General features: G+C 49.0%; 3 protein-coding genes across 3 annotated transcripts in view; 2 read left to right on the top strand and 1 right to left on the bottom strand.

Moving 5' to 3' along the window:
* hbn (aristaless related homeobox homeobrain) overlaps positions 1-9598 on the top strand; it is a 19722-nt gene extending 10124 nt beyond the window's left edge. Inside the window, exons 3-4 of the mRNA XM_011154536.2 lie at positions 4147-4234; positions 7177-9598. Coding sequence (XP_011152838.1) covers positions 4147-4234; positions 7177-7649 — 561 coding nt within the window. The 3' untranslated portion in view covers positions 7650-9598. The remainder of the gene's footprint in view (positions 1-4146; positions 4235-7176) is intronic.
* Positions 9599-40196: 30598 nt separating this feature from the next.
* LOC105191260 (retinal homeobox protein Rx1) lies at positions 40197-91467 on the bottom strand. Its single transcript, XM_011154537.3, has 5 exons — positions 90186-91467; positions 69878-70110; positions 44622-44719; positions 44321-44499; positions 40197-43539 (listed from the first exon to the last, which is right to left on the bottom strand). The coding sequence occupies exons 1-5, from the start codon at positions 90358-90360 to the stop codon at positions 43376-43378; spliced, it is 849 nt and encodes a 282-aa protein (XP_011152839.1). The 5' UTR covers positions 90361-91467; the 3' UTR covers positions 40197-43375.
* A 19486-nt stretch (positions 91468-110953) lies between these two features.
* Positions 110954-124513, top strand: LOC105191261 (kynurenine/alpha-aminoadipate aminotransferase, mitochondrial). The gene is made up of 9 exons (XM_011154539.3): positions 110954-111076; positions 117023-117151; positions 118624-118811; positions 119820-119990; positions 120782-121042; positions 121678-121857; positions 122431-122557; positions 123264-123472; positions 123882-124513. The coding sequence occupies exons 2-9, from the start codon at positions 117085-117087 to the stop codon at positions 123957-123959; spliced, it is 1281 nt and encodes a 426-aa protein (XP_011152841.1). The 5' UTR covers positions 110954-111076; positions 117023-117084; the 3' UTR covers positions 123960-124513.
* Positions 124514-125000: the final 487 nt, after the last annotated feature.

The raw sequence follows: 125000 nt of genomic DNA, 5'->3' as shown, positions 1-125000 counted from the left end.
GTGTCCTGCTCTTAACGTTACCAAGATCAACGGTGTGGAAGTGACAAGAATCTGATCCCATATGTGTGAGTGTGGGTGTGTGTGTGTATCTCTATGTGTGTATATCTACGTGTGTATGTGTGTGTGTTTAAATTTAATAGTGCTTATTGTCTCTACTCGTATTTAACAATTCTTCTGTTCGTTGGGGTATACTGTAAATCAAATTTCTGACTTCTTCTTGTTTTACATTGTTCCATTCTTTTTACAAAGCGTTGCGAAGTGCTACTAACGTTTGAGTATTATGTTTTCTTATTCTTCGTTTCAGCATGCTGCCCATAAATGCTCGATAGGATTCACATCCGAATTCATAACATTTTCTTCAAAACGGCATAACATTATCCAAAAAGGTCGTAGAAAAATGATTAAAATATGAATTTGTTAGGAAATAAATGAGCTTTAAACCTCATAAATTTTTGCACCAGAGAACCGATTCCCCTGAGCAGTGCAACAGTTAAAAAATAAATTTTTTTTCCCATTAATCGAAGTTTATCTTTAGCATCCGCCATTTTGTAAAACATTTATTACAATTCACTTTTAGGTGTTCAGTTGTTGACAAGCAATATCTAAGCTTTAATTTGAACCTTGTTTCATATCAATACGATAATTTTTGGCTGAGTGTCGCTATTGAAAGATATGAAAGATATGCAGGAAACTGTACTAAAATTTAGTGGCCCATTTTTTTTGTGGGTGAGTATATTTGTTGCATATATAATTTATCACGATCTCCAAAATTTTAACCGCTCACCATTGTTTACGCGAATAAAATACAACGTTTCCGTGGTACATTCCACTGTGACCAGCACAGAATGATCTTCGCGAGCCAACAATTTTCCAAAGCCCGCCTTATGTATCTCGCGGAGAGCCCGGAGAGCATCAAGCGCCCTCGAATTCTCGCAGGACTGCGCTCTCTCGCGCGACTCAGCCTCAAGGTGCGAGTCACTCAACTAATTAGGGAGCATTGTATCGCAAAATGTCACGCTGCCGTTTCTATATCTGTAATTTTGCGAAACACATGCAACGCCCGGATTTCGTCAATGATTAATTCCGCGGGTAGAGAGCGGAGTAAAAGGGCTGGGTGGAGCGAAGAGCCGAAGAGCTGCCTTGTATAGAGCAGTAATCTGCTTAGGAATTACTTTAAAACGGCGTCCTTGACAAATTCAAGTATGTTGAAACGCAGCGCATTGGGGTGTAGTTCAGTCCATAGGTACGCATCATTCTCTCTCTCTCTCTCTCTCTCTCTCTCTCTCTCTCTCTCTTTCTCTCTCTCTCTCTCTCTCTCTCTTCCCCCCTTCTGTGTATCCGCGCGCTTCCTTTCTAATACGTTATCCTGCAGATAACTCAATTCTCATAGAGAACGCTTCGCCAAAAGTATCCCGGTTAGGGGATCAAATTAGCAACGTCGCGTTTAACAATTTCGAACAGATCGACTCCGTCGACGAATTATTTCTGATCTGGTCGAGTAACATTTGAATGCGAGCCGATCGTGGACGGTGAATGATTTTTTACGGAGGATCCAGATGATGGGAGATGCTTGTGGCGATCGAGGGATTTTCTCAAAGAACCAACATCGCCTCGGCGTCGAGTAAGTGCGCGACCCTGGAGTCGGCGGTTCGATTGTTTCGTACTGACGTAGGCACACATGGCAAAGAAACTGTCGGTAATTTTGAGGAGATACGCATACTCACAGAGATACATTCATGTGTGTACGATGTGTGTGTGTACGTGTGTATATATATATGTGTGTGTGTGTGTGTATGTATGTATATGTATACACATTTCTACATGTACGGCATATTCCATATGTATATATGTCCATGAGTGAGTGCGAGGGGTTGCGTGAAGCAACGTCGACGGAAGGGTGGCGGTGATGCTGAAAAGAGACAGAGAGCATTCCGATTGGCCCATTGTGGTACAGCGGAGCGACAATGCCGGCAATTGGCCGTCGCTCGACAAAACCGCTAAATGATCCGCCGCGGCGCACTGGTGCCACGGCCACTTTATTTCAATCTAGGAAATCCTCCTGCCCTCCCTTCCCCTCCTCGCCTCATCCTCGTCCTCCCTGCCCGTCCTTCCTACTACCTCTCGCGTGCTCTCGCAGCGATTCCAGATGCGAAATTACTCCATTTTTCGATATTAACGGCCGGCCGATGTATCGCGATGATCGCGCGTATGGTAATGCAATCGCGAGTCGCTTCTGACTTTTCCTATCTCTGTGCTCGTCGGTCGATTCCGCGATCGCCGCATTTGGATGTTCCGTCGGAGTTTTTATGGTCCTTTGCGTATGCAGTACGGCGCGATTCTCCATGGAATCGCGATGAGTTACTTCACTACGCGGTTTATGCGGTCGGAGAGACGATTTCTCCTCTTCATTTAAATTAATTACCTTTTATCAGATAAGGTGACACGGTGTCGATAGTTCCAAAATTTACGCGCCACCGAGAAACTGTTGAAAAACATTCTTCTCGTAATCTTTTCGGAGCATCCGAGTTGATCAAGATCACTTTTCAATGAGACGTTATTTACCGATGAGGATACCGAATTCGGGTAAGAGATGACCGTACAAAAAAGATCTCCATAAGCTGTAATTTTTCCAGTAATTTCTAAACAGTGTGTCTTTTGTAGCCATCCTCAAAGATAATTTATATTTATAATAATTTATGTACATATATTATTCGAAACAATAATATTATAAATATTATATATGATTATCTTACACATATTTGAGTTTACTCTAGTCGAACGTTTGTAGGACGTGAGAAAAAGTGCGCGCTTAATTTATACTATCTCGCCGAAAATAATCTGGATGAATTGCCAATATCCGGCCAAGAATTGTAGAAGTTACGCAGAATTGTGGAAATATTAGCGAGTTCGATGGTACAAATGGTCCGAGAGGTTAATACGCGGCAGTTATGGGAACGTGTCGGCGGCGTTGCAAACTTTCGAGTCCGGGAGGCGACGGGTCGCTTAAATGACGCAAGGTTTGCGAGCACTTAGGCGTTAGGGGCTATTCAGGGGCGATTAAATAATTAACAGCAATTAGGCAATTGAATTTCCTGCCCTCGCCCGGCAGCGCTCGCCTCTTTCCCTCGCCTCAACGTTATTCCTCTCTCCTTCCTCGATGCCACTTTCTTCTCTCTTTCCGGCGCGCGCTCCCGGTTTTCCTACGTCGTTTGATTTTACTTCGCAATTCCACCGTGCTAATTTGCTAATTTATCGCGCTCCGATGGCACGTCGGTATTATTAATTTTATTCGATTGTCTCGTGAGTTATGATTAACGCCGTCGCGTATTAATATAAATCGTAATCCTCGCAGCCGAGGAATTCCAGGAAGAAGGCGTCTTCAGGAAGAAAGGACCGTCAGACTGCTTAAATAGAAAATCGATATTGTCTTATCCCGACCTGTTTTCTTTACAGTATTTACAGCTATAACTGTTTATTCAACGATGTACTTACGATGAACACGGCCATTACTCATACATCTCTGTTATCCTACATTTATGTTTTTTTCCATATTTGATTTTGCTTTTTTCATATTTTTTCCATATATATTGTCGAATCTGAAGGAGAATACCCGGGATATAATAAGACTTTTCCTCTTTCGCTCGTCTTTTTTCCTTCCTCCTCTTCCTTCCGCCGCTGCTCCTGGTACCCAACGAAAAATCAGAGCAGCTCGGGCAGAAAGCGAAAGCATTTATACGGCAACCGGACCAGCGATAGGGTTGCCGGGGATAGATGAGGATAGGGCCGAGGGCAGGGGTTACCAGCACTCAGGGGTACGAAGGAAATCAGGATAATTGTTAACAATTAGCTTAATCAACCTCGAGAGCAAGCTTTTGTTGAGCGCTCTGATACGCGTGCCTGGGGTTCTCATGCACTTCCCTTTTCTGCCAATTTCGAATCCTCGTGACGAATCCTCCTGATGTTCTGACAATTAGCGATCATCCGAGGCTGCGAATTATCTCTTAACGGTCTAATGCGATAATGGAATTAGTTGCGGCAATTTGTTGTTCGCTGCGCAGCGACAGTCTCGTCCCGTCTGGAGTATAAAATAGTTGCTAAGCTCCGATTAATATCATAAAAGAAAGAGATACTTCTCCTCTGTTTCAGGTCTGGTTTCAGAATCGTCGTGCGAAATGGCGCAAGAAGGAAAAGGCGTTAGGCAGAGACACTAGTTTCATGCACGTCGAGCAAGGCGGTGAGTTTGAGCGTGATGATGAATTCAGCTGGTCTTTTTCCAAAGTTTTGACATTTCTCGTACGTAATGAAAAAAAAAAATTCGTTTCGCGAATTACCGTCGGCAGTCACAATTTGAACAATTTTTACCATGCCCTGTTTTTAAACACTGTGCCTTTCTAAGAGATGACTGGTCGATCAAGTTTTCTCTCTCCCTCTCCGCCCCTCTCTGACTCTCTCTCTCTCTCTCTCTCTCTCTCTCTCTCTCTCTCTCTCTCTCTCTCTCTCTCTCTCTCTTTATCTCTATCTTTATCTCTATCTCTCTCTAATTCTCAATGAATTCTCCTCAGCTTCGCTGCAAATTCGAATCGCGCATTTCCCGACGATGAACGAGTCGCGGATCGCCGGGCAATCGTGAACGCGCGCTTTCATTCGCACAGTTGCTTCCTCGCTTCGCTGTAACGTAGTAACATGCGTGTTACGCTCGTGATATACGCAGGGGAGGACGACGAGGCACGAGTTACGAAGGGTAGATGCAATCGGCGACAATTATGTCTAATTTCAGTGTCGGCCGTCGCAGCCATCACGTGCGAATGATGCGCAATAGAAACCCTGGCCGATTAATTTTTCATAAGAGAGACGCCCTATGGGTAAAACTTGCGCGGGCGGAAAAGGGAGGGGCAGAGGGGATTGACGCGTTGGCGACGAAAAAATATTTCCGCTAATGACTCCGACACTCTACGACATCCTACCGATCGATTTTTATTAACTACGTTCGACCGCGTAACGAGGAAGCTCGCGCTCTTCAAATTTTCTTCTCCTGGCCTCAACTAGCATGCCATCCATATTGTTTGTCAGTCGCAAAAAGGCATCAGAGAAATAAAGAGCCTCGGCAAGCCCCATGCAAAAAATGCCCGTTTTCGGTACCTCGATTTTTGAAACTTTTTTTATGCCAAATTTTATGCCAAATGATGACCCAAAAATCCTTGCAAAATTTCGAGACGAGCATATGCCCCGTTTAAGAAATATAGGGGGTCAAAGTTGACCATGTCCAATTAAAAAATATAGCAGCTTCACATTTATACTCCAATAATAATGTCCAAAAAATTCGGCCGAAATGGTTCTTTTAAGATTTTTGGCTGCTGATTATGAATCTGAAGTCAGATTTTAAAAATAAAAAATGGCGAATCCAATATGGCGGACGAATTTTTCTTAAATTCATCAGATTCACTTGAAACTCGTTACTCGGAGGTTTTTGGGGTTCACCAAATACGAAAGAGATAAAAAACTTGTCATCTTTACTTTTTCTTTGCTTATCACAGCTAATGCATTTAACGAAAGGCATTTTTACTAGAAAATCGAACTTTTTGCAGTAGCGCATATAAAAACTTTTTAAACAACAAAAAAGCATAGATTTAAGTCATTAGCATGAAAAAACAAAGAGTACAAAAAAATCTTACCATTTATCATTAATAATATTTTTCAAATAACAATATTTCCAAATTTTTGAAACTGAAACTTTTATTTTATTACATTCGCAAGAGTACGATACAAATAAGATGTAGGATGGAATGGAATGTTAATGAAATGATGATCTGCTGATCGTCTTTTGTTTTCAAGGTTTCGTAACTCTAGGCCGAACTCTTTAAAACGAGACTCAGTCCGCTCGACGCTCACCGCTCCTAGGTAGAATGTAGGTCCAATGTGAGGAAAAATAGGTCCATTGTAGGACAAAATAGATTCTATGTTCGGTCAAAGTAGGTTTAATGTAGTGACAAAGAAGATTTAGTGCTGGTTAAAAGTTAGTTAACCGTTAGATTCGTAATCAGCGACCCCAAAAACCCCCGAGTAACGAGTTTCAAGTGAATCTGATGAATTTAAGAAAAATTCGCCCGCCATATTGGATCCGCCATTTTTAATTTTTAAAATCTGGCTTCAGATTCGTAATCAGCAGCCAAAAATCTTAAAAGAACCATTTCGGCTGAATTTTTTGGACATTATTATTGGAGTATAAATGTGAAGCTGCTATATTTTTTAATTGGACATGGTCAACTTTGACCCCCTATATTTCTTAAACGGGGCATATGCTCGTCTCGAAATTTTGCAGGGATTTTTGGGTCATCATAAGTAACCATTTGGCTTGAAAAAAAGTTTCAAAAATCGAGGTACCGAAAACGGGCATTTTTTGCCGATGCTCTTTCCCCCTTTTCTCCCCTCAGAAAGGTTCAGTCAAAAAGTTCGGTTTTTAATTCTTGAGTCAAGTTAGACTTTATTGCAGGTTTGACGGAAACCAACTATTCGCCGCAATATTAAGACAGACTTTTAACGTGTTCATTGTTGCTGTTTAATATTTCGCTTTAATATTTAATATTTCGTTAATTTGATATTTCGCTGGAACATCAGAATTGGTTCTTGCATGATTCTCTCTTTCAACATTTTAACGATTCGCCCTATTGATTGTACATATCCCGAGAATCTTTGTAGTTTTGTTATTTTATTGCTACATTATTTATTGACGAATTAATCATCGTTATTGTCAGCTCACATGCTTTTATCACAAAGAATGGCCGACTCGTTGTCGTAGAAGACGAGAAATAGACCCGAACTTTTCGACTGACCCAGCAGAAAAGCGCTCGATGTGTAACAGTCCAGACTAGTAATTCGCGTCAGCGTTTGAGAGATGCAAGTGACACGTCTAGTGCGAATTCGTCCGAATGAAAGCGCCAGCTCCGCACAATAAGAACGCGCGGTACATCGACGTACGTGTCACGCGGTTGCGCTTTCCGCATTAGGAGTTCTCACGTTGGCAAATACAAAAGGGCGAAACAACAGTACCGGCGAAGCAAAAAGACAGGCTCCTTCGGGCCTGGCTATAATCCAAAGTCGCTCGTACGGGAGCCGTGAGCGGCCCGAGACGGGTGCGGAGCGAAATAAAAGAGCGCACCCGCTGAATCCTGTTTGCAGGTGTGAGCGAGTTGTCCCTTCACGCGCGCCTGCTGCAAACGGCCAGCGGCGTTCCCGGCGCCGATCCTTCGGGACCACCGACCGGCGCGTTTCCTTGGTTCATCCCGCCGGTGTTCCCGCCCCCATGGCCGGCGAGCGCGCCCAAGCTGCCGCCGTTGCACGCGATCCTGTCGCAGTACATCGGCCTGCCGTTGCCGCAGAATCTGGCGTCGCTCGGCACGATGCTGCCGGTCGGCTTGAACCCAGCGGCGTCGTCCTTGAACCACGGCAACGTCAACGGCCACACCCTGGCCGGCCACGCTCTGCACGGCCACCCGCTGAATCTCGGCGGCGTGCAGAGTTTACCGCAGAATCTGAGCTCGAAGCACGACAAGGACGAGGACTCGGCGTCGTCCGACGACGAGATCAGGAAGCAGAGCGCGGAGGTGCTGAGAGTGAAGGCGGAGGAGGTGCTACGCAAGGCGGACAATTAACTGTGAGAACTCGCGGACTTTTTTGTAAAGATCAAGGACTCCTCGCCGATCGTCTGCGGGATTCCTTCTCGTCCGGGGACGTTAATCAACCGTTCGTGTACGATACCGACGCTAAAAGGATTTCGACGGGGTGTGAGGACAGCCACGGCTGTTTCCGCTTCGCGTCTACGAGAATCGCGCATGCGAAGCGCGGCCAGGGCTCCCTTGCTCGCGCCACTGCGCAAGGATTGCGGATTTGCAATCCGGTGCTCTTTCGCGCGCAAGTCGACATTGACTAGCATTTTAATACATAAACATACTCACACACACACACACACTTGCATACAAATACACTGTGGATAGAAACGCGCGTAGGCGAGATCGACACGATCGAAGGCTCATTTTCACGGACGGAGGTCGCCTGCGAGATCTCCGTCGACGGAGAATCCAACAGTAAAGGCTGCATTTTCGCGTTCTCCTCCGGCACGCCCTGTGAAATCTCGGTCTAGTCACGGAATCGAGTAAGGATATTCGGGCAGGTAGCGGAGCGCGTTCGACACGCGCTCAGTCACTCGTCGTGGCGCACCCGTTGAAACGCCGCCAATTCTCGACACATTCGGTCGATGATCAGCGGCCGTTTTATCGCTAATTGGAGCTTTGCTCGAAACGCAATGGTGAGCCATATCGTACGCCAATTATCAATCGGTAATTAGCCGCTGATCGCATACACGCGTCCTTTTGATCTGGAGCCCACAAAGGCGAGGAGCGCGTCAAGGATCGCGAATATCCTTCTGAGTCGGTTTGTTCACGCTCTCGAGTCCATTAGCCGATAAAGGAGCCAGTCCGAAGTACAAACGAGGCCGATCTCGCAATAATGATGACGCAGCGGAACGATAAACAGTGCTGTGTCGAATTTCAAATATCACAGTCGCGACTAGCTGGTTCTTTCTTCTCTTTTCGTTGAAATTCTAGGGACAAAATGTAAGCTTGTGTTGTATTTTGCTGATTGAGAGAAAAGAAGGTTTTCTTTTTGTCGCAAATTGCTTGCTTCGATTGCAAGTTTTGCGAGAGTGCAAGAGTAACTCTCACGTTGGCTAACGAGTCTTATCAAATAAACGATCAATTCGATTCACTGTCGGGTAAATGATTAACAGAAGGAAAAATTCAGTCGCTCGTTTTCTCCCTTACGACATTCATCGCACTCGAGCAGAACGAGTTGCGACGAGTTTCCGAAAAAAACGAAGTATCGTACGTGCCGCGTCCGTCGACGGCGGTTAGTGGAGTTTCACGCATTATTTATACGCGTATTAATTATCTAGAACTATATATACCGCTCGAATCGTTACTCGACGACGACGCAACATCAATGTGTTTCATCGATGTGAAGGACGACGGACTGTGCCACGTTCGCGGGGCAAATCAGCGCGAATCAATTAGGCTCGTTGTTACACCGAGCTCAGGCACGACACTGGGATGCCGTTCGATGTTAAACAACAGCGATACGACGGTAATTTCGCGTGCATCCAGACCGTCGTGAAAGTGACAACTTTTCGTTGAACTAACAGATTCCAGAGAATTCGAGAGATTTCAGTGAATTCTTCTCGTCGAATTGTTAACTGTCGGACAGAAGTCCCTTTTGTATCGATTTTATGTGCCGATATATCTTTGAGGAACGATCGATTTGACTCTTCCCTTTTGTATCTTCTGAAAATCCGTGCAATGTCACCCCCACGAGTTATCGTGCCGCAATCGGCTTGATTGATCCCGTGAATGCGAAGAAGTGAACGAGGGGTGCACCGACAGTGTCGTGTAGGACTTCTCTCGAAGGATCAAGTGCCGTACAGGATCGCCTGCGTTATGTGTTAGGTGAAGTGTATCGTGCGAGGCAGTTTTGTAAGATACATGTATCATACACGTATTAGTTATGCCATGTATACATATGTATATGAGATACAAGCTACAGACTTTGTGTAAATATGTAGGTTATATTCATCGAGTTAAAAAAAAATATATATATATATTGCACTTACGAGGAATCATATGGAATCATATTTCCTTTGACGCAACAATTTCCAACATCGCGCGCGCGTGTGCCACGAAAGGTCGATTTTTGAAGACTCGCGTGCGCGAGGCGAACGACCTCGGAATTAATTTTTTATATCATAAACAAAAATGATATAATCCGGCATATTGAAGTATTACAGGTCAACCAGCAGGCACGACGAATTCAGCGAATTCATGAGGCGAATTCCCGCGCAATCGGTTTCCTCTCAAAAGGAAAAACCAGCTATGAAGGACTTGTGAACGATCGCTATTCCAATTCAACGCAATATGTCGATCTGTCAATCAAAGAAAAAAAAAAAACGGTACGAGTTTAGCGTATCCGAATATTACCGGATAATCCGAACACAGGACAGTTCGGACAGATCCTTCCCACGAAATCGATTTTCCTCCAAGACGAGAGGCCGATTTCGGATTCATTATTTTTATGTATCACCAACACCGCTATAATTAGCCGTATCGAAACGTGTCACAGATTGAACCGGCGATCCGTGAGAGAATGAGGGTCAGAGACGGCCTGCGAGCTCGTTCGCGGACACCGGCAGCCCGGATGTCGGCCGTCCATCGATTGCACGTGCTTACGCGTCGACTTTATGTGTACATTCCCGCCGAACGGCCGTGCGCTCGCTTGCTCGCGTATCACGGTTAATAAGCGGCAGGTGCCAGGTGATCCGATTCTTTTTCACGCCCGGCTGCGGGCTGCGGCGACTAGGCCGCTAATTCGCCCTGCCGATGTGCGAGCGATTCACAGGCGAGCGGGCGGGCGGGCGCGCGACGAAATCGCTTCCGTGTCATTAATCGTGAAAAGATTTGGCGTGTTGGCCGCGTCATTACGACGATTTCCTGGATTCCGCGCGCAGCTGGCGCACCCGCACGCACCCCGAATTCCCACGGAGCCGAGCACCGTCGACAATGCATGCTGTGTCGCGCGGCGGCGTTTACCACCCCTGCGCAACCACCCCTGCATCGTTGTCATCGTCGTCATCGTCGTCGTCACCGTTGTCGTCTCGCTCGCTTTTTCTGCTGTCAAAAATGAATTTTGTCCGGTAGGCGGGAGGATCACGCGGCGCGTCACACAGGGCGCGAAAGCCGGTAACATGCACAACGGCAATTACAATCCGGCCAATTTATTTGTCGTGAAAGGGAAGACTGAAGGCCGAACGAGCAGGCGGCAAGACGGGCGGACGGACGCGACGGGAATTATCGCTATCGACGCGCGTTATCGCGCGGGAAAGTAATTATTGCACCACCTGCTTGGGAAGCACGGGCGATCGACGAGCTCGATAGAGCACACCGATAACGCGACTGGGTGAATGATATTTCATTTCGAAGGTGAGTCCTCACTTGCGCCGGCCCACTGGGCGAAATTTCGTCCGCGGTGGACAACTCTGGAAAACGGCTGCTTAATAATTTATGCTTAATAATTTATGCGGGCAGTCGGAGGAAAAGCGCGAAGAACGTCGACGGGAATAGAAATGGAAGAGCGTTGAATAAATAATTTTTCATAATGATTAAAAGCACCGAACTTTCCCGATGTTGTGTGCAGTCGCGTGCGACGCGTGTAAAGTCGATGAAATTGATTTTCTTATACATTATTTCTCTAAACTTTATTAAAATATTCACAGTGTCTACAGTATCCGCAAAGATCGAGACAGAATATCACAATGTTTGCGTATGTGTATATCGCGTTCATCTTACTAAATAATTAAAATTGACGAGAAGTACACGATATCGCCGAAGGATATAAAAATGACTGAGAATAACATCTTCAGTTCAGTACGTGAAAATTAAAATAGACGACAAGTCGACATTAGATCGTCCGAGGATGCTGCAAATAATTAAAGTCAGCGTTTTTAATCATAGATGGAAATAAAGATTGATGAGACGCATATCGAGCCATCTGAAGATATTACTGCCAATTGAGGTCAATATCTTCAATCATAGGTGGAAATTAAAGTCAGCGAAAAGTACACTACATCGTTTGGAGATACTACATACAAGTGATTGAGATTGATTAACGTCCTCAATCGCACGTGAAAGCTCGTGGCCTCTCCTCCGCAGTCCGGAATTCAGGGAGGCGAATTCAGCGTTCGATTTCAGACTCACGGCTCAATGATGGGGTTGGTGTGACGACAGGTCGTCGCGATGAGTACACGTGTACACCTTGGCGCGTTTTTTAGGCGGCGAAGGAGCTCGGCGCGGGTGCACTTGAGATGCAGCGCAGACGTTCTGTATTGCCACATTAGGCGAAGTACGGCGCGCGCTTTCGAAACGCTCCGCTTGCGTTTTAGCTCAACAGCCGCGTCGCATAATGCCGCAAAGTTCCGCTAAATGGAACCACTAGAAGGAGAAAGAAACGCTCGAGGTCCACTTCGCCCCGATTTCGTCCGTCAGACCGTGTCGCTGAATTTCGGTCCTGTAACCCCGCGGCGTCTTTGGGATATTCGCGGGAACACAATGTAGTAGAGTAGCGCGTTGAGATAACGCAGCATCTCTCCTGCAACACCCAGCGACACGCGTGTCTGTTAATTGCTTGTGCGAACATCTTTCGAGAGGAATGTCTGGATATTTATAAATCATATAATTTATCGTGATGAGACACGGAAAAGTTTCGAGACGTAATTGACAGCAATTAACAGGATAAGCGTCGTATGTTAAAGAAGCGAATCACCCCGTCGCGAGAACGTTAATAAGAAAAGAAGTGGTCTCACAGAGGTTTTGTTTCCTAAGAATGCATTAATTCACATCTTAAAATAAACGCGAACTATTGATCATCGATATGGAGGCAGGATTGAAGTTAACAGCTAAATTTCAAAACAAATTTCTTTCTCTTCTCGTTTTTTAATGAATGTACGATTGAATATTTTTCGGGGGGAATCCCCATTCGCGAGAGTCGCGCGTTCCTCGCGATGAAGCGAAAAGGGAAGAGGAGGCGCCGACCTTTAAGGTCACGAATCCATCCGTTTCGACGGATATCGGCGATTCGTTTTTCGCTTTTCGCATCGGCGCAAGTGCCACGGCCTCCACGGCGTACACGAAGGATCACAGTTGAATACCACTGATCGCGATCGCGGTTGCTACGAAGGACAATTAGATTAAAAGCAGCGCCTCTCGCGGCGGCTTGAGATCCATTAGTGCCCATTGTGCCACCCCATTTACACCCCCGCCGTCCATCCCCCATTGCTCCATGCCCTCCTCTCCGGAACAGAGCACCCGTCTCGAAGCCAGGTACTTATTCTCAATAGTAATATGCTCACTTCATACTTCTACCTCTTCGTCCTCCAATCCTACGCCTCCGTCTGCCTCTCCCGATGGAGTCTCTTCTCTCCTCTCTTTCCTCCGCTCCGTCCTCTTTCTTCCCGCCTTGTTCATCATCATCATCATCATCTTCTTCTTCTCCTCCTCCTTCTCCTCCTCCTACTCTTTCCTCGTTCTTCGACAGAGGAGAAGAGAGAAAATCCGCGGACACGGTGACGTCGTTTGAGGAGAACTCTTCCGCTTCCTGTGAAAATCATCACGAGCGGACGATGATACGCACGTATGAAAACTGCCGTTAATGACGCAGCCCGAATGACTTCTATTAGTCCATCTGCTGGAATATGAAGACTGTCGTCGTCGTCGTTATCGTCATCTACCGAGCCATCATCGGTGCTTATCTTTCCTCTTGGGATCGCGGTCCGCGATTTCGTCGCGCGTTCGGCGGATAAAAATGCGCTGTTACTTGACAATCTGGCATTCATTTGTCTAACGACCCCGACACGAGAGGGACGGGCATTCGATCGCGTGTAAAATGGCAAAAATCTCACCGGTGCTTTCACCGGCTGTGCGGAGTCCGGGATCGCTCCATCGTCGGCGCATCAACAATTACTACGGTTGGCTCGTGTAAGCTCGCCCCTCGTATAAAACTGTAGGGAATAAATTGGCCGCGCGCTCGAAATAATATTCCTAAACGTGCACGTGATACAGCTTCGCTAATAGCTGAGGTGCGCCGCAACGGTTTTACGTAGGCGGAGATACGGTATTCATTACTACCGACGCAGTAGTGCGGATTCGCCTGCTCGCGCCCGCTCGCTTCTGCGGAAGCGTTGCGATTTTTTCGGCGCTAATAATTCGTCGAGGGCCATTGCCGGGGATTAATGTTGCTTCCACGAAATAATAATCGCTCTTTTACGCGCGCGAGCGCTATTCGATCCCGCTGTGGCGGTTCTCTCTCATTTGGAGCGATAAAACGGACAAGTCGGGACGGACGCTCTGCTTAGTTTTATCGTACGGCTGTTTCGACAGCGCTCATCCGTTTAAGTCTCCGTTAATTCCCGATGTAATTAATCGATAAGTGTACTCTTCGTATCAGCCGCAGGTCGTACATATCGCTTCGGAGATAACGACTGTGTCGAAGAGGAAGGATCGCGCGGACTGCGTTATCTGCTCACTTAGCCGCCGCTTCCCCCCCTCTCCCCTCCCTTCTCGGATTCAGCAATAGCTCTGTACGTGCGTGGTTTTTTATTCTCATGCGATCGAAGCGATCTCTCCGGAAGATTTTCGGCGTGTGTTTTCACTCGACTTGCGTCGTAGAAGAATCGAGTCCTCCTGAGAAGTTCTTCTCTCAAATCCGGACTCGGGCGTGCAACAATGCGTGCAGAATAACTGGTTGGAAAATTCTCTCATTTGAATAAGAGTAGCTTGAGTATTCGCTCTACGATTCAGCTGCGTTTCTCGCACATATAATTCTTTGTAAATTTTGTCATCCGAGACCGATCGTTTCGGCGATGTAGTTGCCGAAGCACCCTAATTTGCAGAAAAGAGAACGCAAAACGTCCCGCTGCGAGGTGAGAAGGATTTTCGCGCAAAGAGGTGCCTCCTGCCGACGATGCAGACAGATGGAGAGAGCGAGAGCGAGAGCGAGAGAGAGAGAGAGAGAGAGAGAGAGAGAGAGAGAGAGAGAGAGAGAGAGAGGAGAAGGAAAGAGTTCAGGGATCCTTGAGAATCTCTCGCGTTCACACGTTGTGAAGCTGGGTGTATGGTTATGCTTAAAAATTAGTGTCGTTATGACGCCGCGATCCGACTCCGCGTACACACTGGGTGTACACACTTCATTAAGGCTATTAGGGGGCATCAGGGCATCCAGAACGCACCCTGTAAGGCGATCTCGGTCTCGTAGCGATCTCTCCCCCTCTCCCTCGAGCTCTAATCGTCGTCGTCGTCGTTGTCGTTGTCGAGGTTCTTTCAACACCCCGCTCGAGGGGACCGCGACCGACAATAATGGTCTGCGCGCTGATGGCTTACGCCCAGAAAAATCGTGGGCACCCTGAGCGCTTCTCGGCTCCCTTGAAAATTGATATATACCTGCGGCTGTCGCGCGACTCGTACCCTTTACGTTGATATCACGTTGATATCATCACGTACAGAGGTACGTCGATTCGCCTACGGGGAGAAGCGTGTGCGGAATGACGCGAGAAACTTCAACGGGAGCTGATACGGAGCTCGTACGGAGAGAATCATCATTTGCTCACAATCGACGTGATCATAATGGATATTGAACGGTTGATCAAAGGTACGAGGCATTAATGACGAATCGCCGGAGCGCGACGCCTTGCTTCCGACAAATTCCCTCTGCGTACGGGGGTGTGGAGGCGACACGGCGCGGCGCTTCATAAGTTGATAATATCAAGCGCGCACGAGCGCGAATCAATTTGGGAGCGCGCTCGAAAGAATGAAGCCGTGTCAAACGTTGTTTGGCAATTTAATTTTATTGTACGTCGCGTTTGTGATTCCCGCGAAAAGCGCTTTTCATAAAAAAAGGGGGCTGGGTGACGGCGGGCGGGGGGAGGGAAGGAGTGAGGAGGGCCGGAGAGGGACGGCCGGGCGATCGGATACACTACGGCTCGTTGAAAAGATCAAAGCGCATGGAATTCTAATGGATCGTGGAACGAGGCCTTTCACACTCGATCAATTTTCTCGAATGAAGCGGTTTTCGCGGGAATAAAAGGTGCATTAAGGCGCGCTCACGTGTGACCCCATGTCGCGGGCGTCTGCGGGCGATCTCGCGCGCGGGGGTCAAGAGAGGAGCACCCCCTTCCGCCCCCCTCCTTCCCTCGACCGAACGACCGACCGAGGAAAATTCCGTAAACGGAAAATGAAAAGTGCGAAATGACATGTAGAATGCGCGTGTCAACGTGTATACGACGTGGCGCGTTTCGCTTCTCCCCGCTTGGACAGAAGAGGGAGAAAAAAGAACAAAGGAAACGGCGCTCGATCGCGACTGCGACGGCGTCGGCGGCAGCGGCGGCGGCGGCAGCGACGGCGATACTCAGCTCTCCGAGGGGCCGAAAGAGAAAGAGGGAAAGGAAGAGAGAGGCTGCCGTAAATTAATCGTACAGTTAATTCCATCCTGTCGATGTACAATTTAATAAAGCGTGAGACACGAAAGGCTGCAACCGCGCTTTGATAAAACGCCCCCTCTCCGTCGCCATCCTTTGCCGTGCCGCTAATATTACATTACATCAAGCCGATTATCTATTTCGCTCGTTGACTCTCTCGCACACGCACTCGCGCACACACACACACACACACACTCTCTCTCTCTCTCTCTCTCTCTTGTATTCGCTATTACGCGGAGGTAGTTCCGGAAATTGGACACCTGTGTACATCTTCGCGCCGATATGGCACGCCGGCGAGAGGCGGCTCTGCGATTTTCATCGCAACATTACGTTCCATCCGGCGGGGAATCCTCCGAAGCAACCCCGCGGCGAACGACGCGTGGACGCGAGGAGAGGAAACGTGAAACGGGATTCCTCATTCCCGTAGGAGGGTATCCGCTGTGTCCAGTGAGATACAACTTCCGGGAACCGGTTTGCGGCTAAGAAGGCGCATTAATAAGCTTCGATCTCCCCCGCGAGCGTTCTTTCGTACGAGAAATAAATAGATCGCTTTGCTCTCCGGTTCCTTTCACTCGATGCGATGCGACGCGACGTCACGACGACCCGTCCCGAATTCCCTTGCCGAGGTGGTCGCGTTTGTGTCCACGTAACAAGTTGATCTCCCGAAACCGGAGAATCGCCACAAAAGAAACCTCTCGCCGAAAGGCGACTACCCGGTTCATTATCAAACCGTTTTCTCGCGTCCTGCGAACAGAAGGACGCGACGAGGAGGAGGAGGAGGAGGAGGAGGAGGCTGGGAGCAGTCGCCGTTGCAGGGTGGCGTATCCGTTTAGCCCCAGAGTGCTTTCATGGCCGGCGTTCGAAGGGGTAAGTTTAATGGCCGTTTAAGGGGATTTCGGTGGATAATTAGCGGCGGTACGGAAAAAAGAGAAGATGCGCCGCATGGTCGTGACCGCGACGGCGTGTATGCACCTCTCTCTCCTTCTCTCTCTCTCTCTCTCTCTCTCTCTCTCTCTCTCTCTCTCTCTCTACCGGTGCGAAAAGCCGCGACAAAGAGGTTCGGTTACGCGATTACACAGTGGGATACGCGCGGTGCACCGAGACACACCGTAGCCGACGATTGGACGTCTACAGGAGAGGCCGTGCAGCCGATTGGCTTCGAGCCCGGGACCGACAGGATTCGTGTCCTGGATGCGGCAACGCGACACAACAGGCTCGGCCGCACGGAAGCGGGACCCCGGAGGAGATCCTTTTTCGAGAGCCTCACCGTGCCGAACGGTCCCTGCCAGTTCGCTCGACCTCCCGCGGTGACCGAGGCAGATGCGGTCGCACTCGCCATGTACCGTACATATAACCGCGCCGAATAATAATCTCTCGTGACCGTGTTTGGCCGCAGAAGTATCTTTTATTGTGATTTGGTCCCGCTCGAGGGCGGGGATCCCGTGCAAGGAGGGCAAGAGAGAAAGAGAGCGAGAAAGGGAGAGGAGGAAGAGGTGTAAGCTTACAAGTTTACGAGACTACTTCTGGTGTTGCGAGCGCCGCACGCTTCAGCGAGCCATGTCGATCCAGTGCTTCTGGACACTCGACGTGTCTGGCGGCGGCCGGACTCCGGCCAGAGTGGGAATGGAAATTAGCAGCGGGATCGCTGCGATCGCGGCGGAATCACGGTGCGTGAAAAGCGAGATCAGTTTGAATTTAGCGCTGGCGCTCTTACGGGCTTGTAGGCTCGGCAGCATTCTACTTGCGTCCAGCCTAGGCTCACATATCGCTCAGATGCCGCTTAGACGCTCCGTTTCGCGAGTTCCCGTTCTATTTTGCTCTTGAATGAACGTCGATGATTATTAGAATGCGCAGACTTGACTTCAACGCTTTGAACGCCACGACGTGATCCGCACTGTTTTACTGCCGCGTCGTCGGTCGTATTGAAAATTACATGTAAAGTATAATTGATTATGTTTGAACCATTAGTTATATGAGATCTACGGAGAAGCAATAACGAAGTAACGAAGTTACGAAGGATACATGCGTCTCAAATTACATTCATCTGTTGTTTGCTAATCCAATCATCAGTCAATCTGTCGTGCGACAATCGGAAATCAATGCGGCAGTCTACGTGTTAATCGAGCGTTCATAATCATTGGATCGATCGGTACCTTTATTCTCATCGCAGGATCTTGAGAAAGGATGTTCTTTCTTGTGTCATTATATATAGTCATGATTTATCGCGCACTAGTTATCGCGTGTCATTGATTTTGCATAACGTCAGCGGTAAGCGCAACTTGGAGCGGCAATTGTTTGCCGTAATATTTGTTGCTTATCCTTCCAGTTGTCCATTCGAACTTCTTTCTGACTAAACTTCCGACACGCAATCGCAAAGATACGTCGGAGGATGCGTTCGCACAAATGTGCTTCGGTCGCGACGCGGTTTCCAACGTTTTAATCGATCTTCCTCCTTTGTGCCTTGCGCCAGGCAGAGGCCAAATGTAGGACGAGGCAAGACGCTCCGCCGGCATCAGACGTGTTATTGATTTCATCTTAATCAGATCTCAATATCTCAATTACGTTTTGAGCCGGGCTTTCTCATTTGTTTGCCGTAGAGATTTTAAAGCCAGGGTCTATTGTCTGCACGCCACCCCTGAGCTTCCCGCACGGGCTTAACTTTTCATTCTCCTGTAAATTGCAGGTTCTGTATTACGGGTATGGAGCACGGGTGTAAATCGAATGAAACAATGGAGGCTTCCGTCTACTCCGATCCTCGAACCCTGCTTATCCGCCTATCGCGTCGTCGTCGAGTCGAGAGAGAGAATTTAATTTTAACTCGAATCGCGCGCGCGCAATTCTCTGTCAGCAATTATTATCTCTTCTATATTTTTGCGTCAGTCAGGACTGTCGAATAGCGCCGAGGATGGTATCCGGTTTCCTCCAACGGCCCCACGAATCGAGTGTATACCGATCCTCGTTTCACTTTTATCCGATTTCGATGAAAAAATGTTCGCGAGGCCGCGTGGGAAATTATTCGCCACATTAATTTGTCAATTTCGTCGCGATGTGAAGCTCTCGCTAAAAAATTAGATCAAGGATATTGAACATTTTACATCACCTCCGCGCGCTACGCAAAATCTTACTGTCTTATTTCCACCTCCGAATGATTTTGTTCCGTTTATTAAGTTCTTAGTCGCTTATTTGACATGTGAATTAAACTGCGGTTTCATGTTCTCTCGCTTTCTCGGCAATTAATGTCACGGGACGAGCGGCTGCAAAAATTCCCCAAGCTGCACCGTCGCCTGGCGCTCTCGTTGCCGAGCCGCAAACACCAAAGAGCACAGTTACATCGCGCAATACTCGCCGCGGAAAAGCCGGCGGAGGAGTCCCACGAGAATTGGTCGGATCGCTGCTGCGAGCCGCAGACTGTGGTCTCGCGGACGGATTAACGAGCCGGTATTGTTATTTAATTGATTTCCGAATCCGTTCACGGCGTCGGGCTAATGTGTGCAACGCGCTTCCTACGGACTAATAATATATTATGCCGAAACCGTTCCCGGCCGCTGTCGCCAGCCTGACGAAAGACGGCCGCACGTGGCGACACGTGGCTCGCGGACGCCGCGCGCGTCGTTCACGTCCTTTTATTTAATTAGCGCGACTTTATGAAGCTCGTCGCGTATTAGCCGACGCTCCGTTTCCTGCCAATTTGACGGACGGCCAACATCCATCGGCGTGAATCACACGAGCGTGAATCTCGCGTCGAAAGGCCGAATCGTTTAACGTTTTGTCGCGACAGAAAGTGAGACAAAGGGTGAGAGAGGGAGAGAGATAGAGAGAGAGAGAGAGAGAGCAGGGAGAAGGAGAGAGAGAGAGAGAGAGAGAGAGAGAGAGAGCAGGGAGGAGAGAGAAAAACGAGAAGAATCAATTTACCGTCCGGAGAATTACATACATACGATTATTGTCGCGTATCCACGCGGCTGAAGCGACCCGTACACAACTTTCGCGAATATCCTACTGCGGAGGTTTCCGCGTATCCTCGGATTATCACATGCGGGGGTGTAATCGAAGCCGCGGGTTCGCTTGGGACATACCGCAGCGTGACATTTTTTACCTTGATTTCTCATAGCGAGCCAAAGCCGAGCGGTCGGCTGACCGGTCGCGGCTGGCTGGACGGTGCGAGCTGGAGTGCACTTTTTACGCGGAAACGCATCCTCGTCACTTTACGCTTTTCGCCGCGGAAAAAGCAAGCGCCGACGACGCGTTTACACGGTTGCGACCGTGTGGTATGCACGGCCGCATGTGCACGAGCGCATCCTTGCGCTCAATGCCGCTCGTCGCTTGCGAAGCCACGTAGAGGATACGTACGTGCACCTACACGTTCATACACACCCGCCACACATACACGCGCGCGCGCGCGCGCGCACACACACACACACACACACACACACACATACGGGCACACGTGTATGAGCGCGCGAGCGAGCCGCGATCGCGGCGGCAAGTTCCATTCACGCATACACTCGCTCGCAAACAGATTCCCGGCTTGAGTCGAATATATTGAAATAATCTGGGCAAATACGACAAGTTCGGTTATGAAATTTGCCGAAGGGCTTGCGAGCTCTCGGCTCCTGTCTCTGCCTCTCTCCGCCCCGATCTCTCGCCCCCCTCCCCCCTGCCGCCCTCCTCCTCAACCTCCTCGTCCTCCTCTACCACCCGTCGACGTCTCTCCCCGCGGCGCCGCTCAAACCCCACGTTGCTCCTTTACCTCTTCGTCGCTGGTCCCTCCTCGTCCTCCTCGCCACTTGCACCGTCACTACTCGGCATCGCGAATCTCCCCGACCCGCCTCGAGTGATATTTGCTCAAAATCGGTTCAATAGCAACTTGGGTATTCGCCTGTTCCTCTTATACGTTTCGGCTACCCCTGCCGTATAATGTATACGGACGCGACGCGATATGTGTGTGTGTGTGTGTGTGTGTGTGTGTGTGTGTGTGTGTGTGTGTGTGCGTGTGTGCGTGCGTGCGTGCGTGCGTGCGTGCGTGCGTGCGTGCATGCATGCGTGCGTGCGTGCGTGTGTATGTATGTGTGTATGTATGTGTGTGTGTGTGTGTGGGTGTGTGTGGGTGTATGTGTGGATGTGTGTGTGTGTGTGTGTGTGTGTGTGTGTGGTGTATAGTGTGTATAGTGTGTACGTATGTGTGTAGTCGCGTGGTGCTCCGGTACCATGCGCGTGTATGTATGTGCACATGCTTCGTCATCGCCGCAAACCGCCGCGCGGATCTTGAGCTGTGCGTCGCCGAGGGCTCGCGGAAAATCGCTCGATATATCCCTCGCGCAAAATGTCCGATCTCTCGGTGTATCTCTCGGCGAGGGAAATCGGAGAGACAGCGGAGAGGGAGGCGGTGGAGGCCGTGGCCGAGTAGTGAGGGGGGAGGGGGAGGGGAGATTGAAATCGCTTTCGCGATTCATTAGAAATCGCGCCGCGCGAGACACGCACGTTCGCCTGGCCGTGGCGGGAAACACCGTCGAAATAGCAATTTTCTTCTTTTTATCCGGCGCAATTAACGCTATGAGCGGAGCGTCATGCTTAATTACTCGCCCACGATAATAAACAGAATGACGCGCGATAAAGCGCGACACAACACACGCCGGATTTAATATGAATTACGTAGCGGCGATGTAACGTAGCGTAATTTCCCATCGGAGATTCGCTGATGAGACGAAACCGCGAGCGGAGAATATCGATGGCTCGGCGACTCGATGATATTTCGCGCGCATCGCGCGTTAACCTCAGCTCTAAGGGAACAGCTTAGCGTGCGCGGCAATGGCGGATAATTCGGCGCATTATCCGTCCGTTTGATGCGCTTTACAAAAGCCCGCGCTCAACTCGAGCCCCGTGCGTAGAATGAATTAACCATTTAACGATTTCATCTCATTAAAGACGGTTGTATTAATGGGCTCGATCGTAAGTGCTCGTCTGCGCGATAAACGGCGAGACGCGCGCGCGCGAGCGCGCGCGCGCGCGTACAACGTGCGAAACGTATGAGCGAGCGTACGTGGATTTATAACGCGCGTAGTCGAGCAGAAATCGAAACCTTTGATACACCGGGTGGGACAATTAAACGCTAAACTACCCCTCGAGGGCACGGGGCGCACCCCTAATGCGCTCTTTATGGCGACTTAATGCCCCTAATATTGCATGCGACCCTTGTTTATACCAGTTCAGCGCTTCCCATTTTCGTCGTGTTTTCACTTACGGGCCCCGGTATACTCCACATACGTACAATTTGCGATAGAGATATGCATATGTGTGCCGCCCTCGCGTTTTCCCATGCAAATTTACGTTACTTGCTCGACTTCTCGCCCGCGAGGATTTAGCCGCAGCGAAAAATCGCGGCTTTGCCGGGTATATAAGCGTCAAGTCTGTGCACATACATATTGTACGTACTTCTATATGTGTCCGTGCGACGCGACGACATTTCTCTCTCTCTCTCTCTCTCTCTCTCTCTCTCTCTCTCTCTCTCTCTCTCCCTCTCTTTGTCTTTGTCTGTCGCCAATGAAACAGAAGAAACAATTTCGCGTCTTTTAACGCTCACGTCGCAGCCTACGGTGACTTGACGGGCTCTGTCTTTACGGGCGATCTTCGTCGACGGTATCGCCTGGCTGGCAAAGCGAGAGCGAAGCTTTCGGTGGAGAGATGTGTCCGTAGTAATTGAACGGTAAGGCTCTCCTCTGCGAATTTCCATTTCTTCGTGCAAGGACGGCACCGCCGCGCGGCGAAGGCGCTTTCGCGGGATCGCTGGCAAACTCAATGGCGAAATTCAATAACGGGGAGCTTATCAGGATCCCGAATGCCCCCGCTAGACTCGGCGGGAGTCAACGATTTCTCTTTACGACGCGGTGGGTTTATTTAAAGGGAACGATCGCGGGATCGTGAGACAAACAACGCTGCCGCCGTCGGCACCCCTTTGCACGGTTCGCTCGTCGTTCAATGTCGCTGACATTGAGAACCCCTGGGCGTGGACGGCAAACGGCATGGGAAAAGTTGATGTTGTGTTTGCCGTGGAGATCTACCCACCGAATAATGTAATGCAGACGTCTCTATTGAGTCGTACCTAATATATCTGTCAGCGATGGCGCGCCTCGGTCGCTGCTCTTTCTCTCTCTCTCTCTCTCTCTCTGTTTGAGCAAACCTCGGTGGCCGGCCTGTCGCCTTAATTAAATTACTATGTAAGTTACGGGTCATCCGTTCGGAAGCCGCGAGGAAAAAAGGGTCGCTGCGCTGTCCGGTCGTGATCGATAGGTGCGTTTTCGCATGTTAAATAAAAAGAGTCTTTGCGGAAATCGGAATTGGCCGGCGGAATTGGCCAAAGGAGTCGGCAAAGCGCTCAACGTTGCTTAGATATACGCTTCCGACGCGGAACTTAGGAATCCTGTGTCTCTTCCAAATGTTCTCAAGAAGCGGCGTCGAAGTAGGATTCGTGATTTTCACTGTAGTGACGGATTGATTTACGCTAGACGATTTTATGAACGCGCTTGCGAAATTATTAACGTGCTGCTCGTGCGGCAGAATGAACGAACAGAGGCAACTCAATTTGCGAATATTTGCGAGAATCCAATTTGCAGGTGGGTATTTGATTGAAGACTTGTCGAACCGCGTTAAGATGCATTTTACTGCTTTCTTCAGAATTTATGGCTACGCATTTCCCTCTATGCAAGCGTGTGTGTGTATGTGTGTGTGTGTATATGTGTGCTCGTGCGCGCACGTGAGTTGATTCCTTTTTCATGAGTATAGATTAAAAATATAATTGCAGACGTAGCGAATCTCATCCTCCTAGAGTGAAACCATAATAACAATGTCATATTAACAACGTGCGAAAGCCGTCTAATGAAAATATGGCAGCGGACATGGTTTTTCCCGCCGTGCAATTAACATCGGCGCGGGTGTCGACGTAATTTGCAATTTCCACGCTTTTATCGTTTATCGTAAAGGACAAAGTTGTCCTTTGAAATAATAGCGGCGCGTCACCTAAAAACTCACAAGTCTTGCGACGCGAGCGAGCGAGCGCATTAATTCGCCGTGAAAGCTGGACGTGTCGCAAATGGCTTGACACGATTAAGAGTTATACGTTTCGTGAAAGAAAAGTCAAAGAAAAAGAGAAAAGAAGAGGTCGAGAGAGAGAGAGAGAGAGAGAGAGAGAGGGGAGGAGAGAGAGACATATAGAAAAGAGAGACACGTATACACACATACGTATACGCACCATGCACATTCGTAACCAGTAGCGCACGGATATCCGTCCTAAACGAGTTAAAGTCGTCTCGAGCGTAATTCAGGACGGATCGCTTAATTGAAGTGCGCGCAAGGAGCAAGGTGCTCTCGCGCGGCGATGCGAGCCGCCCCGTACACGGCCGGAAGGCCACGTACGAGAATTTTTTTTCGGGGGGTGAAACGCGCGGTGCGCGGCGTCACTTTTACATGACTCGCACTCGTTAAAACCGTCATAGGAGGAAGCTCGCAAATCCGTCCAGCCGGGTGCATTGATTTCCGGCTTAAAACTTAAGCTCCCCGACTGGCAAAACTAATAACTGCTTGGCAAGGCACCCTCCCCCCCTCCCCCCTCCTGCACCCCTCAAACCCCTCAGCTCACTCCCGTCCTCCGCCCCTTTTCGCTCTCGCCTCGCCCTGTCTCTAATATTTTTCAGCGTTAGGGGATTTTTTAGAAGGTAATTCTCGGACTTGCGCGGAGGTTGATACGCCGGGAGTCTTGACGCCTCTCTCTCTCTCTCTCTCTCTCTCTCTCTCTCTCTCTCTCTCTCTCTCTCTCGGCGACCTTTAATATCCGCGTCGTCGTCGGCGTCCAACTGGTCTTGGTTTGTCGATTGTGCAAATATCGCGGTTTAAGGTCTCCCTCTCTCTCCGGCCGAGTCAGGAGCGATGGGCGACGAGGTCGCAGAAAAGTGTCCGATGAGCCGAGCAACTTGGTCGATCGAATCGCGCGACGACACGATCGCGGCTGACTCGTTTGATTTACACACATAGTGTTTACCGTTTCGCGTAGCGAGCGCGCGGAATGACTCGCTAAAACGCGTGGATGATTAATGAAGCGCGATGCGGCGACGGCGACGAACACGTGTCGGTCGCGCGTATCCTCCTACGACGGAGTCCCTGGCCGATCATCGCGGCTCGCATTATAAATCACACGCAATATCCTCGTCCCTCCTCCCCTCCCTCCCTCCCTCCCACGCGAGTGAACGAATGTGATAACGATCATAATTGCAGCAGCTCGTGATAGCCGATCTAAGAGAAAAAGCACATATCGCGCGGTGTCGATCGTTATTTCCTGATCACCATAAACAACGCGTCGCAACAGCCCCGTTGCGACCGATGCTTTTAATTCTATTACCTTGCGATATTTCGCGGGGAGCCCTTGAGATAGTTTAGGGGGGGGGGACCCCCTAAATAGATCGCTCCTGCGTTTATCCTCGCCATTAGATGCGTGACGTAATTAGTACGCACTGCTATGATACTGTAAGAAAAAAAGAAACTTCCGTCAGACTGCATCGTGTCTCTTTATCTGAGATGAATTCGACTCATTTTGCATAATTTATTCCGTCTACTTATATCTATTTATCTTATTTATTTATCGAGAGAGAGAGAGAGAGAGAGAGAGAGAGAGAGAGAGAGAGAGAGAGAGAGAGAGAGAATCCGCCAGGAGCGTTTCCGAATCGCGCCGTTCGGTAAACTTCAACGTTCTTTGCCGGGACTCTTCGGTTCTGTCTCACCGTCCGGTCGATCTCTCCTCTCTCGAGTGGGTCTCATGTCTCACTTAAGCCGCGCACAATACGGCAAATGAACCGAATTTGCGAAACTCGGCGATCCGTGAGCGTCGGTGGGCTCTCACTACAGAAGTCTTTAGTGGCCCCGACACGCACGGATCATCCACAGGCGTTAGAGCTAACACCATTCAAGGTGTCGAGCGAGAAAGAGGTTGGCGACCCACTCGCGCGGCCCCTCGCAGGTACTCGCGGCGGAAACCCTCGCTAAAGATCCTGAGGAGTTCATTACGCGCACCTGCGTGGACGGCTGCTTCTCGCGTCGTCCTCCGCGAACAAGTCTAATCGAGATCAGTCAGTGAAACGCTTCCCACGCGGACATTGTGTCCGAATCCCCGTCAAATCCGCGAATCGACGCTTGTTTAATTCTGACGGCTCATGCCACTGGAATGAAGTCTTCGGTGAACGGAGGAAATATTTGCAACCATTACAAATTAATTTTTGGCCAGCGAGAGCCGCGCAAGCACGTTAATATAATGCATACTTTTGAGTAGAAATACAAAATTATTATCGAACGGAAATTGATTTGTTGTCACTGAATATTGGAGAGCCCGAGTGCAGTCACATTTGAAGAATAATTTTCCAAATTTTTCTTAGGATCGCAGAATTCTCTTTCATTTAGTTTCAGTCATTTATTTAGGTAAATTGAATCTCCTGTCAGATAGACTGAACTTCCGAAAATTAATCGCAAGCGTGATTCGGACATTATGTGATGTGATTCTTCAAGTTGCAAACTTTATTTTACGATAGACGTTCAGACGTTTGATTTTCTGTGTACATCCGGTAAATTTATTTTTCTTTAAAGGAGAAAAATATAAAATTCCGTCTCCCGGAAGAGACGATTCTCATTGTCGTTTCTTCCGTTTTTTTCGTGATGCCGAAGCGCGGTTCTTTCACTGCGCTTACGATACTTTGTACTGTAAGCAGCTGTCATCGCGGAGACCGTGTATTTTGACAGTTCGGATGTCAAGGGGTAGCAACTGTGTGTGAGTAATTTATTGGCGGTCGTTGGAGCGGAGAAGCGACGGAGTGCTGGACTTTTGATGGTCCAGGTGGATCGGATAAAACGTGCTCCCATGCGACTATTCGCTACTTAACTAAAACTTAAAAGAAATACGTGTGTACACGTATAATAATTTGATTATTATAAAAATTAGGATAAATAATATATACTTAATTTCTCGGTCTCCTTTTTCAATTAGTTTTCGGCAATCCAATTCTTGTGTGAAAATGAAGCAGGATCGGAGCAGATCGAAAATTGGGACAACGTTCCCAAAACGTGTCGTCTATTACGTTTTTGTGCAACCCGGAAAAGAATGTAAAAACCTAATATCAATAATTTTACCGATGTATCGATTATCAGCTAGAAACATACCAAGAGAGCGAGCGCTCTCTCACTTGCGCATCATGGCTTCCTTCCGGCGGTGTGTCCAGAGAAGGAGGACGCAAAAATCGCCTTTCCCGTCGGTTGAGCACAAGGGACACGTAATATTTTTATTTATTTTTTCGCTCAGGTCACATCGGAAACCCGCCGCGACCGCCAGGAGGGTGGACAGGGACGAAGAAACAGAGGCGTCGGGAATTTTCGTAATCACTGACCGAGGGAAAGCAATTCAATGGCGCGTCACGCGGAAATTGTTGGGCAGTATTTGCGAGATTAATGAGTTTCATAACGCGCTAACGACATTCACGGTCAAAACGAAAAGTAGATTACGCGGGTGAATTGGGATAGGGTAGGGCGATGGCGAGCGAACGAGCGAGCGAAGCGCGGCGTGGCGGAGGGACGGACGCACGTTGCACGCGCAACGCTCTCGGACCATCTGCGAGTTTTGGTGACGATGATTTCACTTGATGAGGCCGTTGGTACTATTGTGAAAACGTTCCCCAGGGCGGGCCGCGCAATTTTGTAGCGCGCGGTGACGATTTAAACCGACCGCTCGCCGTCGCTCTCGTAACGAGCTCTCGCAACGGATACTGGACGGATGAATGAGATTTTATCTTGAGGAGAGCGCGTCGCCGCGTAATTTTCATCTCGGCGGAAATGACTTTCCAACGCGATACATGCGCGAGTTGGCGGTTATTTCTAACGCGAAAATTAAGACGATTCTCGCATGTCGAGATCCGAGCGGGCCTCCGAGCGAACCCTCTCGCCGCGTTAAGTAACGTATGGTGGTCGGTTGGTTGGTTCTTTTCTTCGGAAAGCGAAATCAAATTTCAATCGCGACGTGATGCGCGGTGCAAATCGATAAGTTTCGCACTCGCAAATTGCCTGCGCTATGCGGGGGCAATTTCCCGCGATCTCAATTGCAAAACTGCCGTATCTATTAATCTGAGTCTGATGGCTGTTATAGAGCAGCAGTAATCTGTGCGTGAAAGACACCTACGCGTGTTTAATTATTTCTACTTGTGACTGCTTTGCATCCTCGTGTTTCGGAGGAGAGGCCACGTGGATCCTCTCAGCGTTACGTTATTGCACGACGTCGTTATTGGATTTCCCGAGCGCATTCTCATGCGCTCTCCGGCAGTTCGGCCGGTGTTTTTACCGAAGTTACCTTAGACATTCGACAATGAAACGCTACGGAACGACGCGCAGTGTTCCGACAGGAGAAAGATCCGCCACTGCACTCTCAATCGACGGAGTGCCCGGCCGCGGACGAGATCATGGTGCTGAGGAGTCTCGCCGAGTGGACGCGTTACGAGCTCCGGTAGCGAGAAATGAAGGAATATTGCCCGGGAACAAAACTGTTTTCAGGCTCCCATCGAGAGGTCGCGTACACGAAACAAAAAGCCGACCAAAAAAAAAAAGAGGGAGAGTCGCGAAACTGTGTTCACGAAAATGTGTCGAGCACAAGTTGCCTATGCAACGCGACGTCACGGTCACTCGTTTCGTCCTCTGTCTCACCCTCTCACCCTCGCTCTCTCACTTCCTCTCTCTCTCTCTCTCTCTCTCTCTCTCTCTCTCTCCCACCCTCACTCTTTCTCTTGTCCACTCACATACTGCCCCCTCCCTTCCTCCCTCGCGAGCCTGCACGCATTTTTTTCTTTAATCTAATCTATCGACAATTTGACGGGCGAAAAACTCGTCGCCATTTTTGCCTGTCCCCGGCATCCCCCGGCCGGTCCCCGGCCCTTCCTTCCACCCCCACGTGGCGCGGCGTAAAGCTATTAAAATTCATAACCCCGGACATACGCCGAGGGGTTAAAACGCGTAGCGCGCCACGTCGAAGAGGCAGAGAACACAGGTGATGCGGGGGCGGCTAGCGGCGAGGACGCGCTCGCGCGGGGGGGGGGAGGCCGATGGAGAGACCGAGAGGAGGCACACGGGAACACGGGACACGGCGGAGGAGACGGAGAGCGAAAAGAGAGAATGAGAGACAAAGAGGGAAACGACTAGGTGAGGGAGTTGAGAGGGGGAGGGGGAGAGAGATAAAGCTAGAGAGAGAGAGAGAGAGAGAGAGAGGGACCGGGGTCGGTCAGGGCTCTTGAAATGAAGTAACCGAATTTGCGGACTCGTGCTCCGCGCTCCGTGCTATAGTCCGGGCGCAAAACAAGAGACTCCGTTGCCCTAGCACGCCGCCCGCGGCTGAATTTTGAATATGCATTGCTTCCCGGTGCAGTGTCGCATCCATATACATGTAGCTCACGTCTTTGTGTCGGCACGCGTGTATTAGGTGCGGGGGCTGGCCAGGGGAGTGGATTGGGGTGAGCAGGAGGCATGGGGTTGAGTAGGGCGGCGGAGGAGGGGGGCGGGGAGAGGGTGCGCGTTATGTCCAGAGAACGGACGGACAATGAGGTCCTATTGGATTATACCGACCTCTTTGGCCCGGGTCGAGCACCAGTGCGAATCTCCATTAAAAACTTCAAATTGCAGGCCCGGCTCGGGCCGCGCGCGCGCGCGCGCCTCAGCTCTATGGCGTGGTCCCATGCCATGGAAGAACGCGCGGCGTCAACGAGCAGCGTCGCGACGCGAGGGTTACCGGATGCCCTCTGTCATTAGGCTGCGACGGGGTCATTAGCGCCACTCGAAGAGACTCGAATCTCGTCCGAGTGACACAGTTATTCTGTGCGACGGACTTGGGGAATGAAGAATTGTGACTTTACGTCACGATCGCGTGGCGTGGAAAATTGATGTCTTGTGCGAGCGAGCGAGTGCAGGTTCGCGAGTTATCGCGAGTTAGAAGAGCCGGCGACGGGGATGAGAAGACAATCGTTTTGCGCGTGAATCCGACTTTTATTAAGGCTGCACTTGCGCGCGACGACCTGTCACCTGTACTGTGTGAAACGCGTTGACGAAGAAGTTAAATGCGTCCCAATACGTGAGTTTATTTAAAGCTCATCGTCGGGCGTGGAAATGCGAAAATATCTTTCTCTTTTTGCCTGGCACCTGACCTAGCGAATTCACATGCTTAACAGCATCGATCGAAGCATACTTCATTTCCACGCTGATCGATGATTGATGATCGATCGTCTGATGAAACTATTTAACGACTTGGCGATAAAGTCGAATTATTAAATAAATGCTTCTGATCACTTGTGCAAAATGACTCATTCCGCGGACACGCGCTCGCGCACTTACGATTTTGCAATGAAAAATCAGAAGAAGCTCCAGTTAATCGGTTTTTCCTTAAGTTACGGGCAAAAGGAAAAGACACAAGATATTGAGATATTAAAAAGATTTACAATATAATTTATAATGTAAAAGATTTATAATATAAAAACCATACGATGTTGTTTTACGCCGTTCGATATCTGATACTTCAAATCGGAGGCGCGTTTTCACCGCTGTTCTTCCGCATATCGACCGGCAAAAAATCTGTGAGCCGTGATGAAAGCGGATAAAAAACGTACGATCGTTGGCAAAACGCGACACCGCAGCGGAGAATTCGTCGGTAACGCGCGCGGAAGCATCCGCGGACATTCGAACTGCTGGAGGTGTCCAATGGAGAGCGATCAAATATTTGCCAAACAGGATGAGCGTATCGCACAACGGCCGCGTGCGTGCGTGTGAGCGAGCGCGAGCGAGCGAGCTTGTATATATATTTTCTAATAATTGATACAAATCCGACCGCCGATTACGTTCTACGGGTCGGCGAGCGGCTAACCGTCGGCTTAATGAAATTCCATACAGGCACGCCGGTCTTTCTCACGTATACGCAGGATTTCGCATCATGCCAGATTAATATGTTACTAATTGTAAACACGGGATTTACGGGTGCGTTATGGAACGGTCGATTTCGCGATCGGCCGCTCGCTGCGCCGAGTGGGATCAACGGCTACCGCGTGTCAATAAGATTAATTTCTGTGCGGATTATTCGCAGTAATTGGAGGTAGAGCGAACGGCCCGGCCGGGACGCGGAATGACCGCGTGTATATTGAGTTGATTGATCATTATTTGCGACGGTGCGCGCGCGATAAATTGACGCGCCGTCGATCAGCCGCGCCGGCCGCGAGCGCGACGCGGGATCGACGGATCGAAGCTTCACGCGCGACTTCGTTCGCGACTGTCGCGCGCGACTTAGCCAAGGCATTTTCACTGCAGACATTTTTTTCTTTACGTTACACGTCGCGCTTGTACGTCGTATGCGTGCCGAGCTGAAATTACAAACGCGGGCCCCGAGCTGTCGTGTCTCTCTGGAGTTGCCTTTATTAACGACCGTCTTACCGACGTGGAGTATTCCCGTCGACGTTGGTAGAGCGGCACGTCCTTGCCGACCGTTGATACTCCCTTACCATTCGCGGTAACGTTCTCATCGATTTTCACTCGCTGCATCGGTACATCGCACCCAGCGATTCGATTCTCCGCTGCTAAGTGGCACCGCTGATCTTTCGATGTGTTTTAATGGGCTCGCGATTAATTTCAAAATTGCGACCGGGAGACCGCACTCTTCCGCGGTATTGTACTCCAGTGCGCATGGATCCGTCATGTTCCGGTTAATTACGGAGCGACTGCGGATACACGAGTCGACATACGACACGTGCGACATATCGTATTCGATGTCTCTCGATAATCTTTTCTTTTCAATATTACGCAACAGACATGAATATTTGGAATATTTGTGGCAATTGAACGCGAGGAATTCGACCGCGGGAAAGTGGAGATTGAGGGACAATGCGTAGGATTCGGTGGAACGTGCCAGAAGAATGTTGCGAAAAGATTCGCGCCGTCGAATTTGACACTCGCGAAATATACGTCTGAATTTCCAGCGCGATTCGTTATTTGCGATAGTAATGGCCTGTAATGCGGGCAAACCTGACGGGCGTGCTTTGATACTTCGTAGTCGCCATAACGCGGCGTCTGGCAGTGCACCGTTATAATTACGGAGTAGCAATCAATTAGTACACCAATCATGCGTTGATTAAGGGGTCGATTGGAATGTAATGGGACTGTAGGTGGTCACTGATAATTAACGTTGGTGGAAACCGCTCGATGCGTACTGCGTAAAATCAAATACTGTCGGCCCTGCCTACGGAGCAGGAAACGAGATATTCCACGTGCGGCGACTCACCGATTTCAGACTTTTCACTCTGCGTGAAGACGCGCAATTCCCTGTTCGCCGCGAAAATATTGGTACGTTAGTCGCGTTTAAATCATACGTGAAAGAAAAGGAGAAAGAAGAAAAAAAAGTCAGGAAATAAGTTTTCTATCGCAACGCGGAGTGTTATTTTTGGAATTCCATCGTAAATATTCCATTTTTCGTCGATACGCGTCAGTTACCATGAGATGACAAAAATAACGAGCGATCAAAGGCAATAGAGCGACGACTTTAACAAAAGTCCTGATTCACGAGACGACCCTCCCGATATATTATCCACTATTTTTATCAGCGCGTTCACCTCGCTCTATTCATTCTGTTTTCGTTTTTCTTTTTCCGAACAATTGCGTGCAGAGACGGAGGAGGTCGAGATCAGCGCGCGAAAATACCTCGGAACTTACTAAAAACTTACTAAAAAAGGAAAAAAACGAAAAGGCAGAACAAATAAAAAAAAAAGAGCAAGTAAAAACGAACACGTCGCCGTGCAGGAAATCATCGATCTGCCCATCGCCGTTTATCAAAGCTCGATGCGGATGATAACGTTCGACGCGATTCCATAATCGAGAGCGAGAGAGAGAGAGAGAGAGAGAGAGAGAGAGAGCGCGCGTGAACGCGAACGCGATGCGAGCGTACGAATGAGCGAGTCGCAATTCCGGCATCCTGCAAAATATAAAAGCATTATATTCGCGAATAATAATCAGCGTTTCCTGCATAGCCAGGCGGAAAAAAAGCGCGATCGACGTTGTACCCCGTCGACGGCATTAATCCAGCACGAGTTTTATGCAATTTGTCGTTCACAGGCGCGAGAGAAGCGAGATGTGTGTACGTGTACGCGCGCGCGCGTTCACACACGCGCTTACACACTCCCGCTCGTGCGAGTGTGTGTCTATGTACGCGCGTGTGTGTGTGTGCGCGTGTGGATGTGTCTATTATAGATATAGACGCATGTATGCCCCTGCAGCAGACACACGCAGTGTGCCACGCACACAGCGGCGCCGCCGCCAGTCAACTTTTAACGGGGCGCATTTTATTTTTATGCCGGACTACCTTTGAAATGCAAATCGATTGTTGGCCGAGCCCCTGCAAAAAACCGAGCAATTAGCGGCAGAAACAATCCTAGCGTATTTGCACGGGTACTCATTTCGAAACTCCTCTGCCCCCGCGGCCACCCTTTGCCGCCCACTACTCTCGATCGGTCACCGGCCGTTTGATACCCGGATCGAAAGTTGCTCTACGATATCGATACTCTCCTCTCTCTCTCTCTCTCTCTCTCTCTCTCTCTCTCTCTCTCTCTCTCTCTCTCTCTCTCTCTCTCTCACTCTCTCTCTCTCTCTCTCACTCTCTCTCTCTCTCTCTCACTCTCTCTCTCACTCTCTCTCTCTCTCTCTCTCTCTCTCTCTCTCTCTCTCTCTCTCTCTCACTCTCTCTCTCTCTCTCTCTCTCTCTCTCCTCTCTCTTCTCTCTCTCTCTCTCCTCTCTCTCTCTCTCTCTCTCTCTCTCTCTCTCTCTCTCCCGTTCCTTCTTTCGTTGCTGATTTTTTCTCGCGGTCGCAAACATGACTAGTTGCCATGAAAAATCTTTGATTAAACCTCGACGTTATCCGTGATGAAGGTGAGGGCGTGGGTACAGGAGGGCTGCTAATATGTTTTATCTTTGTAATTTTTTAAATATTTTTCCAGCTTGATATTACAAAGGCTAATTTGAGCGCGGAAGCGTCACTCACGAGCGCGTCATCGTGATTCGCATTGGTATCTGAAACAAAGTGAATTTTCAGGCGCTCGAGAAAGGATTGTACACGACGTGAGATATTATGCATAATTTAACACGAAACATGTCTATTTACTCGTCTAACGTGTTAACCGAGTCTGCGCCCGCGATTGTGAATAATCGCATATCTCGTCAACTTAATTTATCCGATCACGAGTTGAAATATTGATTGCATACAGTATTTAAACGATGATTTTCCTAATGAACGGCTTCCCTTGCTCTCTTTCTCTCTCACCCATTTTCTTTCTTTTTCTCTCTCTCTCTCTCTCTCTCTCTCTCTCTCTCTCTCTCTCTCTCTCTCTCTCTCTGTTCTTTTCTTTCTTCCTCTTTCTTTCTCTTTCTCTCTCTTTCTCTCTCGATTGGATTTTATCAATTCCCGACGCTTTCGAATGTTTCAGCGGTTCGAACCGTACGCCAAACAATCGAGCTCTCTTTAGCTTAATGCGCCTTCATCAATATTCAGACGATGCGACCCGATCCATACGATACGCTCGTGCGAGCTGCAATGTGTTTCGTCCCTTTTTCTTCCTTTTGCACTCGTTTTATCCTCAGCATCGGACGAAGACAGATAATCTCGCGGGTATAACATTCCGTTACTCGGTTTTGCTTCTGAACTCAATTAATCCGATCGTCACGTCGAATTTGCGAGCGAGAACGGTGCTCGGTGAGCGATACGTGGTGAATATCGCACGAACTCGGTAAAAACCCCGCTGAATCCCAACGTGCGTAGACTTCTGAGCAGAGCCTATTCTCCAGTGCTTCCGAAAGAGAAAGAGAAAGAAGAAGAAGGAGAGAGAGAGAGAGAGAGAGAGAGAGAGAGAGAGAGAGAGAGAGAGAGAGAGTAGAGAGAGCGAGCAAGATAATTCGATTTCGCTCGTACGTTTTCGCGTGCGCACAATAAGAGACGTGTAAGAGGGAAAGTCGCACACAACGGAATAGAGAAAACGCATCGTTCGCTTCGTACGCGTCGCGCCTCACGATGAGCGGAGAGCGGCTCTCTCAAAGCCGGCGGTGATGGTGGCGGAAGAGGCGGCGGCGGAGGTGGCGGCCGCCGAGAATGACCAATTAGCGTGCCCGGGAGCGCGACGTCGGGTATTACATTAATCAGGGTGAAAAAACGAAATTTTCCCTCAACGTATTTTCGCGTTAAGGGGTAACCGCGACTTTCATTTAAGTTACCTAGTGGTAGCTAAACTACCCGGTAACTCGCACCCCGCGACTTCACCTGCCCTCTCGCCTCTTTTGTCCCTTTCCCCTCTTCTCTCGCACTCCCCTTCAGCTCCCTTATCGTCACCGATACCAGCCTCTCACCCTCTTGCGGGCACAAGTCCCGCCATTCGCCGTTAACGGGTAAAATGAGTGCGAGAGCAGGATGACGGAAAAAGAGAGAGAGAGAGAGAGAGAGAGAGAGAGAGAGAGAGAGAGCGCTAGAGGGGGGTGGGCAGAAGAAGATGAGAAGGGGAGGGGATCGCCAACCTTCCGTGGCCTCTGCGTCGGTCACTTTGTTCCCCTCCGGAGTCTCTCCGGCCGCCAGCGGCTCTCCCGCGGTCCCCATTCGGCACGCCCGTCGGTCTTTCGCGGTCTTCCTTTTTTCTCCGATGTCTCCGTGGGGCGAAAAGGAAAGGCACGGTTATTTTAATGAGAATCCGGCTCGTTTATGCCGCCATCTCGTGTCTTCATCGTCGCAGCCGCCGCCGCTGCTGCTGCCGCCGTCACCGCCGCCGACACCGATGATGATGACGACGACGACGACGACGTTGCCGCCACCACTGCCGCCGCCCATCTAATGAACGGCCCGTGCAAATATTATTTCTGTTTATGTACTCGCCAACTTAGTGCGACTTTGGCTCTAATTAATAATACTAAACAGTCAGCTGGAACGACCATGGGCGACCGGAAGACTCTAGGAGTCGGGCTTTAGCGACTCTCGGCGACGCTCTGCGGCGAGTATACCTATTAAGTAGTTGCGTTGCGCGCGCGCGCGCGCGCGCGTATGTGTGTATATGCATGTTTTGTAGGCGGATGCAAGCGAAACGCTCCTCACGGCATGCAATTTGCGAGATTTCGCATCTTCTACGGACCACGAGCTGATGTGATAACGCGATGATAAGTTCCGGTGGCACGCGTCGGTCGACGATTTCAAGACCGTGCTAATTACGAATTATCAAGGGGGAATCCCCCCGGTAAAACTTTGACGTCGATTCGGACGGTTCGTATCGTTCATAGCGAGATACGAAGTCATTCCTATACATCCGGAAAGATGTTTCGCATGCGCTCGAACCGATCCTTGTCGATGTATCGCGTTGCCGAGACTTCCCTTTGTCCTTCCTTCCCGCAACATTGTGCGCGCGAATCGCGCCCTCCAAGATCTTGTCACGTTAAGCCGATAACTCGTCGCTTCTTACTCGCGACAACGCCCAGTGCTTTCACATCAAATCAATTTTAATTGAACGGATGAAGTTTACAAAATAAAGTCATACCCGTTGCGATACGTGCGTAATATGTTAATTACACGACAATTATTACTTTGTTCCGTGTGTGCGTATGATACTCCGGGCAAATAAGCGTTCTACATCGGGCTATTATCGTAATTATAATGCGCAGCTAATAAAGCGAATCGTGCAATCGTGTTTGGAGTCGCGCGCGTAATATGTTAATGATGGAGCCGATCCGTCAAAGAGAGCGCGTATCAACGAAGGAATTATTCGATAATGGCGTAGGGCCCGGTGGCGGCGGGGAGGAACGGGGGAGGAGCGGGGGCGGTGGCGGCGGGAGTGGGGAGAAGGGAGCGCGCGGAGCTAGAGATCCGCGGACAGAAAGAGACATTGCGTTATTAAGCGGCTAATCGACGGCCGGCAGACACCTCCTCCGTTTAAACTCGCCTCTGCTGTGCGTATGTTTTCACACAAAAAGCCGAGCCGTTCGATCGTCATTGTACGCGCGAAAAATATGTGAAAATTATTGCAACTGTGTAAATATGTGTGGGAGATGCGCGTGAAGAGATATGTGTCTTTCTTATTATCACAGGCCGCTGCCCGGGAAACGAGACTATCAAAGTTGACGAGGACAGATGTCCTCATGAGCCTTTTGTCAGAGGCATTGCGTGCTCTTGCCATTGACGAGTGCGTGATTGCATCTTATCGCGGCCGAAAAGCACGAATTTCGTAACCCGATTTCGCCGTTTCGTTTTTCCCTACCTGTCTTGCCTCTCTTTCTCCGACGGCATCCGCTGGATTGCCTCCTTATCGTTGTTTGTAGATCCAGCCGGTTGCCCGGTCGCTCCATTGATCTACGTCCCCACCGGCTCGAAAACTGGTCTTATTCGGGTCTCCTTGCTGGTTCTTTACTTTGTCGGAGCAATAAGGTTAGGCAGGGCGGGTGTGGGCATCGGGTGATATTAGATAGACGACGGTTCGCCCCGAAATCGAGGCCCGCCCATCATCCCCCACCTGTTCCTAAACAAATTTAATAAAGCCACGATTTCCGTGCCAATTTCAAACTGAACGATAAATTATCCGCCGTCTCGGAGAGCCGTCAAGTGCGCTTCAGCTCTTAATTTGATATACGCGAGACTAACGATCGGCCAGCTGGGATCGCCAAGTGTCGCGCGACCTAGTATCTATAAATTAATCGCCGATTAGTTCGGCAACGATCGAAGCGCAGACAAACTCGCTAATTTCATAAACCCCCTCGCACACTTCGATTCGAACGTAGGTCGTTTGGCCCTCGAGACACGCTTCGGATACGCTGATACCAACGATCGCGCTGATATTTCAGAGATGAGTTTCCTCGATGAATGCCGAATCAGCTTTTGCGAAGAATGATGAGATGCTGCGCCATTCAGTAAGATAGAAGCGCGAGCAAACAACCCGGCAAGTTTGTCTTTCGATAACACGAAGGTGCGATTTTATCTCGGCAAGAATTTAATTTACAGCCCTGTCGATAAAGATATGCACCGCGATAAAGGACGGTGATATTTACCCGAACGTTGCCGCCGCGTGAATTTTTTCACTTTGCACCGCAGTTCGGTGAATCGCTAGCGCGCGTTCCGTGAGCCGTTCGGCATATAAGAAATCCCGTATTCCCGCCGTCCCTTCTAATCTAATAGAATGGATTCGCTCCAACTGTATCTCCCTATTTTCCGAGTTTCTCCGACTTTTCCACTCACGTTCCGCAACTCTCCGCACTCGACAAACTCCCTCGCTCGCGCGAGAGAACTCTCTCTCTCTCTCTCTCCTCTCTCTCTCTCTCCCTCCCTCTCTTTCATCCTCTCTCCCTGCCGTCTCTGCGTCGTCGTTCCTCTGTCGCGCGCGCGCGCGCGCGCGATTTTACTCGCGCGCCTTCTTCCGTACAACTATATCACTGTCGGTAGCGTTCTGCCTCGAGTATTATTAGTCTTTGGAGTTAGGGAGTACGCATGGACTCGAATCTCCAAGCTCGCTCGCATGGTTAACTTCCGCAAACAGAAATTACCATTTTATTGGGTGAGTTCTGGCACCCTCTTACCGCGCCAGCCCCTCGACTGCCCTCCGTCCCCTCCGCGCTTCAGCGCGGCCCCTCTGCCGCGCCGAACTCCCTTTTCTCTCCTTCACCCCCGCCGCCCCCGTATCCGCTGTCGCTGCCGCCGCCGCCGCCGCCGCCGCCGCCGCCGCCGCCGCACTTCACAGCAGCCCCTAACGCGACGATTGGAATACCTAATCGTCCGGGGACCATTCAGCACCATTGTTCCATCGACTTGCCGTTGTTGGTGCCTGTTAACGCCGAATCCTTTCACGCCCCGGCGCTGCCCCGCCGCTTTTTCGCCACCCTTGAAAAAGATGATCGGCTTGCACCGGTACGCTGTCACGTTTGCTCGCGCAAACGGAATTTCCGAGCGGCATTTGCATCGAATCCGCCGGTCGCTGCGTTAAATTCCCCAGCCGGGGGAATGTATGGACAGACCGAAGTAAAAGGCCCATCTGATTGGCCGCGCTTGTACGATGGGCCCGATCGATGGGCACGGAAATATCGAGCGCGGTGGAAACGCGGCGACACTGAGACGCGATTCCGCATTTCCGATCGCACATTAACGTCCCTTTCCTTGGCGATGCGATTGTCGTACGTGCGACCGGATCGATTGGCGTTTGTTTCGTCAGATAAAGCGCGCGCGACATCATTTCTCTTTGTGAATGTTTAATTTTAACTATTCTTTTCGGTGGGTCTTTTCGGGGCTGAAAATATCGGCGGAAACCGTTGTATTCTCACCTTTCCTCTTGTTTCTTTTCCTTCGTCAATTCTTGGCCGTTCTAGCGTTAACGGATTTTTCGTGTTCCGATAAATCTTCGGTTTTAATTAAACCCGAGGCGAGAAAGGCGAGCGAGACGGGGCTTTCTACTCTCGCGGCTGCAACTCTCTACCGACTTCTCCATCTTCTCGCGAAAATGAATTAAGACTTAATTAAAGTCGTTCTTTGATATGTTAATTCCATCGCAAATATGTGTTACTTTCTTCGGAGGAATTAAAATTTCCACGGTGTGTATTTCACGCCGTTAAACAGCCATTACTACCGGCGCACGGAAAATGCAATCTGTCTTAATGGGAATCAGCCGCAAAGTATGAGACCAAATTACCCGGTCGATAGAAGTAGTTATAATTAGCTCACGGTGAAATAAAAGCGGCGCTGATGACTTTTCGAAAAGTGCTCCCTCGACGGGAACGCAATTAAGCGAAGTGTTAGCGAAAGTAACGTCTTCTCTTGAATTTTGCGATTTTTTTGCGGGAGATACATTTTTCTTCAATTCTGCGATATACGCGATTGAAAGGAGCAGCGTCGATCTCTTGAACGATTATTACGCAACTCTTTCTCGAGAGCGACATTTTAACTCTAGGACTCTAGGATTCCACAAATCCCATCTCGCTCTTGCGTTCCGGTGAAGAAACGTGTCTCGGATTCAAGGAGGGGAGGGAAAAACATCTACGACAAGACAAGAGGGGTAGTAAAATGCCCCCTTCCACTTTTAGTATTATCATCGTTTGTATTTTTATTTCAATAAAGGAGGCCCTGTTCAAACAATACGGTACGATTAAATATGTACATCAAATTTTTATTCTGTCATGAGCGGGTATATATACAAATAGACGTCCGGGAAGTGGCTGACTACGTTTCTTCGTTCTCTCTACGAGTCCTCGCGTTTGCGGATCGCGGAGGCTGCTCCGGCTCCGGCGTCGCTCGCGAACGAACCGAGCGTGTAGGTACTCGTGCGATACGCAAAATCGTCTCAGGCGCTGTCTGCCTACCAAAATCGACACTACGAAAGACACACGCGCAGAAAAGGGGCAAATGTTAAAAAGAAAAATTATTTATTTATATATTCTCAAGAAATTCGAGAAATTTCGAGAAATCCCTTATTCGCTTCGAGAAAAAAGCATATGCATCTCGAAAAAAAAATACATATGGAGGAAGCGACGCTGCCGACAGAGAAATGCTCCAAAGAATGGACAAGTGTAATAGTTGTGCGTCCCAAAGGATTGCGGCGTCCAACAGCTCGCGATTTTGCGTATCGTCGAGCCGCGAGTCACGTCAACGCATGCGATGAATCCTCCTCCGCGCTCTCCGGAATTTACATACCGCGACGGCGATCTAAATAATATGCACAATCCTTTGCCTTAACGTTAATTAATACTGCAGAATATTGTTTCGTGTCAAAATCCATTCTTCCTCGTCCCTCGCTCTTCCGTGCGCCTTCGCTCTATATTCTACAAGAGATATTTCGCTAGTTCTCTCGCCGACGCGACGCGATAGTCACCGATCGGCGGGCGTTTTCCTCCGGCTTGGCGGCGTTGTCTTTCCTTAGGCCTTTCCGAGGGTGTTTAACCGAGGGTGCAGGCGCCTTTCTCGGTCGAAGCGCGTATTCTGCTACGTTGAACGTGGAACGCAACTTACCTCGAATCGCGAGGAGAGATGTTCGGCCGACGAGAGCGCGAGTCGGAAGCACACACTCCGCGACGGAGCTGCCGCCGAGTCGACTCGACTCGAACTCGGGATGTTGTTTAAGGATTTCTTTTTCTTTTTCTCTCAAGGTACATCATTGTCCTCAGAACAACAGCGCGTCTCTCTTTTGGCTTATCGTTCCGCCTGGGTGTCGCCTTATTGTCGCCTGGTCGTCGCTCGAGACCCTCGCCTCGACTTTACGCGGCTGGCAGGCGTGTTTGTCTATAAATCGACCGGCTGATGCTGCTTGTTGCGAATTGCTTGTATCGAAGCGATACGCTTCCCTCTCACTTTCGTCCGCCCTTCAACGGCGATAAACGGAACGACGCGGAAGCGTGGAGCGTGCGCGAGTCCGTGCGAGGGAGGAAGAGTCGTTCGAGGCTCCGTTCGTGTTTACCGCGGCGGTTCTGCGAGACCGTCTTCCCTCTTCTTCTTGCTCTCTCTACACGCGGAACGTCCAAACTATCACTTTATGCGCGATCTAAGCAGACGCGAGCGATGAAGAGTGACACAGCGCGCCGGAGCGTTTCGTTGGGTCTCCTTGCATAATTTGCGCGTGGCAAGTGATAATTTAAATATTCCATACGTAGATCAACACTAACTTATCGATCCGCTTAACATTCGTTCGCATATTTAATGGGCGTGTGATGATACGATTACTTTATGAAAGGTTTCGCGTCGGCTAGTTCTATTATCACTGAATTATCGTAACAGCATCGGGTGTGCGTACACACACGCCGTACACCGTGCGCGCCGCATTTGTATTCCATAGTTTCACAATCACATATATTAATGAATTCGTTAACGGAGAACGGTCGGGGGTTGGAAGGGGGGTGGAGGAGAGGGGGATCTAGAAACAAGCTTAAATTGACTGTCATTGTGTTCGCGGCGATTGATGTACATCAGCGCGATATTCGCTTTATAAAATTAGGCAATGTTTACCTCTGCTCTGCGACAACGAAATCACACGTGCGTTATAATTCCCAATCTCGGATCCAATATTCAGGCGCTTCGAAAATATTCACTCGCGGCCGGGACCGCTGGGGACGAGTGGGAGGGGATGAACGTCTTGTCACTCCGCCTTCAAGGACGCTTCGCTCCTTCTCTCGCTCCTTTCTTGTTTCTTCCTTTCCTCCGGAACAGCAGCAGCGAGACTCGGCGCACGAGTGTTCGCGGGCAAGCGGTAAGTTGCGGAAAAACGATAAAAATTAATCGAGTCTACATCCTCGCGCGTTACGCCCGCACCTCCCGACTACACGACGGAGTTTCGCGCGACGTAAGAACAATTCCACTCGCCTATTGCACAATGCCGACTTCGAGCGCAACTTTTCGACGCGCACCGCCGCCCTCGTGCGCGACTCGCTCGGGGGAGGAGGAGGAGGAGGAGGAGGGGGTGGGGGGGTGGGGGATATGCCTTTTCCTTTTTCGCCGACGAACGTGAACGTGCGAGCTTGAATCTACCAGCCCGCTGTCAGCCAGCGATCAAACCGTCGTTAATCATACATGAAAAGCGTGCCGCCGCGCAACAGCGCAAACATCCGGAAGGGAAACGAGTCTCAAGACTCGCGCACGTCTCCGAAGACGTAGCTTCTTCCCCTTTCTTTCTCTTTCCGCTAATTGGGCTACCCTTGTTACTCGTTCAACAACTCTCCCACGACCCACGGACTCTCCCACGAGTGTGCACCTCAACGAGTTGGCCTATTCCCAAGCACGAGCACATGCTCTCATCGGTCATAGGTACCTCATAGGCATCGATCGTCAACCAGCCGCGACTCTATAATCGTCCAAGATACACCCACCGATCGTCGACTGTCGCGACACACGAGATCTCGCTATAGTCCGACGCGTCATCACCAGCGGACGCGAATCATCCCTTTGGTAACTATCGGCGCCGAGCGCACTCGCTCGCAATGATCGGTATCATTCGCCACGCTCGACCCCGTGAACGATTCCTGCGACGCGAACGTCGCCGGTGGGTCGGTCTCTCTCGGCCGCACCGCGGAACGAACTCCGTCTGCTTCCCGCTTTCTTCCTCCTCCTCTCCGACTCCTCTCTCGCTGTCGCGTCGGTGTCGACACGCCGCTGCTCCGCCTCGGTTGACTCTTCGGGCTCTAGAAGTGTCCGGGCGAAGAGCTGCTCTCGCTCCCCCTCGTCACGCCGTCACGAGCGCGAGGCCGCTGCGGCCGACAGCGGTGCGCGCCCTTGACGAATCCTCGGTTAACCTTCAGACCATCTGGAGGCCTTTGGTGATGCTCTCGACGTGCTCCTTGGCCCGCATCCTGAGTGCCTGGATGCTCGTCGTGCGAGGATCGTGCCCCGGCGGACTCGGCGGCGGTGGTTGCACGTGGCCGCTGGCGCTTATGCTCGCCATGCTGCTGGCTAGGGACCCTGTGAACAGCGCGATTTCTACGTGTCGTTGCAGGCATGTACGACGACAACGACGGCGACGACGACGACGACGACGACGACGACGACGTCTGTGACAATGACAAGCGTGATCGTATGCTAATTGCCTCGCATCGCTGAGTGCTGTACACACCCGTGGATCGAAGAATACTATTAGCTCGAACGAAGGAGGAAGAAGCAATCGAGATTCCGTTCGCGTTTACCGATTTGCGCAACCGTCCTTTCTTTCTTTCTCTCTTTCTTTCTATTTTTTCCTCTACTTGTAGAATGTCTAAATTATCACTTCTCACGCGATTTAGGTGGATGAGTTGTTTCGTCATTCTCTGAGCGTACGTTCATGCGCCGAGTGATAATTTAAATATCCCATGTGCTATCTCTCTCTCTCTCTCTCTCTCTCTCTCTCTCTCTCTCTCTCTCTCTCTCTCTCTCTCTCTCTCTCTCTCTCTAACGTACATAATAAATATCTTAGGTGTTAAATATCTTAGCTGTGTTGCGACGTGAAATTTTCACGACGGAAAGTAACTCTTATCGTACAGTATCGCCTCCTGCGATCCCGTGCTTTCACTCGAATTTAATGTCTACGTTTAAGCGTGTCGGGCCTCCTTTCGAATCGAACGCGGATCGGACCGGAGAGAAGCGAGGAAGGCAGCCGGTCGTTCTCGCTCGAGCTTAACTTTGACATCAAGCGTATCGAAAGCTCCCTTTTAAATCGGACATATTAGACCGGAGAAAAGCGAGAGGTGCGCCCGGAGACGATCGTTACCTGGAACGGGATTAGCCACGGCGCCGACGTTCGGCGGCGACGGTAATCGCCTGGGAGACGTTAGATAACTGGGGTATCCCGTGTGAGGTGCTGCGAGGAAGCCGGGTAGCGCGCTCAGCAATCCTGGCGGTGCGAGCCACGGATCTCCCGGTAGACCCAGCGCCGGGCCGGCGACGTTTCTGAAAGTCGAAATATCTCCGCGATATAGCCGTCTGTTATTACGCGCGCGCGCGCGCGCGAGGATTCGCGTTTACGCGAATTCTCGGCGATCGTCGAGATCGAGTTTGCGTCAAGCACGAACCTCATGTTGGCGGCGTGATGATACTCGCTCAAGCCCAGTCTCGCGGCCTCCATCTTCTCCTGCCTGCGCCACTTGGCTCGTCTATTTTGAAACCAGACCTGCAACATAAGAACAATTGACGCGTAAGAACAATTTAATTTAATCGATCGAAACGATGCAGAAAAGAACGTAAATGTGACGATGATGGAGACGCCGACGGAGAACCGTAGACTTGTTAAAAAAGCGTCAACTCGTTTCATGGGCTTGTAATAAATTCCATTGCCTTTTGCCGATAAGAGTAATAATATTACCTGTGTTGTTTGTTAGCTTAATTTCGCAGATTTATTAAAAGCTCTCTATACGGCGTTTGACTTGACGTAGATCGGAGACAATGGCGGCACAAACTCTCATTAGCCGACGAGACGCGATAATGGTAACGTGTCACTACCGTGTACTTGAGGAAAGGGCGCCCTCCTTTCTTCTCATTCTTCCCGCCTTGCCCAGCTCTCCGATCTCCGCAACAGCCCCGAGATTCACCGCTTTGACTCGGACCAAGTGTTCGTCTTTGTTACGCTATTATTGCAAGGCAATTATTCTTGTGCGTTATATTGTATAATCAATCTCCTGAGATTAAGCAATATCGAGCGCCTTTTGATTAGAAAAATATACATGTAAATTACTCGAATGATTATCTAACTGATTACGATCGATTCGCACAATTTTTCTGCGAGATACAATTCTGAGAAGCGAGACAGCAGGTTATCTAGCTTTGAAAGAAATGATATTAGTTGAGAGAGAGGAAGAGAGAGAGAGAGAGAGAGAGAGAGAGAGAGAGAGAGAGAGAGAGAGAGAGAGAGAGAGAGTGAGGGAGAGAACAATTAAGAACATTTCGAGTCATAAAATTCGACCACTCACTTTTCACTTTTAGTCAGTGCGAAACGTCGGACAATTGTCGCGTGTGTACGCTCGTAATCAGCCATCACAGAAATTTCAAGCCGGTTTCGAGATCGGAAACAGAACTACGATTGGCCCGACAGATTTCTCTCCCGGCAAATATAGCCGTGTCGCCGCACTCCCGAAGTTGACATTGGTATTTCCGGCCGAGTTAGACGAGTTTCACCCTAAGAAGGGTGGCTGTGCGATTTTGACCCTCCCCTCTTCCCTCATCTTTCTCTTTCTCCTCTCCCCGCGCGAAAGAGCGGTCAACTGCGAAAATCCAACCGCGAGAAATCAGCCGGGGTGCGCAGGACGCGGGCAGAAGTAAGTCAGAAAAAGTGAATGTGAGAAAAAGGACGAGCAAAAAGAGAGAGAGAGAGAGAGAGAGAGAGAGAGAGAGAGAGAGGGAGAGATCGAGAGGGTTTAGTAGAAAATGGAGTCCCTTTGGCGGAGTGCGATCATGCGGAGGGCGAGAAAAGTGGCTGCCAAGACTTTCCTTCTCTCTCTCTGTCTCTCTCTCTCTCTCTCTCTCTCTCTCTCTCTCTTGCTCGCTCGCTCGCTCTCTTCTTCCCTGTCTTTCTCGATTTCTACTCCAAAAGGAGGGTTGCAGAAATGTCGCTCTGGGCGGGTCTGGCTAGGTCCACCCCTGATAGCGGCGTTGGCTAAGAAAAGGGTGCAAGAAGAGGGTCGGCGAAAGATCGGAGGGTGAGAGACGGGGTCCACCCTTCCATTGGCATCAAGAGGGTAACGAGCCCGTGGGGCGAAATCGAAAGTGAGCGAGCGAGTGAGCGGAGCTACGTGACGCGGTGCTCCTCGAAGGTGGACCCAAGGAGAGTAGAGAAACGTCGGAGGGGACGCGCTGCCTTGCCAGGACGTCTCAGCCATGTTGATTTCTTTATTGTAACATGGCTGCTGTTGGCAGCTCGCTTAAGTCTATTGCGTTAAGAGCCGATGCTATCGGCTTCGGCTTATGAATTATTCAGTCCTCCAGACACGCCGGATATAAGGCCGACCGCGCGCGCCCGTGACGAATTTACTCGCGGGCCGGCGGCGCGGGCGGGAGGTGAGAGAGAGAGAGAGAGAGAGAGAGAGAGAGAGAGAGAGAGAGAGAGAGAGAGAGAGAGAGCCGCGAGATCGAAGTCCATCCATTGACGGCCGATGAATCTTGCTTCTCGCTGCGACGGCCCGAACTCTCAAAGGGCCTCATTTCGGACAAATAACGCTGAGCAATCGGTTTTTATCTCGCCGCCCGCGCCGCGCCGGTAGCCGACAGCCGGAAGACAGCGGCCGCGGCCGCGAGATAATTGTTCTCGCGCGAGTTGCGTGTAATTGCGACTACTCCGGGTGTAATGTACGCTCGCGAATCAACCGTGACCATCAATGGTGTGATTCATTCACGGCCAGTGAAGAATGTAGAAGAGTTTGGAACACATTGACTCTCTCTCTCTCTCTCTCTCTCTCTCTCTCTCTCTCTCTCTCTCTCAGCGGGTAAGCAACAAGCCTGATTCGCAGGTCGTAAAGTCCTCTTGTTAGCAAGCGCAAAGATTTCTTCGCGCCTCTGAAATAATCGGCGACGAGAAGGAGCATCGCGTTCGGATAACAAGAAGACTGGCAAATTGAATGTTACCGTCGGGAATGAACGGCGGTGAGTCGTCGGAAAGGGAGAGAAAGAGAGCGCAGGAGGATGGGGAGGAGAGAACGGCGGAGGAGAACACGGAAACGAAGTGGAACGAAGACGGGGTTAAACGTCGGAGGCATCGCGGAGGTTTCTGGTTCGGGGGTGGTTGGGGAACGGTGAACGGGGGACGGGGAGGGCACGCGCGGAGGGGTGGATATCGGGGCATTCCCGGGCTCATCAGGACGATATTCCGCTCTCGAGGACGAGAAGCAATTTTCTTTCCTGGCTCCGTGGATGAGAAAAGGCTACGGACAAGATGCCACGCCGAAATGATGGGAAAATAAGCGAATTTCCCTTCGTATCTCTTATATATCCTTTTCCATCTCGTCTTCCCCGTCCTGCTTCCCTTTCTCTCCCGTCCTACCCTTCCTCCTTGCGCTTCTGCTCCTCTTCCTTCTCCCTTTCTGTCTCTTATTCTCTCTCGATATCGCGTCTTAGCGCTCCGTAGCGCTCTGTCTCCATCTCCGTTGGGAACCGACTCGCGTTTAACGGCGAGAAAGAGAGAGAAAGAGAGAGAGAGAGAGAGAGAGAGAGAGCGAGTTCGTTCTCGTTCTCGCTCCTCTCGCGGAAATATAAAGAACAGGGCTAACGCGGCTTAATCTTTTTAGGTTGTAAATTTATTAGAGCAGGTACTTCCACCTTTTCCGCTCGCCTCCGTCTTCTTCTCATCCACTCTCTCTTTCTTTGTCTCCCTCCCTTCCTCTCTCCCTCTCCTTTTCTCTCTTTCTCTCTCTCTCTCTCTCTATCTATCTCTCTTGCTCTCTATCTCTCTTGCTCTCTATCTCTCTTGCTCTCTACCCATGACCTCCTCCTGTCGTCCGACCCGACCAGCCGGCGACTCGCGACGATCCTCGGCAATGATATTGCGAAGGTAAACTCGCTTAGACGGTTTAAATGCAAGAAAATTGAAATAAAATGGAAGTAATTCCGAGATTAAAATTGGACGACGTTCCGTTGTCGCTGAGAAGCGGCGACACTTTTTCGTGCCCCCTTCTCCTCCCACCCGCAGCACGTTCTTCGGCGTTCCTCCACCATCCTCTTGGTGGTGTTCGCCTGTGAGATTCTACGTGAGTGCGGCGTTCTCGCTCTGGGAAACTTGGCGATGCTGGAGTTGCATAATTTGTATTCCGCTGGAAGGTTGGCGCGCGGATGAGCGGGCTAATTATCGTTATCGCGTTACCGCGCAAATAACGTAAAGGAATAACAGTCCCGACTCTTTCACGTGGAATCATCGCATCCGACGTAATCGGCTAAAAGAGTGTCGCTGATAAGCGTCGTTCGATGTGTGTGTGCAAGGGAGAGAACAGTTGATCTCTTTTGAACGTCATAACATGTTGCGACAATATGAGTAATTTTTACGGATCGATACGAAAGAAATAAGGAGAAATCACTGGCCGTTGATTGGATTCTGCTCAACTTGCTCAGCTTGGAAACGAATTTTGACTCGTGAACGTCGCGATTTTCGCGTCGTCGCGATTTCGCGTCCTTTGCGTTTCTTTTCGCGCGATCTACGATCGCGTATTTCGCATGTGATATATTTAACGTGTTCACACATGCAAACACGAGTGTATGAAGCTCGACGTGTTCCCGGTGACTGCGTAACAACAGCTTTCGCCCTCTCCAACAACATACGGCGACGAGCACTCGACGAGCAAGAAGCGTATCGCGCCGAAAATCACTCTCCAACTCTATCTATCGCGCACAAGCTTTTTTTCCTTTTACAATGTGCACCTATAGGGCTCTCATTCCCCCCTCTCCCTGCTCCTCTGCCACTCTCTCACCCTTCTCCCTCTCTCTCTCCCTCTCTCACCCTTCTCCCTCTCTCTCTCCCTCTCTCTCTCTCTCTCTCTCTCCCTCTCTCTCTCTCTCTCTCTCTCTCTCTCTCTCTCTCTCTCGCTGATGGAACACATCGTTCCGGGACGATGATCGCTTTATACTCGGCGGCGGCTCTCGTCGAATTCGGATTAGCGCCGGCAAAAAGGTATTCGAGGTGCTCACGCCACGTCGGGTTCATTGTTGCTGGCCGGAGTATTAACAGATTTCGGCTATTGTTCGTCGTGATGGTGGCCCGGCGGGGCTCTTAAAAGTGTCGCGCGGATGCTCGCGAAGGCGCGGCGCTCGCGTCGCGGTAGACGTCACTCTTCAGTAGCGCGATGAGACTCCCCCCTCGGATAAACTTTTCCCGGCGGTATTTCCTCGAAAAATCAGCAATTCCTCTTTACGAGCGAGCCAGGGTAACCGGCGACTTGCGACGGATGGAACATAATATCCAAGTAACGAGAGAGATCCTCAACGACCGTATTTACGTCGGAGCCGCGCGGCGAGAGAAGCACGGCGGCGGCGTGGAAATCGAGGGTGCGGAGACGTGCGGAGTGCGCGCGGATCGGCCGATAATAAATAGAAATCTAATAAAGGCATTAACAGGCAGAGGAGGAGAGCTTCATAGTGCGGATGAGCAACGGCGCCTTTTCGATCTTCCTCAAGTACAGGGGTGGTTCAACGTGCTTCCTCGCCGGCGGATCGCCCCGCTATTTCACACGCGATCCTCGTCCGATGAGAGTCCCGGCGAAGGTGGACGAAAGTGGCCGCGCGAGATATTGGATCTCGGAGGAGCCTTTGGCACAGAGAAGATTATTGTGTTCTATTGATCTTTCTATTAAGCGCCATTGCGCAAAATCGGGAGAACGCCGCGGAAAATCGTCTTTTCCGCGGCGAACGCCTCGACAGCTCGCGAGCTGTTCCAAGAAATCTCCGAGAATGTTGATTACCTCCGTCCGTGACGGACGAGCGTTATCGGGGCAATCGGAGCAGCTCTTCTGATAATTCGTGCAATCCCTCTCGGCACGAGGCTCGTTATCGGCTCAAGTCGATAAACCGATTTCAAGAATCCACCGACGTGACATTCGTTACACGCTGCCAGACCGACAGACGCATCGTCGTGCCTGTTTGTGTGTACTTTACGTATCGATAACGTTATCGTTATTATTAGGTGTACTCGCGCGGCATTCAGCCGCAGCCGCCATGACTGCTCGTGCTTCCTTAATGTCGCCTCGCGCCGAAACGGCTCATGGATTCGGGCTCGTGGATGCCGCGGAAATCTGCGAGCGTGCGCGTTAACGGCATTAAAACGCGACGATGTTACGTACTAAGCAGAATTTTGCCGTTATCCTCGCGACACGGTGAGATGGCGTGTTCTTCAGTCGGCCTGCAATCGCCAATGTTAATCGCACCGGCAGTAAATGTTTAACGCTACGCTTCTCTGTTAATCTGTAAACGGGAGAGAGAGAGAGAGAGAGAGAGAGAGAGAGAAACAGATGACAACGAGAACCAGGACGACGAGGACGAGGAGACGCGGTTATTTTTCTTCGGGGTGTATTACAAGTCTATCAAAGCCCCATCGTTGGTACTCTACTAGAACGAACGTGGACAACCGTGTGGGAAGGGGCAGAGGGTGAAAAGAGAACGCGAGATAGATAGGGGGAGAGAGAGAGAGAGAGAGAGAGAGAGAGAGAGAGGAGTGGGGGACACGTTTCGAATATAAGCCTAGATTCCGGTTCAAGGTACCGCGGCACGTATAGAGCAGGGAGATGTTTGGAGAGGGTTGCAGTCTATTATTCACCGCGCTTTTTATGCCCCCCATCCTACTCTCAGTCTCACCCCCTCCCTGTACTATTCCTCCCTTCTCTGCCGCTTCGGTTCTGTCAAACTGTCGGCCGAATTCAATCCTATGCAGTCGTTCTCATCTTCGTCCTCAGCCGTTCGTAGTGCGGCTAGGTCGGAGCCAATTGACGGCGTGATCGAAGCATAACGTATCATAATCTTGCCAGCAATTACTCGAGAAAGGGGGGGGAAGGAGTGAACCGGTCGTCGAGAACGACACGATGGTTTCGTCGGTGTGTCTGCGCGACTCCCTCGCGAATGGCGCGCCTCGGATGTCTCGTCGCCTCTTTCGGCGCGAGAACGATCGCTCGACTGTTTGTAATTGCAGTCGAGCATCGCAAGTCTTTGTGATCTTCGCACCCATCTTGCAAGTTTATTTTCGCAGGCCCCGGAAAATTTCCGGGCGCTATGCACGCGTGAGCACCGCTGGCTGCGTCCTCCAATAAAGCCACCCCTGTCGTTGCGTGTAATCACCCTTAAACACTCCAACGCCCCGGCCTAACCCCGTCGTACTGCGATACAATACTAATGTGCTACAAATAACATCCCAAACACGAGGCGATTTCACTCTTACAATGCGACTAAACGGCTCCTCGCGTAACGCCGTTCACGGATCCGCTATGGATCGTTCGCGTTTGCGGTCGAGTGGCGCTCCGAGTCGAAATTTCGTTTCCACGTTGACCCCGCGAACTCTGTCGAATTTGAAAAACCAATGAAGATTCTCGGCTTACAGCACTATGCGGCGTAGGATCGCCTTGCGAAGGATTGATGAGATTTGCGAGGGACTTATCGTCATCGAGAAAATCTCTTGTAATATTCGAGTGGCAAAAGTACTCGATTTAATATTCATCAAGTTTCCTCGAGTGAACTTACAATCGAGCAATTGGAAGTCTGACATTTCCAAGCCGGTTATCCCAAATTTGAATGGCTTTCCATTCACACAGGATGAATTCTCTGGCTTGAATCGTCAAGTGAGACATCTTCATTCGGAATTGAAGAGTGAATCTGCTGCAGTCCATCGTCACTGGAACCAATTCAATCGACTGAAACATTCGCTCGTGTGAATTAAGGATTCACCTCTGAGCTTCAATTAAATATTCACTCCTGAGAGTCTGAACTACATCGATAATTTCAGTGTCGCACGGGTTGAATTTCTACTCGGTCTGAACGAGATTCCATTCCGAGAAATTGACAAGCTATTCTTCCATGCGATCGCACGTTTCCTCTTATTTCCCGTTCAGCAATATACCGCGGCAACTCTTATTACGCCTTAACAGCGATTGACAAAATTGCGGCCGCGCGGAAACGTAACGCGTTTGCGACGAAGTTGCAGTCATTCCAGCGTAAACCGCCACAACGTCGCTGCTCTCCTCTCGCGGTCCTCGAAGAGTCAGTCACAATGAGCCCCATACAACACGGAACAACGTTCTCGAGAGCAGCGCGCACGATCGGGAGGGTGGTGTGAATGAGAGGCCGCGCGGAAATTCGACAAATTAGCCGTATGGTCCGCGTATTTTGACACCGTGCCCACATTGTCTGGCCCCGGTCCTTGTATTTTCTCGCTATGCGCGCTCTCCGCGGCGGCGAAATCGGCTCCGAGTGAATGCATCCTTTGTGCAGGAAGCTATTTACCAGACAATATGTTTGCGCCGAAACGAGGCTTTCAAACGGAGCTCTCTCTCTCTCTCTCTCTCTCTCTCTCTCTCTCTCTCTCTCTCTCTCTTTCTTACTCTTTTTCTCTCTTTTTGCATAAGAACAGGCGTACGAATATGTATGTCGTTTTTGTTACTTGCGCGCACCTCGGAAGAAAACTCCACGAAGTCGTCAAGATCGAGAGGCTAAATCCTTTCTCTTCCATCGAATTCGTTGGAGAGTCTTATTAGAATATGCGAAGCTGCGTTCATTCTTCGCCCGGTAGCATCGTTTTATATTACGATTGAGAATTCGGACGCGATTACGAGCGATGTTTGGCAAAAGAAGAAATATTTCGGCTCTGGTTACCGTTGATAGAAAAATTAGACTCTGGAGAATTAGAGAAATAGAGAGAGAGAGAGAGAGAGAGAGAGAGAGAGAGAGAGAGAGAGAGAGAGAGAGAGAGAGAGAGAGCAGAGAGAGAGAGAGAGAGAGAGAGAGAGAGAGATCTCAAGGTCGTGGCGCGCGCATTATTTAACGCGCATTATTTAACGCGCATTATTATTATTCGCGTCTGTGCATTCGGAATTACGCCGCGACAACACGGCATCCAGGTAGCAGTGGCGCTGTCGTGTGCCACGCTAGTGTATTCACTGCTGTGTTTCGTCCTGTAATGCTATATCGTCGTTACGACTGCTCGTTTATAAAGACACTCGTCAGAGAATCTGGCCAATGCGACGTTTACATTACCAGAGCGCTCACCCGCGGTCGTCTACTCGGTCGAAGAAAATTAGCGTAAAACGCTTTATGATTAAGCATTGAGTGTTACTTTCATACAAATATGAAAGCAGCGCAAGTTTATTTTTAATTACGTAGCGAATGAATCGTGCCAATTGCGGTGTCTTATCATTAACTGAGCGAGCACAGAGGTGCAATCGCAGACGATAACTCACGTCTCGCGAAGGGTACTGTTATGTTTTGTGATCCGTAACAGACTATTGCAATCATTATTGGTGCCATATTCTTTTTTTTCCCTCCCCCCTCTCTCTCTCTCTCTCTCTCTCTCTATCTGTCTGCCTTTCAGCGTGTGTGTGAGGAAAGCGATAAAAATTTAGCGGAAAGATGTAAAGATAGACAGAAAGGACAAGAGGAAGAGAGAAAAAGCGTAGTCTCATCGTGGTGTGTCGAGTTGGTAGAAAAAAGCGAGCGAAATACAAAAGAAACAATCTCTCTCTCTCTCTCTCTCTCTTTCTCTCTCTCTCAACGTAGGTACGCGCTCGCGCTGCACGTGAAAATCCGTCGCCGATGTAATAACTCTAATAACTCGTAATAAAGCCCGGGTGGAGTCGTATTAGCGTCAGAAGCACGCGTGGGCGCACAAAGGGCGGCCGCCCTCGACAAACACTGTGACTTTTGATGATTATTAACTTCATGGGCCAGCCACGGTCGAACGGGAGATGGGTATGCAGAGGAGGAAGAAGAGGTGGAAGGGGAGAAAGGGTGGCAAAGGCCAGGAGGATGAGGAGGTGGCGAGGGGTGTAGGCTGTAGACAGTAATCTGTTGCCCCGGAGGCTTTCTGGTCCTGGTTGAAGTTGCCCCCCCCCCTCTCTCTCTCTCTCGTTCTCCACAGTCCTCCCTTCCTCCATCTCGCATGCCCGCCCTTCGTGGCTCTTTGCTCGTACTTCTGCCTCTACCCGACGCCTGGGAACCAAATTAATAGTTGGTTCTGCCTGGATATATCTCGAATTCGGTGTATTCCCCCGCGAGAGAGTGACCCCGAGCTTCCCTTCCTTCCTCTTCCTTCTGTCCACGTGAGCGCGTGAGTTCCGCTGGTTTCACGTGCATGTTCCTGTGCGCCTGTATGCGCGTTTGTCGGTCTCTTCTCCGGCTGCTGCGTTTGACATCGGTTACTCGTTAAAGGGCCGCGAGATGCCTCGATAAAGCGGGGGCTCTTTCGTAGTCGAATGGCTTTAATCAAACGGGATTTGGAAATTGATAATTGGCACGATCTCTCTCTCTCTCTCTCTCTCTCGCTCTCTCTCTCTCTCTCTCTCTCTCTCGCTCTCTCTCTCTCTCTTTCTCTCTCTTTCTCTCTCTCTCTCTCTCTCTCTCTCTCTCTCTCTCCCTCTCCGAGTAGATTGGACGAGAGAGAAGTTTTTCAGCGGGACCTCTTGAGCGTTCCGGCTGTGTCAGTTGTTTTCCCCGAGACGCCTTGCGCGGTCATAAAAGTCCGATTAAATTTTTTTTCCGACAGGCGCAACTCGGATCGTCACTCATGTTACACATTATAATCTCGATTAGTCGTGGTCAAGTCACTCGCGAAGGAGAGAAACTTCGGACAACTTTTCGATATACCGTCACTTGCGATTCACACATCAGTACGGGGCTGGATTTTTATTCCGACAATTCTCCCAAGTTTCTCGAGTATGCCCTCTCGTCTGATATCTTCGTTAAATATTCCTTTCTCGACCGAAGCGACCTGAAAAACGTTGCACCTACCGTTAAGATCCGCTTCGACGTCGAGCAGGATCTCGCGAGCAGCGGAACGATATTGAAAGGACAGTGGCGTCGCGGAGAACGACGAGGAGGACGGACGCGTTTCTCCGTCGAACCGGCAATTTTCGATATACCGTCTCGTCTCATCCCGTCTCCTCTCGTATCGCAGTATCTCAGCGTGCTCGTGCGCGCGCGAACTCGGCAGTTTAGTGTTACTAATCCCACGGCCGCTATTACGAGTCGTGGACGCGTGTAGCATCGCACGGCATGCCCTACGAGGAAGAGGAGACACGGCTGCGGAGGATACCTGGCCCGCGCGATCTCTCGTCGGCGGGAGAGCGACTCGAAATCTCAAACTTGTGAAACGGATATATTTTCACGGAGTGACATTCATCCCCGCCGGCAGAGGCTCGCCCGGGCTGCCTTTGTAAGGGATCCCACCACGCTTGCATTCTGCATCCATCTATGCGCATGCAGCGGCGAGAAATCTGATCTTAGAGCAGAGTGTAGAAAGAAAAAAGGAGGAGAAAACGAGAAGGGGGAGAGAGAGAGAGAGAGAGAGAGAGAGAGACGAGCCAATATAAGGTCCGGGGTGGAGAGAGTGGGGGGATAACGAAGAGAGTGCCGCTGGCTGGTATCCCCGAAGGTACCCCCGAAGTGGAACTGAATACGTTTGTACCTGGGCCCGACAATGGCCGCCGTAATTCGATTACAAGGACCGCCAGCTAATTGTTAATTGCCGGCCTCAGGACCGAGAGAAACGCCGACAATGGCTTTATAATGTTATACGCGATATTAAAACGAGCAGGCGTGCCGCTCTCGTACCGAATGTACCGCGTGTCCTACATGGAAGCTCCTATCCGCCTACTCGCGGCGGCGCGGGGAAAAAGGCGGCGAATAGTTAAGGAGGCCCCCTCCCGTGGGAAATCTTGCGCTATTTCCTCGACGTTTTGTGCTTATTGAGTCTCGATTAGCCTGACGCGTCTGCCAGTGGCGGTGCGGCGGTTTCACGGTCGCTGAAACCCTCGCTCGGCGGCAAACGAGGTTTGTCCTTTACTCGCCGAACTTTACTCCCGAGTTATCGCAGAGGCAGAGGAAAGGAACGTGCAGTTTTTAACACGCGGCCTGTGCCGCGTTGATTTACGTTGATGGCACGAAGGCCTAACCGACGATGATTAAATTGTTGGACAGATAAAAAATGTAACTCGGCATGCATTTTGTCTGGTTCCTGGGGCTTTTTACGTTGGTCGTATATCCAGAATTTGGTGGATACGTTTGACACGATGCGCAACGCACGAAAATCGGCAACTCCGTCTCGGCCCGATCGCCAATTCTAGTCTCGCTTTGGCAATTTGCGCGAAACAAATGGCGCGGTAATCGACATGCTCGTCACTCCAGACACTTTTCGCGCTGCTCGATGATAGCTACGACGGCGGAGGCGGCTGTGGCGCGTGTACCCTTAGTGTTTAACAGCTAATCTGCCAAATGAAGTGTTTTTGTGTTTGAGCACAACACTTCGTCTCAATAGAGGAGCAAAACCGCCCTCGGGAAAAGGGTTGCCCGACATGATTGATGCTCGAGGGGGCAGGGCGAGGGTCTCCCAACCCTTTTTAGTCAAGCGCTAAGCGGAGTGCTTAATTGAGCCACAGACCTCAGAACCTTGGACAGCTAATCTCCCGAAGACATCCACGGGAACGGTGGACCCCGTCCTCCGCATGGCCGACCAACGTTCGTCTTTATTTGCGGCGTGTGCTTTCAGTTTTTTGTTTCCGTACGATTGGGAGTCGAAACGTGCCTGGAGGAAGAAAGAGAGAGAGAGAGAGAGAGAGAGAGAGAGAGAGAACTCGTCTGCGCCACATACTTTTGCCCGAAATCGTGCGAGATTGGCTGATAGCGTCAATGTTTCCTCGCGTGAATCAACTTTCGTGTCGAAAGATAGATCCGATTAATAGGACGAAATCGTAGCTTTATGCAAACTTCTCCTTCTTCCTTTTCCTGCTCTTTTTCTCCTTACTTCTCGTGATTCGGTAAATATCGATGCGACGGTGGTCCTATGCAAAGGATCAACGGAAGAGACTTCCTTGAAGAAAGAAAGGAACGGAAAAGAGGAAATGATCGCTTTTCGGGAGCGTCCGCAATTTTCAATCTCCGATTCCATATTATTCGCCGTTTAATTTTGATTGTGTTCCCAGATAGATTTTTCATCTACAAGTTTCCACCCTGATTGAAACCGCCCTTCGCGTTAGGCCGCAATGGCACGGTGTGTGTGTGTGTGTGTGTGTGTGTGTGTGTGTGTGTGTGTGTGTACACGTGTGTACGCGAGGAACGAAAGGACGAACACTGGCCCGTAATGGAGTTTCCAAATATTCGGGGAGCCCTCGCTCAATTTCGAACAATTTGCATTTAGGGTGAAGTGCAATTAATAGAAGCGGGGTGTTGTCCCGCGCCATTCCACGCCTATTAACACTATATTCCGCGGGAGTTTAGCATATCGAGGGTGCAATATTGAGTTACGCGACAGTAATTATAATACTCGTTAGACAGCGCTGTGAGAGAGAGAGAGAGAGAGAGAGAGCTCACCCTCGCCCCGCTCGCCACCCCTTCGCGGTCTGTATCCAAGGATGTAGCGTTCCTTCCTCGAGCTTAAGGCTCCTGACAATCTGCTACGAAGGAACACTACGAAAGTCTAAAACGATGCACCCCGTATACATCTCCCCTTCCTCCCCCCTTTCTCCTTCCATCGTGCTCACGTCGTGAACAATCTCTGTTCATGTGTGCCGTCGCGTAAGTGTCGACCATTACGTCGCACTCATGTCGCGTATAGCCAGTCGTTTAACATTCCACGATAGGTCGATATAAGTTTAGTGGAAATATTATTACTAAATATTACACGCGCGTATTTCTATGTGCAATTTTCCACACTCTTACTCGTACTACGTTTCCCTTTATTTCTTCATGCATTCACGAGCGACGAAACGGCGGAAGTCTCAGCGATATCGCTCGCCGACATAACGCTGTTATTAATATGTCCGCGATTGTAGTCGCTTAACGCGGAAACGTCGCGTCAGCGTTTACGTCAATTATTATCCGTCTGTCCGTGTAATGCCTTTGTTTGCCTTTTTTTTGCGACAACGCGCAATTTTCTCCTGTCCGTTTTCGGAGAGCTGATCGCGTCTCGCGCCGTCTGATTTATTCTCACGCGTTTGTCACGGTGACTCGATTACGCGATCGCTCGTTCGTTCGCGACACTTCTCACCACCGCGTGACGGTTCTCTCTTTCTCTCTCTCTCTCTCTCTCTCTCTCTCTCTTTCTCGCTCATCTCTGCCGCGTCGCCGTTCATTTCTTCTTCGGACGGGAGCCCGAAGGAGAGCATGACCGTCCCTTTATTTTTTTCTCCTACGGCCGCCCTTCGTCGCGAGGCGAAGGGGCAGGTGTCGACGCTCCCACGATCTTCGCTATTTCCCGCCGGGCCATTTTCCCCGCTCGCGGGCTTTTCGCGCCTAGCGCCGGGCCATTATCTTATTTTCCGCCTGGAAACATCGCACCCACAAGAAAAACGATCCGGGTGGCGGCGGATGGCAGGGAAGAAGGAGAAGGAGGAGAAGCGAGAAGGGCGGCCATCGGGCCCCGGAGATCGGGGAAGTGCTCTCGCGTAATAACATTTGTATCCGCGGAGCACCTCTCCTCTCTGATATCGAGCCGGGCGTTTTATCCCCGGCTAACGCGAGCGAGAGAGAGCCTCTGACCCGCCACGCCGCCTCTGAATTCCCCGGCGCGGCGTCGGAATTAGAAGGCGCGTTATTGGCGCCATTACCGTCGGACAAGAAGTTTCCCCATACGGCGGGCGCGATAAGGGGCGATAAAACGGGGAGGTGTTGCCGCGTAATTTACGCCCGCTGATGCGATTAGCGCGATGCGCCCAACGCGAGGCTCTACGATGTCATTCGATGCTGCCTTTTTGTCTCGCGTTCTCGCGCGGTAGAATTATGCCCCCCGTGAATACACAATTTGCCGGACTCGCTCGTCGGAGAGAAGGAGGGAAGCTCTTTGACCGCACAAATTTCTCGCAGCGTGCTGAGCGCCGAGGAATCGTCGGCGCTCAGTCTAATGTCGACAGTCGGACACTCGTTTGAGTTTGTCGCGCGGCAAGGAACAATGTTTATTCAATTAACGTGACGCGCACGCTTGGCCGCTGGACGTTGTTCGGCCGGGCCCGCGCGCACATTAGTTTGATTTATGTGCACGGCGACAACAGATTCAGGTGCCATTAGTCGACCGTGACCCCACGCGCGAGAATTTTCATCGCGCGCTGCGCGATAAACAGGTCTGCGCGGCGCCTACGTGTGGGTATTAATATCGCGCGCCAAGCTCACGGGTCTCGGTTGGTTGACTACGAGGGGGTACGTGAGAGAATCGTGCCCCGATAAACCGTGGGGATTACTTGATACGTTTGCCGAGGAGCCATGCGGGGTGCGCTCGCGAAACTGCGGCGGCAATTTCGGCTCGGAGGAGGCACATCGTGCGTGTGCGCAGACCGGCGTGATAGTCTCCAATATTCGGTACGACGTTGCTAATATTTTTTTAATTAACATTAATATTTTTTAATCAAAATAAAGCCACCACTGTGAGGCAGATGTAATGCTTTCTTGCAGAATCTTCCTCAGGCAGGAGTTTTTCTTGGTTTGGAATCTCTCTACTCTCTCTAGATTCTCCCTATTCTCTCCCTTTAATGGGATTCCCTCTACTTTGAAGAATCGATAAATAATAAATCAATATTGCGTACGATTAAACAATCCTGATAACTTAGTCGCACGAAATGCTAAGGCTATTACGATGACGAAGTGTCGCGCGAGTTGCAAAGAGTTTGGTAAAACAAATACAACGGAATGAAGCAGACGACAGTACATATGTAATCTGCGAAAGGTAGAAAGATAACATTTTTTCTCGACGAGTTTCGTAACGCATTCGTGTAGGCGTAAGGTAACTGGGGAATCTGTCGTTTAATCATTTTCGAAGATTAATTTTTCCATTTTGGCTATTTTGGACTCCATTCTTTGGACACCGGATATCCTCTGCAGATCTTCGAGGGAGAAACGCTACGACTTTTTGTTGCCACTAAGTATGCATATTTGCTGCCTTTCCCCTTCTTGTCTCCTTCGCTTACAAATAAAGATCAACGAAGTGAAATCGGGACGTGTGTTTCCCTCTGCGAGTTGATTTCCTCGACATGCAACGCGATTTCACGATTGCACATTCGATATGTCGCGCACGATCCTCCTGAGCGCCGGCGGTGTATATGTTATTAACGTCATCGGTGCCGATAAATTCGCCATGCGGAAAAAGTGCGAGCAAACGCAATTACGCGATTTCGCGAGCGCGGAACGACAAAAAGTTTTAATCTTCATGAGGTGACGTTTAACGCGCGCAAAAAAAAAAAATAAATAAATGAGCGATCCGCCCGTCAATTTTTTAATTCCCCTCCGCTTCCTCGTTCGCGGCGCGTTGCATGCGCAATTGCGCTACGCGCGTCGCGTCGAGTCGCGCAGAGAAATTCGCGGCAGTAGCCATGGTTACGCCCGCTTGCCGACGGGTTGGGCGGAGGCGGCGTGCGTGACTAATTTGACACCCCGTAGATATAGGTGCGCCCCAGACAGTCACCTGCGATTCGTGCCGGGCTCGTGTCAGCGCTAACGATCACGACTTCGGGCCCCTAATAATCCCGAATTAAACGCTCCGATAAGCGTTTTCGCTATCGACCCGCGAAAAAAGATGCCGTGTCGAAATCCCGCCGAGTGATCTCGCGGTAGCCGTGTAAGCAATCGGTCGCTCGGTAGCTCGGTCGTCTACGTGACCCGTCTTCTAGGATAACGTCACCTCGGCTCCGATTAATTAACGAATGCCGTGCTAAAGGCCCCGGGCGCGAGCAACGCGCTCTCCGTTCACGCCCGAATCGCGAGACGGTGTATTTCGTATTTCGAATAAATTTTACGTCAATTACATGTATTCGAAGCACCGCTCCGTCCTGTTAATCGGTTAACTAGTTAATTAATGCGGTGTTACGTTTGGGGCGAACGTGATGCCTGTGTTAAGGGACGCCTGTGTGGTGGTAGATACGAATTAATTAACATTGACGAAGAGAGAGAGAGGGAGAGAGAGAGAGAGAGAGAGAGAGAGAGAGAGAGAGAGAGAGAGAGGAAGGAGAGAGAAAGCTGTTGGCGTGTAAAATATTTCTGAAAGAATAAAATGGAATACGGTAGTCTCGGCGATAAAAAATTTTTTTCGCACGCAGGAATTGCGCGCTAATTAGCGCTCGAGTTAAAAATAAAGTGCGCGCGTGCAAACGGGCGTGTTTCCGCAGACGTGCCGGTGTGAAATAATTTATTCGTCGTGCGTTTAGCTCTCGCGAACGCACACTTGCGACTCTCTTAACGCGGACGCGCGACGAGGTTTCCATGCCGACGTGCTAGTAAATAATGTTAAACAGCGGCCGCTCGCGGAGGGCTATGTCCCATCTGCACCCCTTTATTACACTGGCATTGCCCCGCCGTGCGGTATCATTTCTCTGTCGCGAGAACCCCTCGGCGTGGCGTCGTAACCCGTTTGCACGAGGAGCTGGTCACCGCTTTTAACACATGAAGAAAATGATATAGATTCAAGCCGTCGGGAGAGAGAAGGAGAGCGAGAGTGAGAGCGAGAGTGAGAGCGAGAGAGAGAGAGAGAGAGAGAGAGGGAAAGGGAAAAAATTCTGGCGAAGCGCGAGAAAGAGAAAACTCTTCTGAGACAAATCTCTCGTGTCGTTCTAATAACTCGCAGATAAATATCAGCTTGTCACGCGATTCGAGACGAAAAGATTTCATCACGAGCGCAACCAGCGATCTTAAATGCATATTAATCTGTCAATTTGCGATCGGATCGCTGCCTCGCGACTAGCATTAGTAAGAAGTTAAGAAAAAAAAAAAAGAAACGATGCGGGTGATTGCACGAGGAGCACGTCCGTCCTCGATATTGCGACGTAAACAATCGCGCGGTCAACGCTGCGCAGGAAAATCACCGGCGATGTTTCGGTTCCATCGGACAAAGGACGACGGGAAAGGTATCTCGCGCGTTCGCGCGTATTTCTATATCGCGTTAACGTCCCGCCGGGTAGGAGGGAGGGAGGGAGGGAGGGAGGGAAGCGTGGAGCCCGAATTTCCTTCCGGTTAACGCGGAAGATCGCTATTTTTTTTAATTGCACTTTTGAAAGCTTTCAGAAGGCCATCACGAAATCCCGATATCGCAGCTCTCGTCTCTCGCGTCTCTTGGCCACGCCATAGTTCCGGCGCCGCCGCCACCGCCGCCGCCTCCGCCGCCGCCGCTGCTGCCAACGTCCCGCCGAACCGTTTGAAATTCTTCCGCGCCGTTGTGCGCGGGGCCATCGAAAAAAATTGTAATCGAATTGGAGTATTTTTCCAATTGGCAATCGTCGAGCGGCCGGACATGGAACGATGGGCATCCAACCGCGTCCTCTCTCGCTCGCCTCTCCCGCTTTATTTATCCCCGACCAGCCGACGTCCGCTGCCGCAGCTCTCCCCCCACCCCCGCACTCACCTGCCCGTCAGCCCGTCCACCCACCCTCTCGGTGCCGAATTAGTTGGCCTACCGCGAAAAATCAATCTCTCCGTTTTTTTCCGCCTGCCCGGTAGATTCGTCGACAACACCGCCGACAGTTCCACTGTCGACGGTCAAAGCGAAAATTTACGGATAGCTACCGACCGCGCGCTTGCGATATGTCGCGCGAGTCCGCCGCCTCGGAGCGATTCGTTCTTCGCGACGACCGTTCTTCACCGGCGAGCCGAGCGGAGGATCGTCTCGTCGTCTTTCTTCGATTTCTCGAAACTAAGGGCCATGGCACACAAACGAACTTAAGCAATAAGCAATAAGGAAATCAACCAATCACACTCGAAACTTAAGGACGCCGTTTTAAAACTTAAGAGAATAATTGGCTTTGATCGGTCAGTTTCTTTACTGCTTTACTGCTTGTCTTATTACTTAATACTTTTTTTATGTGTCATCCGCTTGATGCCGTTCGACGCGAGATCAAACGTATTCCCCGAAATTCCCCGATGTTGCTCGCATGGCAAGATGAAGGAAAGGAGAGGAAGAAGATAGGGGAAAATTGACCGGAGCGCGGGGGGGGGGAGATGCAAGAATACAGCGTTCTCTATCGGTAAAAAGTGCTCGTATCGAGATATACCAGAGAGATTGTTCGTTCGAACAACTCTTGCGGGGATAGCGGCCACTGCAAGACGGATATCATATTTATCAGAACGCATGCGGAACACAAATTACCCGGCGGAATAAAGTCGACACCGGCACGCGAAGTAATAATTCCGTCGGTGAGATCCGGCATCGCGCCGCGCCGAAATGCGATCGACCGCGCGTGCAACGTGCGACCGGCGAAATTTTGTTTTCATCAAGAAACGAAACGTGTATCGCCGCGGTGACGAATTCACGGACAGACGGAAAGACGACGCGACGGTCGGTCGAGCGGATCGCACGGCTCTCCGCGATTCCTTTCGCATCGTCGACGTCGGATCCGCCGCCCTGCCTCAGCGGGGGCGGGGGTAGCGGAGGGATGGGCAGTCTCGTTGAAGATTTATTATTTACTATTTCACGAGTATAACCCAGCGCGACGCGATCATAAACCTCCTCGAGGAATGAGTTCTTGCGAATTCGCGAGACGACTTTTGACTTTCGCGGCAGCGGCTCGAGTTTTTAGACGATAATTCGGGCCGTTTGTCGGTTCGATGGATTCGTCAGCCGCTGCGCTGCGCCGCCGACTGCGTTTTGTATCGTGCGGCAGCGCGCGTTACGTGACAAACTTTTAAAAGGTCTGCAGGTGTGCTTCCTGTGCCGGGGTTAATTCCGGTAAGTGTTTCCACCGAAAGCCGCTTCGGAGCCCCCCGGTATCGATTTCGGGCAAGTAGTCGCCCGGCAAATCGCCGAATTAGTCGGCTCTATCGTTTATTTTTTCTTCTCCTTCCCTCCTACTCGCCGACGAGGCGCTCTCTCGCGATCGCGTGACAGGCGAATAATGCGCGCTCGCCCCGACAATGGGTCTATAATAATATAATAGATCGCCGTGTAGTTTTGCTCGGCGTTTCTCGGCCACACGAAGCGTCAATAAAAAGCGAGACTCGAAACGGAAATGACTTTTAGTGCTGCGTTGAAATTAGATTATCATCGGCCGAGAACGCATTAGGTGTCATGGTTACGAATAACACAAATGACGAGCGCCAATTCGAGACGCGCGGCAGTAGTAGTCTATAGCGCTAACGTCCACAGGACGTCGGAGAGATTCCCGTAGAAAAAGAAAGGAAAAAAGAATTAATTAAAAAATATCAAATTTCGCGGGGTAACGTCTCAGTTTCGAAGCGCGACGCGATATGTAGATCGGTCGAATGAAAGGTCAAAGATGAAATCGCGATAGTGCATTTGTTGCTCTCGTCTGAATATTAGTCGCCGTGATCGATCGCCGAACGAGAAGTAAATGAAACGCCGGTCGGATTTTATCTTGTAAAATTCATGTAACTTGCTCGCGGCGTAACTTCCACCCTCCCTTCCCCGTCTGTGATAAACGATCGTGACGTACGACGGTGCGTGAGGAAACGCAGGATTTTCGGACGATATTTTCATTGCGGGAACAAAGGCGGAAGGGAGAGAGCGAGAGAGAGAGAGAGAGAGAGAGAGAGAGAGAGAGAGACAGTGAGAGACGCGGGGGAGGACCCGCTGGTACTGCATAAAACGCGGGGATTCGCCGGGGTCAGAGCATCGGCAGTCGAAGAATCGAAGCTACAAAACGGTTGGTAATTTACGAGCGAGCCCGCTCGTAAATCTAACCGAGTGAAGTTGCATTACCCAATTCCATTTATCTCTTTGAAAAGATGCGGCTTCCCGTATGATTCCCGAGCTTTTATTCCCTTTTACATCCTCTGCAATCTATTTTTCGATTTAGTACGCAAACAAACATTACGCGCGATTTAAAGCTAAACCATTTGGCGCTTAATTGATTCGGGCGAAATATTTTTGTCGCGGCGTATAAAATAATGTGCTTTTAACGAACAACAAACAGTAGGTATTTAAAACTGCGCGCGTGTTAACGTCGCATTCTTTTAAAATTGCTCTGCGCCCCGCATCACCGGGTAAAATTGAAACAAAAACAGATTCTATTTTCAATTGCGCAAAAATGCCCGCGACAACGCTCGCTCGTTCGCTCGCTCGCTCGCACGAACGGCACGATAATACCTCGTTATTAAAGTTCCATTACACGCGCGCATTGGTTCGCGACGAGACAAGTAAACGACTTAGAATCGGTTACAAGCGGCACGGCTTGAAGAACTGAGACGCGAGAGAGTTCACGCGAATCTTTTTCCTCCTCCTCTTCCTTCTCTTCCTCTTCTCCTCCTCCTCCCCGTCCCACTCGTCGTTTGTACGCAGCGCAGGTAATCTGGGGAGAAACGTTGCCGGGATTATTTCAGCCGGATCATCTCTTGCAGCGTTCTCGGCTCGCGGCCTTAATAACACCTATGTGTAACGCAATTGCGCGTGAAAATTAAACACGTGGTCTGCGAGCGATAATAATCGCCGCGACCGTAAAAAAAAAAAAAAACGCGCGCGTTAACTTACGCGCCACGACGAGTTGGTCGCGCGTGTAGTGCACGCACACCCCCTCCCCCCTCCCTCCACACATATATACACACACATACATACACACACATACACACACATATTCGCCGATCGGGAAGAGCTGAAAAACGCGCGTGCGGCGCTTTTCCGATGACAATCAGACCGCAGCGACCGCCGACGGAATCCCGTCCGCGTTCCGCCACGCCCAATAAAAGCCACCCCCGTTTTCCACCCCTGCTCCATCCGTCCCTTCGAAACCATCTCGTCGAGCGGCCTAATAAATCCGACAGACGGGATTGGCGTGCGCTATCAATTAAAAATGATGAAACCGAACGGCGCGCCGCGCGCAGCTCACCGCGAGCGAGCGAGCGACTAGAGCACCAGCCGCTGCATCGCGAGAGCCGAGCTGATTCCACCGCCTTGTTCGTTCTGCCGTAATAAGCTTAAGCGATTAGGTATACCTCGGGGGTGCCCCGAGACGGTGTTACGGTTAGCGAGCGACGGGGGCGAAAATAAACGAGAGCGAGGCGTGCCACTCGTTTGAGAAAATTGGAAAAAGTGCGCCGTCGACGAGGAAGAGAGAGAGAGAGAGAGGGGGGAAGAGGAAGAGAGAGAGAGAGAGAGAGAGAGAGAGAGAGAGAGAGAAAGCGCACGTAGCGAGATGGTACACTGTTGGAACGACCACGAGGAAGATGAGAAGGCGGAAGACGGAAAACAAGCAAGCAGCGCCAGCAGCCCGGCCGGTTTTAAACGCAATTTAAATTTTTAATTGCGAGTTCGCCGCCGGAGAACGACGCCTCTGTCGTTCCGCCGTCGCGACGCGATGCAACGCGACACGACACGACGCCACGCCGCGTCACGCAGCGTCGTTTCACTCGTTTACTCATACATCGCGACCTTCGCGCGTGTTCACTCGTTCAAGTAATCTTTTATTTTGCCATGAATTTTTTCACCGTTGGCTCCAGATCAATGCTCGTCGCAAAGCCCGTGTCCCGGACGAGTGGATGGAAAATATTGTGCACAATAAGTGAAAACGAGACGAAGTTACATTATCTTTTAACAAGTTTGATCTATTTGCTTCAAATAACTGTTCACTGCTAGAATTTAGGAAAGGCATTAGATGAGTAGAAAATATGCAAATTTTCCGATTAACAATTCGTCGTGTCGGTCTGTCTGATATGTGTTCAACATGAACGCAGAAGTTTATTTTAAGATACTAATTTATAATTTCGTCCGCGAATTTAAGCGGTGTCATCGCTGTTACTTTTAATACACGATATGACATGATGTCAATTGCGCCGTGCCATTCGGTTGAAGTGCTCTTGTGAAAAAGCATAGCGCATAATTTCAGCAATATAAATCGCTGCTACAATTTATAGATCGTAGTGGTGTCGCGTGATTCTCGTGCATTCTCCGCTACCGAAACGTAAACGGGATCAACAACCCTTGTTATTGCACTGTACATCGAAGCCCTGACAAATTTTATGCAATTCACGATCAAGAGACGCCATGCTCCCGATAGACGACGTCGTAGTTTAATAAGACGGGTCTCGTAAAAAGAGGAGAATTATTTTCTTTCTTATATAAAAACTCACATTCGGTCACGACTACTATCTTCGAATAAACTTACTTTTGGATAATCCTCTTGTCTCGGTGGTGCTATTAGCAACAACCTGCAAATCCTCGCAATTCTGTTAAACTACAAATATTTTAAACGTTGAAAAGTTATATATATATATATATACGTATATGAAATAAATGAAACATATATCCCAAAATTACATACGCGCTTGCGCGCGCACGCTGAATTGTGTTTGCAGACGCGTTTATGCACGATCATTACGTTGCGTTCCGGCGAGTTATCTTTACTTTTGCGACGATTACCGCGTACGCTTATTATATCATTTCCGGAGCGAAACGATGTTGTTATAACACTCATGACTTAATTTCACACCGCCTCCGTGAGCGAAGCCGGCGTTGCGTTACGGCGCGTGATCGAGAGATTACGAGTCTTAATATTGCGCCTATTCCGGCTCTTTAACAACGCATCGGCGCTCGTTACACGCTTTATTACTTCTTTCGACGCGCCTTATTATTGGAGTAATAATTTCTCGAGATAGCGTACATAAGTACTCGGCACGTTCACCGTTCATCGCGGTTTCCTCGCGGCTTCCTCGCGTCGCCCGTGCGAAATTATATCCTATCACCCGCGAGGCAACACGATAAGCGAAATCATTTTATCCCCTCTCCCTCCCTCGCCCTCAAACTCTACACGCTTTCACAATACGATTAGTCATTTGTTTAAAGTTTCTTTCTTTTTTCGTAATCAACTTACTTCTTCGATCGCCTATCTGCTATCTACTCGAGGGAGCGAGAAAAGAGGGCGGGGTGAATTATAGACCGAGCGGTATTACCAGTGATGCGCTTATCTTGCAATACGCGAACCGCTTGTTAATTACGAGAATGAAAGCTGCTCCGGCTCTTAGACGCGGATCGGACAGGAGGAGGGGCGTTTGTTCGTTCCTACCTCGCGCTCGCTCCTCTACACCGTCGCTTACTCTCTTCCGAGGCATCGCCCGTCTATAATCCACTTAAGAAGCGAACGGTAATTCCTATGTTTCTTGCATTGCGTGTTTAATGGCAACCCTAACGAGCCGAATGTCTACGACACTACGAATTAGTATGGTCGCCTCGATGAAGCCTTAATTGCAATCGACGTGTAATCTTGACCATCGCCGGCAGGCGAGAGCCTTTAGAGGCGATGGAAACTCGAGGTGGGCGCCTCGGTAAAAATCAATTCTGCGCTGGACAAGGTGAGAGAGAGAGAGAGAGAAAGAGAGAGGGTGCGAGGGCAAAAGAAAGAAAGAAAAAGAAAACGGGGAAAAAAGGGAAAAAGAAGCAGGTGCTCGTAAGGTCGCTGGTCGAGTTATTATCCCAACCGTGTTGCCGTGAGCCCCGCCCAATAACGTAGCAAGGTAGTGACGACGGAGCCGGAACTCCGTGATTCTTTCTTCTCCCTTTCTTCTCTTTTTTTCTCCTACGGACTTGCTCATTGGCTCTCTTGGTTTCAATCCCCATCCGTCCCACCCGAGAGGCGAAATGCATTTGGAAAAATGAAATTATCGATATCGCGCTTTCTCCACCTAATTGCAGGCAGCGTGTAATAACGTGCGAGGTGTACAAGCGTGACGTCTACGTCACACAGCTGTTTACCTTAAAGTATGCTTAACTGAATTATTCTCACGTACCTTGTTATTTCCTGCAATTATTACCGCGAGATTAATTTCACGGCGCCACGAGCTTTCCCTCGACGCGAGATTTGTTTGATTCTCATGACGTTTTTACGACGAGCGAGAGAGAGAGAGAGAGAGAGAGAGAGAGAGAGAGAAGAGAAGAATTGAGAAACACATTGACTTTCCGGTTCTATTTCTCTGTTGAATCGCGGGAACCATGGTAGCTGCGGCACTGGCCGTACACGCCGCTCGGCAAGCGTGCCCTCGGGAGCCTAATCGATGCGTCGTCGCACGCGACTGCGTGCTTTTATCGCTGTCACGCACATAATTAATTTAATTTAGTTTAATACGCCGGCCCAGAGTGCCAGGCAGCGATTGCCGTTCCGATTGTTTGCACGGAAACGCCACCGTTATCCCGGGTTATCCCCGTTCGCAGGAGCACGACATTCGTATTCGTCAAATTTCGGCTTCGCGGAAGTGAAATAAAAATTCGGCCCGTGCGTGTGTCGCGCGGAAGCTCGCGACTGTAAATAAATAGAGAAAGGGAAAGCTCATCCTGTGTGCGCTACGCGCAAAACGACCTACGCCACCGCTCGGTTGGCCTTCCTGCCGCTCCTTGACATAGGCGGGTCTTTCTTTTATCTCTTCGTCTCGTCGCGGAATTGCTAATTATCTTTAATTACAGAGCAGACTGATAGAAATATCAGATACTCTTGTCGACGTAGTTAACTCTAATAGAATTCGACGTCGGCCCATTAAACGAGATCTCCGCGAATACCAGCAAAACTTTCCTTCCTCGTCTCGGAAATGTATATCCTCTCACTTTTGCATCGTTACTTTTGCACCGGCAAAATCGTACTAGGAAGAAAGAAACGACGTGTTTCGCCGTCGGTCGGTTTGTTCATCTATGTGCGCGCGCGCGCGCGTGTGTGTGTGTGTGTGTGTATGTGTGTACGTGTGTATATGTGTGACTCACCTGGACACGAACTTCCGGGAGGTTGACCTTCATGGCGAGCTCCTCCCTGGAGTAGACGTCCGGGTAGTGGGACTTCTCGAACGCCCGTTCAAGCTCGTGCAGCTGGTAGGTCGTGAAGGTCGTCCGGTTGCGTCGGTGCTTCTTCTTGCCCCCGTTGCCGTTTATGTCGTCCCCGCAGCCCGCGCCGAGTTCCTCGTCGCTGCCGCCGCCGGTGGAGTTGCAGCTGTTCTCACCTGGAAGCCGCGAGCGAAACGGAGAGACAGAGGGAGAGAGATAGACAGACAGAGACAGAGAGAGAGAGAGAGGGGGGGGGGTAGAGGAGGGGGAGAGGAAGGGGGAGGAGAGTTTGCGAACGCACGCGGGAGAGGGAGAGAGATAGAGTTGGTCAGGTCTCCTCGGAAACGGTCGTTACGGGTAATAGGAGCGGTAATAGTGATCGATTTATCCGGAGTCGCAGCTATTACCCCCATTATGTGCGCATAATAGTAGCTATTAGAAGTGCTGCAACGCGTGGCCACGTGGAATTGCACACCCACGTGCTCACGCGTGTGCGTGCGTGCGTGCGTGCATGCTTATATGCGGACGTACGCTTACGCGTGTACGCGTGAATCCGGTCGCACATTAAAACGTCATTCGCGCCCTTAAAACTTCTTTCTCTCTTCCTTTTCCGCCTTCCCATTTTCGCCACGGTGTGTGAGCGAGCAAGTGCGAAATACGACGCGCGCCACGCCTCGTTGGACGTAAAAGAGACAACGTGGATTAATTAGAGTGTTCGACGTTTAATGCGCGCGCGGTGTTCGACGCTGATTACGGCCCGATGTGTGCGAGAGCGAGTTAGCCTCCTCCTCGTCGAACGAGAGCATGCACGAAGTATCGGTTTTCACATTTCCTCGTGACGATACAGCAATCTCAAAATGAGCTTTCAGAGAAAGGGAGCGGAACGGAGCAGGAGAGAAAGAGGCCGAGAGAGAAATAAGATATGGAGTGCGGTAACAGCGTTTTACGTGTTGCAAGTTGCGCCATTATAACATTTAATAAGCGTCCTTACGAACAGGCGCTCCACGTGACATAATATGGACATAACAAAATGGGCTACATCGCGGGATACTCTCCTGCGAAGAGCTCGTCAATCATTTTAAGGAACCAAGTGTTTTTGGCGACACAGTTTATACACTCGCGGAATTACCGCGCGAATTAATTTAAAGACTGGACTTAAACTGGATGTCGATTATCAGACTTGACAAAAAACTGTCAAGTGATGCAGTCGCTTGCGAGAACAGCGCGAGCCATTTATTTTATATAAGATGCGCTCGTTCGCCCGCTTTGCAATTTCTTTCATCTGGTTTCTCCGAGCACTTTTAGAAAACAGATGCAAGCCGCGGGATCTCTCCGTTATCTCCGTTCCGTTAAGCGATGAGAGAAGTATAGTCTTCCATGCAGCATAAAAAGCACGAATGTCGTCGCATTTGAGCGAGCGAGCGAGCGAGCGCGACCGTGCACACTCGTTCACTCGTCTCGCATATAATCGTCCGTTAAAACGATCGTATCTCCAATTAAGATTATAAAGGACGGACGCGCGCGCGCGAGCGCAGGACGGTGATTTGTGTTCTCGAGTTACCGCTGCAATTAATCCACGTCGGCCGCGTCCTCACACGTCGCGCACGACCTCGCTCGTCTCGGCGCCCGGCCGCCCGGCCGCCCGCTCGGTGCTCGCCGACGCCGACGCGACGCGACGCTACGCGACGTCTCGGAAGGAGTCGTCTAATCGTTATATCCCGAGATAAATTGAACAATCGCTGTAAGTGCGCGCCGACACGCAGCCTTTTCTTTCTCTCGCTGCGAGCAGCGCCAGCGGCTGACAAGGTGGCGCACGGCCACGCACGGGCGACGGGACGGGACTGCGCGCACCCGTTGCATTTGTAGGGCCGTATCGTCGCGTCGCCGCTTATCCGGCGCTTTATTAAGCCGACGACCACGTTGCCGCGTCGTTATCGTTAACGAAAGGAACAACGGCCAGCGGCGAGGATTTACTTACGCCGCGGCGCGATCACGCGATCATTTTCATTGCAAATAACATCCGCGATGGGCATTCCGGCCGCGTTTGTCGGCGAGGTGGCCGCCGCTCTCTCGTGCCACCGCTATTTCGGTCGAGGTCTAATCGATTTAAGCGCGGGATTAATTATCGCACCGCGGCTGCGATACGTCGTCGTGCTAGCGCGAGAGCGCGTGATTCGTTGCTTCGTTGCCAAAGTGCGGGCTCATTGCGATGGGAAGATTCGCACTGACTCGACGCGGAAACGGCCGAGCTTCATCGTCATTGCGCGATCGTCATCGCTCGCGCGCTCGGTCTTGTCTTCCGACCGACAAGTGTGCGATTTTGTTCCTTCCCACGATTTAAACGAACAGACGCGCGTATGCGTGGAAACTGCCGAGAAACGGAGCTTGCTCGTTCCGGGGAGAACTCGCGTATTCGCCTCTTCTCCAGGCCGCCGCCGCCGTCGTCGCCGGCGCCGCGCGTATAAATTACAATTTCCTCGCGTGAATTACACGACCGTCGTCGGACTGTGCAATTTCGCGGATTAAATCGTTAAGTGAGTAATCGCGCGTGTAATTTGCGAGTGCTTTGCATCGCCTTCCGCCACGGCAGAATCCCCGAGCGCGTCAACACGCGCGGCGCTTCCAACGAGTCATTACGCTACCTCTCCCTCCCTTTCCTAAATTGCACGTTTCGGAAAGTCGATGATAGCTCGCGGCCGACCGCGAGCCCGATCGCAGAGCTCGCGTTGTTCCTCACTCGCGCACTTTAATACCGTGGCGAGAAGTCGAACGGCTTTGACCGATCCCTCTTGCCCTCCTCCCGCTCCTGACTTCTTGAGAATTTCTTCAATCTCGCGTCGAATTGTCACTGAGCCGATATCGACATTCACGAATCGCGCCGGAGCGCGGCGCGGCGCGGCGCGGCGTTCCTTCGATCGTTTCATTAATCCCGCGCGATGTGTCGATGACGGAGAAAAACTTTCAGCGTCATATTCATCATTACCGAGCGGTTGAGAACGGACTCAAGACTGATCTGACGACTGCAAATTCCCCTGCTCGATTCCTCGAGGGGACTTGAAGGGAGCAGCTAACGAGAATTGGCGCGAGCGGTTTGCGCTCGAAAGGCAGAAACGAATAAGACGCGCTCCCATATATATATAACCTTCCCTCCCTCTCGCGCGCCGCGGTTCCCGCCGGAATTAATACGACTATACGTTACACAGCGTGGAGAGAGCGCGTCGCACACCGGGCGAACTATTACGCGATCATTTTCCCTGCAAATTACATCCATCCCCGGCGCTGCGGTTACTCGTCGACGAACGCCCGATCAAACCTCGCATTATTCCCGTCCCCGAGTGTAATATCGTCCAAGAAACCGAACAGCGCCACCGACGAAGAGATTGATCCTGCGGGACCGCGCCAGCAAATAGGTATTTTCCATCGTACACTCCACTAACCCCCCCCCCCCTCTTCCCCGCCCGTCCGCCCGCCCGTCGTGTTCGCCCCCTTCCTTTCGCCCTCTGCACCCACTGCCGCTGTAAGTCCTGACCTCACCCCTGAGGAACCGTCCTGTCGCTGTAGCGATCGGTAAGTTCTCTCCTGACCGGAATCTCGAGGGGGTCCTGCGATACATATATATATATATATACATGTATATACGCACATATATATATATATATATATATATACATTCAATACATGTATATATTCAGGTACTCTCATTAACTGCATAATTAACCTTCTCTCGCGTCGCAGGGCAGCGCATTAGATCGAATTGTGGAGGGGTATAATCGGGTGGCTCAATGGCGGCGGTTCCGCGTGCACTTGCGCGAATGTGCGCAGCCGCCGGCGCGGCACGCATCCACAAGCACCCCCGCACGACTTTCGCACGCACGCACGCACGCACGCACGCACACGTATAAATACACGAGTGCGAGCGCGCGCTTATCCCGACGCACCGAGCTTCCTCGCGAGAGGGGCTTCGCCCGGCGCTAACCAACAGCCTAATAACCTTGCCTTGCCTGATGATTGACGCGCGCCTGTACCGGCTAATTATCAACAACAATCAATAATGGCCCTCCGAGAATGCCGACGCTACCGTCCCGCTGCGCCCGCGCCCACGCCTCCTCCTCTTCCTCCTCCTCCTCCTTCTCCTTCTCCTACATCGTCCCCTCTTCTTCAGCGTCACTCCCCCTCCAACCCTTTCGGTTTCCCTGCAATTCCACCCGTTTCTCAGCCGCCCACGCTGTCTCCGTCGGCGTGAATCTACATCGGCAAACGTGAGTTCGTTTAAAATTTTTCAGGGCTCTTTTTTCGACAACGGGAGAGGGATGAATTCACACCTACGTGGGTGAATAACGAATCGGAGGTCTCCGGACGTCGAGAGATATTTTGACGGAGAATGTCCGCCGTGATTTCTTGAGGAAGACCAAAGCGAGATAATCTTGCTTGAAATTATTGCTTTGGAGAATTCGGGAGTATTTAACGTCGCTTCGCAGGATGAGGGCACGGGGCGGAAGTACCACGGATCTTTCTGGCTCTTCCTGACCGTCCGAGTTCGCGGAGTAGAAATTGCGAACGCTTCGTGGGTGCAACGCGGCCGAGAATTATCAGTTAATTTAAGCCGGCATCCCGGAAGACGCGCAGCCATGCGTGCGTGCCGTTGGAAGTTTATCCGCTTACGACGCGCCGTGAAGTTCCAATCGACACCCGCGATGCAGGTCGCAAGTTTTCATGTAGAAGTTGCGTACCGTCATTCTCGCGTTTATACGGCGATAGACGTCCTCGTTCCACAACAGAAGATACATCTCGGGACACTCGCGCATACGGGGCAAGCTTCGCGTTCGATATAATGATTTTCAATTTGCGCTCTAATTTATACACGAAATCTGCGTAGAGTCGCGGTCGCTGGCGATAACAGTCAAACAACGGCGAACGAACAACAAAACCGAGCGTGTCGAAGGCGCGCTGACTGCGAGCCGATTTTGATCGAATCATATTTGCCGAGTCGTCCGTTGCACACGTTGAAACGACTGGAGCGGGCTTGAAACACGAAAACACGAGAGCCCGGGACAACCCTCGCGCTCATATTGTTTGCGCGCGAGACGACGATTGCACGTCCCGCGCACGGATATTCACGGAAGCGGATTTCTGCGACGCGCGGGGGTGGTAGGCGTGTACACGTCTGCTTCGAATAACTGGATGCCTCGCGTATATACGCGCGCGGATACGTCTGCGCAATAATTGGTTTCGGTCGGGACAGAGTAACCATCGTGATTAAATCCTACGAGGCAGGTGCAGCAGCCCGCGCCGTCGCTCTTACCGCCTGCCGCCCTGTTATATGCCGAGGCTGCACGACGACGACATATCGTCGGCAACGACCTGCATTTTCGCGGATTAAACGCGACACTATGTCGGGAAAGTGAAAGTTTACGACATTATCCGTAAGAGCCGGGATCGGAGGATCGACTCGGGGCGCTTGAAGGGGAGGCCCGGGAGGAGGCCGCTGATGTTCGACCGCTTTTGCGAGTGCGTCGCGTAAATACAGCCGGGAGATATGACGGATTCGTGTTCCCGAGCGGAGCGCGATGTCGCTACTTGGACGCCACTTTGGCGGCGAAGCGGGATGAAGGACGTTTTTATTGTCGGAGAAGGCTGAAAAACGACGAAGAGAGCGATTCGCAATATCCCGATACGGAAGGCGAGCGCCGCGCGACACAACTCGAGTATTTCTGCCTTGCGTATCACCGTCTTGTTCTGCGTGAGCGATGTCGATAATAAAAGTATTTTTACACGAATTGCGGGAGAAATCAAAATGACTTGAGGCCGCGTCGCCGCGTGACTTCACTCCGCGGGCTGAACTAAATTACCTTTCTCGTCACAAGTCGAGCGGTACACCGCGCGTGATCGGATACCGAGTTTCGTTGTTCTACCTAACGCGAGTCAGCTTGGACAGAACTGCTAACGCATCCCCGCGCGCGATCCTATCGTGAGGGGAGCGCAAATAGAAACGTACCGATGAAAAATTTCGTGACACGCTCACGCTCATGTTCGGAGGAGTATGGGCGAGACGCGCGGCCACGTTGCAGCGGTATTTCGCGTTCACGAGCGACGATGGAGATGGTATCGTCCGTGGATGCAAAGCGGTCCTAGTCGCTCCTAGCTACTTAAGAGATTGACACGACGAGATAGCATAAATGGACGGTGCGGTCGGAGGAAGAGAGAGAGAGAGAGAGAGAGAGAGAGGGGGGGGGAGGGGGGAAGGGGAGGAGAAAGGAGGGAGATAGGATTCGTGGCTTCTCCCTCGCCGCGAACCGGCCGACGACCATCTAATGGGCCAACACTGATCGCTGATAAATTTCAAAACGCCGTGGGGGCCTTTTGATTCTTCGCGGCGGCTTAATCGAGTTAAGGCGTCGATTAAAGGAGCGCGCTATGTGCGACGGCGGGCGTTAATGCGTCCGAGGCTCCACGAGGCTAACGCGCGCGCAATTGTGTTTGCGCGCGAGCGATAATCGAGCGAGCGAATATGAATTGGACGAGAGATTTCCGAAGCGCCCGATCCAATGCAAAAACCCGGGCTGTTCCAAGTGCCAAATATAGGCCACGTGCTCCAATTTAGCGGTCGGTTATTTTTTTAGCCCGGCCAGATATATTTATATATAATAATGCGAACCTCTATGCTGTATTATTAGTCGCTTTGTCCGAAATAGTTTTGTTATACCAAACCGAAGTGTTACTTTTATATGCCCCAAAGCGCGCGCTTGATATATTTGTGAGCAAATGTCGCGAATGCGGTGAATTAGAGGTAAACGAATTGATTCCAGCAAATATACGTGGCTCGCGTAACAGCGGTCGATGGCGATGATATTCGACAGCCGGTCAAATTAATTAACGTCTCGCTGGCGTTTGCGTTCGAAGAAGGAAAAGTCGTGCGCAGCTCACTGCCACGTAAACATATCGGCCGCGTGTTCATATCTTTCGCCGATCTATGCCGATCGATATCGATATTCCTTATCGAGCGATTATCGAAGATAAAATTAGCTCCGTTGGACGTCGCACCACCGTCGTAGATCACATACCGTGCGAAGCACACACTTGGCACGTTAAATGAAGGTGCAAACGACCGGAGGCACACGTACGTAAAAAAACGTAGAGCAAAGTGTTCTCTAACGGTGACGGACAGTCCTCGCGATTCCCCGCGAGAATCATTTGTTGTATCGTCGTTGCCGCCGCGATCTATCGAATATCGATAGACGACCGCGCGCAAAGTCGCGTGCGTCCTTGTGCGGCGGGAATTAAAGAGCATCGGCAAAAAATGCCCGTTTTCGGTACCTCGATTTTTGAAACTTTTTTTTTTGCCAAATTTTATGCCAAATGATGACCCAAAAATCCCTGCAAAATTTCAAGATGAGCATATGCCCCGTTTAAGAAATATTGGGGGGGTCAAAGTTGACCATGTCCGATTAAAAAATATAGCAACTTCACATTTATACTCCAATAATAATGTCCAAAAAATTCAGTCGAAATGGTTCTTTTGAGATTTTTGGCTGCTGATTACGAGTCTGAAGCCAGATTTTAAAGATTAAAAATGGCGGATCCAATATGGCGGACGAATTTTTCTTAAATTCATCAGATTTACTTGAAACTCGTTACTCGGGGGTTTTTGGGGTCGCTGATTACGAATCTAACGGTTAACTAACTTTTAACCAGCACTAAATCTTCTTTGTCACTACATTAAACCTACTTGGACCCTACATAGAATCTATTTTGTCCTACAATGGACCTATTTTTCCTCACGTTGGACCTACATTCTACCTAGGAGCGGTGAGCGTCGAGCGGACTGAGTCTCGTTTTAAAGAATTCGGCCTAGAGTTACGAAACCCTGAAAACAAAAGACGATCAGCAGATCATCATTTCATTAACATTCCATTCCATCCTACATCTTATTTGTATCGTACGCTTGCGAATGTAATAAAATAAAAGTTTCAGTTTCAAAAATCTGGAAATATTGTTGTTTGAAAAATATTATTAATGATAAATGGTAAGATTTTTTTTGTACTCTTTGTTTTTTCATGCTAATGACTTAAATCTATGCTTTTTTGTTGTTTAAAAAGTTTTTATATGCGCTACTGCAAAAAGTTCGATTTTTTAGTAAAAATGCCTTTCGTTAAATGCGTTAGCTGTGATAAGCAAAGAAGAAGTAAAGATGACAAGTTTTTTATCTCTTTCGTATTTGGTGAACCCCAAAAACCCCCGAGTAACGAGTTTCAAGTGAATCTGATGAATTTAAGAAAAATTCGTCCTCCATATTGGATCCGCCATTTTTAATTTTTAAAATCTGACTTCAGATTCGTAATCAGCTGCCAAAAATCTTAAAAGAACCATTTCGGCTGAATTTTTTGGACATTATTATTGGAGTATGTAAATGTGAAGCTGCTATATTTTTTAATCGGACATGATCAACTTTGACCCCCTCAATATTTCTTAAACGGGGCGTATGCTCATCTTGCAGGGATTTTTGGGTCATCATTTGGCATAAAATTTGGCATAAAAAGAGTTTCAAAAATCGAGGTACCGAAAGCGGGCATTTTTTGCATGGGGCTTGCCGAGGCTCTTTGTTCGCTCGCATTAGCGAGACGCCCCTCCCCGCTCCCTTTTCAGCCCGGAGGCGAAGAGTGGAACTTAAAAAATCGCATCGGGCCACGTCAAAAGTCCCGCATTGTTATGCGCTTGAAAGCGTGGCTTGCTGCCCGGTCAGTCGCGAGTTCGTTTCCCTGTTTGTAGTGTAAACCCCATATATCCCAAAGCGCGCGCGCTTAATATATTTGTGAGCAAATGTCGCGAATGCGGTGAATTAGAGGTAAACGAATTGATTCCAGCAAATATACGTGGCTCGTGTAACAGCGAGCGGGCGATGATATCCGACAGCCGGTCAAATTAATTAACGTCTCGCTGGCGTTTGCGTTCGAAGGAGAAAAAGTCGTGTACGTAAAACGAGAAGCCGGTCAGCCGCCAATCAGGTGTCAAGATGGTTGCGCGAAAAACCGATGAACCTTCGCGCACTTTTAGACACCCATAATCCGATATTATTTCGCAATGACAACTTTGCGCCAGCGGTCTCGTAGAAGCGGACAATCCGCGGATTCGTGGGCTCGCGGAAGCAGAGGCGATTTTCCAGCAGCTAGAGAGAGAGAGAGAGAGAGAGAGAGAGAGAGAGAAAGAGAGATTCCTCCTCCCTCCTTGCCGGCTTTTTCCCTCTCTTTTTCATTACGCCAATAAAACGCTCCGCGCTGGTCGTTTCTCCGCGTAGCGTCGCGGGCATGCTACTTGCCCGGCTCGTAATCGCGGAAGAGTGGCTGATAATCGACGTAATGCCGAGCGAACGAATGAAAATTGACAAGTCAGCGCGACGTGAAGGATGTGTAAAAGGACTAGAGCGCGCGTATGCGCAGACGTGGATATTGAAATCGTGTTAATTGAATTTCCTGCCCGATATTGACACGCCCAACGTCGATCTAGCGCCGAGCTAACGATGCGATACGACCGGTACAATATCTCGAGCCGCGCATAAATCCGACTCCCCCGAGAGAGGAAAGAGCTACGACATGCTCGGAAAATCACGTCAAAACGCGCTCTTCCTGCTCTTCGCAAATCGGCCCGTTATCGCATCGAGACTGTCGCTGATCTTTTGATCAGCGGCAAGCTGATGATTCAGCGATAACGAGTCGTTTCTCCTCAGCCCCAGCAAGTGTTTTCCCGGAAGAAACGCGTGAATGACGAGATTTCTTCTCCATGAGACGCGCGAGACGCTGTTTCGTCGCGGATTCTTCACTCGATATTCGATGCAGGATGCAGGATACACCGCGCAGCGTCGTTCGTACTTAAACATAGCTGTCGATTTGGAGCCTAATTTCCTTGATCGGCGTGGAGCGAGACGGGAGAAGACGAAACAAAGAGAAAGAGAGAGAGAGAGAAAGAGGTGGGAGGGGGGGAGCAGAGAAGCGCAACGGGAGAGGAAATAAGAGAAAGAGGACCGGTATGCCGTCACACAGAGGGCTTAGCTCGCCGACCAAAGAGGATTACAGAATTTGTCTTCTCGTAGACCGTCACCGGTGTCGTTCCTTCTTTTCTTCCCCCCCCCTCTCTCTCTCTCTCTCTCTCTCTCCCTTTCTTTTCGTATCCTCCTCGTCTTGCTGCTCTTGCCGCTCCCTCATCCCGACTCTTCCAGTTTTTATCTCCGGAACGAAACGCAATGGCCACTTTGCGCGGCACAAAGTTTCGACGGAAATTTCTTCGTAAAAGCCACTGTCACCTGTCGCGCTCTTTAATCCGACGCATGTATCGATCCTCGAGACATGTCTCCACCCGCGAGACGGTCGTTCGCTCACTCGTTCCTCCCTGCTCTCTTTCACCTTCTCTAGTCCGTCCGTGAGACAGCGGACAAATGTTTTTATTACCGCGTTAAAACGGTAGTACTTAATGCCGCGTTCCGATATAGTCCATCCAGCAAATTTAATTTATTTAAAGCATACAGGGCGTGCGGATCATCGGGAGCTGTTAGTCGAGTTAAATGACGGGGGATTAATAAAGCGCGAGAAGAGGAAGGAGAGAAGCAGAGCGAGAGAGAGAGAGAGAGAGAGAGTGAGAAAGACGGGGGTGGAAGGGAGAGAGCAAGCCGGTAAATTAACGAACTGGTTTCTACCCAGATATCCACGACCACGGCTTTTTCTTCACCGGAATAAACGAACAGAATAAACACGATTATCTCTGCTTCTGAAGAGAAAGAGAGAGAGAGAGAGAGAGCGCGGCGTTAAACTGGCCGGTTTTCCTATAATGAATTAAATTTCTGAACGACAGGCCGATGTCACACCGATTCAACGCGACGGGTCTAGAAGTATTCGGAGGCACGCGTGAATCGATATATGTGTATGTTTGTGAAAACGGAATTGATAAAATAGCAAATTATCACGTAAGCAGCCCGAGTCTCGCCGCCGCTGCGGCCCTTCTTTCTCGTTGAGTATCGCGCTAACGGCTCGTTGCAAGGACGAGACGAGAGATTGGCAGTACTCGCGAGACGAGCGTACTCGCGTGTGTTTAATCCTCGGCAAGATATCGGCCGCGTCGATTATTCGCGTATCGATATCGAATTATTAAATCGTCGGAGTGACGACGAGCCGTGCGCGCTCGCGCACATGTGTGCGCGTCTCAACAACGTTCCACGAGGTAAGGTTCTTAAACTGTCATCGGGTTCTCCTCTCTCTGTCGCGGGGATAGAGTTTCCACCTAAACCGGTCAACGTACGCGGTGCGCGTTAATTGGAGACTCGAGCAAATGCCGGAGAGCACGGGCCGATGACTGTGTCGTGACATCCGGCCGCGTCCGTTAACTTCGGGACGTCGTTGCAAAGTGAAAAAACGAGCGCGATTGATACATTCGTCTCTCGAAGGCGTGGAAATTCGAGATGGATAGCACGCAAAGTAGATCGGCGACACTATCGGCAATTTACTAACCATATTTTGACGAAATACTAAATACATTATCAAAACTACGAGCGGTATTCACAATCGAATTTTCTACTTGAGAGATTGTCTGAACTTTATCTTCGGATGTGACATCGGTTGTTTCATCGATCGCGGAATATCCGCAGATGGACGTAGGACCATCCTAAATATAAGATTGAGCTGCGAATATATATTGGCTCGCTCATCGGTCCTTTTTCATCCCCTTTACTGAGTTGCGAGTCGGAAATTAGGCCGAAAACATACTTATCCGCATATCCCTGAATTTTGTACGACCTGATATTTGTTTCCTTGCCCATTTCCCGGGATGCTTCGTAAATCCGTCACCGCAGCCGATTAATCCTCAATTCCGGACAATTTCAACGCGTCGACGTTCGCCTGATCGAGCGGCCGCGACGTCGCTGACCACCTAGCTGCTTACTCGTCATCCACCCGCCCACCTACCTGCCCCACTGCGGCTCACTTGCCTGCCTGCCTGCCTGCCTGCCTAACGGACTAAGCGCTGCTTTTTCGATATTTCACGGCATACGTCGGTCCGGAGTAATTCCCGGCGCAGCAGAAATTTCGCAATTACGCGTGCACGGCGTCCGCGCAATTTTCTCCTGGCGGAGTTGCCACGTGAAATTTTCCGGCGCGGCCAGGCGGACCACCGTGTGACTCTCGTCGCCCTGTGCACAAGGGGGAGGGATGGCAGGAGGGGGCGAGGAGGGACCGAGGGGAACGGCTTATTTTGTTTACGTTCCTTTCGCGTGGTTTATGGCTCGCGACGGTGCGCTGGGCCTTCGTTATAATAGTAATCAACGGGCAAGCGCCCCCTCGTTATCGTTACTAGTTAATAATTTAATTGTTCGGTGGCGTGCGGGCTTTATTGGGATATCTCTGCAGACATCGCGCGCCTGCCGCCGTGCGTGCGCGTGCGCGTGCGCGTGTGCGTGTCCGCATGCGTGTCGCTTTACGAGCCGGCCGAAAGGCCGCGCCGCGCTGCGTCGTGGCTCGCGACGCGGCTGGTTCCGTGCGCGCGGCGTACGCACGTGCACACGCGCGAGTGAGTGACGGCGCTCACACATGCGCGTCCTGAATTATCCAGGCGTCAATATTAATCGTGGTAATGACGTACCGATTGCTAATCGCTGCACAAATTACGCCAATATTGCACCGTGAGCGTCTCCACTTCCTCTATATCAAGCCGCGTATCTCTCTGCGTCCCTCCTGTATTCCTGTCTGTCTCTCCTCCCTCTCCTGCGCCTCCACCCTCACGCTCACCACCACCCCCTCCCTCCTTTCTACCTCTCTCTCTCACTCTCTCTCTCTCTCTCTCTCTCTCTCTCTCTCTCTCTCTCTCTCTCTCTCATACAGCACGGCAGCTCCTGTATATCTATACCGGTATATATACAGACTTCCGTCTCGGCGTAGTCGACTATCGATCACGAGGCGTTTCGGTATCCGAGCGCAGTAAAATAGGTTCCGCGATGCCCGGTGTACGATTGATCGGCGACACCTGCGCGCCAATTACCACTCGCAAGCTTTGATGCAACGGTAATCCGGTTAAATCGGCGCGGTGCGGCGCGATGGGAGTCCGCGCGCGTTCTCATCTCGCCGCGCTCGCGGGGGACAAGAATTTCATCGCGTCACCCGCGACGTCCGTCGTCGTCGTCGTCGTCGTCGTTTATGCTGCTCGACGCCGAGATTCCCGTCGGGACGATCAGTCCCGACCGCTATCGAGATTGTCAAATAGAAATTCCGCGTGCGACGAAGACGCACTTTCGCCCCGAGAAGATCAGTAGAAATGATAGGAACGAGTAAAAACGTGCGTTCGTCGGTGGTACAACGTGTTTTACGTCGCAATAAGGAGTTGTTCGTCAAGCGAAAGAGAAGGGGAAAATTGCTCGAAAGCTCGGCGGTCCTGGCTGGCACCGCCTCATCATCGTTTGCCGTTTCTTCGTCGTATTAATTACAAGCGTCGACTCGCGTCGCGACTCTCTACCTCTCTCCGTTCGCGATCGAGCCGTAAGTGCGAGAAGTTGCCGTCAAACAGCAACGAGGTTCCAGCAATAAACGGGTATGAAATTACACGTAATCGCCGAATGCTCCTCTACCCTCTACCGCGGTAGCACAGCCGCGTGTTGTCACGCGATCGAAATTGCTCCCCCTAACAAAGCGCTTTTTTAACAAGGCGCTCGCGACGCGACGCGACGCGACGCGACGCGACGCGACGCGGTGCGCGAGCGTTCTTACGTTACGCCCGCGTAGGGTCCCTGATACTTTTGTAATGTAGACATTACCAATGACGGCATTGAGGTACTTGGAGGCTTCACGCGCGAACGCTTTTTTCGCGCTTGTTCGTCCGAGAAGTTAACGATCCCGACAAAGGAAAAGCATATATTTATTACTTCTTGTAGAGGAAAGAAATTATCGATATTTCCAGAGGCACATCGGAGAGTAAATCGCGTGAGAGGAAAGGGGAGTGCGTGAGACTGAGGGATGAAAACTGAGCGAATGCGCGTCTGAAGTAAACGTGTAGCGTCGTACAAGTGAATGTAGATATTGATTCGTATTTCGCTTAACGCGAAATATAGTTGTGGCGTTTTAAGTTGCAGCTGGTAGGTTGATAAGCGTGGTTGAGTTAGGTCGTATATCGGAGTCCGCGATCAGATTAGCGTCAATTTAGCGGTAAAAGCTAGGTCGTAAATATTTCCCACAAGCTTGAAATCAGATGAAGCGGTACACACACACGTACACATACACACACACACCTCCACGTAATCAGTAATGAAATTGTGATAACGCGAGTCTCATGTCAGCGGACGAAAATACAAATCTCTTTTTTCTGTTTCGCAGAGGGACGGCGAATTGATGTAAAATATTTATTTGCGGTGGCAGATAATCACTTTAGCGAAGTATTTCGGGTAGGCATCGTGCTACAATTCGTCTACATGTATTCGACGAAATGTCAACGACGTGTTATGCGGACAGTAGCTTTCACGAAATTGTCACGAGAAAGGTCCACTATTTCGTTATCGTGAAAATTCTTCGTTCACGCTCGGGGCCTCCAAGTTCGTCATTTCGCCACTTGTGATTCAAGAAGCATTACTCGCTTTGTACGTTAACTCCGCCCGATTGGAATCGCCATTGAATCGATCGGCGAGCGCTCTGATTGAGTTTCTGCGGGCGAGTGAATTCCAGATCGCCGCGGACCGCGCGTCCAGGGATCAATTATTTACCAAGAATAACTGTTAAGGACTCGAGAGATCGTCGCCGATAATTTATCCTGGCAATTTATCGTAATTAACGTAGATATTATCAGTCGCGTCGCGCGCGCTCGCGCGCGATTAATTAGGGACTCCGTTCCCCGGGAAGATGACTTCATATCGGGGATGAAATTAGACAGAATAATTGCGAAACTTACGAGGCGGATGATGAAATTATGAAGCGTGAAGTTAACGACGTTAGCACGGTGTTAAAAGGAATTAGACAGTCGCTGGGAGAACTCGCGTAATGCGACGAGGAATTAATTCCAAGTGTGTTATAATGTCGCCGTTGCATATGTCGTGGAATTGATTTCGCGCACTGAACGTGGTTTCACATTTGCTCGAGCTAATATGTCGCTTAATTGGCTTATCCTACCATTATTTATCTTACACTCGCTATCCTCCTCGCCCGGAGGGCCGCGGAGAGAGCGAAGGGGTCGCAATATTTCTCTCCAATATTGCTGCAATATTAATCGCGATTACGATAAATTGCACGTAAAAGGCGAGAGAATTATTTGCGAACGGTGAGCACTTTGATTTAAATAAAAGGAAGGGAGGACTCGCGTGCGTGCGCACGTGCGCGCAGCAACGATATCCACACAATTAACGGATACGTATCGATCTGGCTCTGTAAAAATAGTTCGTTATACGTTTATCTTTACTTTAAGGACGGTAACCGCGCGGGGGAAATGGTGTCTTATTACCTACAAATCAGACGTAAAGAATCGGGTGTAAAGAGCGCGAGCGGCGAGTCGAGAGGTTAATAAGAGCTAAAAAGGAAGAAACCAAATGAAATTACACGGAAGGAAAAAAGAAACGTCCGTGCGATCGCCAACGGTCGAATCGTGATAACGACGCTAATCGGCGAGAATCGACGAACGTCGATCTTCCGATCCACCGTCGAACCGAACTTTTCGCCGGTGGTTAGTTCTTAGTCGCGACACGACCGCGATATTTTAAGGCTGGGAAGCTGAAACGAAAGCAACGACAAACGCGGGGGAGTCGCACAATGTGGCTCGGTGACACGTGTACAAATAATCGCGTATCGAGTTCTCGCGCACGTCGTGACGGTCATTGGTTATTCCAGTGAGTTAATTTCGATCAATCGCGGCCGCACGGTAGACGGGCGATTCTCGCCGCGGATAACAGACCCTGTTAGCCCCGCCGTTAAGGCCGCGGGTGTGGTGCCGTTGGACGAGGAGGTGACGAGGAAAAGAAGCGCGCCAAGGCGAGCGAGAAGAAGGAAGGTAGACGTGGCAGGCGCGATCCATTAGTAGGCACGTCAATTCACCTCTTAAGAAGCGACTTAAAGCCGCTTCCACCTATCTCCCCTTCCACATTTTGCTTTCTTTCTCCCTCTCTCTCTCTCTCTCTCTCTCTCTCTCTCTCTCTCTCTCTCCTCTTGCTTCCCCATTTCTCTCTCTCTCCTCTCGTTCTCTTTCTTTCTGCCGTGCTTTCGCGCGTCCCTCCGTTCTTCCTCATACTTATTAGTGACGACCGGTCCTCGCTCTCTTTTACCTCCTCCTCCTCCTCCTCCTCCTCCCGCGCACAGTATCATAATTAATGATAATTCGATTAGCGGGACAAGATTGGGTCTCGGCTAAGCAGCCTCCGTCTCTCTTTCTCATTGTTAGTATATTTCTCTCGCGACTCGCCCTCCCCTCGCCCTGCCGGTCTGGCCTCTCGCTCTGAGTAGTTCCCTTCCAGAGCGATCAACGTGAATCCCCGGGAATAAACGCTGACAATTAATCCCACGTCGAACATATTAGGCTTGACGGGTCTTTACCTTATGGGCTTGTTATAGCTCGGAATAAGATGAGAAGGATGAGTAGCGCTGTACGCTCGCGGTTCGCGAGTGACGCGATGATTTCTCATTCGCTCGCTCGCTCGCTCGCTCGCTCGCTCGTGTTCTCCGCTCCAACGTGACCGACACCGCACGTCGCTCGATTTCGGGAGAGCAATTCACCGCGGTAATAGCTCAAATTAAAGTAATTGCGGGCTATTTTTGCGCGAAAACTCCGAGCGAGCGGTGTCGATCCGCCGATAACGTCAAATTGCGCTTTATACGCGTGTACACTCGCGGTTTCATCGGTTTCGTCATTAGCGCGACTCGATCAGATATTGTACCGAATTTCTAGTGGAGATCTATGCTACACTATTATTTCAATTACGTAAATGCCAATGAGAATCAGCCCCGTGTTCGAAAACTCTTTATAGATGTACAGGTAATTGGCAATTATTTTACCGATTAAATTTACCGATTGAAAGGAGTGAAAGAGAGAGAGAGAGAGAGAGAGAGAGAGGGAGAGAGAGAGAGAGAGAGAGAGAGAGAGAGAGAGAGAAAGGGGCATACACTACAAGATCTCGACACCTTTAAACACCTTCCCAGCGTGATCGTGCGGTGTTGAGAAGAAAATCCCACGTTGAGCGCGATCTCGTTAATCGCATGAAACACAAGTCGCGCGATTGCGTTGGACAAATCGCGATACAAGCGAGCGCGCAGCTGCTGACGTTTCAGGCCAAACGCGAAAATAAATGAACGCCACTCTGGGACAATACACTCCGAACTGTATAATTTCCGCCGGTGCGTGCCCTCGGCCACGCGCGAGTCATTCGCGCGAGCGCGACTGACGCGATCCGCCGAACACGCCATAAATTAACGCAAAAACTCCTGGGTGCAGTCGCCGCTCGCGCGTCGATTACTCATCGAGCGAAGCGGCCGGTGTTATTATCGTGACGAACAATAAGACAAATATCTCAGCTGACAAGCGCTCAACGACAAGGACAACGACGAGCACGACGGGCGTCGAACCCACCCTCCTCCTCCTCCTCCCCCCACCGTCCGTGCGAGACTTCTCGGGCGCGGGGCCAAACGAACACGCGACTTTGCGCGCAGGGCGACGCGAGAGAATTCACGTTACTCACCGGCGCCTCCGATAGCCGATAGCTGTTTGGCCATTTTTTTCGCTCAACTCGCAGCCGCTCACTAATAGTGGCAGTGCCGACACAAAATTGTTTTGTCGATTCCGACCCTTCCGCCGAAAGTGTTGCGTCGATAACTCGCGTTCTCGCCCCGGCGTGCACGCCGCGCACTTTTCGAATGACACGAACGACAGTTCGCGGGCAGCGTAGGCGAGTCGAGACGAAAGTGTCTCGAAACAGGAATTATCGGATACATGCTTCATCGGCATCGGCTCTCCGCCGCCGCCGCCGCCGCCTCCGTCGTCGTATAACGAACGACAGCGGCCGTTATACGGCGGCGGCTCGATTTCGATCGCTCGATACGGTCTCGACGACGGATTAGCGGCGCGTGGTGTACACGTGCATCTCGGAGAGAACGCGAGATGCTAGCGATACTAACGATTTTCCAATTATACGCTAACGCTACCGACGAGCTTCCCACGAGCGTGTTCCCTCCCTCTCCCTCTCTCCCCCTCTCTCTCTCTCTCTCTCTCTCTCTCTCTCTCTCTCTCTCCCTCTCCCTCTCTCTTTCCAACTTTCTTTCAATTGACGCACAATTTGTCGCATGACGCGGAATTTACACGTGCGTCAATGTTTTTGCGATCGGTTTCGCGCGGGAAATTAACGTCAGAGCGTATCCTTGGAGAGCGAGCGCGTTCAGGCCACGCGGACGACGTATCGTTCAAGGGGTGGTCGCGTATCGACGGGCGGAATGAACGCTATAATCCCAGCGGCGATTGACAATGGTAATTACGATCGGAATGGAGCGACTGCGATCTAAATGATTTAAATGATTACGGTTCGAATGAGGCGTTAACGAGAATCCGTAGGATTTTGTGGCCGCGCTTGCATGGATCGCGCTTCGACGATTAATCATTGATCACTGTGATTAGTGTCTTCTGCGGTCGGCGGATTTCGAAAACGCTCGATCCATTAATCATCGACGGATAATACCGAGCCGGCCGTGCGAGCGATGAATTGTTCCAGTGTAATAAAAAAAATACAGGCGCGCACGGCGTTTAAACAGTGGAGCGCGTAAATGTCTCGGCCAAGTGAAAAGGAGAAGGAAGGGAGAAAGAAAAGGAGCCGGTAGCATGCGGCAAATTGATCTCATCAGCAAAGTGGAAAATCACGCAACGAGAACACGGCCATTATGTGGAGCAACGAGTGTTTCGTGTGTGGCGCCATTAACGCGTTGTTATTATTATTAGACAACATTAACATTTTTCAACGATCGCCGGCGTATTGCGACGTTCTCGACGTTTCGCCGAGCCGCCAATAGATTCGTGCACGACGAATTAATCGTTCTTTCCGCGTTCTTAACGCGTCGAGCTTGCCCGCTGCGAGCGCGAACCTCCGGCCGCTGTCAGCCCGCGCCAGCGCTCTTCTTCTAAATTTCGCCCCCGCCCGGCGCCGAGACGGCCACGCATCGAGCAAAAGCGCGACCCCGACGATAATTGATCGAAATTCGATCAAGCCGCATTACTGACACTACTAACGCAGCTGCCAGACAGGGACTAACTCGCGTGCGGCTGACTCGATCGCGTCCGTCCGGCAGGATGCAAGATTCAACGTCACAACGCGGAACGGTCGGCCCCGCTAATTCAATTAGCCCGTAAATGCGAAAAAATGATCGGACTCCGCGCGGGAAAAGCGCGTACTCGGCCGTCGGCCGGGATTCGCCCGGGTTTACCTATCCAAGGCTATTAGCGGGCCATTGATTTCTCGTTTCGGGGCAGTGATACCACTAAATTTATATTTAACGGCGTCCGATTGGAGTCAGTTGCTCTTGCCAGCCGGTGCCTCGATGAACGCGCGGAAAATCGCTTTCCCGCCGATCGAAATTCCCGTGCGACCACTCGCCGAGAGAGGAGACTCGACAAATCTGGGTGAACTTATTAAATGACTGACAAATGGTTTAGAAAACGCGCGATAAATATCGAGATAGACGAGGGTGCGCGATACATCGGTACACCGGGTGATTGATGACGCGATAGCGATTAACAAACCGCGGGTGGAGGGCAGCCACAAAGGAGCGAGCGGATGGATTGGATGCTCGAGATTACTTCGTTAATGGGTCTCGAGGGGCAGCGGGACGAGTCGTTCTGTGATTTGGAAATCGACATGTACAGCATGGGGAATTTTCAGAAACACAGCGGAGACGCGCATCGCCGCGTGGATCCGCCCGACGGTGCACGGCGGTTTGAGGTTTTCCGTGAATTTGCGTTGCGTTTGATTGAAACATCTTTCCTCGATGAAATGTCAATAGCGCAAAACTGGAAGAACAGGAGAAGGGGAGAGTATCGAGCCGACATAATGGATCGTTGATTTTAGACTAAGCTGAACTGCTTTGGACGTTCAGACGTTCAGACGTGCGAATGTATTGTCTAATAATCCGGCTCTCTAATTGGCCTGCGGAGGCTCTCATTTTGAGGCGACAGAGCGACGTGGTTGAGGGGGAAACGTGACGTGCGGAAATCATGTGCGGAACGTGAGATAGTGACAGTATTGCTTGGTGTGAAATTGTTGTGAGATTGGTACCAGTATTCTCTTGCGTGTCGCGACTGGTGTCCTCCATCTCTTGATGAGTCCTTTTGTGGCTGACCAACCCGAGGATCGCGTCGATGCTGTGTCTCGGGGTGCTGCTGGTCGGTTTCGGTAAGACGATGTCTTGACTGTTCTGAGAGGCCGAGTCGACAAGTTGCTGAGAATCCATTGTCGGGAGCCGAGTCAGAGGTTTGAGAGCCGTGAGAGACCGCTTCCAGTTGGTGACACTGCCCTCCCGATGACTCGAGAGATCCCCTTCACGAATGATTCGCCGTGCAGGCCTCGCTACAGCTCGATGATCGCGCGACGAAACGTGTGCGCAGCACACGTGTCTTTCACCGTAAAGTGCATCTCGAACAACAGCACGCACCGCTCGAGACGAGCTTGATTGCTTCTGGTAACGTTTACATTTAACCGGGACACGGTCGGCCACTCGAGCCTGAAGACGTTAGTCTACCTAAAAAAATGTCTACCCAGAAATTCGCCCCGCGGATAGCCTCAGGGATAGTTCACCATAGTTTTGGCGTCTCCTCAGAGTCTTATCTTCCTTTGTGACCATGCCATAGGATTGTTGTTAAAGTGTTCAGCCTCTGGAGGGGTTCAAGATCACGTCTTTGGAATCACGTCACGGAATATCACGGGATCCGATTGGTTCTTACACGTGTCCGATTCAATTCAAGTTCGGCCCAGTGAAATTTCGGGCTATTGCGAATTGCCGAACGCAAGTCCTTACTCGATATTAGGAAATCTTACGACGAATCCTCATGTCCGGTCACTTGTCACCTCTTCACAAGTCATGATGATCAGGTGTCGACTTCACCCGGACCTCATCCTTATCTCGTCCAGCACTAGTCCAGCAACATTTCTCGTTGGCACTAAATTGGCCTGGTGCCTCTAACATCGGCTAACAATAACATACGAGTGTACTCTCATCGGGACATCCCAAGCCGGTTCACTAGCGGACTCGGTCGATCTCCAAAGATGCGTCCTGCGTTACCGTCTTCGCCAGCAACCGACTACCGTCCAGAATCCGGAAGCTTCCAGGAGGACTGAGGAGTGATCCGCATCCGCTGCGATCACTTACGTGGACCAGGAAAAGTGAAATCGACCGAGGAAGCGTAACCCCCAATCTCTTAACGGGACACCCGATTTAGTCCTTGGCTCATTCACTTTCGTCGGCGCCAGATGGCCAGAAGCCTTCCCGTTAAGGTCGAAACTCTTGAGCGTGCGTCGTGTCAACGAGGACTAGCCGGCCGTCGTCTACCGGGGTGGCCTTTATTGCAGCTGCACACAACTACTCCCGGCTGAGACTGTTCGCAAGTGAAAGAGGAGGTCCGAGCGCGAGGCGTGGTCTAAATGGACGAATCGGCGAAGCCGTTTGTCGCTTCGTCTACCAATCCTAACGGAGATCCTGGAACATGGCGAGGCAGTGGTGCTCAATCGGCGGGTTTCGAGGCAACCCTCTCTCCTGGATGGGGTTGCCGCAGGGGTTGAGGAGGGCGGACGGGCTCCCATGACGCCGTACGCGCGTCTCGACCCCACCAAGATGTACATGCGAGTCTCACGAGGTTAGTGTGGCCTACGTCTAGGTGTGTTTGTGTACGTGTGTATGCGGGTGGTGTATATATTTATATGAGTGTCTGTCTGTGTGTGTGTGTGTGTGTACACGTCAGCGACCGCGTGACTACATGTACACAGACGACTGTGCGAGGGAGCAACATACAAGCGGACCGAGCGAGTCTGTGCGCGCACACGCGCACCGCGAAGGGGTGGTTCACCTAAACAGAGGCGGATGGTACACACACGCGGACGGAGTGGGTTGATTCTTGCGGCGGATTCTGGCATCCCCTGTAATTGCCAGAAATGAGGTAAAGCTTACCGCTTACGCCAAGCCTCCTACGCTTCTGGATGCCCCGCAAATTCGCGCGACCTTACGCGCCGCTTTTGTCTGCGACGCGCCTATCCATCGCCGAGGGATGGTTTCTTTTCTCATCTGCTGAAAATCGTCGATACCGATCTGGTGGCTCGAACGTACTTGAGTCATCGATATCGCAGGTATAGATTCGCGAGCGCGTTTACGGGTAACACGATAACGGGAGACCCGATGTTTGACATGAAATGATTCTGGCGCGTGTTTGACGGTTATGAAGACACATCTAGCTGTATGTAAATTTTCTTATTTTGTCTTTTCAAAAAGATCACACTGAAGGGTCCTTTGTGCTCGACAGGTGTCTTCTTTCAATAACGAGATATTTGTCTCACTCGCCGCGCGTCACTGCCGCGCTCGATTGATCAACGAAAATATTATTCCCGCGTGATTTGGAAAATTCGACGCGATAAAGTGATTTCATTGACTGTAGCTGAAGTGTCGATATATTTACGTAATATCAATTTGATGATCGCGTACGTGTGTAACATGGCATCGTCATGCGTACATACGCCCAGCCTCAACACCGTTCGCGCAAACGTCATAAATGAAATAAATTGTCTGATTCCACAATACGCGCGCGCGCGCGCACACATACACGTGCATGCTCAGCAAGCGAATGTAAAATTCGACGGTAACAATCCGACGACTGACGGCACGATTTGCAAAATCTGACGTCTGATCGCTCATGAGCGGCGATAAGTCGGTGAGTTCCTTGAGTTGACCTGTGAACCGTATTCGATGTTGTCGGAAAAAAATCACCGGTGCGATAAGGCGAGAATTCACTGGGATAAAAAAAGTTTCATAGAGAGCTTTTTTTTTACCATTATTTCCTTTCGTAAACTCCGAAAATTAGCTTCGCGACAAAGAGACGAGAAGTGGACGTTTTCCGGTTACCAGAATGGCGGATCCCGGTTGGAAATTGTTTCTTTTTTCGCCGGCGCGCCGGCCGAAAACCGTGCGCACAAAACGAATCCCCGTTTCCCATTCCACGTTCGATTCCGCGTATCGTCGTTACCATTTGGCGTTTTAGCCCGGGGGGAAGTGTACGCCCACAAAACCGCGCCACAAAAGATATCCGCCTGTAGCGAAACAGTAGCTACTCAAAATCGATCCGACTAAATTCAGGCAAATTATATGTTGCGGACGGGAGCCCGCGTTCTTCCGTTATATAGAAAGGACCCTCGGCGCGCCCACTCCTGCCCACGCGCTCACGCCGCATCGTTGAAAATGCGTCACCAACGTGTAATCGAATTGCGCGACGGATTGCGTTACACCTCGCGAAAAAAACAGCGCGCTCTCTCGGCGCGCCAAGATAAATCGCCGCTCTGGTGTCGTCGCCAATGGCAGCCGGGACAATCGATACGGCGTTTATTCGTCATCCGCGCGTCAAGGACCGCGGCGCGTGACTTCGTCGCGGTTCACCCGTGTTACAGGAGGGTGGCTTTCGTTGAATTTCAGCGTCTCTTCGCGCCGGATTTTCGTCCGGCGAACGCGAGCATGAAACGTTTAGAGATCTCTGCTGTTTCCTTCCGAAATCTTTCATCTCTGGATTGCTGACTGCTAACAAGGACGGATCTTCTTAATCGCTCGGCCGTACATTCGCTTCCCACCGCAAAGATCTCTCTCGATATTCTCACGTGCTTTGTTAGAGACGCGTATTGTACACGCGCATACACCCTCTTGCGCGCGCGCGCGCGCGCGAATGGTCCGCGAACAATTTCGGCAACACCGATTTCATCGTCGCTCAATCTCCGCTACGAATCTGGCCCGCGGCCCTCGTGCGGGCAGGGGGCAGGCGGGCGAGGCAAGCTTTTAGACCCCGCAGGAATCAGATCACGAGTTGCATTTAACCGGATCCCACTTAAACGCGATAAATATCTGACGGAGGAGCGAGGGATCGGACTGAGTTAGATCGGAGCGTTCGTTTCTCGCTGTGTCGTGCCGTTCCGTCCCGGCTCCGCTTTCCCGAGCCACTTAGCTCCAGTTTTAGCTAATTTCCCAGACAGCGATCTTTCAGCGGGCTCTTAAGGGGTCCCGTGGAAAAGCCAGGTAGCCGCGCCGTCCGTTGAACATCGCGACCCAACCGAAACTCGGGTCGGGTTTGGACTGGCTGATGAGACGGGGATTTTTCTCTCCTCTCTCGGAGGCAGAATCGCGGGCGAGGCCTGTAATTTTGTGTTATACGCTGTGCTACGATTGACTCGCGGCGCTACTGTATTTCCCGGGAGGAGAAGCGTAGGTCGCGTCGCGCGCGCGCGGCGTAGGGAAACCGGTTCTATCTACTCGAGCGATCTATCGGGCCGAGCGCACCGCGACATTATCCGGTGTTACCGGAGTAAAATCGAGCATCGATCTGCGATTCTGGTTTTCCGAATGCGAATCTACCGACCGAATCCGGCAATTACTCGCTATCTACCGAGTACCATCGGACGAGATCTTATCTCCGCAGCGCGTCTATACAAACGCGCGACGTTCTCTTCGGAAGAGGGAATTCGATGCCACCTGAAAGGGCGACGTTTCAAAGTGTATAAACTCACCATTCTCCTCCTATCATGCACGGTCCATCGAAAGCGGATCGGCCCCGAAATTACCGTAAATTCGGCTACTGTGCGCCCGAATCTCTGCCCCATTCGAGCCTCCTCGACTGTGTCATTGTAGCGTGTTCTCAGATCGGCTCGGCCACAATGGCGCGTGTCCGGCCAGCGTCGAAAAGAGCAACGCTCCGTGGTCTCGAATGAGCGCTTTGCTTTGCGACGGGGGCTACTTGCAAATCTGACGCGAGTACTCGCTCGTACTGAGACGAGCCACAAAGGGAGGGAGGAAGACCGCGCTTCGCGTCGTCCTTTCACCGGCCCCTCAAACGCGGAGAATCCTCGCGCCGCGCGAGCGAGCTGAGGCGCAGCTGCCAGCGCGCGTCGGTCCGCGCGATGAGTCCGAGATAAGTCTAACTTCGTTCCGGCGGCCCGGTCCCCGAAATCCTCTTCGATTCTCTCCCCCGCGCCCGGGAGCTTCTTCTGGAGGCGCGAATCAAGACAGAATGCGGCGTGAAAGCCGCGAGAACACCGGGGGGCGCGGCTCCGTTACTGGAGCGAGTCCCGCGGCGGGATTCACGGATTTCTGCTGATTCGCCACGATGGAAAAGCTTGTTTGGTGGCCGCGCTGGCTGCTCCTGTTTTCCGCTGCCATTGTAAAGCGACCGGACGAATCTCACGACAGGTTTTGGGAAAACTCGCAGCGGGTGGCGCTCTTTGAGGTCGGATTCGGGGCTTTTCCGTCGCCTCTAATCCGTTGTGTACAAGTGAGCCCCGCGCACACCGCGGGCAGGGCCCCACGTTGGCTCGTGTACGCCGTCGTGTCGCGCCGGGAGGAGAAATGGAGTACCGAAGCGCGATGAGAGCCTGAGCGAGTTGTCTCGAAAGGGAATTCTCTCCGGCGCGGACGGACCGATCATTAACGCTCGCATTGTCGACGACATCGCATCGCATATGTTCGCTCGAGGGACTCCAAGTCGTAGGTGTCACGCGGCAAAACGCCACCTCGTTCGGGGTGTCCTACGCTTGAACGCGCGCGCGAGACGAACTTTGGGATTACCGAAATTCCCGCGGACTCGACGAAAAATTCTCGGTCCGAGTTGAGCCTGAGTGCTCGGCGTAGAAGTGAAATTTCGCGACGACGCGGACGTGACAAACTACGTTACTCCCGGTCACGATTGAGAACCGCTGGGACTGCATATCCAGAGAGCAAATTACGTTTGCAGCCCACAGGACAGAGTAGCGCATCCCTCTGTCCCTCTCTCCTTGCAGCGCGCATTTACTCCGTCCGATCTTTCCTCTCTCTCTCTCTCTCTCTCTCTCTCTCTCTCTCTCTCTCTCTCTCTCTCTCTCTCTCGCTCCCTCTCTCTCTCTCTCTCTCTCTCTCCTTCCCTCCCTCCCTTCCTTCCTTCCTTCCTCTCTCTTCCTCCCTCCCCCTCTCTCTTTCCCTCCCTCTTTCTCTGTCTCTGTCTCCACCTCTCTCTATTTCCTTCTCCGTCCTACCTGAGTGTTGCTCCGCTTTCCTCTCGCCGCTTTTCATTCGAGAGCGGCTCTTTCTCCTTCTTCGTCCCTCCGTTTGCCGCCTCTCATCGGCCGTCTCCCTCTGGCTAGGTTCCTCCCGTTCCTCCTCTGGCGGCTCCGCCGTGGTACTCCAGCTTAATTAACTGTGTATACACTGCAGTCAACTCCTACCGTTGTCTTGCTCCCGCCAATTGGAGCTCGGGCCCGAGTCCTCTCGTGCCTCCACACGCCCGCAACGCCGACACACGCCGGGGGTATCCTCCGTTTAATTCTCGCGGCATGATTTCATCAAGTCAACCATCTCTATGTCGTCTCGCTCGCTCCTTTTCTCTCCGCCACCCGTTCCCTTCGCCCTGTCTTCCTCGATCTCTCTTTCCCTCCTTCTCTCTTTTCCTCCTTCTCTCTTTCCCTCCTTCTCTCTTTCCCTCCTTCTCTCTTTCCCTCCTTCTCTCTTTCCCTCCTTCTCTCTCTCTCTCTCTCGCTCTCTCGCTCTCTCTCTCTCTCTCTCTCTCTCTCTCTCTCTCTCTCTCTCTCTTTCTCTCTCTCTTTCTGTATCTGTCGCGCTCGCGCCAGTGACTTTTCATTTTAGGAGTACCACGGCCTTCGCAGAGTGACGAAGATTATCGTTACCATAACGAGATAATCCAATGTGCAATTTAGCGTCGATTATTGTACGTTTTATCGGCTCGCGCGTAGATTAATATTCGCGAAGCGTCGAAGGGGCGAGGCGTAAGAGCGAGCGAGCGAAGGGGCAGGGGGAAGGGGAGATTGGAAGTTTCATTAACTCTTATATAAATGATATACACGGTTCTCATCGGTTATAATCTGACGCGGCGATCTTCGCGACATTGGATTAACGGAATCAGGAGCGAAGCGCGGGACGATTCGCAGGCGAGAGGGATGCGGAGTGCGCAGAATTTATTGAATAACGACATTTTATTAGTTTCTGAATATATCGACGCGCGACGGATAATTAGAGCGGTCCGTTAATACGCGCGCACGATTCAGCGCGGCTTTAAGGACATTACTTACTTCGGACGGAATTGTCCGCGCTCTTCGATTATGTAACCTCCACGGAGGTGTGAATAACGAAGCTTTTTAACGAAGGACGCTCTCAGGCACGCGTCGCACGCGTAAGCACGCGAAAGCGCCCGAAAGCTCGTAACAAAGCGACCAACGATCTCGAGGCATTCGCGATTCGCCGCGGACCACGCGCATCGACGCAAAATAGTTGAGCGACGTGGTGGAAGCCACCACGTTGCTTCTGCGCTATGCCATCCTGACGCTCCATGAAAGCGCGCTGAAATCTCTTCGACGCCGGCGTCGTCCGCCCCCTCCGTCCTCGGTTTCGCCGCGATAAAGACAGGGAGGACGCGCGGAGGTGGCGAACGAACGAACGAACGAGCGAGCGAGCGGGCGCGCGCGCGCGAGCAAGGGGATTGAACGCGGAGGGAGGACGATTTGGCGTGTACAAAAAGCACAAAATTAAATTTCGCTCCCCTCGCGCACGCAATATACGAGCCTTGGTTATATGCCAGGCAGGACTGGGGGACGTGAGGTTTCTCTCTCTCTCTCTCTCTCTCTCTCTCTCGCTCTCTCCCTCCCTCTCTCCTCTCCAATGGTGTTTAGCGGTACGTTAACTATCATTCGGTCTCGCCCTGGGGCCAATTCGCTAACCCGTGTTTACCGATGCCCAGGGCGCTGTTAAATAAACTACGGGGACCGTGGGCCTGGGGTCAGGCAGTCGTACGCGCGATTAAAAGCGTAGTCGTCAAGAGGAAGGCGCAGACGTCGAGCGGAAAGTAACGCCGGGCGGAACGAGCGTCGGGAATCGAAATTCTGCTGCGAGCTCGTGACCACAGCGGCCGAAAGCTCACGGAAAGTCCATCTCCTGAGGGCCGGCGAATTATGAAAAATTATAAAAAAAGAGGGAGGGAGGGAGGAAGGAAGGAAGAGGGAGACAGAGGGAAAAGAGGCGGGTCGACCGGCGAGAGCGAGGGCGAGGCGCGAATCTGCTAAATTACTCGGTAACGAAGAACGAACACGTACGATACGTATCTCTTTGAAGTCGTAATTATTATTAAATACTTTTCGCGACGACTTGCGCTGCAGCGAACAGGACGGGAGAGGGAGAGAGGACGGAAAGTTGAAACTCCGGGCGAACAAGGGTGAGTACACGTGCGTGCGTGCGAATAAGGCTATGGAACGCACAGAGAAAGAGACGTCTACGCGAGTAGACGTTATCAGATTTAAAATCGATTACGACGAGCCTTTATCGTCAAATCGGATCGCTGCAGATGGACCACCCTTGCTTCCTGCTGCGTGCATATGCCCAGGATACACGGCGGAACTAGGTGAGGCGTACTTTGGAAGTTGCGACGTATTTATCTCTGTTGGATACCTTTGTAGCCGATACGGGAGTACCCTTTCGGGCCATGTGTTCCGTTTACCAACGTTTCTCTCTCTCGTTCTCTCTCTCTCTCTCTCTCTCTCTCTCTCTCTCTCGTTCTCTCTCTTTCTCTCTCTCTCTCTTCCTATGCCCTACGTTTGGTCTTTCATGAGAGACGTTATTAATAGCAATACTAATAACTAGCGCACGTAATGGTCGACTGTTCTTCAAAACAGTGAGAGTGCATCGATAAATCGAATAAAGTCATTATGAAGTCTTTGAATGCCGATGACTCGTCTAAATCGTTCGAGATAGAAATGATTAGTAAAGTCGAGAAAAAGAAAAGCAATTTTCTTTTCAAGCGTCTCACGACAGATATGCGTGCGTGTGTGTGCATATGTGCGCGTGATGCATTTAAAATATTACGAGCGGTTAGCCAAAATCTGTTGTATTTACATTTAGCGCATCACCAGAGAAATAATAAAACACAATCCAATATAGGATATCGGATGTTTAATATTATTTTACCGTTATATACATATCATACTGCGCTGCCTATTATGTAATACACCGATGTATGTACACATGGTGTGTGTATCAATCTATAGGAACAAAAATTTCGTTCTCTCTTCCATTTGAGTGAGTTATTATTCCACGCGGATATTTTTCTACGGTGCCCTAGCAGCCCCACAATATCTGGCCAATGATTCCGAGTTACCACAATCAAGCGCCGACGTTCCTTTTTTAAACGACTTCCCCCTCTCAATCAAGTGTGAAAACTTTATACCGGTAGTCGGCCGCGTTTCTCTCCGTCTTTTACCTTTTTCCTTTTTTTCTTTCTCTTTCTCCCTCTCTCTCTCTCTCTCTCTCTCTCTCTCTCTCTCTTCTGACTCCGTCGTCGCTGAAGAGTCCCACCTTGAAACCCCTTATCCAGGATATGTGGTACATGGCTGACTCAAATCCCGGCGCCGTTGTGTATCGGGATTCGCGGAAGGTGCGGTAAGACGAGGCGAGGCGAGGCGAGGCGAGGCGAGGCGTAGCGACGCGAGCGAGGCGAGCGAGCGCCCTGCGCCAGCCATGTTTGCGGGTTTATAAATTGGGTTCGGCGCTGGGGATTTTTCTATTAGGACAAAATTGGTTCTTTCAACCGCCACCAGAGCGGTCGGCCCTCCCCCGATCCCTCCCTTCCATCGATCCACGCTCTTCCACACTCGCTGCGACTCGTCGATCCACCCTCTCTTTCGCTCCTCTCTCACTCTCTCTCTCTCTCTCTCTCTCTCTCTCTCTCTCTCTCTCTCTCTCTCTCTCTCTCTCTCTCTCTCTCTCTCTCTGTCTCTCGTTCTCTCTTTTCCTCTTCCTCTTTCCCTCTTCCTGCCTCCTTCTCTTTTCTTCCCTCTTTCCGATCCCGCGTGTTTCCATCTTCGTCCGGCCTGTCACGTCCTCTTCGTCTCTTTCGCGCGACCGAGAGCTTGGGGGATGATGGGTGATTTGCCAGGGGCTGGTGCACCAGCCTGGGAGGAGGGGAGGACTCGCGGGAGGGCAGGACGCGCTTTGGGGGAGGGATGCTCGTGGCAGCTCTCAAAAGTCGATATTTCCGTCACCGGTGTTATCGGTGTTTCCTACATTCTGTGTCCAGCGTCACCATAAACGAGGTTACCGATCAAAGTGGCGCCGACGTCGTCGCCGTGGCGTCTCTCCTCTCTTAGGTGCGCGCGGATGTTGCCACGGCGGCGATTTCGTTCGCCGGAATTGAGATAATGCGCCACGTGGATTACGTTACCTAGCGCTCACTAGTTCTTGCCGGGCAATCGTTCCAAGATAATAAAAGAAAGCAAAGGAAGAAAAAAGCTTACGTCGCGAATATATCAGAAAACGCGTGCACGTGTCAGCGTTGTCAGCTGCCAGGATGCGTTAACGCGTCCCATTTATACGCGTTGGCTCATTCGGCGCCGAGTGGAATTGCTTACGAGAAGGAGCAGGAGATTTGAGTGTTCGTCGGCCATTCTCGCGCGCACGCTGCAGACGTCACGGAGAATAAATTATTTCAACTCGTAGTCGACGTTCGAGTAGAAAACGAGACGGATATCAATTACGAGGGAACGATAAGACGTGTGCGTAAGTTGTGTCCGCGCGGTGTTAATGAGCGAAACGAAACGATACCTGTCGCTGCGAGGGAATTTGTATAATCGCAACGGCTCTCACGACAACGTGTCTCGTTAATTTAGCGGTTCGCACTTAGCAGCGTGCACGCTCGCGAGCGCGCGCGGGAGAGAGAAAGAGCGCCCGCGAGAGCAGCTTTCAATAAGAAAATTCAATTAACCACGCACTCCGCCCGGGCGGGAATTAAGTAAATCTCGCCGTGCGATTAATGGAACGCGATTGTTCGCGATACTCGAGCTTAAGTGACGCCTGCCATTATCTTGCTCCGTCCTTCTCGCTCGTCCCGGCAACTCTAATTAGCTATCGCCATTTTTCCATCGGGCGGCCCATTATCGGCCATTGAGGCAAGACAGAGAGAGTGAGAGAGAGAGAGAGAGAGAGGGGGGGGGGAGAGGAAGAGTGGGGCAAGCCGGAATAGAAGTTTAATGAAGTTTACCGCGGCAACGAGATGATTTCACGAATACCCCCGAAATGGGAACACACCCATTTCGCGATGTCATAAACCCGATGTGACGTGCAACGACGGCCGAATCGACCGCATTTATCTCCGTAATCGGTAAAACGATTGGCGGGTCTCCGCGTAAATCACGCTCGTGTTTTCTCGAAACGATTCTTCCCAGGTAGCATTTTGCGAGCGGGATAATAACGATTCTGGTAATAGCGGTCGCCGCGGTTCCATTTGCTCCTCCTCGTCGCGCGCAATTCGCGTTTGCATTTTATCACGCCGGCCTTGCACACTATACATTTCGCTTATCGCGCGTTTACATAATTTCGCGTCTTCGCCTGCGTATTTATCTTTGTGCTGAATACCGTATTAACCGGTAACACGGATTACTGCTACATTATGCATACTAACCGCGCGCTACTTATAGCCCGTATAATACGTCATTATCTCACTCCTCAGATATACGCATGACGTGAGAATATATTGCTCTCAATGTGTACTCATTGCGACCGGATGAAAACCACTTTTCCCCGTCAGCCCCGTCATTTATTTGAATATCAAACTGCGCGCCAAAACGACACCGATTGTAGACGGCATTCTTGTCGGCGCATCAGAAATTTAAATCGCCGGCTGTTATTGCGCATCGAGCTGTACGACAGTGATACAATAATTTTGTAATTTCGTCTCAAATTTTACGGATAATTTTACTCGTTCAACTGATCGCCGAGTCGTTCGACGTATTTCACGTTTCGGTCGTTCCTCCTCCCAAACACACTCAGATTTGCTAACGATACCGGGGCGACTCGAGAAGGAGAAGAGAAGGGGGGAAAAAAGAACCGAGAGACGAAATGAACGAGGACACGGATAAACACGAGCTCGCGACAAAGTCGAAGCTGAACGAGCGAAACGCGTGGTGGTGTAATAAAATCAATTTGCAACGGGAGAGGGAGCGGCAGCGAGCGGCGAGCGGCGGGCGGCGAGAAGAGGAAGCTATTCTACGTCTATTAAGGAACACTTATTAATTCCCCCGGAACTCGATAAGCTTCTGTAATCTCGAAAAGTTAAGAGACCTCCACTCGATTCCTCCGTGCCCTTCGATGCCTCTTTGTTCTTCTGCCGGTATGAGCCGGTAATGCGCGCGACATGCGCGACAAGCAGGCAAGCAGGCTAAACGAAAGCGAACGATTGCGAGCTCTTCCAGGGTGAAATTATTCGATTTGCCGCGACAGCGCAGCAGCGCGAGATGGTATACGACGGGCGTCCCGCGTTGACGAGCGGGCCACCGCCATAAGAGGGCGAGACGCGGCTTGGTCATTTGGCTTGACTTCATAAGTCATTAGAATCAGCCCCGAATCGAGTCGTTTGCAGCGAAACACCCTGCACGCACGATCCGACGAGGAGCTGCGCGCGCGCGTACAGGGTGTCGCGGAACGAAGCGACGCGGATGCCTCGACGGCGAGCGCAAATTGCAGTCGGTTATTCCCCGGCGACATCGCATTCGTCGCATTATTCCTCTTCTTGCTTGCATCTTTCTCTACTCTAATTGGACGTGCGCGAAGATAAATTGAGATTCTATCGACTTACTGGCGGCCATTTGCGCAATTGTGCCGACGATAAAGATATCAGGTCGCCCCTTTTTTTTTCGAGCGAGCAAGCTCGCTCGAGAGTCGCGCGTTCCCGCTTGCTGATAATCTGAAATCGACGCCTTGGCGTTTTAATCGAGGGTGAAAATGTCGAGGTTGTTGCGGATTGAACGAGCAAACTCAAATCACGAATCTGAAATCACGCTCGGGGACTCTGGAACACCCTGTATAACAAGCGGACTTTAGGCGGGGGAGAAACGCAGGGTACGCCTAACCAAATTACATCAATCCCATTTCACATCGTTTTGACATGGCAATTGAATTGAGTCTCGCGCAACTGTTGTGTTTTTGGTCGCGCGGAGGAGCGGCTCCGAGGATGACGGCTGGGGTCTCTCGTGGAGACCGGAGAAAGAGGAAGAGGAGGAAGCGGTAGACGTGATGCCGGTTCCGTAACAAGGTGCAACTAATGATCGGATGAAGCTCTCTCCCTCTTCTTCTGCTGCCTCTTTCTTCCTCCGGCATCGCGTATTAAGTTACACGCGAAACAAAGTGACTCGAGAGAGCGCCGATTGCGATTTAAATCGCGGACGGTGAATTTCGGATTGCAAACTATCGTGCGCGATTTTGCAGTCAGCCTGTCAGATATCAGCAGTAATATTTAAAGACCACGAGCAGAGAATAGCGCCAATTGACAATGCTACTCGCTGCGACGCGTTTTCTTTCATCTTATCCCTCGTACCGGACGCGACGTCTTGAAACTACGTTATTTCATATTTATTTATTTCGTTTCTTCGATTGATCGCTCTCGAATTCGACAAAACGCACTACGCTGCGGTTCGCCATCCGTCGCGCGCTTACAAGTCTGAGCAGCGCGCACCTTTGCTTCTTTCCTTCGTTCGTTCCTTCCTTCCTTTCTTCCTTCCTCCCTTCCTTCCTTCCTCCTTTCCTTCCTTCCTTCCTTCCTTCCTTCCTTCCTTTCTTCCTTCTTTCCTTCCTTCCTTCCTTCCCTCCTTCCTTCCCTCCTTCTTTCCTTTTTTCCTTCCTTGTGCACCCTTGCGGCAGGGAACGGCGAATAACGGCGTATGAGGGCGAATGGTATTCGAGTATTCACCCCGGACTTTCCCGAGAACGTCGCAGAGAGGGGCGGCCGGTTCGGTGGATAATGGTGGCGGCGTGAGGCAAGTGCCTTAACTTTTCCTTATCGAAAATAAGTCGTTAGCCGGCCTTTCATCTTTAAACGAGTTTTCGCGGCGCGCTGAGTTTTTACCCAACCTGAAACCCTCCCGCGGCCCCACCGCGCGACCTGTCCTTCAGCGTGCGACCCTCCTGTCGGCACTTTCGCGCACGTTGCCTCGGTTTAAGGGATTTTTCAATTTCGCCACGGCAAGCTAATTTAATTTCTGGCTGCGGCTTGAGCGCCGTAAAGAGGCGGTTATTATACGCGACGTTTGCTCGAGGCCGGCACAGTCGATTGTTGTTTTTTCTTCTTCCTTTATTTACTCTTTCTCTCTCTCTCTCTCTCTCTCTCTCTCTCTCTCTCTCTCCTCTCTCTATTTTTTATCAGCTTAATTGCCTTGGTAAACCCTCTTGAGGGGGCGGTTGCGTGAATTTTCCGCCCGGGAGGAGAGAATTCAATTTTAATGACGTGGCTTAGCGGTTCGAATAACAGTCCGGTGTTGTGAAATCTCCGCTTCCGCGAGACGAAGGAGTTCTATGACTTCTGTGCTCTAAACTTTCCCAGCACGAAGAATAGTTACGCACGGCGCTGCTGGCAATTTCTATTGCATCGAAGTGAACGTTCAGCGAGAATAACGCAATAATCGCGATCACTGGCAGATTCTAAGGGGGGTTTTGAGGTTAATCTCCTCCCCCTTCCAAATTAAAAGAAATCAGTCTTACTAGAATGAATGTGAAATCTGACAAAAAAGTACAAATGTTACAACGTCCATTACAGAATATAGAGGATGCCTTAAATAACTGTAATCCGGTTATTCGCAACTATATTTTCATTATTTTATGTATTTTCGGTAGTTCACCTGTCTCCACTTGCAAAAACGAGAGATCATTTTCGATGTTACGACGTTCGAAAACGTATTTACGAAACACAACTTCAGAGAACCGTTTAAATGGATTGACGTTGATGAATCTTCATACAGTTTTAACGCCATTTGTCGAAGATATTTTAAACGAAATAGCTAAAAACTCGAGAAGACTTCTTTAAATAATAAAGACATAAATATATATAGAAATATATAAAAAAGATAATAAATATAATAAATATATAAAGAATAAAAAATGAAAAAAATTTTTAACTGATTTTAGAAAAATAAAAAATACAGAAAACAAAAAAATAAAAAAACAAGAAAACAAGAAAAAAACAAAAAGTGGGATCATAAGTTTCATCACGTCCTCCTCGTTGATTCTGAAGTTAAAGCTAAGCGTGAAACAAAGAAACATATCAAATAAAACAATTTTATTACAATCCCCTTCCCCCCCCCCCCATTATCGACATCAGAATCCGCGATGGTTGCGATACTATCAGGTAAATTAGCGCATGGCTATCAGTAGCTTTTTTCCCTTTCTTCGCGCAATGGCCGGCAGCCTCATCAATTGTCGTCTCTCAATGAAAGAAAAATACTCCCTTTCCGAGAAAGAGAGAGAGAGAGAGAAAGAGAGCGAGAGAGAGAGAGAGAGAGAGAGAGAGAAAGAGAGAGAGAGACAGAGAAAGAGAGAGAGTCGAGTTCGGGAGACGGGTAGACACAGGGTGGTTCAGCAGCGCGTTGCTTCATTGTTACCGTCGGTTACTACACAGGGGAAGCGAGAAGTAACGGTCCCCTTCCCCCGCCGTTGTTGGTCTCGTGGTGTGGCTTAGAGGAGCACAATGCTGTAAAACCGCCGGCAATCCGCTTAGTGACATCTTTACGCAATTACTAGTAATTGGTCGCTAGTCGCGGTAAATCCTCGTAAACCTAATTAGGATAAAGAATGCAATCGGAGACGAGTTTCAAAGGGGGAAACTTGATTTCGTTCGTTTTTTCGTAACGACGGAAATTTATTCGTCACATGTAGGAAGAGAGAGAGAGAGAGAGAGAGAGTAAAAATCTGAGAAATTTTCGCACGTAATTTTGTCAACGAGTTTCACAAAATGCTTGAAGTTCTTAACACGTAATTCGTAGTGTTTCGAATGTAGCGACGATTCAGATAGCGCAACGGTTGTGACTCAAACACGTGTAATACTTAACTATAAATACAAATCTTATTCGCTTTTTGGAGGATCATGGAGAATGTTACGGTAAATTAAGTGACTTATGTGCACTAAGAAGAGAATGATAGTTCGCGTCGCGCATTAAATGTCGCGATCATTCATAATGCCTCATAATCGTCTGAGATCGTATGATTCAGTAATTCCGAGGAGACGAAAACGCAATCGATTTACGTTACGAACGTGATAATCGCGTTATCGAAATCGAGTAATAATCAAATGAAAGCATTTCGCCCCGGCCCAGATGAGCGTCTTAACGAAGTTCATCCGAATTATCAGCAATTATCGGGCCTTCGGTATAATTCCGTTAGCGACACTGAAGTTGGAAAAGGCGCCCGCTAAAAGCATTCTCCCATAAGGTCAAATCAGATTGTTGAATCGCTGACGGAGATCATTGTGAACGCGATTACGCAATTTGCCGAAACACCACGCGGTGGTCTCGTACGGTGGAGATCGCGTTTGCGAAGTCGCTCAGAGGAAGCATCGTGCAGAATGTAAAGTTTGAAATGCAATACGATGGAATGCGATGAAAAATAATGGTACGTGTTAATCAACACGATAACGAGAATATCCGACTTGGTGTAAAGAAACGTCTACCACTTCGAAGACGTCGACGAGAGGGGTGGCGCGTCGTTGATCCGCTGGCACGAGAAATCTCGCGACGTTTCGCGCTCGTGTCTCCGCGCGCGTGTCGGTAACAAAATTGCCCTCCTTCGATTTCCTTTCTTCGAATTCAACGAACGGTGTTACGACAAAATTGTCACTTATACGCCAACCTCGGAAGAGATAAAGAGAAAACGAAGCCGAGGGTAGAAACATCGTCGCCGCACGGAGAAGAGGAAGATTGGCAAGAAGGAGGCCACGGTGTTGAGGGGTGACGAGGCACGACGAGTGAGTGAGAAAGAGAAAGAGAGGAATCTAACCCGCGAGTACACACGTTGTTACACGCCGGGGAAGTACTCCCGGCGGAGGGTCTTTCTCTGAGGCGGCGGCTTATACGGTGCCGGCGGACCAGGGCCACGGAAAACGTCTTTTACTTCTCGAAACGCGACGTGTGGCGACAATTCCATTGTGCATTTCATTCGGTCGGCCGCTTTGAGATACAAGCACGCATACCCTTTGTCCTGGAGCAGTGCGGCGATGAAGGGGGAGGGGAGGGAGAAGGTAAGAAGGGAGATCCTGTATAGCAGCCGGGAGGATTACGAGAGGTGAAAAAGTATTTTGACACCCCGTATAATAGGTCGGCCACGGGGCGCACCCAATTAGGTATCGTCGGGGCGTGAACGAGCAGCGGTCGAGAAGGTCCCGAAAAAGATACAAAACTGTCTTCGAAGTGGTTCCGCGGGATCAATGGCCATGAAGTTTCGTCTGGATTGGCACACACTGCGGAGCACGGATACGATCTCTCTCTCTCTCTCTCTCTCTCTCTCTCTCTCCCTCCGCTCGTTCAGGCTGTCGGACGACAGGCTCGCGGGAGAGACTCGGCCTGCAGTGTCCCTTTGAAATTCGGTTCTGTTCCTAGGGACTCGCCACGGAGCAATGGGCTCCTGTCGCGTAATGGACGATGTCGTGCGAGCGAATCATTGTTCGAGTTAAAACAGCGAACTAAGAGACGAGTAAAAAGAGAGGTGCCGCAGGTACATCCGACTTCGGAGAGTAGTGACGTCCGACCTTCCGCTCTCGCAAATACCCTCCCTCTCCGGTAATTCCATTCCACAGACATTTCCCCGCTTCGTGTAAGACGTAGGTCTGCCGATCGCGCGGCTACGTCCGCTCGTTAGCGGGAAAATAATGAAATTTCAGGATAATGGGTAGGCAATTCATAGTCGCTGAATGGTTTCTATTAATGGTAACGACACAGTCGGCGGTCGAAGGCGTCGCGAGGGATCAACGAGAGGAATCGTAGGAAGACAATCTCCCGTGAGGAGATGGGCCTTTTTTCCTCGCCGCTCCTGCACCGCCGTTGGCACCAGCAGCGTTGTCGTCGTCGTCGTCGTCGTCGTCGTCGTCGTCGTTGCTCTACCGCACCGAGAGCGCGATGATCTATTTCCTATCGGACTCGTTCTCTCGTTTTTTTCTTTTCGCCTCGTGAACCGACTCGACTACGACGTCTACGATGCTTCGTCCGGTCCGTTAATTCGTCTCCGTCCTTTTCCTCCGTTTCACCTGTGGCGCCCGAGAGGGTTCAGCCTACCTACGGTGGCAGGCGGAACTGACGGAGGAGGTGATTTTAGGTCGGCTAATGTCGTTTCGCTTTTAATGAACTTCTCCGTTCGTTAAGTACGTTTCTCCATCTCCGACTTGCTGCCGGCCGAGCGGCACCTTCGTCGAAGCCGGAGCGAGGAACAGACATTTTCCACCTACGTCCGGCTCTCAGCCGGAATTCGCGCCTTTGCATCATGCCCGCATCCGCCGGCACACTTGCGGTATAATGCGAGTGTGACCTGTCGCTTGGAAGTATGCGAAGTCGCGGCTGTTATCAATCCAATTCTACCGAGCATCGCTTTCATTGCTTCGCATTGCGCCACAGTCACTTCACCAGCGGTCGTGTCGTTACGTCCTAAGAACGTAACGGTGCTTTTCGAGGTAGCTAACCGGCTTACGGTTAGACCCGAGTCTGACTCGGGGTAAGATTTACTACTTCCAGATCCGCCATTTTTGACCTGTCATTTTGAATTTTGCAACAACCTCAAATTTGAAATCAGCACGTTCGAAAACTATTATAAAACATGAAAGTAAATATTTTCCTCCGCAGAAAAAAATTTAACCATTTTGATACTAATTTCTGTCAGTAAATGGAATCGCAAGAGGGTTAAGGAGCGCAGAGCGAAGAGCGAAGAGCGATTTTGCGATAAACTAACCTAAAGTCACTATCCTTTCTTACGATACTTCATACGTGTACGCGAAGATGTCAGCAGTATGAAAGGAGCGCTTGCTCTCTCGAGACTAACTGCAAATATTCTGTCGTCGGATGTGTGCACGTTCGCGTATACGGTTATTACAAAATAAATATGAATATTTTTAAGCAGACGTGTTGCTTCTCCCTCATTCGTAGTAGGTATTGATCTGAAGCAACATTGAAGTGTTTTGAAATGTCGCGCATAGGCAGTTTACACACTCGGTTTTAAAACCGAGTTTGATCACTTTTTTTCGAACACAGCCGATGGCCCAATGAGAGAACTTCTGGAAATTAACCACACTGAGAGAAAAGTATATGATATTTGGAACTATAATGATATAATAACTAAATTATAGTCCGAAATATCATATTTATAGTAAGTATTACCATAATCTCGGTAACGATTAGATATAGGCATAGTATAACCAACCACATAATATTTTTACTAAGAATTATAGTAAGTTAAAGTGAAATTATTATATGGATGGAAATATAAAATGGTAGATAAAAGTAACTCTTTTATATAGTCAATATTACCAGAATATTTGCTAAATGATAACAGATGTAACTATATGAATATTAAATCTCACTATATTTGTGAATGAGAAATTACCATATATGTGGTAAAAGTAACTAAACAATTATTTAAGACAATCATTGACTATATATTTGTGTTTATTCTGCTATATTTTGTAGGTTTCCACGAACTATAAAAATATGGTTGACGCCAAAATGAACTATAAAATATAGTGAGATTATAGTTGATTCAACTATATTTTTCTATCAGTGCAGAAACAAGTTTCTCCATCGGTTGCATTCCAAACTGTATCGAAAAAGAATGCACGAAGTATGTCAGAACCAAGTGTGTGTGTGTGTGTGTGTGTATAATATAATGACGAAAGATATATTAGAAAAGAAATATATATTACGAAACGCCAAAATGTCGGTTCGATTGTTTATGCGAGAATTACGAGGCATTCGTAATTCGTCACTCGGCGCGTGGTTGAAACCGCGACAGTCTTAATTGGATGTAACCCTGATTGGACGTAATCTTCCCTCGTAACAGCGACGATGCGTCTGAGGAGACATCCTGGCGAACTTCCGCTATATCTCTCAATATTATTCCATCCCACAATATTATTCTCCGGGCATCGATTAACCACGTCCCGACTATATCTACGTCGTTACCTTGTCGTTATAGATATACCAGCTTGTCGCTTGTACAAAATGAGCTCGCGGATAATGTTCAAGCACCCGCTGCATTAATGCGCATCCCTGCCGGGCGCTAATTGTCGCTGTCGTCGAACGACAAAGTTACTCCGCGAGAATAGACCAATGCGAAGCGACACACAGACGCGATACGAGTTCACGAAAATGGGAGAAAAAAACAATAAATGTTTTTGGATTTCGTCGAGAAAAATTCGACGCGGTCAACAAAGCGGCAGCGGAGCCATGTCGTCGTCGTCGTTACGTTACTAAACGAACCAAATATTTTTCTCCGGGCAGCGACGATTACGAGCGAACGTTTCAGGATACAGAGCGAAGACAGTGTGTAACATTCCTCGCGATTAAAATTACATCTCGGATCAATTAATCGGTGGGCGTGACGACGAGTCTTCCAAGAGTAACCACAGGCAAGTTTGTCTTACGAGAGAGACCGACCGAGAGAGAGAGATTCAATTGAATGAGCTCGTGGATTGACGTTATCGTTCAAATCTACGATTAAATAGTAACTGGTATCGGCAGTCGGAGCAAGTTATCTGCCGATAACCATCCCGACCCGCGCAATCACGCGGAAGAGAGCTTTTTCCTCGATCGAGCCACGCGTTTTCTTGCTTCTTGGATTTAAAAGTCGTCATCGGTCGCTCGTGCTCAATAGCAGCGTCCGGTGGGCACGAAAAGCCGGAAGGATCTGTGCCATCCACGTTTAACTAGCCTGTCCATGATCCGCGTCGAATCTAACGTGACGATTGTAAACACTTCGCGAAATAGCGACTATATTTCGGATGGTCGGCGGTAGCGCCGACTCAGTGGGTCTCGTGATTTCCATTTCGGTAGACTACGGAGAGACAACAAGCCGCTAGATTCCAGGAAGATCTATTTTCGTCAGGATTTTGTCGCGATCGAAGAAGAATTCTCGCGATTCTGCCTTTTCGTAGGCAAAGGTGAGGAAAAACGGTGTGATTTGAACGCGGACTATCGACTATCCAATGGAACGTGTCTCGACAATGCCGATCGCCTCTCTCTCTCTCTCTCTCTCTCTCTGGTGTTTCTCTTTCTCTCTTGTTTTCCTCTCATTTCCACAGCAACGATTATCGACGGTCATCGTTGGCGCATTCGTAGCACCGAAATGCCAATAAGTGATCCCCGTCATATCGCTTTCGACCGGTTTTTCTATTCTCCGTCAAACTCCGCAAAACTGCGCCGGGCGATTTTCATTGAGAAGCGTGTCAGCGCGATTTCCGCAGCCAAAAAGTCTCGCTTTACGTGTAATTAATGATATATAATATGCCATCAACGCGCACGGAGCGCGAAATACCCCCGCGCGTATCCCGTGTGTACAGGATTGATGCGTTAAGCGTTTATCACCGCGTGCGCCTCGATTTATCGGTATCGAGAGGGAACAACGGGTGTGTAAACAGCCCGTAACAATATTAACACCCGTATCGGTTCGCGTGTGCGCATGAACAGATGACTCGGCATTATAAATAAATAACACTGAACAAGGCGTCATACATTATCGGCGCCTGACAAGCTTCTGAATCTCGCGATAATGCCGTCGAGTCCCGTGAAAAATGCGAGATAACCCGCGCTGGGTGCGCGCGCTCTTCATTTTGTTTTCGGCCGCGTCCGCGGCTGTATGTGTATGTGTGAGAAAGAGAGAAGAAAGAGGAAACATCATATATACTTCATTATCGCGCCATTATTATCGACACAATGACGTCTCTCATCGGTTTCCGTAACAAAGGCAGGAAGATCGGCGAGATGTCAGGGAATTCGCGTCGCTGGCCGTTCAGTCATAGACGACGGCCGCGCTCAACGCGGGCTCAAGTGGCGCATTCTTGGGTCGTGAAAAATGAAAAAAGAAAAGGAAAATATTGGTATTATGGATGTCGCGTGTCATATCAAAATTCCAGGTGCTTCCGCTGCTTGCAAATCGGACTGCGAGTTTCGTTTTGGCGCTTTTTTGACGAATTGGACAAAAATACCAGTGCTAGGACACGTATCCGATTTGAAATATTCTCAGTGTTTCGGTCTTTAAAAAATCCAATATTTAAACTTTCAACATAAAACATACATTCTGTGATGTTTCTGTGAACATATTCTATAATGTAAAAAGAGTTTAAATATATGTATTTAAAAGTCCAAAGTCACAAGTCCAAAGTCAAGTTCGTATCATATGTTTAAACTTTTAACGTAGAATATATATATATATATTTTTTTTTTAATGTATACGTACATTCTTGAATGTTGAAATATTTTGAATATATACAGTGGCGTGCAAAAGTTTCGAGCCATAATGTCTTTTTAAGATGCATGACAATATATTGACTTGCTCTAAAAATTAATTATATAAAATAGTTGACATAACATTCTTACAAATAATAGTACAATTACAAAATTTTGAAATTACATAGTTTCTAATTATTTAGTCATATAATATTTACATGTGTTCAAAATTATTGAGCCATATTCTTGTTGTGACTTTATGAACCCGGTTTATTTACGTTTCTTATGAAACTCTTTCGTAAATATTTGCTTTAACTAAGTTTCAGTCTATTGTCTACGGCAATGCCGAAACATACAAGCCTTCAGTTACGCAAAGCCGTGATTAATCTTCTTCAACAAGGAAAGGTTTCTCGCGAAATTGCTAATTGCTTATTAATCGATAAAAGTACTGCAAATAGGATTATTGCTAAATATAAGTTGACGAACTCTCTAGCTGATAAACCACGAAACGGTAGACCTCGCAAAACTATAAAGCGCGTCGATAAAATGATTAAAAGAAAGTCGATAGCAGATGTTAGAAAAACTTTCATGGATACTTCTCGAGAACTAGGAGAAGAAAATCTTGCTGATATTAGTCGAAGTACAATATCTCGACGTCTAAAGGAAGTAGACCTTTTAGGACGTGCTGGTGTAAAAAACTATTAATTAGTGCAAAAAATAAGAAAGCTCGATTAAATTTTGCGAGGAAATTTGAACATTGGACTGAAGTTGATTGGCGAAAAGTATTTTTCTCTGACGAGTTTCTCTGACGAGAAAGTTTCAGTTATTCGGAAATGACGGTAGAAAGTATATACGACGTCCAACAGGCACAAGATATAACTCAAGATACCAAATTCCTACCGTAAAACATGGTGGAGGTAACGTGAGGGTTTGGGGATCATTTTTTTATAATGGAGTTGGTCCCTTGGTTGAGATCACGGGTACTATGGACGCTATAATGTATCGAGATATATTGACGCAGCATATGCTGCCAAATGCAATTCGAAACATGCCGCGTGGTTGGATTTTCCAACAAGATAACGATCCCAAACATTCATCAAAACTAATAAAAGAATTTTTCATCGTGAAAAAAAATGCGAGTTCTTCACTAGCCCTCGCAATCGCCGAACTTGAATTCTATTGAGCATTTGTAGCAAGAACTCAAACTACGTACAAGAAATAAGAAACACTCCAATAAAGCTGAATTGTGGCAAGATTTGCAAACTCAATGGTAAAATTTACCTCAAGATCGCATTTCTAATTTAATAGCATCAATGCCTCGCCGTTGTGCTGCAATGATTGCTTCTAAAGGCATGGCAACAAAGTATTAAGTTTAAAAAAACGTTGACAACATTTTCTGTTATTATTTTTCAATAATACATTTTTCTTATGCATAAGAAAACTTTTTGGCGCAATACTTTTGCACTGTTTGTAATGGTGTAAGACATTGTGTAAAAATTAAGTATTTAGAATTATTAAGAATTTGTAAAGTTTATATATTGTAGGACAAATAAATACATTTTGTTTATATATATATATATGTGTAAAGTTTTTAGTGCTCATTATGAAATGAATATAATTGTGTGGCTCAAAAGTTTTGCACGCCACTGTAAATACATATATTCCACGTTGAGAGAGTTTAGATAAATTGAAAAAAAAGAGCTATTTTAAGGATCGAATACTACATATAAAGAATAAAAATGTCTAGAATTAAGTATGTATCCGGCATTGGGAGTTTTACCTTAACGATTGGCCACAATCACGGCGTGTTGTTAATCTCGATTAGAAACCATCGACGCATGCATTCTTGACTCGCGAATTTTTCACGACGGCTCGACAATGTCGCGTCGCATCGCGTCCACTCGCTCGCCGAATATCCGACGTCGTTCCGCCGCTGTGGCTGGTGGATGCTGCTGGTTTGTCGTATTACCGTTATCGGACTTTTCAACGATTTCGCAATTGCCCGATGTCAGTTATTAACGACCGATTACGCGTGCAAACACATGCATTGTTGGCGTCAGCGCTCGCGTTCGCGCTCGCGCGCGTCACGTTCGTGCGTGCGGCGTACATTCATGACGCGAATAAGTTATATCATTCCCGCGAATGATAAACATGCGGCGGGAGAACAATCGCGAATTACGGTATCGATGTGATTCTAAATCGCATCGGGCTCGAATCTTGTTTCGTCGTCGCGTGTATCTGATGAATTCTCTCAATTAACAGAAAATGTTATCTAATTGTGCGCGATTCTAATTGATAACTCGCGCGCGACACGCGGAAGAAAGAGGGAGAGTTAGTAAGAGCGAGCGAGCGAGCGAGCGAGCGAGCGAGAGAGAGAGAGAGAGAGAGAGAGAGAGAGAGAGAGAGAAATATCGAAAGACGTTTGACTCAACGTAAACATATCAAACATTGCGACGTGTATCATAAATTAATTAAATACCCGCCTCTTTGCAAATACGCGGTGCATACCACGCAGCTCTCGTTGTACGATCGACTAATAACGCATGACGGAAAAATATGTAAACACGGTCGCCGGCGTTATGTACCAAGTTTGCAGTTAAGAAAGCGTAGCGGAGTGCGCGATAACGTAACGTTGACCGCAATTGCAAAACATTTCGTTTTCATCAGCCGTTTCAAGCCTTTCTTTTGGTCCGCCTCGTCGTCCCACCGTGCGTTTTTTATATCGCAGTACTTATTGCGATACGCTGATATCAATTCCGGCAGACTGTTGCGTCAGAACACGAAGCTAGAAGAGAACTTCTAACTGGACAACACAACATGACGAGAGAAGAGGGGGAACGACGATTTTTCCGCGTTAAATAGTCCGTACTGATTATACTCGTGACTTGCTTGCCGGCGAAGCCCCGAAATTTCTGCCGCGTTTGTGCCCGCGTCTCTCAGTTCATCGTACGCGATATATATTTATAAGAAGCAACAAGAAGTCTCTCACCGACCAGCACCGTCGAAGGCCGACGGAGAAGGAGACCATTGGCCTTTCTCCGAGCCTTTCGACGCCGCTTTTAGTGCCGAGCGATCGTTCGCCGCGATGCGAAGACTGATTCTCCCGCACGACGTGTGTGTAACGGACGACGGTAACGCGCGCTCGTGTGGAATTTCGGAGGCAAATTTTCATCGCATTCGTTGATTCATGTAATTGTACGTTTAATTGCATCATGGTTATCACCGACACGTCGTTGGAAAAATAGTTCGGGAGAGATCATTAGAACATCATATTGCTTCCGTAATGTATAACGGTATCACCCCTTCATTTCCCAAAAAGTTACATTCTTTATCTTCCTTCAAACAATATATACTGATAAGCATTTCACAAATTGTTTGAATAACCTATCGCTATTTTTAAGCAGAATGTACACAAGTTCTTATTCAGATTCGCGAAGCGTATCGGAAAATTAATGTCAAGTTTCATCGCGAGAGTGTTTAGGCGCTGTAAATGATTCTAGCGTTCATTGACGAGCGCATTGTGCTCGACGTTAATCAGCTGACATCGGGGAACGATTGTCACTTTATGCGCTAAGGAGATTCCGGGGAGATTTTGGGAACGCAGCAAACCGAGGAATGAAAGCGTGTGGTGGGAAGGTTCTAAAAAGAAAATATCTATTCTTTGCACTCCTTTCAAGTCATGCATGATAATTTAAATAGCTCGAAGAGCTATTTAAAATGTGCAACGTTGCAGTTTGCAATAAGCTAGAAAATCGTGAAAAATTGATACCATAAGAAAACGAGTTTATCGAAGGATTCCAAAGTGTTTAGAAAATTTGAAAATAACTCAGCGTAAACGAGAAAATCAGAAGGACACGCAGTAAATCAACATCTTATTGTGGTTATATTTTTCCGGAGTAATAAAATGAGCTAAGTAATTTTCAGTTCGTTACTGTCTATTGCGAATCAGAATTTCTGAGATATTTTTTCATTTCCCAAATTTTTATACGGATCCAGTATATTTTTGCGACGGTTCCTTCGTTCTTTTCACAATTACTCTGACATTTGTAAAGAATTCGTCTTCCATCGTGATGTAACAATAGCGTCAACTTACGAAAATTAGTATCCGTAATTTACATTATCAGAGAGATAATATAACCAAAACACAAATGACGTCATAAAAAACCGAAAGGGGAAAGCTATTAACACTCCTCTTTCCATGCGGACATAATCCTTATTTAAATATGTTAATGTTATCTGACGCAATGTCCAACGTTATCTGGAAATATAAAGGCAGACTCAACCGGCCGCGTCGTCAGTGTTGAAAAGGGTGACAGAAGCGTGCGGGACTACGTGAGAAAGAATGCGTTTTTGACCAGCTCAGTGTTCGTTCGACTTGTATCAAGACAGAGAAAGAGAGGGAGAGAGAGAGAGAGAGAGAGAGAGAGAGAGAGAGAGAGGTGGAAGGAGAGAGAGATACAGTGATAATATATATATATATATATATAAAGCAAGAGCGAGTATACACGATTGTTACATTCTATAAGTTTCTCTGTTGTTTCGGATTGAATATAATTTTTGCTCGTTCAATTACGGTCGCCTGTGATGAAGAAATAGTCTTCGAGTAGCGATCGTATGTAAAGACATCTGTGTGTATGATAATCGACGATTATTCAATCCAGAAAAGTGCGACGATACGATCTTCGTTGTCAAATAAGTGTACCTCAATCAAGAAAATTTCAAAATGGATTATTCCTACTTCAAGACGGAAATGTCCAAGCGTAGACGACCTGCCACGACACGGGAATTGAGTAAGAATACAACATTTATTTTCATCTTAACTCATGTGCTTAAGTATGACGCGCTGATAATGCGCAAAGTAAATCAGCCAGATTTTAACTGTTTGCTTTCCATTCGCAAATATCTGCTAACATCTCTGTGCCGATGTATCAGCCGCGCATTGTAATAATTAAATGTACGGTGACTGGCCGAATTTCGAAATTTTCCAAGTTTGGTTATAAGGAATTGAAAAATTATTTAAATATTAAAAAATATTTTAAAAACTTAAAACTATTTTTATTTTAATTTAAATATTTGAATTTTAAAATGTTTAAAAATATCTAAAATGATTAAAATATTAAAAAAATGGTGATACAATGAGACGTTGAAAATTCCAAAGGTGAATATATACTCGCTCGTAAAAAAAACGGGCCACTAAATTTTAGCACAGTTTTCTGCATATCTTTCAATAGCGATAACTCTGACAAAAATCATTGTACTGATATGAACCAAGGCTCCAATTAAAGCTTGGACATTTCTTGTCAACAACCAAAAACCTAAAAGTGAATTATAATAAATGTTTTACAAAATGACGGATGTTAAAGATAGACTTCGATTAATGGGAAAAAAAATTTGTCTTTCAACTGTTGCACCGCTCAGGAGAATCGGTCCTCTGGTACAAAAATGTATGAGGTTTAGAGCTCATTTATTTCCTAACAAATCCACATTTTAATCATTTTTCTACGACCTTTTTTGATAAAAATAAGAAAAAATCCGATCATCATCGTCATCATCATCATAATCATCATCATCTACCATCACGTGGAATATCTTGATCGAGTTATATATTAATTTCCTTTTTGAAAAAGTTTTTTACGATAATTTTTATTCTGAATCGCAGGCTTTATGGAAAAAGGTTGTCTATTTTATAATATTTTTTTTCAAAACGGCATCTTATCAACTTTATCAAAAAAGATCGTAGAATAATGATTAAAATATGGATTTGTTAGGAAATAAATGAGCTCTAAACCTCATACATTTTTGTACCAGAGGACCGATTCTCCTGAGCAGTGCAACAGTTAAAAGACAAATTTTTTTTCCCATTAATCGAAGTCTATCTTTAACATCCGTCATTTTGTAAAACATTTATTATAATTCACTTTTAAGTTTTTGGTTGTTGATAAGAAATGTCCAAGCTTTAATTGGAGCCTTGATTCATATCAATACAATGATTTTTGTCTGAGTTATCGCTATTGAAATATATGCAGAAAACTATGCTAAAATTTAGTAGCTCGTTTTTTTGCGGGTGAGTGTACTTTGAGTTATGCTAGAGTATTTTCTGTTTTTATTTAAATTTGAAGCTGCGAATGTATGTAATTATTTCAGGATTGATAATTGTCATATGTACAATTATTCGTAGATACACGGGCACTCCTGCATCGGTAGTCATTGATCGGAGTATCAAGAACACGAATGCGATGAGATTCCTTTCTTTCTGTTCCAGCTAAAATGGCGTATTCCGCATCGAAAAGCATTATTTCCCTGGCGGAAGGAATGCCCAACGAAGAAACGTTCCCGTTCACAGAAATCTCGATTAAACTCTACGACAACTCGTCTTTTACTCTCGACAAGAAAGAATTAGCCGCCGCTCTCCAGTATATACCCACACAAGGTTATCCTCCCCTCGTACAGGTAAAGAAGATAATCTCTCTCGTCGCATTATCATCGCCGAAGTAACATCCGTGATATCTCATATAATCCTGAAATAACGACATGTGAGCGTTTCAACTTTATCATCGACATTGCTTTTTCGACTTGTAAAGACAGGTGAAAATCCGTCGTGATGCAGAAACAGCGTAAAAGCGGAATAAAAATAAGACAAGGAAGGAAACGTGTCAATTAAAAAGTGAGAAATTGTGAAAACGTGATTCAACTATAATATCGTCGTAATATCGATGATATTACTTTCATGCTCGTCAAGAGATAGATAGATAAATTTAGATAATTAGAAAAATAGATAGATATAGATAAATTTAGATAAATAGAGATGTGCGCACTATTCGAATTCGAATCGAATCGAATTGAATCTAATGTAATTCGATTCGATTCGAATCCGAATCCCTATGATTCGAATCTGAATAATTCGAATAGGAATCAAATACATTATCGTTTGCGTGCAGCAACAGCTACAAAATGAGCCATCTGAGCCTGTATGTTTGAACCCTTAACTTGTAATTAACTTAACTTATAATTAATAACTTAATTATAAATTATTTTAAATATTTAAATATATATTTTATTTTAAGATGATATTACAATATCAATATTCCTTTTCATATTAAAATCTTCCATCATTATTTACATGTTTAATAATCATGTTAAATTTTTTAATGATTCGATTTGATTTCATTTGATTGGATTTTAATTCGAATTTAAAAATGAGATTCGATTCAATTCGATTTGATATAAAAATTCTTGATTCACACATCTCTAATAAATAGATATAGATAAATATGAGTATGCACATACACACACACACACACACACACACACACACACACACACACACATACTCTCTCTCTTTCTCTCTCTTTTTCTGATGTAATCGACTGTGTTGTTACATCCGGATTTTTTCCTCTTTCAAGATAAGGGAATCATCTACAGTGTGTCTAGCAATGTCGAACACTAAATTGATTTCAGGCCCTCCGGGAATTCCAGAGAAGGGCACACGCGCCACCCTTATGGGAGAGCCGCGACATAGTCGTTGTTTCGGGGGCTCAGGATGGCGTGAGCAAGGTTCTGGAAGCTGTGATCGGCACTGGTGATCCGATCTTGGTTCCCGATCCCTGCTATCCTGGCGTCGAAATTGTGGTAAATAGATACGCTTTCATTAGCGAGAGAGAAATCTGAGAAGAAGCGCGAGTCTCTCGGGCGTCGATCGATCGAAATTGGTCTAATTAATTTAACGTTGTATACAAATTGACCAAAGACCGAAAAAAGAGAAGAAATTGCTTCTCACACGTGGCACAGGAAACATGAATATTTCCCAAAGCAAAGAATTGATATATATATATATATCTCCAATTATTTTCATCGCGAATTGTATAGTTTGTTCCAGACATCGCGTGCGTTCCCCCGTTTAGATTGAAAAAAATTTTCGACACGATCGAAGTCGACAAAGTGGAACGTCAAATAATATTTTTCAATTATGAATCACTGGAAACGAAGGACTACTTATGAATTAAGCGATGCAAAATAGATCGCAATAGTCGCGAGTTTTATCAAATTTAAAATAGGACTTACTTCATAAATTTTCATTTAATTTTCACTGTAATTCCGAGGGCACTTGTAAAGAGAATAATATCACTATCAAAGAGGTTGAAAACAGATGAGGTATTCCGAATTTTACGAAAGACTAATCAATTCAATCAGTGCCAAAGAATCTATAACTGAATAGAATTTTGGGAAATACTTTATAGCTTAAAACAATCTCTTTTTAACTACCACTTGGCACAATCTTGACATTATCTTCGACGCTTCCACTAATGTATCGCTTGGTTTTATTTTTTGCCGGCGAATCGATATCGGGAAACATGTATATCGGTAGAAATGGACACATCATTTTATTACGATAACATGAGTATCGTTGATATGTAACCAAGGTGGCACCTCATCAAGCGGAGGTCATAACAATCCCTCAAGACGACGACGGTCCTGCTCCGGAAATACTCAGGGAGATCCTGAGGAGCCGGAAGTTGTCCGGCAAGAAAATGCCGAAGATAATGTACATAAACGCCACAGGCACGAACCCGACCGGCATCATTATACCTTTGGAGAGACGAAAGGAAATCTACCATATTGCATGCGAGTACAACTTTTTGATCCTCGACGACGACCCTTATCACTTCATGCATTTTGAAAAAGTAAGAACGATAAAGTAAGAATATTTAAGAGATTATCTTCTTGTTCGTTTTATGCGCTTGCGTCATGCGAGAAATCGACAAATGCGTCTCGGTCAAATTGACATTGAGTTATTTGATGTAGAAATCATCATGATGCAATTGAACCGATAAGATGTAGAGGTTACACAAGAACACTTGAAGAAGAAAAAAAGATTTTAATTGCAGTAATCGTGGACTTCGAGAAAGAGGGGGTGTCACTGAAAATTGAAAAAAGTTCAGGACAAAGGATATCGCTGATTATCTCTCGACGCAACATATCTGCAAGTTGAAGTTCGAGCATCATCGATATTGCCTGTGCGCGTATGACACGCGCGTCCTTCGTTTGCTCTTGTCCAAATAAGACGTCTATCAAGACTTATTCAAATACGCGTCTATCGATTATTGATTATACAATATGTTCGTGCACTCGTGCACACATTAATGCAAAATTAACGCAACATTTAATTTATGTCCGACATGTATAATGAAGTAATCACTGCTATACCATCTGTGACCTCGCGTTATCGCGACGATATACAAAGACGTCATACTTTCGCAACGGTGTCATGGCAGTAAATAGCCCAATTCTGAAATAAATCGTACTTTTCGTCACGCAGGAGGAACCTCGGTCCTTCTTGTCGCTCGACACGGAAGGTCGGGTGATCAGGTTGGACTCGTTCTCGAAGGTGGTTAGTAGCGGCATTAGGGTGGGTTTTGTGACCGCCGCGGCCCCGCTGGTAGCCAGCGTGGAGCTTCACCTACAGAGCAGCCATCTCCATGCGCCTACTTTATCGCAGGTTGGTACCTCTTTTTGCAAGGGAAATCTTTACCCTTTGTGGAGAAACGTACCCGTCGCGATTCCCTGCCGCCGATATGACACGAATTTCCGCGTCGGAAATGCGAGGCTGCTTTGGAGACTCATTGCTTTGAAAATTGTCGATAATTATTTTCAAGTTCTCTTCCTTCAACTTGATGATTCACCCGCAAGACACCTATCGACTTTTCGACGCGATTCGAGAGATAAATTCTTAACGAACGAAAATAAATAATAGGTCTCAAACATCCTATGCAGCAAGAGGCGTTGCTGCGGGTGCCGGAAGATTATTGCAATGAAAAAGAAGCGATAACAGTTAATATTATTCTATTGAATGGCGAAATTCTTCCGCGTGGAATGTTGCACACATACATGCACGCCCGCACATATGCACGTACAATTGCTTCGCGTTTAATTATTATACGCGAAACAAAATGATGGTGACGCGTGTCAGTTTTTATCGCGACTTAAACACGCCGAACGCCTCAGCGCGTTTGTTGCGCCGCAAAGCGAAGGGAGAAATGATCAATAGAATCGGTTTCATGCTCGGTTTTAGGTGATACTCTACAAACTGATGAAGATGTGGGGTTACGAAGGTATAATGCAGCATTACATGAGACTGAGGTGCTTCTACAAGGAGCGAAGGGACGTTATCGCGGCGTTGGCGCGCAAACATTTAAACGGTGGGTATCAACAGTCGTTCGAACTGATGGACTCGACGATAATCTACGAGAATGTATGCGGCGAACTACTTATTTTTAATCATATTCTTTCTATGAGCTCATTTGGGATTATATCTTAAGTTCTATTTTGGAATAATATTGTATTCTAGTGCGCAAGTTTGAAAAAAAAAGTATCTTGATTGCTCATAAATTAATTTGAAGAGAAAAACTGAGGAAATAGAAGAAAATTTAACTTATATCTCTGCGTCGAGGAATTACATTTCTGTGCAAGATTATTTTGGAGGCAGATTATTCTCAATTGTTTTGTGATAATTATTTTAAAAAATTATAGATATAAATATATTGAACTTTGAACCTTGAATCTTGAACCTAGGCACAATAACCATCATATAATTGTAGATTATTCTAAACGAAAAAGTCCTTTTTACCATTTTGCAAAAAGTACGCAAAATTTTCAAGTTATCAATTAAAAGACCTTTCAAACGTGGTCATTTTCGATCATTAATAATTTAATAACTATTGCAAATAACTTTTGCAAAATGATAAACGTGACCTTTTTTCTCAGTTTGACCTGATTAATTTTTACAATTTTTCGTTTTCGAAAGATCCCGAACAATCTGTACATATATTATATCAAAAACTTAATACCATACAAATTGAGAATACAAATCGAAAATTGAAGAGAGAATCGCGAATTCATTTACAGGTCTGGTGGACTTTAATGTGCCGAAGGGCGGTTTCTTCCTGTGGATCAAAGTGCGTGGTATCGAAAATACATGGAAAATGATGATGCAGCGCGGTATCACGGAGGGTGTCATTATGGCACCGGGAGCCGCATTTATGACAGATACCTCGAAACCCTGCAACGCCATCAGGGCGAGTTTCGCCAAAGCTTCTTACAAGGACATGGATTTGGTACGTAGTCAATTTTTTTCTTTAATATCCTAAGATATCGCGAGCGTCGTTTCTACGATTGAATGAACCGTAGTCATCGTAAAAGAGCTTCAAATACATCAGAAAGACATTTTGATCGATACTTGTCGCTGATTAGTAATCACTTGTGAAATTCAGAGTAAGTATTCGTGTCACAAAGTGACACGAGCCGAACTGAATTTTAGCGTGTAATCTTCCGTTTTCTCTTGTTGATAATACTCTATTCTATTTATTTTCTTGTTGTTGGCAATAATCAACAAGTGTAAAAATTAGTCCATCGACGGTGACTACAGTTGTATCGAACGTTGCATGTCGCAGCAACGTCGCTGCTGAACTTTGGTTTAGAAAACTAAATAATGATAACATCGGTGAGTATGTGTAAATATTTCAGGCGATGGAGCGATTGGCGCAACTGATTAGAGCGGAGTTAACTAAGAATTACACAATCGAGAATGTGGACTCGCGATAACGCGAGTGATATCGCGCACGATGTAGTTGATATCGTGGGAATTGTAAGTTTCAGTCGGTATTAAATAAGAATGGGTGGTTGAAATGCTATTACTGCCCGAGTAGATTGCTTGGAATAAGATGAGAGGAACGTACCAGATATCGATAGAGGCAAACGAGCTACGTAAGATTAAGTATGGTGTACATTTGGCTAAACAGTGAGTGGTGTTGAGAAAAAGGTATCTGAATAATCATCATTTGCGAAAACACTGAACACAATCGAGTAATTTCTTTAACATTGTTTTTATCAATATTTAATATCCAATAAATTATTAATAATCATACATACTGGCGCCTACACCGTACGTGCCGCTCGATGACAACGACGCGGCAACATCGCGATCGACTTTCCATTAGCTATTTATCATCTATAGAATCGTTGGTAATTAGCTTAAGTACCGTTATTTTACATATAATACCCGCCACGCATATATTTGCTTCGAAGCGTCTGCGAAGCATATTCTAATCGATTTTTCTCCACATCTCTTCCTCCCTCTTTCTCTCTCTCTCTCTCTCTCTCTCTCTCTCTCTCTCCCTCTCTCTCTCTCTCTCTCTCTCTCTCTCTCTCTCTCATACAATTCAACGGACTTTTATCTCGCAATAATAGATAATGACGGAAACTATTATCCGGTCTACGAACGTGCTGTAGTATAAGTAGAATAAAAAGTCCGTCTGACTATCAAGTCGAATTATTTAAGAATAAACATTTTGATCTGACATTATAAGTCGTATCGTTCAAAGATAAAAAGGTTACCTGATTCGCCGTTGTGATTAGTTGAAAATAAATCCTTCCCATCTGCCACCAAGTTGAATTATCTGAGAATGAACAGGACACCCGTCGTTAAAAGTTGAGTCGCACTAATTAACAACTGTAATTAACAAATGTTCATCACCCACTATTGCACCAATCAACTTGAGAGATAAACGATCTGCCTAATCGGTTGAATCGTACCATGATCTCGGTTGGTCGGTCGAATCGGTGGCGGCTCGTAGCGGAGAATTT

Source organism: Harpegnathos saltator, unplaced genomic scaffold (genome assembly GCF_003227715.2).
Source record: "Harpegnathos saltator strain DR-91 unplaced genomic scaffold, Hsal_v8.6 scaffold275, whole genome shotgun sequence".
Taxonomy (NCBI): Eukaryota; Metazoa; Arthropoda; class Insecta; order Hymenoptera; family Formicidae; genus Harpegnathos; species Harpegnathos saltator.
The sequence above is the reverse complement of the archived record's forward strand: the minus strand, read 5'-3'. Positions and strand labels throughout refer to the sequence as shown.

Coding starts and splice junctions, on each gene's coding strand:
- LOC105191261 (XM_011154539.3), top strand. CDS start 117,085: ATGGATTATTCCTACTTCAAGACGGAAATGTCCAAGCGTAGACGACCT. Junction 118,812..119,819: donor GTTATCCTCCCCTCGTACAG/GTAAAGAAGATA, acceptor AATTGATTTCAG/GCCCTCCGGGAATTCCAGAG. Junction 121,858..122,430: donor ATGCGCCTACTTTATCGCAG/GTTGGTACCTCT, acceptor GCTCGGTTTTAG/GTGATACTCTACAAACTGAT.
- LOC105191260 (XM_011154537.3), bottom strand. CDS start 90,360: ATGGATTCTCAGCAACTTGTCGACTCGGCCTCTCAGAACAGTCAAGAC. Junction 44,500..44,621: donor CATCACGCCGCCAACATGAG/GTTCGTGCTTGA, acceptor TTCGACTTTCAG/AAACGTCGCCGGCCCGGCGC. Junction 43,540..44,320: donor CGTGGCTAATCCCGTTCCAG/GTAACGATCGTC, acceptor CGCTGTTCACAG/GGTCCCTAGCCAGCAGCATG.